The sequence below is a fragment of the Callorhinus ursinus genome, unplaced genomic scaffold (assembly GCF_003265705.2).
Source record: "Callorhinus ursinus isolate GAN/ISIS: 27379988/994484 unplaced genomic scaffold, GSC_fseal_2.0 scaffold12, whole genome shotgun sequence".
Lineage (NCBI taxonomy): Eukaryota > Metazoa > Chordata > Mammalia > Carnivora > Otariidae > Callorhinus > Callorhinus ursinus.
Window position 1 is genome coordinate 49,836,259 of NW_027397074.1, and position 144,179 is coordinate 49,980,437.

General features: G+C 40.3%; 2 protein-coding genes across 10 annotated transcripts; one reads left to right on the top strand and one right to left on the bottom strand.

Annotated features, from left to right (window-relative positions):
- Nucleotides 1-39,464: 39,464 nt before the first annotated feature.
- HERPUD2 (HERPUD family member 2) lies at nt 39,465-69,553 on the bottom strand. 2 transcript variants are annotated; one of them, XM_025873139.2, is made up of 9 exons: nt 69,202-69,551; nt 68,626-69,025; nt 58,262-58,339; nt 55,120-55,233; nt 53,020-53,174; nt 44,822-44,944; nt 41,905-42,228; nt 41,080-41,197; nt 39,465-40,329 (listed from the first exon to the last, which is right to left on the bottom strand). In XM_025873139.2, exons 2-9 carry the CDS (start codon nt 68,770-68,772, stop codon nt 40,168-40,170), a joined length of 1,221 nt encoding a protein of 406 aa, XP_025728924.1. In that variant the 5' UTR covers nt 68,773-69,025; nt 69,202-69,551; the 3' UTR covers nt 39,465-40,167. The 2 variants fall into 2 exon arrangements, with proteins under 2 accessions (XP_025728924.1, XP_073755160.1); XM_073899059.1 differs by lacking the exon at nt 55,120-55,233 and having other exon boundaries at nt 69,202-69,553.
- A 63-nt stretch (nt 69,554-69,616) lies between these two features.
- LOC141373887 (uncharacterized) lies at nt 69,617-111,651 on the top strand. Of its 8 annotated transcripts, none has more exons than XM_073899061.1 (6): nt 69,617-70,063; nt 70,916-71,047; nt 73,920-74,124; nt 101,394-101,593; nt 104,463-104,651; nt 110,547-111,651. In XM_073899061.1, exons 3-6 carry the CDS (start codon nt 74,011-74,013, stop codon nt 110,665-110,667), a joined length of 624 nt encoding a protein of 207 aa, XP_073755162.1. In that variant the 5' UTR covers nt 69,617-70,063; nt 70,916-71,047; nt 73,920-74,010; the 3' UTR covers nt 110,668-111,651. The 8 variants fall into 8 exon arrangements, 7 of the variants coding, with proteins under 7 accessions (XP_073755162.1, XP_073755164.1, XP_073755165.1 ...); XM_073899063.1 differs by having other exon boundaries at nt 69,617-69,986; XM_073899064.1 differs by having other exon boundaries at nt 69,617-69,855.
- Nucleotides 111,652-144,179: the final 32,528 nt, after the last annotated feature.

A 144,179-nucleotide genomic window follows, 5' to 3' on the forward strand; every position in this document is an offset into this window, starting at 1 on the left:
AAGTGGTGGGTGGGGGGGTGGGGACCATGCACAATAGAGAAGGGTGCCACGGTGGAGAAAACAAACAGAGCTCAAATGTGAATCTTAGATCAAAAGTCCCAAGGGCAGGTATTCTGAAGATGTATATTTGCAGTTGAACTTCCTCTGCCCCTTAAGCCACCTGTCTTTGTGATGAGCAGTAGCATGGAGTCAGTCAGTCATCAGGGATAGAAGATTCTCTTTAACAACACAGGAAGCCAACCACAATAAGAAGAAACAATTCCAGGCGGTAGATACAACAAAGAAGGAATGAAGGAAGAAAAAGGGACATTTCAAGTCAGTGAATCAAAAAACTATCAGTTATGGTTCTTGCCCCTTCCCAATTAAATCTGTGTGTGCGTATGTGTGTGTGTAACAATTCTTAGGAATAGAATAACACTTGTTAGAGATAATAGAAAGAAGGGTTATCTTTTTCAGATGATAGAAGGCTTTCAATTAAGAAATAGCACGTGCACAGGCACAATTAAAGCACATTTTTAAAATAATTTAATTTTTAATGATTTTTAAAATTTATTTATTTATTTTAGAGAGAGCATGAGTGCATGCGAGGGGGAGGGGCAGAGAGAGAGAGGGGTAAGGAGAGGTACAAGCAGACTTCATACTGAGCAGAGAGCCTGATGTGGGGCTTGATCTCACAACCCTGAGATCATGACCTGAGCCAAAACCAAGAGTTAGACGTTCAACGTACTGAGCCACCCAGGTGCCCCTAAAATAATTTAATTTTTTTAAAGATTTTATTTATTTGAGAGAGTGAGCAAGAAAGAGGAGAGAGTGAGCAAGAAAGAGAGAGCACACAAGCAGCAGGCAGAGGGAGAGGGAGAAGCAGACCCCCTGCTGAGCAGGGAGCCTGATGTGGGACTCGATCCCAGGACCCTGGGACCATGACCCGAGCCAAAGGCAGATGCCCAACCAACTGAGCCACCCAGGCACCCTAAAATAATTTAATTTTAAGATTGGATCTTGCATAGTTTTCCAGAGAAATATTTTGTCTGGGCTAGATGAGAATTTTTCTGCCAGCTGGTAGATACTGCTTAATGCCGTTCAGCCTGGTCCCTCCTGATGGAACAGCGTATTGTCCCTATCAAGGAGTTCAGACAACAGGGGTATGACCTGACGCTAGAGTAAAGACTGAACCAGAATCTAGAATCCAGAGGAAGAATACCAATAAGTAAGATGCTTTGGATGACTATGGTTTCCAAGTTGTATCGATTACATGGTATGTAACCAAAACTGTGATGGTTCTGGAAGTTCAGATCAAAGCTCTGAAGGGCCTATCAGAAGCAGTTCCGTTTGAGAGGAGTGTCAAAGAGCAGGGAGGGAGAGTAAGAACACTAGCAATTGCTGAGCCCCTGCCATAAAGTTGATACCACGTGCTGGTTTTCATGCTTATGCTTTACCTGCCCACTGGGCACTTACTTCAGTCTGTGGTTTCTCCAATCTGTGGTATCTTTGGCCTCCCCAGGGATAACTATCTTAAGGAAACTGAGGTAACACAATGGCAATTAAACAGCTAGGCGGAATTAGTTCTTGCCATCATGGGATAAAGACCCCCAAAGATACTGGTTTGGTTGCTGGAAAATATGCAGCTCAGTTCAAGCCTAATGTGGGAAAAAAACACAGTATCAGAATGCTGGAAAGGTCAAGCTCTTTCCACAGTGGGAGCTGCTATGGTTGGCCGGCTGGCTGTTAGCTCCAATTCAGTAACAAGAGATAAGGAAGGGACAGTCAGAGCAAACCCATAAATCTCTCTGCCATGCAGCCTTTTATCTGAATATGTCAAAAAAAAAAATCTAGACAGGAAATATGTAACCCTAAAGCAGTAGCCTGATACATTTATTAGCTATAACTGGGTTTTCCAAACATGCAGCATAAGTTAATTGAGACTTCAAAGGAGACCTTAAACTGCTAGCCTCTTCTACCCATTTAAAATTTAGAAAATCACAGTGTTCCTGATGAGAATCAAGATAGCTGTATTGTTTGAAGAAATAGGGCAGGAACCACTTGACACAAGTCATCTACCTGCAGACCCCAATAGCTGATCCCTGCTTGGGTACCATTTTGTAAATGGTGAGTCAAGTAAATATGACTAGTCCATGCAAAGGCACTAAATGTGTAAATTCTCATTATTCAGTGCCCAAATAAAGCCCAAGATGGCTAACCCTGACATATAATTTTTCTACCAGTTCAGATCTCTCCTCTAAAGAGTTTCTTTTAACTTGATTAAGAAACTTCAAATACACACTACGCAACTATATATACATTAAACTACATGTCTATCTTTCCATCTTTTTTTTTAAGATTTTATTTATTTATTTGACAGAGAGAGACACAGCGAGAGCAGGAACACAAGCAGGGGGAGTGGGAGAGGGAGAAGCAGGCTTCCCGCGGAGCAGGGAGCCCGATGCGGGGCTCGATCCCAGGACCCTGGGACCATGACCTGAGCGGAAGGCAGATGCCTAACGACTGAACCACCCAGGCACCCCTATCTTTCCATCTTTTTATCTATGTTATTGAAGGTTAATGTAAGCATAAATACATACATTTACAAGTTCAAATACCATACAAGTCCGACATGGTTCTGGAATTATCTACCAGTCCTTCTCACTAGGGAGTTCTGTCAGGCATGATTAGGCTAAACTGGTTCTCAACCAATGCCTCCTAGAGGACATTTGGTTGTTTGGAGACATTTTTGATTGTTACCATTTGGGGTGAGGTACTACTGGCATTTGTGGGTAGTGGCAGAAATGTTTCTAAACACCCTACAATGCCCAAGACAGCCCCTCACAACAAATCAGCCAGTCCAAAATGTCAATATTGCCAATGTGGAGAATTAGGATATTGATTGTCTTTCCTTCATCATCCTGGTTCCATTTCCACTAGCCTGGCCCATCTGTGCCTCACACTCTACCTCCAGTGAAAGTGAGCAATCAATTCTGAAATGATAGCAGTTTCCCTGACTCTCTACCTGTCAGATTCTTAGTTGCAAACTTCTGAGTCCACTCTACCTCATTTAAGCAGAAATGAATCTATTCAAGACAATCAAGCAACTTGCAGAATTTCCAGGGGTCGGGGGGAGGGGGGTCAGAGAATCGGTGTTAGGGGCTAGGCAGCTGGAGCAATGCCCAACCCACGATGCAACAAAAACACCACACACACACAGGAGGTGTCTCTGCCACCCCCCCCATACCAAAAGATCGAATCCAGCTAGCGCCAGCTTTCTCTTGTGGCTTACTTCTACAGTAGAGGTTCATACAGATGTCCCTAGTTGGCAGAGAGAGATTAACGCAATACCTACGGTGCTTGATGACAGGATAGAAAAGATGGAAAAGCAGCTCAATTTGTGGATTCATAAGAGGACAACCAATTCTTAAAAAGCATAGTGGGTGGGGCGCCTGGCTGGCTCAGATGGTTAAGCGTCTGCCTTCGGCTCAGGTCACGATCCCAGGGTCCTGGGATCGAGTCCCGCGTCGGGCTCCCTGCTCCTTGGGAGCCTGCTTCTCCCTCTGCCTCTCTCTCTCTCTCTCTCTCTGTCTTTCATGAATAAATAAATAAAAAAAAAATCTTTAAAAAAAAAAAAAGCATAGCGGGCAGCATTGTTGTGAATCTGAAAGCCAAAGGAATTTGTGATCCCCTACTGTAATTAAAATATAGTTTTATTAGAAAACACATTTAATTCATTATGTATAAAAATATATATTAAATAGTGTCTTTAAACAGAAACCCACATAAAACAAGGTTATGGATTAATCTGTGACCCGGGATGCGTGGGAGCCTCACCCTGTATTTATTTCCTCTGGGAGCGATGACTCCATATTCGCTAATTCAGTATTCGTGGCAACTTTACGGGACATAACTGCTGCAAATAATGAGAGAATCAACCACTTCTTAGGGAGGCACTTCTCAGAATCAACATCATGCGGAAGTATAAATTCCAGATGGTGTATACTTGCCCGAGGGCACATCTGAAAGGCTTACTGAGTGGCTGGTGGGAGGTTCACTGCAGAGAAAGAGAGGCAGATCCAAAGAAAATGGGAGGAAAAGACAAACTCCTCCTACTTCCACATAAGATTATGGTTTTGCCAAAGAGCCAACAATTCAGCAGCTCCTGGAGTGAAAACCCAGTAAAATTAAAATGATTTGCCAAACACCAAATAGCTCAGTGACCATGGCGCTTATACTTGGAGTATGGTTCTGTCTTTTCTGTCCTTGCGCCACAGAGTTACAGAAAGATCTCCTCATGACAACGTATGGAGCCAACAACACAATATACAGTCATGCCTCTGAGCACACCAGCCGTGTCAGGACTGCCCATCAGCAGCTAGCCACCAGCCAAAAGTCCTGGAAAGGATTAGCACCACACAACATGATTTGGCCTAAGGATATCTTATTAATTAACTAATTAATTAATTTAGAGAGAGCGTGCAAGCGGGGGGCAGGGTAGATGGAGAGAGAGAAAATCTCAAGCAGAGATTCTCAGCACAAAGCCCAATGCAGGGTTCGATATCACAACCCTGAGATCACGACCTGAGTCGAAATCAAGAGTCAGGGGCGCCTGGGTGGCTCATTCGTTAAGCATCTGCCTTCGGCTCAGGTCATGATCCCAGGGTCCTGGGATTGAGCCCCGCATCAGGCTCCCTGCTCCTCGGGAAGCCTGCTTCTCCCTCTCCCACTCCCACTACTTGTGTTCCCTCTTGCTGTATCTCTCTCTGTCAAATAAATAAAATCTTTAAAAAAAAAAAAAAAAGAAATCAAGAGTCAGACGCTTAACCAACTGAGCCACCCAGGCACCCCAACCTAAGAATGTTTTAGAAAACAGCCAGGCTGACAGATGAGCAAATCCCTGCCAGGGGACTGGCCATTCTAGGTCTTAAGACCATTACAGACTCACTCAACAAAGAATGACATTTCTCAATCCCAGAGAACACACCTAAAAGTATATGTCTGGTAATATTAACATCAACAAAAATGATAACAGCAATATTTATTGAGTACTTCCTCTGTGGCAAGCATTGGATTCAGTGCTTAACTTGTTACAAATTGTAGAGCTTAGTGTACATCAATGTCGCGCCAACTAGGGCAGCGTTTTGAAGAAATGGTTTCTATGGACATGGAAGTTCGTTTCATATTGATGTAAATTTAGGCAGCTGTCATTTCTGAAACTCTCACCTCAGAGACGTGTGTCCTGGCAGTAGATGATCACTGAGAACTTAGCAATGATCATAGTACATAATATTTGTTCATGGAAAACTATTTCTGAAGCCCCCAGTGTGAGAAAGGGAGCAGGCTGGGTGCAAAGCACACCGAGTACAACCGGGTCTCCGCCTGCAGGAATTACAGCTGGTAGAGGACAGGAATCATGAACGGAAGTAACTGAAAGGAAAGCGATATGACTGTAAGAAGTGAGCAGTGGATGTGTCGCTAGAGAGCTTTAGAGAACGGAGCAATTTCTCCTGCGTAGGAGACACTGGGAAGGCGCTTGGAGGAGGGGGTGTTTACACTGTAAGTGAAGAGAGAGCAGGAAGGGGGTGGGGTTCAGAGGCAGGCCAAAGCTAGAGAGAGAGTCCATCCCTGGGCAGCACCATGCAGCAAGTATAAAGCAGAGTGTCCAGCATCCATCACGTTCGGGGCACCATGACAGAACTCGGACCCAAAGATGGTTAGGCTAAGGCTCCAGTCTTTGAGGGGCTCCTGCCCTAGAGCAGTGCTTCTCCAAGTGCAGCTTTTGGTGAGATAAGGAGCACTCACCGGAATGAAAAGCAACCTGCTGATTTTTTATTAAGTCTGGTGGGAAACAAGTGAGCTGATACAGGGACAGACGTGATTTACATGTTGGCCCAAGGTCACTCTATGGCAGGCCAGCAGCTGATGTGCCACACTCGGAGTCGTACTTCTCTAGAGCAACAGTCTCCAAAACGAGCCACATGCAAGCAGACATACTGGGGCACAGAAAGGAAACACTAAAATTTCTTCTCATACAGGGCCATGATCTCTTAGCTACAATCTTTGGGGCCAGAAGTGTGTTTTGCATTTTCTTTTGGGTGCTGGAAAAGCCAATGTGCACACACTGTGTATTATATAACATACCCCACCAGAGGTAGGGTGACACCAATTAATCAGACACATGAACATTTCTACAGCAAAATTTGTGACTGATTCTCAAACAGCATAAATACTGATTCCAAATAATCTTTTATCAGTGCAGGTCGGGTTTTGCCGATGTTGGGAGACAATTTTCTCCACATTTCCTGTCATTTCTACACAGTCTGGTTCCTCTGAGCAAAGGCATTGACAAGCTCTGCTCAGAAATGACTGAACAGCAAACACGCCTTAGAAGCTGGAAAGAGTGAGCATATATGATAAAGACAGAGACTATCTCCCTCCTTGAAGAAATTCCAGGATTTTAAAGCTTAAGATGCCTCCTTCCTCAGGTCCCAGGGGAGTAAAGATAATGTCTTGTCTTCCTTGGAGGCATCCAAAAATAGCAGGCGCCATCATTACTCCACCCCAATGCCCCTTCCCTAGACCTTGGGCTCAGCAAAGTTAACCCAGCAAAGTCACACAACCAACAAGCAGTGGAGCTGTGTTGGAACAAGGTTCTAAAGGGTTCTGTGGGATGCCAGCTCTGCTCTTACCCACTGAACTCAGATGAGGATGTGCCAAGAGCACCGGGAAAATCACCAGCTATTAAACCTTATTTAAGGCCTATCTCTTAACTTCTCTGTTTCTTTACTTGTAAAATGGGACTAATACTTTCCTATCTCTGAAAATTGTGAAGCTGTGGTAAGAGGATCATGAGATGGTGCAGGCTGAGACATTCTGGAAATTAAAAAGCAATGTAAAATGTAAGGGATGATAATTTATGTTACCAAAATCATTATGGTCTTAAAATACACAAAATGGAAAAGAGTAAAGTGACTTAAAGTCTTGCCACTGCCTCCCATTGCAGCCTGGAGAGGCCCAGCACAACACCAAAGAGCCCAGCCTTGGTGAGCGGACAGGCCTTGGCTGACAAGACCTCCAGAGCATGACCAAGCAATGAGGGGAATGGAGCTTTGGCGCTGCAGAAACTGAATTGTCCTGCTTTCCATTTCTTTCATTCCAGAAATAGCAAGGCCTTCTCAGTGGGGAACTGCTATGTTTTGATTTTACCCAGAAGTTATCCAAGGAAAAGAGCAGTTCCAGAGCCCCTCTGAGCAGGAATGAGGATCGTGCACTTAATTCCTACTCAGCCAAACACTCTCCCTTGGATAGTCTGACAGAGTTTAGAAAGAGTAAATATTTTTTGGAGGATTAAGCAAGTGATTTTGTTTTCTAAATACATGCTGACATATGGTCTGGATAGAAGAAATACAGATTCAGATTAGATCTAAGGAATAGGAACTCACATTTGAGCCCCAACTATGTATCAGACACAGAGCTGGGCAGTGCACAGTCCTCTCCTTACTCTTCATAGCAGCCCATGAAAGAATGACTGTCACCCTCATTTTATTATAGATGAGGGAGGAGAAGCTTGGAGAGGCTAAATGGTCTACCACAGACACAGGTGGCAAGTAACAGAACTGGGGTCTCAACCCAGCTTACCTGTCTACAACACCCATGCTTTTCCAGCACACTCTGTTGGCTGACTTATTTCTGATCCCCTTCATTGCCAGATGACCAAAGAACAGACACTGTCACACCAGCACCTCTTCATCTGTTGCCTATTTTTCCCTTGGCAGATTAGAAAAGTAGCTCTTTAAGACAAAATGGTGCTGTTGCCTTTTCCATCTTACCCTAGAATAATAGTAGGCAATACCTTTAGAAGTTGAGAGAGATGGCCTGTTTTCTGTGGTCTCATTGAGCACTGAATTGCTAGATTTGATCTACACATGTGATGTTGCCAAAAGGTGGAGTGGAGATATCAGAGCAAGTCAGCCAGTTACCAGAGGTGGTGCGCCTGAGCCAGGGTCCAGCCCCAGTGAAGGCCACAGGTCCTGGGAAGAAGCCGGCCTCCTCCAACAACAGCGACAGCTTACTGGCCCCTGTTCCTGTAACCCCGGAAGCAACAGAGTTTCTCCTGCTCATGTTCACACACTTCTGTTTATTGACACCCTCCTCCCAATTTTCCTTGCTGTGATTTATACTGTAACCCAGCCCTAGATTTTCCGGGTCCAGTTTAGACTTGAAATGGAAAAAGTTCTGGAAGAAAGCATTAAACATTGTTAGAGTTTGAAAATCAAAGAGATGGAGGAAGAAAGAGATGGGGAAAGAGGGAGAGAAACAGAGAGAGTGAAAAAGAGAGGGAGGGAGGGAGGGAGGAAGGGAGAAGGGAGGAGGGAGGAAGGGGGAAGGGAGAAGGGAGGAGGGAGGGAGGAGGGAGGGAGGGAGGGAGAGAATGGTCACTTTGCCTAGAGAAGGGGGCTGCAGTGGAAACACAGTCAACTCTTTATTTTGGAGTGCATTGTTTTTGTTGCAGAAAATCCAAGGAGAGATCATCTTTGTTATATCATTGGGCATCTACTATACAGTAGGCACTGGTCTGGCACTCTACCCACTTTATCTGGAATGGGGTGCTCCTTCCAGCACACCCATACTACACACCCACTGATGCCTTTAGAGAGAAAACAGGAATGGAAATGAGGAGGAAGAGGAGGGAAGGGAGGAGGAGGAATAGGGCAGGGGAAGGAGGGGAAGGAAAAGAAACTATTGTGAACGTGCATGTTCCAGCACTATACCTGGCAGGTTACAGGCATCTCAACACATCTCCTCACATCCACTCTGCAAACTGCCAAGTAGGCATAAATAGTGCCATCCGACAGATGAGGAAACTACAGCTCACACATGGTCATACGGGTGATCAGCTAGCTGTCACTGAACCATTATACTAATTTGAGTCAGAGATGATGACTGCACCAAAAATTCTTCTAGGACAAAGAGAGGAATAAAATTCCTTTCTTCCTAAAATAATCATGTCACTATGACAAAAACAAACAAAAAAATGAGTTTTATTAGATTACTGGGATACTTGCCCTCATTCTAAACTTTATATTCATATTCTGTAGAGACAGTCCTATGTTTTAATTCTAGTGTCATATGGGACCGTTGTATCCAAAGCTGTACTACCAAGTCTAGTCACTTTGTACCTGCTAACGTTTTTTGCAGTTTTTATTGAAGCATAACAAACTTGAATCATATACTATCAATGGAAGCTGCAACCAACCCTCAAGGCCAACGAGGCCTTGACCAGGGTTGCATGGTTTGAGGGTGAACATCAAAATGCTTCCTAGGGGAGGGTCTAAGGTCAAAACCAAGTCCATGCTGGGGGTCAGAGAAGCCCAGGAACCAAGGTCTAGAGCCAAAAGAAGGAAAAGAAGCAAAGAAATAAGAAAATGAAGAGCTGGCTGGAGGTAGTCTCAAAATAACAGACTGAAGATAAGTCTGCTCCTTGTGACATGTATTTTACCTGTTCCAAGTACACAGTGGATAAATAAACCAGAACTATGTAAAGGAGCCCATCCCTGACACACTCTAGCCTGTTGAAGCTCATATTTTTCATCACATGTCACTAATTTACCATTCTGGTTCCTATTCAGCTCTCAGTCCTATGGCTGCTGTACGGTAAGCTCTCAATAAATATTTGTTGAAATATATGAATCAACAAAGTTTTTAATGTACCTGGAGAGTGAAGTTTCTAGATTTATAAACCTTGACCCTATCTGAGAAGAGACCCACCTGAGTGACCAGGTGGCAACTCACGATGATACCTCTGCCTCTTTGTTAACCACCAAGACCCCCAGTTTGAACAACATAGCCTTCCCCTAACCAGGAAGAAGTTTCTCTGCATCAGCACAAGAAATTTGGGCTCATCTCTCAGAGAAGAAGCTCGAAACCCTGTGACCTCCACTTCTCCCCCAGACAGTCATCATATAGTGGTTCCTTGTTTTCATAGTAATGGGTGATCAGCCTTCCCTAAATGCTTGATTACCTCCTCTGAACTCTCACAGTGCAAGGATTTCTGTATATGTGGACGATAACCCTCAAGAAGTCTGACTTCTTTCCACTTAAGATAATAAGAAGGACTGGTAGAAAGAGGAGACTTTATACAATGCAAGAAGAGCACATATATTACTGAAAATACCTCCCTTTCACAATGCTCAGGGATTGCTTGCATGGGTCAGCCTGCATTATAAAGGCTTTGTTTTGTTGCACCTGGAAATAATTCACAGGCTAGTACAGTGCAAGATTATGTAATAGTACTCAAATGTATTCAACTAATGTGGGTTTTACTATTAATTCACTTAAAAACAGCATTATGAAATATTTGTTATCTCCATCTTATAGATGAGGAAAACAAAGCTGGGAGAATAAAACTACTAAGAAGCTATATTTGTTGCTGCATAATATAAATTATCCCAGAACTTAGCTTAAAACAATAGACACCTACTATCTCACACAGTCTCTGTGGGTCAGGAGCTGGGAGAGAGTTGGGATGAGTGCTTCTGGCTTCAGATTTCAGTCAAGCTGTCAACTGGGACTACAGTCTTCAGAATGCTTGACTGGGACACGGCTGGTAGGCTGCTGCTGATTGTGGGTGGGGGTCCTCTGTTCTTCCCCAAGCTGGACCCTCAACGGGTTGCTTGAGTGTCCTTATGACATGGTGGCCACCTTCAGAGTACGCAATCCAAAGTATAGCCCGCCAAGTGGAAATTATCCACTTGGCTATCCATAGCATCACTTCGACAACATTCTATTAGGAGCAAATCACTAAGACCAGCCCATATTCAATAGAGGGGGAAAAAGAGACTCCACTTTTTTAGGACAACTGTGTCAAACAATTGGCAACATATTTTAAAATCACCACAGAAGCGGAACTGGAAATCTCGTTTATCCCTTTTTCACTTTACATCTCCAGCTCTGTCTCTGATACCCAAGGTAGGAAAAAGGTGGCATAAATATTTGCACATTCACCTCCATATCTGTAGTGGACATCATAAGCAGCCCAGTACTCATTCTGCTGAAGGTAGACTTGGCCTCAGAATCTCTCTCGCTGTGCTTGAGGAAATCACCACCAATCACGTGGAGCCGGTACACAAGTAGAAACGTATTCCATCACTGCTTATAACAGAGCTGTGTAGAAAAGCCTCACGGGGATGGTAGGTTTGGGCTATCATAGATTCCTTAATCTATGGATCACCTCTTGAACCTTCTGTAAAACAGGATTTATAATAATAAACCCCAAAAGTTCTCTAAGAAGAAAAAGTCTTGAGATTTGTCTAATTATGTCATATATGTCTCAAAACCAAAGACCAAATTAAAACTGATATCAAGAATCAGGTTTTTTAATCACAAAAATAGTTTATGTTTCTATTGTAAGGAATAACACCTTATTAGCTTAACTCATGAAATTTATCATCCATACCACTTTTTCCTTTCTTAATCATATACCACAGCCTTGCAACTTCATTTATTTAGCTGATTTATATCATTACTTCTTGTTCAGGATTTTTATTTTCAGTGTGTGCTTTACGTGGTTGTAAGAGAAGAGAAGAGATCATATACACCAACTAATAGTTATTAAGCATGTGCTATGCGTCTGGAGATATATTAGCCCATCAAAATTTTGTGTTCCCTATAGCTGTGTTATTCAATTTGCAGTTTACAATCAGTAATAAAATCAGCTTAGTGGCCTGACCACCTTTTTGTTAATGACAGTATAAAACAGAAGAGACTAGAAAAGAATGGCAGGGAGCAGCATGCTTCCCACATTTTAAGGGTGAGTTCAATTAAGTGAAACTTTGTTTCAGTGTGTGTGTGTGTGTGTGTGTGTGTGTGTGTGTGTGAACAGAGTGGTGCAGCCTTGGAAAATCAAACATAAAAATATATGACAATGATTAATATCCTAAACTAATTTTTTTAAATGCACGTTAGTTATTTGCAGGACTAACACTCACAATCTGTGATACTCAGGCACTTTATAACTCACTAAAAACCACTAACTGTCCACCACACCTGCATCCCTATGATCCTGATTGTGATTAATGAGGTCATTTATTCTTGCTGTTATCCATATAGTATATACAACCCATTTATGGTTTGGACTAACTGAAATGAGGGGAATATGGCCACACTCAATGTCAGCAGGAAATCTACATAGTGGTTCAGTAAAATGAAGCATCGTATTTCAATACAACGCACACACAGTTTAACTGCGGAGAAGATACATATAAGATGATTCAACTAATCAATATTTGGGTACCTACCATATGCTAAGCACAAGAAAATTAAACATGATTGTTTATACTATGGAATTATAATAAAGTTCTACCTGAGTTAGTGCTAGGTCAAAGGAGGTCACTAATTGCTACAGGGGTACAAAATGGTGAAATTCGGAGCAGATATTAAGGTAATTTGAACAAATTTTAAAATACTGAAAATACAGAATGTCACAAAATGTGAGAAACCACTGAAGATAAAATTTCATAAGCCACCAACATACCTGACTCACATCAAGACAACAGACTTCAGACGAGGTTATCTGGGTAACCACTTCCATGAATATGTATTGATGGGTAGAATTTATAGACATGTATAAGGTGTGACTGCATCGATTATGTTTCATTCTCAAAATATTTACAAGTGGAAGGTAATACTGGGTATACTTGCTTCCTTATCAAGTCATGACAACATTTTCATATACTTTCTTTTCCAAATCAATCTTCACATGAGTTATAATAACCTGTGTGCCACATGGTTTAAATTATACTATGGATGTTCATTGGCCTTCCTTTAGGTAAGAGGCAATAATTGGACAACAGGCTTTTCTCATTGCAAAGGGAAGAATACTGTCTTTGCAGAATGTGTTTCCCATCCATTATCCTCCTCTCTGCAAACTAACATTTGCCAAACCCTTAGACATAGTGTGGTAAGAAGGAGTGCTGTAATCAGAAATGGGCTCTGCAACACTGAAAAATAGCTTTCTTGTGGAAGAATATCATCTTGCGTTGAAAGATCTGATGAAGGGTTAGGAGAAAGATTTGATAATCACTGTCTAGGCTGTTGAATTCTTCCTGGAAGAAAGAACTTTGCTTTAGCGTTTTGTTCCTCAAAAGGCGGGAGGTTTTATTCTTGCCCAGTATAATCATGGTCTTCCAGCTTTTATCTCCGTTCCAGGGAAAAGTAAGATACTGAGATACCAAGTACACATTGGGCTATTTTATCAATATTTTCTCATATATCTTGTTTTCAGTTTCTTCTAGAGTTTTTATTGCTTGTAACTACTGTTTTTCTGTTCCGATTATAATAATTACAGAAATTTTCAATATTTTGTATTACAGTTCGATTCAAGATCAGTGTAAACTATAGTCCACATTCAGCATGTCGGCTCAGTGTCCACAGGCTGGAAACCAAGGGATCTGAGTTCTAGTTCAGCTCTGTCATGCTACTGGTGTGATCCCAAGCAAGTCCTTGGCCTCTCTGGACCTGAGTTGTCTCGTCTACAAAATAAAGAGCTTAGAGGAGATGTTTTCTCCTCCTTTAGATGTTTAAACCTCCGTTAGTGCTAAAATTATACAATTTGGGCTTAGAACTGTCTCACCTGCAAGACCTCTGCTCTAGACTTTGTGCACTGGCTCTTCACATGTTATCCACAGCCCCCTTTTCACTTGCCTTCCGCAGCCATGGGCTGGAAAGCTAACATCTGGATCCCCAGACTCCCCTGCACTTAGATGGGATGGCCATGTAAGCTAGCTCTGGCCAGTGATGTTAGCTGAAGCCTCTAATAGGAAATTCCAAGTTAGCTTTTTAGAAAGAATAGACTTCATCCTTTCATCCCTCTTCTACCTTCCTGCTTGGATGTGGCTGTGAGTCCGGAGCCACAGCATGTGACCATGAGGCACAAACATGAAGACTAAGGCCATAAGCTAACGCTAGCAAAATATGAAAGGAACCTGATTTGCAAATTCATCCCCAAACCATCACCCCAGACCCAGCTGGTCTACACCACACTCTTGTTGCTTGAAACAAATAAATCCTTGCCCAATTAAAGCACTAATTGGGCTTTCTATGTGCTGCAAAAGAATGCAGCCATAATAACCCTTAAAAATTATCTTTCCCAAATAGTAATGATTGTAGAATGTACTTCAGTATGCTTTAGAATTAATCCTCCTCCTTAGAATCTGTTTCCACTTTGAGATGACTTCCCTCACCTTATTTAGTGCTCCTCTGACTCCTCCTCTACATTCACGATCCTGCTCATCCCCCTACTGCTGCAGAAATGCTCTCAGACTCTTCCAGGTAAAGCCAGTCATAGCCTCCTCTGTGCCACCACCATACCTGGCACTCTCCTCTGTCTTTGCTCCATCTCACTGTACTGGGATTTACTTGGTCTAGCTTTCCTCCTTACCAAACCACGAGTCTCCAGAGGGCAGTCAGCATGTCTCACACAGCTTTGTTCACTCCAAGGATAGCTTTGAACCTGACATACACAGATGTTCAATAAATGACAGTTTAATTATTTAATTTTGAATGAGTGCATTACTTATTAATATCATTATCATTCAGCAAACTCATTGTTTAATGTGGAAGTGGCTGGAGACAACTGGACTTTTCGTGGATTGTTCTATGTAGAGCCTGGATATTCTATCTATGTAACTATATTCTATATTATATGTAGAGAGATATATATAGATATAGATATAGATATAGATATATATTACACAGATATTCTATCTGTGTAACTGACTCAGCCATTCACCTCTACGTGCATTACAAACTTACTTTCAAGAGGAGTTTCAGGGCACCTGGGTGGCTCAGTCATTAAGCCTCTGCCTTCAGCTTGGGTCATGATCCCAGTGGGATCGAGCCCCACATCGGGCTCCCTGCTCAGCGAGAAGCCTGCTTCTCCCTCTCCCACTCCCCCTGCTTGTGTTTCCTCTCTCACTGTGTCTCTCTCTGTCAAATAAATAAATGGAATCTTAAAAAAAAAAAAGAGGAGTTTCTTTCATGCATCAAATCTATGTCTAACTCAGCCAATCTCCCACCTTTTCTGATGCAGCAATAAGACTGATCCTAAATTTGTTTATTAGTTTAAGGGAAATAAAAGATGTTATCAAGGTCCTAAAATTTATGGGAATGAAAAATGGGGAGCTTTTAACAAACAAGTAAATATTTATAATGTTACATTTATAATGCCTGGGAGGCATACATTATGCCTTTCCTGGGACAGCATTATAACAAATGGAAGAGATGGCAAGATAGTCATTCTTTCTGATCTATTGATTTGCTTGGCATAGTACGGGGGAGACATTTAGAACTACAGATTGTGTGTGTTTTTAAGGGAAGGAATACCCTAAAAAGGTCAAAAAAGTAATTGGGATGTAATAGGATTGTGTGAGATTACATTAAAGCCTACAGTTATTCCGTTTATTATATTTTGCTATGAACCACTAAAATGTCTATCTATCTAAGCAAATTGAAGCTGATTCAGTTATGCTTAAGAATGCTCAGATAATTAATATTTTAGTGGACCTCATTCACTAAAGCTATGGATAAAACATGTTTTCTTATGGGGAGTGATTTGTCTAGTGAAAAACACCCTGGTTGAGAAAAGCATTCCGAAACTTTAGTAATTCACATACCAAATTCACAATTTGGGCTACAATCTTTGCCTGTATTATCATACAACTAGTGTACTGGTTGTTTTACTTTGGGAAATTTACTCTTTTTCCTTTTCTATTTAAGTAAATGTATTTTAAAAGGAACTGCACACATTTAAATAAATACGTGTGCATAAACACACACACATATATATACATACACACACACACACACACACACACACACACACACACGCACACATATCCTTCAAAGCTCCCCAGCCTTGGATAATATATATGTATATACTAGAGATACTGTTATCTGAAGGCTCTGAGCCTGAGGCCTGATCTTTCTTTACTAAGAAGTGAAATAAGAACACCATAGAGACCATATGTTAACTAACTAGAATTTAAATAAAAACTCGAAACATAAAAAATTAATTAATTAATTAAAATAAAAAAGAACATGGTAAAAAGCTGAATGGCATTCAATATGGGACAAACCTGAGACTTCTTCATGGACATATTAATAAAAATAATTGAAAAGTGAATAACTTTCTGTGAAAATGTAATTTAGTATTGTATCCACATGCCACATAAAGTCTATTTGAATACCATCAGGTATACACACCCTAAAGCTTGGCAGGTGTGAGTATAGCAGACAGAACACAGATTTTGGAGTCAGAGAGACCTAGATACAAACTCCAGCCCCACCACTTCCCATGTAACTTGGACAACTTCTCTTATCTCTCTGTGCTCCAGTTACCTCATCTGCAAAATGGTCATAACAAAATACCACAATGGCATATAGTCGGAGAACAGAATGTCATAATTTGCAAAAGCATGCTGATGTGTGAAGACAGCTATAGTTCAGGTCAATAAAGAATTCACATGTAATGCTTGTTAGAAAAAAATTTCAGGGCGCCTGGGTGGCTCAGTTGGTTAAGCGACTGCCTTCGGCTCAGGTCATGATCCAGGAGTCCCTGGATCGAGTCCCACATCAGGCTCCCTGCTCGGCAGAGAGTCTGCTTCTCCCTCTGACCCTCCCCCCTCTCATGTGCTCTCTCTCTCTCTCTCATTCTCTCTGTCTCAAATAAATAAATAAATAAATAATTAAAAAAAAAAAAAAGAAAAAAATTTCAAACATCACCAAAGTAAAAGAATACAGTGAACACCTATGTATCTATTTCTTATATTCAATGTTACTCTTCTGCCATTTTGCCATTTTCTTTTCTCTCTCTCTCTCCCTCTCTCTCTCTCTCTCTCTCTCAATCTGTGTGACTGTGTGTGTGTGTGTGTGTGTGTGTGTGTGTCTTTAGAAACTCATGGATGGAATAGAAAGGAGCTTTTTGGGGGGAGCAATAAGTTTTGCAAAACTCCATCTTTAATCTTTCTAGTCTTGTAAATCCAACTGCTGACTCAGTTCTCCACTGCCTGTCTCATAAGCACCCCAAATGTAACAGAAATCTTGATTCATCATTTCCTACCCCAGACCAGCTCCACCTGTCTTCCTCACCCTAGGAAATGACACCATTATCCACTCAGTTGTTCAGCATGAAAACCCTGGAATCAACCTTGATTCCCCTCTAACATGGGACCCTTTGCAAAAAGAAAAAAAAAGATTTAGGGGGAAGACCCAGAACAGGAGGGACCCTGATAGCATGGGGGTTATGAGTATGGATGACCTGAGTTCACTGTTGGGGAGATAGCTCATGAGCTTTGTGAATGTGGGCAAGATACCAACTACTCCAACATTCAGGTTTCTCCCATGAAATATCAAGATCACAACAGTATCTACAACTCCACAGTTGCTGTGAGAATTAATGACCTCAGTGGCGCAGCTGCCCAAGGTCAGCTCACCCAGGGCACTAGAGAGTAAGCCTGTTTCTGGTTCACGGTCTCCTCCTTGCAGTGATGGTGGAAAGACAGAGTGAGAGCTACATGACTTTCCACCTACAGTAAGTTGAACAGCATCAGCAGAGGACAGGACTCATTGCCCCAGAAGTTCCCTCTATAATTAAACTTGGCTTTACATACTTTTACCAAACCAAACCCTTTCCTTTGTTTATTCCCTCTTCTAACTGTTTACATTTCCAATCACAGCCCCTCTGCGGGTGGGTTGCATGGTGTCACGCCCCCTTCCATGCTCACATTAGGCTTCAACACCCACCTCTCTGTGTCAACTGGCCACAATGGACCCTGGTTTAGGGTCCTTTCCTGACTTACTTGGAGCCTGTGATGCCTCCTCAGTGGATATGATTTAATAATTTGCTTATGAAAATGAGTATATTCAGATGATAAATCCAAAATTATAATGACTTCTGGCTTACTCTCAACCATGCAAGAAATAAGTTTTCTAATTTGATTAAGTGTCAGAAGCAGATGTATTATCATTTAAGATAAATCATTTAAGTTTCGTGCTATTTCACTCACTGATGAAATAATCATTTAAATATGTATGAATGATAGGAAAAATGTTTCAGATAAACCCAATATAATATAAATATTGTTTTAAAATATACCAATAGTTATATTTTAAAGCTATAGTTAACATATTTATATTTATCATTTTTATATTTGTATATCTGTATATATCTAAATACAGTCATGAAAGGTTATTAATAAATCCTTCACTGTAAATTATTACATGAGGAATTTATAAAATGAGTAAAACTAGAAGTAGAGTTTTGTTATTCAATAAGGTCTGTGCCCCTTACAATATTACTTTTATGTACATATTATCTCTACTCTGAAAACCCAAGGAAACTAGTTAAGTTTACTAGCTAAGGGGGAATTTATGCTAAGGTAAATACCTCTTACTTTGCCAGCATGAATACAGTTGGAGAAATGGAACAGTCTATAATTAGACTAAAAAAACAAGAAGCATGACCTGGATCTCTGGAGCAGACCCACCTGGACTTTGGGGCATGTTTTCTTGGCCTGGGATTAGTCATCTGGCCCTGACTTTACAGCTTATTACAAAAACTAATGTTCTTTCATAACTGCCTGTATCCCACTAGACTGGTGCATTCTGTACTGTCAAAAATGCACGAACACTGTCAGATCAGATCAGTCAACAATGCATCCTGCAATAAAAGGAACAAGAAGGACTAATTTGTCCAAGTACAAATAACATTTTCTGGACAACCTCCTGATAAACAGAATCTCGGGAATAGTGAAAATCAGTATTGTGAACTAATGTCCTGTGGCCTCATTTTATCCACCTTTGACCAGAATGAGAATTAGACAAATAAATCTCTGAAAGCCAACAGCCGGCACTAACAGCAAGACCATGAGGTCCTACCGAAGATAAACAATTTCACGGAACACCAACATCAGATGAGGTCACTCTGGGATCATATCAGTGAGATAAAAGTGAGACTCCTTTGAAATTATTTCTGAGCACAGACAAGAAAAAGGATACTGGGAAAACCATGAAAATAATCAAATGTTTCCCTCTTTTCAGCTAACATGAGTGACCACGGCCTTTTTGCCAATCTCCTCTTTAGCTCCACTCCATTTCTCCCACCTCCTAGATAAAAAGTATTAAGTTATCCAAGCGTAGATTTAATTTGACTTCCTTACAGTATCCAATCCGGAAGAGTACTCTGCTTCTTTGAACACGTCATGAAATCACCTAACACAGGCTCCGATCCTGAGTTGTTTCCTGGTGTTCTCTGTCGTAGCAAGTCACACAGGCAAATCTGTTCCCCCACAGATATGTTCTTAGGGAACTCTGGCTCCAGACAGTGTTAACACCAAGAGCTACACTGAATCCTTTGACCCCAAAATAATCCAATGACGGGGAAACAGAAGAAATTGGAAGTAGAAATTGCAATTATTAATTGCAATTAGATGTGTGCCAGAAGGAAATTTCACACGGTTGCCTTTGTTTGACACACCAACTCCACAGTTTTTTCCCTTCCCTCGCAGCCTCCAAGCAATCCATCAGCAGGCCTCCTTAGCTCCACCTCAGAGCATGTCTCAAACCTGACCATACCTCATCATGTCCACTGCACACACCAAGCCCAGCCATCCTTAGCTACCGCCTGCCCCTATTGCCACAGCCTCTGGACCTCAGCTGTGGCCCCCAGGCCCCTCCCACAGCCCGTTTGTCCCACCACAGCCAGAGGGCACTTTACAAATAGGAAATATATATGTATACGTAATACTGAGTTTACAAAAAATTGCTCAATGTCAACAAGCACCTCAATGTTTTCGAATTAAAGTAACATGATGCTCAATGTAGTACTTGGCACAAAGTGACTACTCAATGAATATTTATTGTATACATGAAGAACAATTTTTCATCTAACGATTGGCAAAGATTTAAAAATAGAAATTGGCAAGGGCTCACAGAAACAGCACTCCATGCACTTCTGGAGAGATTCTGCATTTTATCATAACATTTGTCTCAAAAGCCTGAAATGCCCATACACTTTGAGAAAGCACTTTCATATTTAAACTTTTGATTTAGGGATTTAATTAAGGATGTATGTATATTCAGTAGTCCAGGCATTTTCTTTCTTTCTTTCTTTCTTTCTTTCGTTTTTTCTTTCTTTTTTTTAGGATGTGTTTGTTTATTTTAGAGAGAGAGAGTGCAAATTGGGGGAGGAGCAGAGGGAGAGAATCTCAAGCAGACTCCACACTGAGCATGGAGCCTGACTTGGGGCTCAATCTCATGACCCACGAGATCATGACTTGAGCTGAAATCAAGAGTCAGTCACTTAATGAGCTGAGCCACCCAGGCGCCCCAAAAGTAGTCCAGGCATTTTAACTGGCTGTTTAAACTTACATGTTCCAGAATGAAATTTTTTTTTAGATTACAAAAATTCATCATGAAATAAAAAGACACTTTTCTGTTGTTGAGCAGTGTATTCATTCCCTACTGCTGCCATAACTGTTTACCACAAACTTGTGGCTTAAAACAACAAAAACTTATTATTTTAAATAAATGGAGGATGGAAGTAAGAAATGGATCTCACTGGGCTAAAATCAAGATATCAGCAGGGCTGTGCTCTGTCTGGACACTCTAGGAGGAAATCCATTTCCTTGCCTTTTCTAGCTTCTACAGACCTCCTACATGTATGATGTCTACATTTCTGACATTTGACTCATAGCCTCTCCCCCCATCTTCAAAGCCAGTAGCTCATTAATTTCCACTCTCTCTGTGATTCTGACCTCCTCTTCTGCCTCCCTCTTCCACTTTAAAGGACCCTTATATTTGCATCGAGTTCATTTCCATAATCCAGAATAATGTCCCAATTTTTAGGTCAGCTGACTGGCAACTTAATTCTTTCTGTAACCTTAATTCTCCCTTGCTATGTAACATAAGATAATGAGAGGTTCTGGGAATTCAGCTGTGGACATTTTTGGAGAGCCACTATTCTGCCTACCACAGGGGGTAAGAAAAATTTGATCTCACTTCTAAGAAAATGATGACCCTTCCAACCTATAGGCTGGTTTTCAAACTTCAAAAGAAGGCTGGAGTCTGCAGCCTCAGGCTGCAGATAATGAACAGGACTTCTCAGCATACTCCGAAAACCTTCATTGATGACCATAGTCATGGTGGCTGGGAATCAGCATTGCTCTTATTGTTTGAAATCCAAATAAGGTGGTCTGACCAGAGCCCTGGTGGGTATTTGATCCTTAGACCCTAGGTTCAGTCTACTTGAAGCAATCGGGAGGGGAAGAAGGCCAGAACTTGGGTTCTTCGGCCATCTGAGAGTCAAAATTGAGGGAACAAAGTTCAAACACAAAATCCATGCAGCAAAAGTAGGGCTGACGCTGTGAGACCAAACCAGTGGCAAAAGCCAAGTATAACTGGGATGGAAATGGAATTAAGCATTCAAAAATTGAGCCCATTCAGCTGACACACCCACTGTGTGCCTATTTGCCAACTTTTCTCATGGTGTTTGGACAAGTCAGCCTGGCTTAAAGGTATGTTTGACTGACATCATTTTTCTCAGAGGGGAAATTAAAACTACACCATTGTTTTGACTAATTTTCCTTTTTCTCCCACAGATTGACGAATCTCAGTAGTTAGAAGATGAGCCTTTGGCCCCATGCCTAATAGTAATACAAATGAGGAAGCGGCATCTGGAGTCACTGGCCAGGGTCTCCTCCCCCAGCACCTCTGCAGGTGACTCACTTGTACTGCATTCAAGCAGAAGAGACACGAGATGGAAACCAGCATCTAATGCACACCACTCACACATTTCCAAGGAATCCATATTGCACTGATCCCCCTTCCATCCAGGTTTATTATCCTACATTTTCTTTCCAGGAATAACGGAATGCCATTGGTGAAGGAAACAATGCATGAAACCTCTAGCTTATTCCGCTGTGGTTCAGAGAAAAGAGCTTTAGTGTTCAGGCCCCTGACTAATGCGCTTCCCTGATTCGGATGAGTAAAGGAGGGGAAAAAAAAACAAAACTATAGCTAACTTCATTCTAAAACATGGAAGTTGGGAAGGATTGTATGAGATAGAGATAAAGGAAGAAAGGCAACTCAACTAATTCTATTTTTCCCAACAAAGAATCAAGAAAACAAAAGCCCAAATCTTTACCATAAACTACTGGGTGCCAGACTCCTAAAATTCTTAGGGCTTTTGAGGCATTACTAATAAGCTAAAAGAAACCAGGTCAGTGTAGAAGAGTCTTGAGACCCCATCACAAACACTGGTCTCCCTTTCCATACCCTCTGACGTGACTGGTTGGTAGGAAAACAAATTCCTTCCATTTGACTGCTAACAAAGCTCACAGAAGAAACATTTCCTTTGACCCCAGCCCCTGCTTTATCCAGTGCTTATGATTCACTCAGGGCCAGGGCCCTGGGGCCCCCCTCAGGAGTGAGACTTCTCTTCACCATGCATGAAGGAAGCAGTGTTGAAAGCAAAGTATTTGATCTCCAAAGAGGAGGGCCTGTTCTCAAGGCCTAAACATTTAACTGTAAAATGTGTAAACGGTGCCATGGAATTCTAGCTGTGGTATGTGTCAAGCTAAGAAGGCAACATGCCATCTTGCCACTCTGCGTTACACAGAGGTACAGAGAGGCTGAGATAGATAAACACATACAGAACATTGTTCATTGTGATATTCAAATAAGGGAGCCACTTGGAGAACTTTTCTGCTGCTGAAAAATTAGAGCTACCATTGTATAAAAGCCATAGACATTTTGGCTTGATATCATCATCAGTTAAGCCGCGGTTATAATGATTTGTCACTGGAAATATGAAAAGATAAGGGATTACCTTGTTTTTCCACTTGACAGGTTTCTGAAAATGTGGAAAGTATTTTATAAGTGAAGTCAGACTAGGCATACCACTATTTAAAAATTTTTTTCTATAGCACTTACAACCTTCTAGTATATAATTCACTTACTTGTTGCCCTGATTGTTTATTGATTCTTTCCCTCCTATTACAACATGCAGACCTTTGCCTATTGTGGCTGTGGCCACTACTGTGGTTGTTGGCCCAGGACCCAGCTAAAACCTCAACCCCAGGGTTTCCTACTCCACATCTGCATCTCTTTCTTTACCACTCCACCCTGCAAGCCTAGGGTGCTAACCCTAACATTTCATTACCCTAAAGGAATTATAGGGTGATTCAGTCCCCAAGCAGGGAGAAGGCTATCCCTTTTATCAACCCCTCCCTGCAACCATGATCCCAGGTTGGCATGATGTTCTCCACGTGCCCTGACTTACTATTTCAACCTCAGACTTTTTCAACAACTAATACTTATTGAGCACCCCCCCACAGCACAAGGTACTGTCCTGGGTGCTTGGGATATAAACAGACAAAGTAGACAAAAACTCTTGAATTAATTCAACTAGTATTTCTTAACCCATTGAAGATGATCCTGTATGCAATGCCTCTCTATAAATTTACCCTATATGTCTAACTCTATGCTTACAATCAATCCCACATTAAAATCTCAAACTGACACTAATTTCTGATGTTTGCCTTTAAGATAAGCAGACAGTAGGGCCCATAATACTCCAGATCTCTAGAATTTTTGTTAAAATATCTTACTTCACACTTTCTGTAAATGAACAGGTGCTCACCTCCCATACGGCCTTGGGGAAAGAATCATTGAGTGTAAATATCACGGGTTGTACAAATCTCGTTGTCACTTCAAGGAGACTCCTCACACTCCCAAAGGAACCAAAAAGCCAAATCGAATTATTATGGAATTCTGGAATAAATCTCCTAATCCTTTCAGAAATCCCCACCGGTCTGTTTCCATCTCACCATACTGGTCCATGATCCACCCACGCGGACACTCTTGCCCAGGCAAACCATTGGACGTTTTTAGTTGGAGTGTAATTTATGCGCCAAGTCATAATAACTATCTCGAAAATATTATGAAAAGTCAATATAATGAAAAGCTTTCCCTTGTCTCATTCTTGAAATTCTTCTCCAGCTTAACCCAATTGCATGAGTCACTTAGAGGCCTTTAAACAAAATGAAATCCTAATGACGTCTCTGCCATGAATAATTAATTGTTCATGTACAATCTTCTCAACAAAATCCATTCTCATTAGATTAGAGGTTTCGTCAAGATGCGTGAGTTCATTATGGACATTCTTACCTCCTTCTTGTATCTTTTCTTTGTCCATCCTTATCTGGGTCTGTGATCGGAGACTCCATCACCCCGGCAGCCTTCCAAAGAGGAAGAGTTGGAAGGCATTTAAAGACCTTTGAGAAGTGGCCAAATGTCTTACCATTTTTTAACATAGTGGCTTAACTGAGAGAGTGAACAACAGATAGTGAAAAACTAAACCTACCATGGTAAGGCAGGGTAGTTTGCTCTTTCGGTGGGAAACAAGGGGCGTAGGGTAGGTATGCTTAGCCGTCTTCTTAAAAACTCACTTTTTCATCCATGAGTCTTCTGCCTTCACGAGAAAACCTTGACGGTCGAAAAGCCTTGGGAAAAAAGAAACATAATAAAGGCTTGTAATTTCTTTTCAGATGATGGAATGCAAGGTCTTAGACACAATGGGAAAAACTTTAGAGGTCATCTTCCACTCATTTGACAAAGAGCTGAAGGCTGCCCTCTGTTATAGTTCTAGCCACTGGACCATAATGAACCTTGTCCCCATCCCCTTCACAACCCTGCCTTTCCACTCGTCCCTCCTCCAACCTCACACACAAATGGGCTCAATTCTTCCAGCTGCATTGCTGAACTGAATCAGATTTATTAAATCCGTGTTTGAATTTTTCTAACGGCTCTAGAAGAGAAGGAAAGGGATCTCATCTCCAACTTCAAACACATACTCTTTCTATTTTCCTCCTAAACATAAGGTATACACATTGGATGATGCCTAAATTATCATTGTTTTCACAGTAATGGTCTAAAAAACACTTAGGCATAAAACGGACTTGGCAGATACTAGGCACAGAGTTTTTTGTTTCACGGTTTTTTAATATAACTATATTCATCCAATAGACAAGATTTTGTGTTCCGTCCTTTTTGACCTAGCATATCATAGCATTTTTGAGGTTACACATAGGCTTTCCAACCACCATTTAGAAAAGCTGAGTGACAGTCCTTCGGGTGGGCACACTCTACTTTAACGAACCATGCTCTTTTCTTTCCATTTTTCATGATTGTTAATAATATTGCAATGAGCAACACCTTTCTGCATAAAACTTTTCCAAAATTGAGTATTATTTCTATAGGTTCAACTCTTAGAAGTGTAACTACTGAATTAAAGGATAATATTTAGGTTGTTGAGATATATTGTGAAAAACTTTCCCAAAACACAACTCCAATTTATACTCCTACATATCCTATCCAAATTAACAGGATCAATTAATTTTCAATTCAAGGTGGTCAACAATGTACAGAAGAGGGTGACTTTAAATGTTTATTGTGAAAGCTATCTTACATACAGAAAAATACATAACATACACGAAGTTTAAAGAATAATAATAAAGTTAACACTCATGTACTCATCACCCAGTTTAAGAAATAGAATATTATGAATACCTTAGAAGCCCCCTTCGTATATTGTGGTACCTACAGACAGATCTCATAATCTCATTAGCTTAAAATTCATATACAGACACATACATTTATGTTTCATTCACATCACAGTCCATGCAGCCTAAGGAACTCTCCTTGATGTAATTTTGGGGCATTTCCATCTTACAATTTTGCCATCTTGGACTTTTTTTTCTGCCTCTAGTCAAGTATGACAAAGAAGAGAGACAGCATGGAGAACTCACATCTGCTTTTAACTGCCTCTCTCAAGAAGTGACACATCTCTGCTTTCTTTGTGAGAACTGCCACATGGCCTCAACTTTATTGTAAAGGAGGTTGGCAGATGCAGCCTTTCTTTATATCCAAACGGCGTTGCCCATCGCATACAGCCTCCACAACAGCACCCTTCTCCAAGAGACAACCCCTTCCTGACTTCCATGTTAATGACTCCCTTGCTTTTCTTTATAGTTAAAAACAAATTGCCTAGGAAGCACAAACCTAATTGTGTGAGAGAAGAACACAAAATCATATTCATTCTAGACAGTCTATTGTTGATTGAATTCTCAGATGCATTCCTTCTTTCATCATTTTTCTTAAATTAGTGCCTTCTGTATGCAAAATCTAGAAGGAAAGTTGCAATTAATTTTCATGATATCACATAGTCCTTGGCTCCATCAGTCCATCAGCAAACTTCCCTCATGAGAAAATTCTAACTGTAATCAAGGAAGTAAATGTCTCCCAAGAGCTCCTGGGAGAAATAGCTAATTCTAGAGCTGGGGCAGGACATATACAAGATGAGCCTGGAGCACCTTGTTATGCCAGGAAGTAAGGGAAGAAAGAAAAGAAAAATCCCAGTTCAAAAGAAAAATCCCAGTGATGGGAGTATTTCAGAGGGACACAGGAGCCAACTAAAAGCACTCATAATGGCCAAAGCTGGAACAATTTGAGCAACTGAATAAATTAGCATTGGATTAAAACCCAAAGTACAAAATAGGTAAAGATCCATGAGTCCAACAGACATAAATAAATGATTGGAAAAAGTAAATGGGAGAGAAGAGACAAATCTTCCATATGGAAGAATTCTAAATAATTTCTGTAGTATACTCTATCTGCAAGGTGGTAGAGCAGAACTCCCTACCACTTAAGAGTGAGCTGTACATGGTGACTTCTTACAAAGAGCAGAGTATGGAAAGGGAGTAACTTTACAGTGAAGAAATCTGACAAACACTACCTCAACCAGGTGATCACGGTTAACGTCAAGAGTGATAAGTCATGTTGATAGTATGTACTCTTGATATGATGTGAAGAAAAGGACAATTTACCTCTGTGATCATCCCCAGAAACACTCATGACCCTAGTCTAATGAGAAAAACATCAGACAAATCCCAAATGAGGGACATCCTACAAAATACCTGACCAGTACTCCTCCAACTGTCAAGGTCATCAAAAACAAGTGAAGTCTTGAGAAACTGTCAAAGCCTAGTTTAAAGCAGACGTGACAACTAAATGTAATGTGATATCCTAGAGAGGATTCCGGAATAGAAAAGGGACATTAGGTAAATATTAAGGAAATCTGAATAAAGTATGGATTTTAGTGAATAACAACCTATCAATATTGGTTTGTTAATTGCAATAAATGTACCATACTAGCGTCAGCTGTTAACAACAGGCGAAACTGGGTACAGGGTACATGGGAACTCTCTGCACTATCTTTGCAATTTTTTCTGTAAATCTAAAACTGTTCTAAAATTAAACACTCATTTTCTCAAGTTAAAGAAGCTAAAGGAAAAGATCAAAAGAAACATCAAGCAATTGTGGCCACTTTTATCTATATGCTTGAGTTTTAGACAGTAATAATTAAACCCCTGTAATAAGAGCTGAGGACTGAAGAAAAGTGTCTCCCAAGGGAACTGTGATGTAAGGCATGAGGCAGAGGGTGTTATCTCACCACCAAAAACTGCGGTCTTAATGGTGGGGTTTCTGTGAATTTGTCCAAAGTAAAGGCTGTCAAAAATTTAAATGACTCTCGCCTGAAAAATAATGGTCTGATTCAATCACCAGGAGTCAACTCTGGACACAGGAAGATAGTGAGACAACAATGCTTAGTTCCTTCGGGAACCACTCGCCTCTCCAGCACCCCCCCCCACAGCACCCTTGAGGCACCTGCACAAGTGGTTATTATTCTCTGAATTTTTTTCTGAATGTTTGAAATATTCCATAATAACATTAAGGTCATGTTTTTCTAGATTTTTTTTCCTATTGAACCTTCAATCTTGAAGTAATTCCAGGCAACAAATTGCAAAAATAGTACACCCTTCACCCAGCTTCCCTAAATGTTAACATTTTACATAGCCGTAGAACAATGATCAAAACCAAGACACTAACTTTGAAGGAATACTATTAATTAATCTACAAATAATCTTCAAATGTCACCAGCTGCCCCACTAATGCCTTTTCTGTTCCAGGATCACACACTGCATTTAGTGGCCACGTCTCCAGTCTGGGGCAGTTCCCCTGTCTTTGTCTTTCTTATCCTTAACACTTTTGAACAGAGTAAAACAAACCCCTGGAGTTTATGGCAATCTCCCAAAACAGTTTTATTGAAGGCAGTTCTTCAGATCATTGCCAGCATATCGGGGAAGAGCTGTGATATGAGTTCCAATCTGAGATGATTCTGTCGCCTCAAGCAAATCCCCAGAAGGAGCAAGAGGAGAATAAGGAAGTGGCTGAGCAGGGGCAGGATTGTCCTGCGCTCAGTTTTTAACTCTAAGGTCTCCTGAGCCTCTACCACAGTGCCAAGCTCCTAGAAGCCCAGAAATCTCACCTCATTTGCAGGAATTTCTGAGGTGGGGGGGCCCACTGTGGGTAAATGTGTGCCCAAGTCCACTCACCAGGGCTTGGTGGAGGAGATCAACCCAAAACTGTCTGAGAGAGGACCAGGCTGTCAGTACCGTGCATCCTGGAGCTAACTGGGGGCCACAGCCTCCAGCCTTCCCCAAGTTTAGCATAAAAGACCAGACTGTCAGGGCCAAGAGAGAGGTTTCTCTCTTGCATGCTTTCTCATGCTACTGTGACCGTAGCATCCTGCCCAGCAGTGCCCTCAAGCTCTGAGCAACCTTCCTCTAGGAACCACAGCAGTAGAGATATGCGGTGGGACATCGCCATCTAGTGCTGAAATAAGAAAGTGCAACAATGCTCTCCCTGCCTCTCTGGTCCCTGTTAGTGCGGGCATAAAACTACTTATTCAGCAGAGGTTGACAACTTAGAAGAAGCAACATGTCAGGATTTGATCAGTTGACTAATTTCGGCATGACAAGTCAATGTGGTTTATTGGGCAGAGAGACTTTGGAGTCAGATGGACCAGGAGAGAATCCCTTCTCTGTTCATATTCAACGTCTTGTTCAACCTCCGAGAGTCGCTGACCCTTATTTTCCTCATATTTAAAGTGAGGCTAATCATAGTTACATTTAAGCTTGTTATAAAATACCTCGATGAGCACTGGGTTCATAGTAGGCCCCCAATAAATATGTATTCCCTCTCATGCTCCTCTCTAGCCCCTTGGGTACAATTTCCATGAAAACCTTGAGTCATTGAAATGGAAGACAGTTCATGAGACCTATGATAACATTTATCCAAAAAGCCAGACACGCTTTAAAACCCCGAAGCCATGCTGCAGAGTGCTTAGAGCAGAGACTGTGACAGGGGACTGCCTTGTTTTGAAGACCAGCTCTGCCGGTTGCTGGTTTTTCCATCTGTAAAATAGAAACGTAGTAAACATACCTACATCCTAGGGTTGTTGTGAAAATTAAATAAATGAATACCTGCAAGGCACTTAGAAGAGTCAACATTTGATGAGTGTGATCTAGTATTAATAATATTTCTTAATGTTGCTGACCCAAAAATGCAGGGCTGGGAGTGGGGAGGCTCAGAGCCAGCATTTATTTGATTTATAAAAAGAAAATGTTACATGTTACATTTCTTGTCCTTTTGAATGCTGCTTCTCCATCCCTTGTGTTTTCCCCTAAAACACACACACACCTGCACTCTATCTTCAAAGAGTTACTTTGAGTCTGGTGCTCCTGGACTGTTAGCTTCCTGGGCCAGACCACGATGCAGCAGGGCCTGGGCAGCCTATCTGGGCTTCATCAACAGCCCGAACGCCTCAGAGAGTTGCACCTTCCTTGACTCTTCAGTCACTACGAAATATCCTTCTTACTCAAGTAATGCTTCCTACCTTAAAGTCTGCTTCGGATACTAAATAAACCAGCTTCCTTTTGGTTCATGACTACATGGGAAGCCTTTTTCAAACACTCTTACTTTCAACCTTCCCATATCCTTATACTTCGGGTTTGCTGTTTTTAAGTCTCATAGGACTAGGCTTTGTTCTTTATCCAGGTTGGCAATGTTGACTTTAAATTGTAATATTTAGTCCACTTATGATGTAAATATTGATGCATTATTCAGGCTTAAATCTACCTTCTTACTGTTTGCTCCATTTGTTCCCATCTGTGCTATGCTCCTTTTTTCTCCTCTCTTGCCTTCTTTCGAATTTTTAAAATGCCATATTCCCCTTCCATTATCTGTTTGGTTTACATTTTAATCATTCTTTTAGTAAATACCATAGAAATTGAAATGTGCACCCTGCTTTATTAATTCCTAATATAAATTAGTGCCTTCAACATTTCCATTTCCAAGACAATTTAAGGTCCTCGGGATATTCAATTCCATTTACCTCCCATCAGATGTATAGGCTACTTTTGTAGTTCATTATACGTGTAAGACCCCATAAAGCAACAAATTCCTATTTTATGGCATTATCTTTTTAGATTTATACACATATTTACCTTTCCATTGCTTTTTTATTCCTTTCTGCACCTCCAAGTGGTCAGTGGCTGTTCTCCTTATGTTCAAACACCCATTAGTATTTTCTTTTGATACTTATGGTACTTTCAGATGGTGACAAAGTCTATCTTCATTGGCCTGAAAATGTCTTTTGAGGGATATTTTTGTTGCATATCCTCTCCCAGGTTGGCTGTTGTTTTCTTTAAGCTCTTTGAAAATATCACCTATTAGGCTTACTTACTGCTGCTTCTTTGAAAGTTTTTCTCTGGCTCCTTTTAAAATTTGTCTTTTTTTCAGCAGTTTTACTAGGAAGTAATTGGTGTGACTTCCTTTGTATTTATCTTGCTTGGAGGTCAATAGCATTTCTTCCATCTGTAGCTCATTATCTTTCATCACTTTTGGAAAATTCTTAGCCATTGTCTTTTCAAATACTGTGTCTGCTCTAATCTCCTATTCCCTCTCCATCAGTCTGGATATTTGCTGACCTTTCAGTTCACTAACTCTCTCTTAAACTGTGACCATCAAAGCCATCTACCAATTTTTAAACTTTAGCTATATTATTCTTCAATCCTAGAATTTCCTTTTTATGTGATTTCCAGGTCTCTGCTGAAATTTCTCCTTCTTGTCAATTCCTTGAACTTTTTTTATTTTATTTTTAAATGTTTTTGTATGAGTAGAGTTGACACGCAATGTTACATTAGTTTCAGGTGTACAGCATAGTGATTCCACTTCTCTATACATTTTGCTCTGCTCACCACAGTGTAGCTACCATTGTCACATGACATTAGTACAAAACCATTGACTAAATTCCCTATGTTGTGCCTCTTATTCTCATAATTTATTCATTCTATAACTGGAAGCCTGTATCTCCCACTCCCTTTCGCTCCTTTTGCCCATGACTTTACCACCTCCACTTTGGTAACCATCAGTTTGTTCTCTGCGTTCATAGGTCCGATTCTTTTTGTTTGCTTATTCATGGTTTTTTTATATTCCACATATAAGTGAAATCATATATCTTTCTCAGTCTGACTTATTTCACTTAGCATAATAGCCTCTAGGTCCATCCATGTTGTCACAAATGGCAAGATGTCATCCTTCTTATTGCTGCATAACATTCCTGTGTGTGTGTGCATGCGCACGCGCATCTTCCATATCCTTTTGTCTATCAGTGGACACTTAGGTTGCTTCCATATCTTCCCTATTATAAATAATGTTGCAATAAACATAGGGGTGCATGTATCTTTTCAAATTAGTGTTTCCATTCTCTTTGGATAAATACTCAATTATTGGATCATTTGGTATTTCTATTTTTAATTTTTTGAGGAGGCTCCATACTGTCTTCCACAGTGGTTACACCAATTTGCATTCCCACCAGCAGTGTACCAAGGTTCCTTTTTCTCCACATCCTCACCAACAGATGTTGTTTCTTGTGTTTTTTATTTTAGCCATTCTGACAGGTATGATCTGACAGGTGATTTTGCTTTGCATTTCCCTGATGATTAGTGATGTTGAACATCTTTTCATGTGTCTGTTGGCCATCTGGATGTCTTCTTTAGAAATATGTCTATTTAAGCCCTCTGCCCATTTTTTTAACTGGATTGTTTGTTTTTTAGTGTTGCATTGTATGAGTTCTTTATATATTTAGGATATTAACCCCTTATCAGATATATCATTTGCAAATATATTCTCTCATTCAGTAGATTGTCTTTTGTTTTATTGATGGTTTCCTTACCTAGGTTAGGGAAATTTTCAGGTATTATTCCTTCAAATAAGTTTTCTGCCCTTTTCTCTCTTTCTTCTCTTTCTGGGACCCCTATAACGTGAATGTTTGTTCACTTGATGTTGTCCAAGAGATGCCTTAACCTATCCTCATGTTTTTTATTCTTTTCTCTTTTTGTTGTTTAGCTTGGGTGCTTTTCATTACCTTGTCTTCCAGATTGCTAATCCATTCTTCTACATCTGCTAATCTGCTGCTGATTCCCTCTAGTGTATTTTTTATTTCAGTTTTGTAGTCTTCAATTCTGATTCATTTTTATATTTTCTATCTCTTTGCTGAAAGTCGCTGAGTTCTTCCACTCCTCTCTAGCCCAGTGAGTATCTTTACAATTATTAATTTAAATTCTTTATCAGGCATATTGCTTATCTCCATTTCATTTAGTTCTTTTTCTGAGGCCGTGTCTTGTTCTTTCTTTTGGAGCATATTCTTATGTCTCCCCATTTTGCTTGACTTTCTGTGCTTGTTTCTATGGATTACATAGAAGAGCTACTTCTCCTAAACCTGAAGGAATGGTCTTGTGTGTGGTCATCTCCTGAGTAGACTATGTGTGCTCGGTGAATGTGCTGGCTGGCTGGAGCTACCGCTGGCATGGGCTAGGGGTCCCAGGGCTCTCCATGCAGCAGGTGCCCTGATAGGGAAGCTAAGGCTAAAGTGAGTGCAAGCCGGGTTGTTCTGAGGCTCTACATACAGAGAGCACCTTGGCACGATAGCTGAAGCTGAAGTGGGTGTTATCTGGGGTGTGCTGGGGCTCTCCAGGTAGAGGGTGCCCTGGCAGACTAGCTGGAATTGAGCCAAGGTGTAGGTCAGGAGGTCCTGGACCTTTCTGCACGGTGGGTACAGGCAAAACAGCTAAACCTGAAGTGGGTGCAATCCAGGGTATCCCACGGTACTCTGCACTCAGGGCACTCTGAGGGGCAGCTGAAGCTGAAATGGGCGCAAGCCAGGGGCTGTGGGCACTCTCTGCAGGGGTACCCTGGTGAGGCAGCCGGAGCTGAAGTAGTGTGTAGGCTGGGAGGTCCCTGGACCTTCTGCACAGAGGGTGCCCTGGCAGGATAGCTGAAACTAAAGTGGGTGCCAGCCAGGGGAATCCAGGGCTCTGTGCACAGAGGGCACTTCGGCAAGATAGCTGAAGCTGAAATGAGTGTAAACTGGGGTATTATAGGACTCTTCACACAGAGAGTGCCCTGGAGGGGTGACTGGAGCCAAGGCAGGGCCCAGGCCAGAGGGTACTGGGCACTCTGCTCAGGGGAAGACCTGGCAGGACAGCTAAGGCTAAGGAGGGCACAGGTCCCTGGGCTCTGTGCAAAATGTGCCCTAGGAAGACGGCTGAAGCTGAAGTGGTTGCAAGGGAACTGTTCTGGGGCTCTCCATACTGAAGGCGACCTGGTGGGACAGCTGAAGCTGAACTGGGTGCAAGCCAGTGTGTCCCGGGGTGCTCAGCTCAGGGAGGGCCCTGGTCTGACGACTGGAGCCAAAGCCAGTGCAGGTTGGGAGTGTTCCGGGATGCTCCGCACAGAGGGTGCCCTGGCAAGGGGGCTGGAACTGATGTAGGCACCGGCTGGGGGTTCCCAAGCACGTGGCTCTGGGGGCACACTGGCAAGGCAGCTAGATCTGAAGGAGACGTCAGCCGGCAGGTTCTTGAGCGCTCTGGGCAGGTGTTGCTCTAGCAAGCCATCTGAAGCCGAAGTGGTGTGGGGCTGGGGCGCTCCGGGGTGCCCGGCGCCTCTGTCACCTTGGCAGGAAGGCTGGAGCTGTAGCGAGCGCTAATCAGGGGTGTCCCAGTGTGCAGCGCCCTGGGGCCGCCCTAGAGCAAGGCTGGGGCTGGTGCAGGCTGGGGCCCCGGGGTTCACGGAGGCCGCAGGCGGGTTAGGGCGCCCAGCCTGTGCACTAGTCTGCACCTTCAGGGTGGAGAGGGAATGTGGACCCCCGGACAGCCCCTCCCACCCCTGAGCAGTCCGGCAGCTCCCCGGCCCGTTGGCGGAGTCCCAGAGCTGACTTTCATATGCTAGTCGCTCTTTTAAACTCCTTTTTCCCTGTGCTCCAGGACAGAGAGGTCTGCCCCCAGTCCCTCAGTCCTAGCCCTCCCCAGGGCCCTCCGCAGCGCCGTCGGAGCGAGCTTCCCTCCTTACCTTGTCTCCGTCTCTCTCGGTGTTCCCTTTTGTCTTCTATCTTTTGCTGTGCCGAAGCTGTTCAGCAGGCCCTCGGTTTGAAATTTGGCGCCTCCGGTGGAGTGCTCGTGAGTTCGGGCTCTTCCTAGGTCGCCATCTTGGGCCGGAACCTTTACTTCCTTGAACATTTTAATCCTAGCTGTCGTTAAGGTCTGTTATGTAATGCTAAACATCTGAATTTTCTGAGGGTCTGTTTCTATTCACTTTCTCATTTTAGTCAAATCCTGTGTTTCTGTATTCTTAGTTACCTTTTATTAATGAACAGAATTCAAAAAAAACTATAGAGAAATTAGAGAAACTGCATGATGTTATCTTCTGTCGGGATTTATTTTTGCTTCTGGATATTATTAGGTTTGGTCCCAATTGCCTCATTCAGTTAGGGGCTGAGGTGATTTGAGAGTGGGCTTCGGTCCCTGTGAGAACAGGCCCATTTCCAGTTTGTGTACTGGAGGGGTAGGTAGCCCTTTTGGGTCCCAGCAGAAAGCCTGAGGTGTTCAAAAGCGCTTCCACTCAGTGCATCCTGGACTCTAATTTTTGTTACCTATGAGTCTCCCCAAAATTTTTGCGCAGCTTCCCAGCCACTACGCTTGAATGAACAAGGCTTTGAGGTGGGAAAAAGTGGCACCAAATGTAGGTCGCACCTGTCTGGAATACTGGCCTTTGTTTTCTTGATTGCTCTCTGATGTCTTAACAGATACACATGTTCTGACTTTTATAGTTTTCTCAGCAGAAGGGTTGGTGCAAAACAAGCTAATCACCCACTGCTGGAAGCTGAATACTCCACACGCCTTACTTGAATAATTAATTGTAAAGAGTTCAAGTTCTGAAAGAAAATAGACAAGTTCAAATCTTGACTCTCTCACTTACTAGCTATGTGAACTTAGGTGAGCTATTTAACTTCCTTGAGTCTTAGTGTCCTCATCTGGAAAAACAGAAGTAACAATAGCACCTACCTTGAGTTGTTTTAAGGATTTTTTTTAGATGCAGGTAGAGCACAGTGCCAGGAATGTAGCAAATACTGAAATGTTACTCAAATGTTAGTGATAACAGTTTTCAAAGTACTATAATAATTTTTTTTAATTTTTTTATTGTTATGTTAATCACCATATATTACATCATTAGTTTTTGGTGCAGTGTTCCATGATTCATTGTTTGTTCATAACACCCAGTGCTCCATGCAAAACGTGCCCTCCTCAATACCCATCACCAGGATAACCCAACCCCCTCCCCCCATAATAATTTTTATCATTAATTATGTAAATTAACATAAAACAGCACCCTCTGTGAGGGGTGGTAACTGCTAAAGACCCAACACAGATCTTAATTTTTCCAACTTTCATAGCTATGGCTTTGGAACCCTTGGATAGAATGGCTCGCTGCACCGCATGAAATAGTTTACGCAGGTATTCGTGTGTTCATTTTGGAAAGTAGACTAAGAGAGTCAGAATTTAGCAGCAGGATCAAGAAAGTAAGCTTTGGCAAGAAGACTCATGAAATTAGCCCTCCTAGGCTATGGCCTCAAGGGTGTATCTAAGTGTAATGAGAGACAGTAACCACCAAGGTTTGCTCTGGAAAAGGGAGACAGATCTTTTGCTGCCCTCCCAGTATTAGGGCTGAGCCCTCATTATGCTGGGAAAAGCTTTCTGCTTACTATGACTCCTGGACACAGAGAAGCTCCAGGTGCTAAGGAACAAGAACCCTAATTATTCTGGGCTATCTTTGTAAGAAAAGCCTTTATTTCAAAGATTCCATAGTATTTTAATAAGAGGCAACACTTAAATTCAAGAAGCATCATTTTAAATGTCTTAAATGTTTTTAAATGTTACTGTATTGTACACTTAAAAATCTGTTAATAGAGATCTCACGTTCGATGTTCCTACCACATAAAAAATTTTCAAAAAATGTTTAAAGTACTTTTAATTGTTGAAATATTGAAACATCCAAACTATATTTATGTAAGATATAAAATACCAGAAGCATGTTTTGTACTTACCACGTGGCCAGTTTATTTCACTTTCCGGGGTTACAGTTAGAGCACATGATGCCACGTGGGGTGGTGAGTCCAGCCACGCTGGGACTCCAGGAAAGACTCTGTCATTGAGAACACCACATTCCAGAGCCTGGTGCAGTTTTGCAGACCCAGCAACACAATTCCAGATATGACAGGCCTGACGGTCTGATTTAGACCAGACTTATCGAAAGCTGATCGATAAATTGGCACACCTTCGTCTTTCCACAATGAAGCAAAAATAGCCACTGGGATTGTACAAATGAGGATCCAAACATGGTCTTTTCTCCCCTCATTTGAAAAGCCAAATTTCAATAGTGATGATGGAGCCAGAAAAACCAGTTAGAATAATGATGGATGGTGGCATTGAACAATGCCACCAAACTATGGAGAGAACTGTCTCCAACTCTCCAGTCCTGAGGATCACCCTCCCTTTCCTTTTACCCCCCTAACATAATCTGACCCTCTCACCCATACTGCCTGGCTGTACAAATTCTAGTCTTTATTGTGATGTGTAAGGAACAGAAGTCCTAGGAAGTGTTTATATCCCACAAATCCATCCTGGCTGTTGCTAGTCAGCATTTGGCCTACAGACCAGTGTCTGGGCTTCTGTGCTGCTCTTTTGCCATCTGGAAACCATCTCCAAGCTACCACAGCCCCCTAGGCACCATCTGGCCCCAATATGGACACAGCTCCTCCCTTAGTCCTTTAAAGCACAGCTGACACTGGGCTGTAGGTTTTGACAAAGTCTTACCAAAAGTGAGCCTAACATGAGGGAATTAATAATGCAGTGAAAATCATTAAAATCCAGCAACACATTCCACTGTTCTTAGAATCTTTAGAGGGGGCGTCTATGACTAACATTTTTCTCCTTAGCCCCTATCTGCGGCTAGGATACAGAGACCTGTTCATTTCTTCCACATGGGTGTCCCCTACAATGCTGTTCCCCTCTATGAATTCTATGGCTCCAATTCTCCCATCTCTAGCTCCCAAAAGAAGAAAGATTAATCTGTCTCATAATTATCTCTGCATTCTTACCCTACCCACCCATTCTGGTTTAGAATATGACCCATGAAGCATTTCTTACAGCTTTGACAGTTTATTTATTTAGCTCCCAGGTTAAAATCCAGACCCTCCCTCTGGATGCACTCACTCCATCAGCCCTGAAACAAGCCATCCCTAACTGTGATCCAAACAGTATACAAATGTACCAAAGCTCACCCAGTTGAACATCTATCAGTTCTAATTCTTTCCTGTTAAAACAATGCAATATCTTAAAAGCTAAATCTCACACATGCACCATACCCTTTCAAACTTTTGCTGATTCAAAGGACATGTACATTTTCAATCACTCAATCAGTATTGAACTAATTACTGGGCACTCTTCTAGGACTAGGGATATTATAATGAGCATAAATATGTCCCCAACCTCATAGCCCTCGTATCTTGTGGGAGAGACAAAAGGAAAGAAATGTAAACTGCAATGGTATAATCTGCAAAGAACAGTGCTACCAGGGAAAAGCTTCTCTACAGAACTGGCCATTAGCCGGGATCTCATGAATGATTAGTAAATGTTAACAAGGCAAAAAAAAAAAAAAAAAAAAAGGAAGAGTCTCTGTTTTCCAAGCAAAAAGAACAATTTAAACAAAAAGTCCTGGGGTTGGAAGGAGAGAGTACTGGAATTGGAAGACCAGCCTAGCTAAAAGAGAGGCATTAATGGTGAGCAGAGATTGAAGGGGTGCAAGGCAACCTTTCAGAACTTTGTAAACATGTTAAGGAACCTGATCTTTATTCCAAGAACAATAGGATGACACTGAATGATTCTGTGCACACTTTGAAAATTTGATACTTGCTGGAAAGGCTATATACTATTTTATATTCCCCTACAGCTTCACCTACATTGAGTATTATTTTAATAATTTGATAGTTTTAACCTTGGGACTCATTACATCTGTTTTCATATTTATTGCCCATATTTGTATGTTACAGACATAATGTTTGTGTGTCTCTCCAACCCCAAATTCATGTTGAAATCCCAGCCCCCAATGTGATAGTATTAGGAGGTGGGGTCTTTGGGAGGTAATTAGGGCATGAGGGCAGAGCTCTCAGGAACAGGATCAGTGCCCTTGTAAGAAGAGATGAGAGAGGGCATGCTTCTCCTCTGTTCTCTGCCGTGTGAGAATACAGCAAGATGACCATCTACAAGCCAAGAAAAGGGCCTTCACCAGACATAGAATCTGCCAGCACCTTGATCTTGGACTTCTCAGCCTCAAACACTGGGAGAAATAAATGTTTGTTGTGTAAGTCACCCAGCCCAACCTGACTAGAGATTATCCTGCCCATTTCCTACTGGGATATTGTCTTCTTTTAACAAAATTTAGGACTTATTATTATCTTTTTAATCTTTTTTCCCCTAATTGTTTGCCTTTTAATTATGTATGTCAAAATATTATATACATAGCAACCTTTTCTTTTAGGGATTCTGCCATAAAGGCATTTTGTCACCCCTATAGAAGTATTCATCTATATTTTCTGTTAGTAGTTGCATGTTCAGTTGCTCATACTAAATCATGATATCTTGATTGACATCTATAAACAAACCTAATTTTACTTTTCAAAGAGTTAACCAGTTATCCCTTGAAATGTCACTTTTATCATTATAAGTAAACAACTTAGAAAATCATGTTTTCTTAATCTTCTGTTTTGTTCTATTATCTAATCATATATTACCAGACCAGTACCACATATAACTTTATAATACACTTCCTGTGAGATAAAGTTCTTGCACACTAAGTTCTCCTATCCTCATTTGTCCAATTTTAATTTTTAGCTACCCTGTGAGAAACTTACTCTTTTCTTACAAAATACTGAATTGGCTTTCACAGGGATTTTTAAATAGACTATCAAGGTTTCAGACTGAGAACTAAGAGATATCCATCTGGAACACAAAGAGGTGAAAATGACCTGGAAGACTTCAGCAAGATTTTCCAACAACTATTGAAATGTACATAGATTTTTACATGTAATGGGTACATTACTGAAAGGTCTGAACAAATAACCCATAAGACAGTTTACCATAATTGACCTTTTATTTAAAAAAATTACAGGGAGCAATTTCCAGCATATTTTATAAAAGTACTGCCTGTATCAAACATTTATATCACTATTAATTCCATTGAAGAGCTGCCTTTTTTTTAAGGTACTAATTCCAATTGATGGGATACATGCCCTTAAAATAGAAAGTTTCCATTATTTATCCAAATGTTAAAATTAAGATTATTGAGAAGTTTATTGCTTTATGGCTGGGCAAGATGCTGCTAGCACATTTTAGGTAAATAATATTCTTTATTAAAAACTATGAGGTCATTCTGTTTAAAACTTTCAGGATAATTCACAGAAAATAGATATATTTATTCAAATTATATACTGAAGGGCTGGGCTGTTGGCTACAGACATTTATATGTGAAGCAGCTCTTTAAAGAAATAAGACACACAAATAGATCTGCCTTGATATAATACACATAATTGAAATTAACAAAACCTGGAAGATCAATATTGTTATACTATGTTCTGTTAGGATCTTAAAAAAGAAATCACACATTTAGTAGTCCATTTGTGCTTAAAATATTCATATGCATGAGAAGCTTAAAGAAAAAAACACCTCTGTACATGATGATGAAAAGAAAGTAATAAATTTTTTTGAAATTGCACTGTTATTTAAAACACTTTCCTAAAGTCAGACCCTCCTTTGTAGCTGGCACAGTTTTTCAGGTCTAATTGGCAACCTGGGGAGGCCCCTCTGGTATCAGTGAAGTAAAGAAGGTGGTGATAAAAGACCAAGCTGACGCAATTAATCCAGGCCTTTGAACTGCACCGGCATCTTCACCTGCATCTTCTCCACTCTCATCTTCAAGCCCATCATCCATAAGACGCTCCTTTCAAATAAAACAAGAAACATAGTCCTAAGGGATTTGAGGTAGGCATTAACGCATGACAGAAAAAGACAGAATTAAATTCTTCCCTACAGAAAAGGAATATGAGCATGTAATAAGGAAGTGGTACATATCTGGTCATTAGAAATCTTTGTTAAATCCAAAATTGATAAATTCCTCAGTGTTCAAATTCAAAGGGATAACTGCCAATTTAATACAATAAATTCTCACCGTGTGCATAATTTTCTTTCTAGACTATTTTCAGGAAGAATAATGTTAATTCTTCCTGTTTAATTCTTTTTGTGGTTGTTTTTTGTTTTTTGGGTTTTTTTTTTGAGAGAGAGCACAAGCATGGGGGAGCGGGGGGGCGGGGAGAGAGAGAGAGAGAGAGAGAGAGAGAGAGAGAGAGAGAGAGAGAGAGAATCTTAGGCAGGCTTCCCGCTGAGTGCACAGCCCAACACAGGGCTCTATTTCACGACCCTGAGATCATGACATGGGCCAAAATCAAAAGTCGGACACTTAACTGACGAAGCCACCCATGTGCCCCCTACTTAATTCAAATATATGACTGACTCAGTATTATATTTTAAGTTCTCCCAGATAAAATCACACAATTTATATGTTAACTTTTCTTCACGTGCCATTCCACAAAAACTTGTGGAATGCCCCAAGATTCTTTTATCATGTTGGTTTCTTACACTGCTGAGGAACATCTATCTATATTTGAAATATACAAAAGCCTCATTAGCATACCATTTCTTCAAGTTCTAGGTTGTTTGCATTTTGCCCATCATTGTTAACTTCGGCATTATTGTTGGGAGCCTGTTGCTGACCTCCTTCTTGCCTAAAAGGAAACCATCCAGCTTGGTGTCTATGCAGTAAAATAAAGAGAAAAGAAAAGAAGTTGCAACTGTTTTTATTTGTAACGCTTTAAAACATTAGTGTCCTACAACAGAATAATTATTTCAACTGTAATAAATAAAAAGACCAAATTTCCTACTTAGGGCCAAGAACTGCCCCTCTCAAAGCAATGACAGCAAAACAGGAATTGACTTAAGTCTAAAAATCTATCATGGGCTTTGCTGGTTCTATGCTAGCTATCTTAAGATCTAACTTAGCTATCTTAATGTCCTAACATATTGAGAGTCATAACATCTTTTCCGCTATTTTTCAAAATGAAATTCAACTACATATTTCTTTGCCTCTTGGGGTAAAGGGGGGCAAGAAAAAGTCTGACCTATTCCTATAGGTCTTACTAATGATAACTATAACTAAAAAGAATATCCTTATGCAACAGTGCATCAGACACTTCAAGTTCTAAATAACTGATAGAGCATGTCTAAATGAATTAATAATTTTTTATTATGAAAGACGGTAAAAGAAAAATCTGCTTGTAGACAGTTCTGATAAACATATTTATTCAACATAACCTACTTTGCTTTTGGTGCTAGATATCTGGAGTCCAAAACTCCTATTCCTTCACTCAACAGTCATGACAGACTACTATATGCCAAATTCTGTGAACATTTTTAGAAAGTAATTAAAAGAAACCACAAAAAGTTAACGAGCATCACTCACAAATAAACCAGTAGCATGGCTCCCATTACCATGATAAACCGACTAAAAGAAGAATAGAAGTATACAATGCTAAGGAGAATTGCAGCTCGTGAGAACGTGTACATCCAGTCCAGCCAGTCTCGGTTGAAGTCTTCTTCATTTAGCACTGGACCTCCCTGTGCATTCATTTGAACATTCTCATTCATGGGTCGATTTTCTTGGGCCACTAGGTTTGGAGCTGGTGGGGGTTCTTCTCCGGGAACATGTGCCAGATTTAGAGGCTGTGAAGCAGCAGGCTGGGCTGGGTTGGCATTTGATGTGGCCTGAGCTGAAACTGCAGCTTGACTGAAATATTCACCAAAATAAATATTAAGAAGAAAATAAAACTTTATCATACTCTATTGTATTTTGTAAAACTTCCTTGGGGAGCCATATGTATTTTTCATAAACCTAATATGGAATATCACAACTCCGGTACCACATTTCTTAGGTAAGCATGAATCCCAGTGGAAAAGTGGGGTCAAGACTGATGGAAGGAGAGAGTAGCTCAGGAAAGGATGCTCCCTTAGCCTCACAGTCTAAGATGGTAGGGGAGAGGTGGAAGAGATAAGAAGGCCATGGTCATCATTATCTTTTCTCTCTTTCATTAAATTACTTTATAACATAATGACCAAATCTTTTTCCAAATCTTTTCACTAATGGCCCCTTTTTTCTACGTAGGATGACTACCACCACACCCACCACCTCTCCCTTAGAGCCATTTTTTGAAAAATATGTTTAAAAATTTAAATTGATCATTACCCTGTGTGTCCATTGTCAGTGATAAATGATTTGTATTTGTGTTTTAAGATATTAACTAGATCCCAGAAAACAACCCCTCAACCCCAATCCTGACTTTTGGGAACTCCAACTGGGAACCACTGCAATAGGTACTCATAAACCTATGAAGAATTGTGTTCCTGAAGTTTGCTTATAATTTGATTGCTTGAAAGAATAAATTTGCCTATATGAGGCTTCCAGTAAAAAGATAATATATCTGGGATTTGCTTTAAATTATCCAGCACAGGAGGGGCAAGTTCTAGAACAAGAATGCCATGATTTGATAAATGATGAGGCTGGGTGATGAGTACACAGGGATTCATTTCACTATTCTATCTTTTCGCATGCTGAAATTTTTTTACAATAAAATGTTTAAAAATCAGGATAGCAAAACAGAAGTTTCCCAGGCTACAAAAGCCCATTTAATTCAGTATGCTAATACCCTGTATCTGTAAGGGGCTTTTTAGTTTCCAAAACACATCCTACCTCACAGATATTCTGATTCATAGGTGAGTTATATTTCATTAAAGGAGAGAACTTGAGGCTCAGAAGTTAAATAATGTACATAATAATGTATGATTTATAACAAGCTACAATAAGCCCCACTTATCTTACACAGTTCTCAGGAGTTATAAATGAGACAAGGGGTGTAAAGCATCTAGCATCTAGCACGGTACTAAGCACAAAGCAGTCACTCAGATGGTAACTATTACCACAGCAATAGGTAAGGTACAAATAGCCTGTCTGCAGCCAAGGGATCATGCAAGAGAACATTAGGATATGAGGTTCAAAAAGCACATCAGCTTTATGGGGTTAAGGTCTGGAGTAAGGATAAGGATACAGACTTCACACTGTAGGCAAGGGAACCATCAAGTATTTGGGAGGATGGGGAATGACTGGCTCAATTTTGTATTAAGCACATTAACCTGGCAGCAGCAGGATGAAATATAGTAAGGAATCCAAAAGGAAAAAGAACAATTGCAGTAAAGTAGGTCCAAAATGAGAAAAGATCTGGGCAAAATATTGCAAGGAAGATATAGGGGAAGAACAAAAGTTAGAAACGACATATTAACTCATTTTGGTAAATTGTTGGGTTCAGGGATAACTGAAGGCAGAGTCAAAGCTGATTAAGGTTAAGAGCCTGGAGGATGAATAACAGGAGACTGTGTCACTGACAAGTCAGGAAGGAGAACACATTTAAGAGGACGGTGATGTCAAATTTGAGACATCCTGAATTTAAAGGAAAGGCAAATTTCCCTAAGGAAATCTTCCAGCAACCAGGATGAAGCACAGGAGATAAAGAAAAGGGGTCATCCACAGAGAGCTAATGACTAAGACCCCAGAAGAAAAAAATTCAAGAGGACTGGCCTAGGACTGAATCCCGTCTTCATTACCAGATTGTCATAAGGTACATGGCAAGTACACAAATATCTGTCTAACTAAACAAGCAATGTTACCATTTAGAAGAAGGGAAAAAATGAGCCATCAAGAACACAAAATGAGTGATCAGAAAAACAGAAAAAATGAAGAGGATAACAAAATCACAGAAACAAGAGAACATTAAAGAGAGGCTAGAAATGTTAAATGAATACATAGAAGTCCAGAAGAATGAAGGCTGAGAAGCTGTGCTCGGTGCTACAATCCATGCTGACCAGAAGCAAGACTTACTAAAATGCTGACAGTCCAGAAAGCATATTATTAGCCTTATGTCAACATGAATCTCCCTGACATAGGATTCCCTTTCATTTAGCATCCTATCTCTTCATGTAGATTTGCTGCCTTCCAGTGAAACTTTCCTAAGTTTTCCCCTCTTAAGTAGATAAAATGTTATATTAAAGAAAACAATACTGCTAAATGTAATTAGGGGAGAGAGGGAGAAACAGAGAATAGGTTTAGCTGATGTGAACTGGATGTGAACCCCTCTCTCTTTAGCCAAATCATTTAAAAGAAAGTTATCTGCTGAAATGTTGGCAAATTCATTCTCATAGTAATTTTTAAAAACCAATAAAACACATCAGCAAATAGAATCCCATATCAAACTTACCTAGGATGAAAAAGAAAATAAAGCAAGTAGCACACTAAGCAAAAAAAAAAAAAAAACGAACTCAAATTAACTTACTATTGCATGTAATACTGATGAGCATACATCTGTTGCCACCACAGCATCTGCAGGGGACTGAAAGCGGGGTACACGGGGAATCCAGCTGGAATAGCTTGCCCAGGAAGCTGGTTGTCCACATTTCTGCAATACAGAGATTAAGAAATGTCTTTTCGTGCTCTAGAAGTTGAAAGCATTTCTTGGAATTTTCATGTCTTAAGTATAAGCCACCCATTGACAAAATATACTAAATCATACTGAAAAGAAAAATACTTATTTTTCAACATTCTTCAAATAAGATATTATGGTTTATACAGGATGACCCAGGCCCCAAATTATAGAACAACTAACATTTCAGCCCAATCTTAATAAGAAAATAAAGCAAGTCACCCACAAAATGTGTGGCAAGCCTGAACATTTTGCTATCTTCCCATTTCAGCAGAAAAGGCCAAAAATACTTTTAATTACATTTTAAGTACATTCTCCTTAAGAACCAAAAGCCCTAAAATATACTTCACGACAAAATATTTTGAGGAATGGGGAGCCTACCAAAATGATATTTTATATTAGTAATATTATTAAAAACATAGCATCTATTAGCTATAAAATAAAAAACATTATAAAAATCCGTAAAATATTTTTTTTGTTAAAAAACCAAGATTGGCAGAACATATTTATACATGCATTCTTAAAGTAGGTTAAATGTCTATTAACTCAATAAAATTTGTGGAAGGTCATACTTAAGTTCTCTATGCCTGTTTCCTTGCCTCTAAAATGGGGCTAATGGGGCGCCTGGGTGGCTCGGTTGGTTGGGCGACTGCCTTCGGCTCAGGTCATGATCCTGGAGTCCCGGGATCGGGTCCCGCATCGGGCTCCCTGCTCAGCGGGGAGTCTGCTTCGCCCTCTGAACCTCCCCCCTCTCATGTACTCTCTCTCTCAAATAAATAAATCTTTAAAAATAAATAAATAAAATAAAATAAAATGGGGCTAATAATAGACTCTTCCTCATAAGACTGTTAGTCTGCACTTAATAAATGTTAGCTATTTTTATTTTTACTGTCCTTTATCCCTAAATCTGAATACAACTCCAAAGTGTGCGATGTGAGATTTGTAGAAATTCACATATATCAAGACAACCACAGGAATAAACATATCCATTCTGTAAATGCAGAATTCGTGTACTTGCTAACTTTCCTTTTCTTCATATTACTTGAATTTTATCTTTAGCTGATATAAGCTGGGTCTAACCAGAATGAGACAAGAATCAATAACAACTTCATGAATTTTTAATATGATATTCAAAAGACTGTTAATGTACAATTGGCAATAACTGATTTCACTGCTAACAGGATGAACTGGAATAAGGCTTTAAAAAACAATTTTACAAAATTAAATACCTTTAAAAATGTTCACTTTTACCCAACCGCCCAAGTAATTCAGCTTCTGAGAATTACTGAGAAATACAAAATATGGGGAAAAATTTCACATCTCTGCCCTACACAAATGATATTTTATATTAGCAATATTGTTAAAAACATAGCAACTATTAGCTATAAAATAAAAAATAAACATTAAATTTTTTAAAAAAGAGGGGAAGGAGGGAGTAAGGATTAGAAGAGCTTTAAGAAACATCAACTAAATGTAATCTGTCACCCTCTCTGAATACTGATTCAATCAAGAAAACCAGAAAAGACATTTGAGATAATCAGGAAAAACTGAATATGAATAGGGTATTTGATGATATTAAAGAATTTCTGAGTATTCTACTGGTATTTTGACTAACATTTTCTTATAGTCCATATCTGTCCTATCTGTGACAGATACCCAGTATTTACAGATGAAATGAGAGGGTATCTAGGTTTTGCTTTGAAAATACTCGAGCCCAAGAAAAAAAAGGAGTAACAAGAGGGACTAGATAAAGAATGGTTAACAGTCGTTGAAGCTGGGTGTTAGGTAAATGGGGGTTCATTATAATATTTTCTGTACTTGTTAATGTTTAAAAAGTATAAGCAAATTCGGTGAGGAAACTGCGGTTATATACCTGTGGGAGGAAATCATTTAATGGCACAAGTTCTAACAGCTTTGTTTTCCTTTTCAGACAGACTATACCAGTTAGTACTATTTGATAAAAACTAAACAACAGAAAAAAGGGGTGAGGGAAATTCACAGGAACACATGGAAATGGTTGAGTACAACAGAGATCATGACAAAAACCAAGAACTTGAAAGACTGTCATTCACAAATACTTGAGAGCTATACCAAGAAACACTCATTAGTACGTTTTTTAAAGTTAGGAATTACAAAGGAGAGAAGATAAAAGGAACTGGAAACTTCAAAATTCAGGAACAAATTCTTTCAAAAAAAACCTGTGAAGTCAGCCCCATTTCCCTTACCACTCCATACCAAGATGCACCAACTGTAGGGAAACCCCACCTTACTCCCAGAATATGCCTTCTCAAGACTCTCCACACTTGCTTTGTTCTACCTGCTGAACTTCCCTTAAAATCAGCTCAAACATTACCATCTATGAAGCCCTCCCCACTCCTCTAAGCAGAGACAGTCATTTACCTCTCCAGGCTCCTGCAAAACTTTTTTCAAGACCAGGATAACACATCAGCAGATGGTAATTTGTCTATCTGACCTACTTCCATTGAGGGCAAGTACATAATTCATCTTCCTGTCTTCAGTGTCCAGCATATAACAAATTATAAGGTAAACTTTTACTGAAGAAAGTCACAAGGTCCTCAAAGAAACAGATTTGCTTACTCAGTCGCCAATACTTAAAATCTGATCAGTAGATCTGACTAGAATAAAGTTTCAAATGGGAGGGCAGAGAGGAGAGAAACGCCATTATAAATGAAGTCAAAATACAAATGGCAGCCTACTAAAACAAACGACAAAATAGTCACTTCAACAAGACTGTTAAGAACACAGACTTTCAAGTGAGATATGGATTTGAGTTCTAGTTCTGCTGCTGATCACTTCTGTGAACTTAGGCAAGCTCAGAGCCTTTAAACCTCCTTCTCGTCTATAAAATGGGAGAAAAAAGTACCTAGACCACAGAGTTGATGTAAAAGTCAATGTATAGCACTGAATTATAGCATGTGTGTTTAACACGATGCCTAGCTTGTGCTAAGTGCTCTATAAGTATTATTAATATTCTTTTAGATAAAGAACTGTCACAAATGAATTTCAGAAAACAGCAACACACCAACAAATAAGTATTTCACAAAACAAAAAGAATGTCTCTTTATCATGACTCAAATTAAAACAGGAACATTCCAATTTATCACATTGGCAAGTACATATTTGTATGGGGTATCAGACTCTTTAACAACTGTTATTGGGAGAATAAACTGGTACAACTTTTCTTTACTGCAATTTTGCAATAGTCTTTAAGAGTCTCAAAAAGTCTTAAGAAACACTTTGACCCAGGAATTCCCCTTCTTACAACTTAACCTAAAAGAATAACTGCTAACATGTTAGTGTATTTAAGAATACTGATTGTAGTGAGGTTTAGTGGGAAGAAATTAAACAACCCAAACACTTATGATAGAATATTGCCTCAATTCTTCACTCTTCTATAACAGGATTATACATGCATACTGTCTGGCATATAGTGGCAAAGCTGGCTTCTGCTAGCTAATATTGACTCACAAAACTAACTGCTCAAGTTCAGGAATTGTGTGAGCCACCCTTGGTATCTTGAAATCAGCCATGGTGAAAGTACTTAACACCAGACAAATCAGCAAATGCTACAAATCAGCTTTATTCCCCCTCCCCGTGGGAAAAGCATTTACCACTGGTAACCTGGTAATACCTCAATGCTATTGAGCATGGCCATGTGACTTGTTTTGGCTAATGGAATGTTAGTGAATGTGACACATGAAGAGGTTGTACGTGTGCTCAGGGGTTAGTTTCCCCTCTCATGTTCCTGTCATTTGTCATAAGAACCTGTCCTAGGGAGTTTCTAGTCCAAAGAATGAGAAACATGAAACAGACCAGAACTCAACCTACAGCCTGAAGCAGAGCTGTCCCAAGTGACTAACAAGATTCGTGAACAAGAAAAATGAAGTGTGTTGTTGTAAGCCACTGAGATTTTGAGGTCATTATGTAGTAAAACCAACTAATGACATTCTTCATCAATAGAGGAGTGAGCAAACTGGCATATCCACATAATGAAAAATCTTAAACTTTCTTAAATAAAGGGACACCAGATGCTGAGACATACAGAGATAATGCTGGGAAAAGAAAATGTCCTGTGTGCATCAGAGTAGTCTCCCTGGAAAGAATGGGCTTTGAATTGGGTGGTGCATAATAAGAATATGATTGGCAAAGTTCTGAACAAAGGCTGTTTCAAACAAGAGGTGGGTAAAGAAGACGACTAAGGGGTAGCCAACCAGGATATTAAACTAAGGCACTACCGGAACATAAACAACTAGAGAAACTTGTACTTCTTGGATCTTCTCTCGGGAGAACTACACGTATTTCGATAAGCTGCTTAGAGTGGTGGGAAGGGGATTAAGGGCCTTGTAAGCATGTTCATGTTCAAATAACAATACTTGGTCTTTGAACTTCCTGGTTACCTGCAGGGCTTTTATTTTGCTGTTTGGGCACTGGCTCTAACAGTCTTTCTCCCTGCTCTTTATCCCCACCCCCAACTCTACTCCAGAGCTAAATCACCCTAAATGAATGTTGAACCAAAGTCTAAAAAACACTGGTGTGAATTTAAGAACTCATCCAGAATGCCACGTGTCTCAAGACTTCAAACGTGGTAGATTTATATTTGAACTGGAAATATGTCCTGGTTAAATTATATTTTTAAAAAAGGTTTACAAAATATAATAGTATTATTTTTTATTTAAAAAGTTTACTTAGGGCACCTGAGTGGCTCAGTCAGTTAAGCATCTGCCTTCGGCTCAGGTCATGATCCCAGGGTCCTGGGATCGAGACCCGCATCGGGCTCCCTGCTTTCCAGGGAGCCTGCTTCTCCCTCTGCCTCTGTCTCTTTCTCTCTCTGTGTCTCTCATGAATAAATAAATAAAATCTTTTAAAAAAAATAAAAAAATAATAGTTTACTTAGAAAAGTGAAAAGATATTACAAAAATATTAGTAATAGTTATTTCTAGGTGATGAGCTACAAGCAATTTTTACTTTTGAGGGGGTGCAGAGGGAGAGAGAATCTTAAGCAGGCTCCACGCCCAGCACAGAGGCCAACAAAGGGCTCCATCTTACAACCCTAAGATCATGACCTGAGCCAAAATCAAGAATCAAATGCTTAACCAACTAAGCCATCCAGGCACTCCAGCAATTTTTACTTTAAAAAAAAAACAGACAATATGGAAGGGTACAATGAGTAGGTTTTGTTTTTGTTAATTATAAAACAAAGCTGTTAATATTTCAGGGGGAAAAAAACTGATGTACAAAACAGTGGGTATTCTACAACCCAACTGGTAATTTTTGGAGTTAAAGTAAATAAATGTGACAGTACGACAAAGTCCAAAGCAGTCAGTTAGGATTTATAAATGTGACATTATAAATGGACAGCCAATGTGATGATGTGCACATACTGCTTTGGTCTTCCCATATTTCCTCAAGACCTAGATAGGGGCAAATAATCACCTGTATTAGGATTTCTCAAAGTGAGTTTCCCAGAGTATTAAGTTGGCAAATTCCTGAGCACCACTCCAGACCTAGTGATTCAAAATCTCAGGGAGTAGGGACCAGGATTTAGGCGTTTTAACAAGCTCACTAAAGACTGAGAACACTAACCTACATGGTGAAAAGCTTGTGACTAGTTAAATGTAAGCTGTACTGAATTTTGAAAAAGGAATGCACAGCTTATATTTTGTTGGTGAGTTCATCACGGTCACTAAATTACTGCTCTTGCACATTTAAGGCTAAGGCCTATGTTAAATAAAATCTACTTAAAGATAGATTTAAAGTCTTCATTAGCAAAAAATTACACCTATGAGATTAAGTTAAATTATATTCATTATTAAACTGAATAATCTATTAAACTTTCAGTAAATTGCTTTGTATATCACAAAATGCTCTTCCCACATATATTTATTTTCCAGCACCTAGTACTGGCATTCATTCATTCAAATCCGTTTGCTGAATAAATGTACAACATTCTCTTGTAAGTATGAACAAATTTGTAAGTAATTGCTAACACATCACTAAACGCTTTACATACATGAACTCTTTTAATCCACACTGGAATCCTGTATGGTAAGTACTACTATCTCCAGATAATGAGCAAACTGAAGCAAAGCAGGGAAAAGACTTGCGCAAGCTAGTAGTCAACAGACAGATTCAAACCAAGGCAAGCTGGCTCCAGAATCTGTACAGTCACTAAGCTATACCGCCTTCCTGATTTGAAACCAAACATTATTCATCTAGTAATAGATTCCCTAAGTAAAGCTGTAATATCTTTAAAGATTTTATTGTTCATCATTTTAAAACTTACATTTGGCAAAATAAACACTATTCCAGAATTTTCTGATCTGTTTAATACATTGCTAAGAGCTGAATGCTTTCATCTCATGTTGATTTCCTCAACAGAAATTATTAGAGAAATAATTAATCTTAGAGAAATTATTAATCTTTTCTCAAGGTATCTATGGTCTTATTATGAAGACATGTAACTTATAAGTTTTGTTTTATTACAAAATATATTCACTATAAGTATGAGAAAGACTTAAAAATCTTATTATCATTATTAACATGTCATTATATATTCTTTCAGGTTTATTATACGCATTATACTCTCACTTTCCAGCACTACCACCAAATAAAATAAGTAAAATCACTGTACAAATTGAGAGAAACTGAAACTGTCTTATTCTGCAAAAAAAGAGAGGAAATGAATTACTGTCATAGATAGAAAATATTTTAAGCTATATACTCAGCTTTGTTTTTCAACATTAAGAATTGAGTTTTGCAAAATGAGGGTTCTAGAGGGGAGGGGGTGGGAGGATGGGTTAGGTTAGCCTGGTGATGGGTATTAAAGAGGGCACATTCTGCATGGAGCCCTGGGTATTATACACAATGAATCATGGAACACTACATCAAAAACTAATGATGTAATGTATGGTGATTAACATAACAAAAAAAGAATTGAGTTTTGCTGTATACCTTAATTATATAGTTTTATGTCAAATATAATTCAATATAAAAGAAAAAGTACTGAATTAAGTTTAAAGTTCTAAGTAAAAAGTATCTGAATGTTTATTTGATCCTGTTTAACATAGCCGTCAATGGCTACTCCTTGGTCATGTCACTTCTACCATTCTGAGGTCCTAGCTATTTCCTTATTTCTAGCCTCACAAGCATAGATCTGGAGCACTGCCACACACTGCAGGACCATAGCATGCTATGCAATACAAAACGATCTCACTACCTATTACTCATGTTTCCTTTACTTCAAAAGTAACAAATAATAGTACCCCAGTTAAATACCTTGGTTTCATACATAACCAAGGTCCAAACCGTATTTTCCAGGATCCTACTGTTTGAGCTGTCTGAAAGATGTGCTGTGGCTGTTGGCTGCATTTCCCCCTAGGACTGCCTAATCCAAAAGGCCTGCTATAATTGCTAAATATAACGTAGCCATAGCAAGCCTCTTGAGTAAACTCCTCTAATAAAGACCCTAGCAATGGTTAACCTATCTTTATAATACACCACAGTTTTACCCTACATCAGTTATTACCGAGTCTGGCTGATCAGAAACACCTGTGGAGCTTTTTAAAAACAGATTACTGGGCCTTATACTCTTCCAAGAACACCCTCACTCACCCATCAGCTTCCCAGAAAGCTAATTTGAGTAGATCCATGGTGAAACTAAAAGAATTTTTTTAGCTACCTAGATCCTTGCTATTCGAAGTGTGGTCAAAGCATCAGAAGCATCAGCATCACCTGGGAGCTTGCTAGAAATGCAGAATCTCAGGCCCATCAGACTTACTGAATCATACTTGCAGCTTAACAAGATCCCCAGGTGATTAGCACAAACATTAAAGACTGAAAAGCACTGCCCTAGATGATTCTGAGGTATGGCCAGCTTTCAAAAGCACTGCTCTACTTAACCCCCTAATTCTCAAAATGTATAAGGAAGAATATGAATAAATTTCCAATGTACTTTGATTATTACAGAGGGGCTACCCTGAAAGTCAGGAGTAACAGATTTTTAAGAGGCCCACAACTACAACTTCACTCACCCTTGCATTACATAGGGGAACTGATGACTCTGTGCTGGGTCGGTTTGTGCTTGTGGAAGGGTACGTTGCCTCAATCCTTCTGAGGAAGAACTAGCAGCTAAAGACAAGGTTTCTTGACTGGATGATGGCGTTGTTGATCCTGAGTGATCTGAACTCTATACAAAAAAAAAAATGTAATTATTTCTTCAAGGAAATTTAATTCATTGCAATCATGAGATTAGAGACACATTGTTAAAAATGTATTTATGAAATCCCTCTGCAAAAAGTGAATTTTAGAAATATACTGATTTGAATCTTGTGCCCAGCATAATAGGCTGATATTTTAATTCTGATGAGAGTAAGAGTTCAGAAAATCAACAAATACATTTCTTTACAAAATTAACAAGATACCAATCAGGATTTTAAAATTCTCATGTTCTGATGATGTCATTAACTCACAGATTCAATAACTTTAAATAATATAACCACTTGAAGACCACCCCAATAATTTTAACATCCTTCCAACTTCATTAAAATTATTATTTTTCCTGTACTGCCTTCCTTTTGACTGGATGTCTTTTTGTATGACTATCTTCCTAAGTCATGCCATGTAAAAGGTGCCTGCCAAGGACACTGGTCTTTTGCAAAACAAACAAAGCTTTCTTTAAGAGGTTATTCCACATAAAGTAGACACCAAGTAGGTATCTACCTAATCAGACTAGGGAGTTTGACTCTTAGGGACATAAACTGGAAAAAGCTTCCTTTTTGTCAAGATGTCTCATTAAATGGACCAGCATAATATGGTATTCATTTTTTAAGAAAATTAACAGAAGAAAGGCATAGCCATTTGGCAGCACAGCCTAATTTTGTTAGAACTAATTTTTTTCTGACCTTATTAGATAACTCTTTCATGACTAGATTTTTAAGACCTTCTCAAATCCCACTGAAATTTCTCAGCCATAAAAAACGAAGGGTAATTCAACTTAATTTTCCCTTGATACTTGTCAGATTTTCATAACACAGCTTGAAAAAACTGAATATATATACTAATGACATGAAATCATGGCTGAGGAACCACGAGACAAGTCAGGAGGGGTCTTTCTTAATAAAAACTAAAGCAACACAACTGTGTCCAAAGACTATATCCTGAATGCTAATGTTTTGTCCCTTCTTAGGAGAGGTAGGAAACGTAGAGAGACCCTTGGGTTTACTGATAAACCAAACTTCAGTTTAATGAAAGCTAAATTCCCATAGCTACTGCTGGAAAATACTTACCACTGAGGCTATACTAATTAAATATAGCAACTAAAGGGTCTAGTTTCTTAAAGAAGCAGTTAACTAATAATTACTGAAAGATCCTTCAACTAGTTATCACCTCTGCCATCCATCCCCTCCTTCAAGTTTTGGCTAGATTCTTCACAAGAAGGAACGTATACTTAGCAGTATGTAAGTTCTTTGCCCAAGAGTCTTAAAGCAACCTTCCACTCATCCAATCCTTTTCTCTCACTTCCAAAGGCGTCATATAAAACTTTAATGGGAAACTGAAAATAATTTAGCATAATTTGTCTTTAAAACTTTATATCTAAATTGAAAAGTTCAACATTTTAAAAATTCCGAAGTTTAGGCAGATGGAAAAATAAGAAGGGAAAAATGAAGTCTGAAAGAACTGACTAGGTGAAGTAATTTTTCTTCCTGAAGTTGAAATGTATGCCCAAGTCCAGTCATTTTAAAAAATAAAATTCTTGACCAAGCAATCTACTTTAAGATTTAGCATACTCAAAATTTAAATAATTTAATCCATCTTGAATAAAATACAGTATATCAAGCATCTTTAATATTTCTGAAACTTTACTAGTCCTAGATTTTAAATTATGTAATCATATCTTCACTTTGTTTTCTGAGTATTTTAGTATTTCACCCCTGAAGATTGGATCTTCAATAACAAATAACTCAAGTTTCCAGGGATAACACTAGGCACTGGATCTCTAAAAACCAAGTTTAAACGCGTAACTCAAGCTGTTCAAAACACAATCTCACAACCCACAAGCTCCAATTGTTCTGTTTTTCACTTAAAAGGCTAATCAAAAAATTTCAACATTTACTCCTCCACAAACAACTCACAGAATTGCTGTTGGATGCCAATGCTTCATGACTTTCTCTAGTGGTGCTGGATTTTGGAGAACTGGGAGGAGTCCGAGAAGTACATACTAGATGAACCATATGATATTCATCTTGCTAAAATTAAAGAAGATTACATTGAAAGCGTAGTACTGGAAAATAAATAGTTCAAAAAGTCAGTACCTAAGCTGAAATATTTAACTCAAATTTTAAGTTCCTTTCTGGCATAGACATTTTATTAGTAAATTGTTGCCATTTGAAGGTACGGTAATATACCCTTTTAGTATCTGGGGCCCTTCTGAATTCAATACACTCCACGGGTAGAAAACTGTCTAAATACTCAGTACCTACTATATGAAAAAATGATTACTTTGTATATCAAGGAGTCTTGAAGCAATCAGTGCTGTGAAGTTGCATCAATGCAATCTATTACTTCAACATAGAGACATCTAGCACCTTAATATCAAAACTATGTAACAGTCACATTGAAGCTTAGGCCTACAAACTGGGAGTAGTGAAAATATTTCCATTACTTGAGACTTCGCAGCTGTAATAAAGAAACTCAACTGCACCTACTCTCATTTGCCTTAATTCTAGCAAGGTGATGTATAGTTTTTTTAATTTTTTTAATTCAAAAACTAGTTTTACCTATAACAATTATACACAGATTTAAAGTGTATATTTGAACTACATTCTGTACATATTCCATGTGTTTCCATAAACTTACAACTATGCCTAAAGGAAAATATTCTAATAAGGATTAGAATTGGCATTTAAGCTCAGTGATTTCATGAGTATATTTATAGTCAGGCATAAAGCTAGTATATAAGATGGAGAAAGGAGAGAAAATAAAGGAGAGCAGAGAAGAACAAAGGATGGCTCAGCAACTTAAAAGAAAGAAAGAAAAGAAAACAAAAGAATGATAAAGAAAAGGGGGAAGGAAGAAAGAAAGATTCCCACTTGTGAGGAAGAGAAACAAAGCTACCGGAAACTAAGATTTATCAACTGCCTCCCATAAACCTAGAATTGTGCTTAATTCTGAGGTGAATCCAAAACAAGGGTAAGAGTCAGCCCCTCGCCTAAAGAGGCTCATGATATCGTTAAAAGATCAGTATACCACATTAGAACACAATTAGGGAATATATAAAACAGTCTTTGCACAAAACTGAGAAGCACAAATTATAATTGCTTAAGGAGTTAATAGGGTTAGAATGCTAGGGAAAAGGCATTCCCAGAGACAGCAGGACATGAGCTATGCCTAGCAAGGTAGGTAGAAAGCACACCTGATTTAATGTCCTCTTAGCTTCAGAATACTAAAAAGCATTCAAGTATAAGATGTTTATCCTTAGAAACCTAGTTTCAAAGGTCATATTAATCACAATTAACTAATAGTTTTCATTCACCTTTGGAGAATGTTTCTGCAAAACATTTTATAACTAACAGGTAAAGCTAATGGCAGCATCTACCTGAAAAAAAGTAAAGGGGTAACTGACTTTAACAAAAACACTTTAAAGATCTATTCAAAATATAAAAATATTGTTCAAAATGTTTTATATAAAGGGCACAACAGTCCTTCAAAGCATTTTTATTTTAACTCTTCTGGTCAGAAATCATTTATAGAAGCAAAAACCTTTTAAAAAGTATTCATATGCATACTCTAGCCATCCTTAGGATTAAAATAATAAATTTGGTATTTCAAAGAGCATAAAGCAGAAACGTTTTTAAGCATAAACACGGGGGAAAGATGAAAAGGTGGAGCACAGAGGACTTCTAGGCTAGTGAAACTATTCTTCAGTGGATGACATGGTGGATACATGTCATTATTTGTGAAAATCCAAAATTGTACCACACCAAGGGTGAACCCTAATGTAAACTATGGACTTTTGATAATGCTGCATCAATGCAGTACACTGTGTACAATGTCAATTGCAACAAATATACCACTCTGATGTGGAATTTTGTCAGTGGGGTAGCCTAGGGATGTGTAGAGACATGGGGTATATGGAGAATCTCTATACCTTCTGCTCTATTGTGCTGTGAACATAAAACTGCTCCAAAAACTCAAGTCTATCAGGGCATCTGACTGGGTCAGTAGGTAGAGCATGCAACTTTTGATCTTGGGATCATGAACTCAAACCCCACATCAGGCGGGACGTAAGGGCTTACATGCAAAAAAAAAAAAAAAAAAAAAAAAAGTCGTCTATCAAAGAAAGAGGGAAAAAATCTGCTACAATGCCACTATTTTCAAGGGGGGCCAGGGAAGAGAGGCTGTTAAACCACTTTGGCAACCTGAAACTACCTGATTAAAATGAAAATGACAGCAAGAAGTCACACTGGCAAAGCTAAAATTTCAACTATCTAAACAGAAGAAATATACCAGTTTCCCACAGGTGACCATAAACATAGAGGAGAGGACACAGATCTTCTAAATGAGATTAGGGATATCCAAAAGAACATTAAGAGTTAAGTCAAAGAGTTAAGAAACATAAAAGCTATGTATTTGATTCTGCTACATTCACAAACAAAAAGCAGCATCTCAAATGCAGAAAAGTTCTACAAGTTTAATTCCACAAATGAACATGAGCTAAAAGAGCTGCCATTACGATAACTAGCATTCAAGCTGATTGTCAAAAACTACATTGAAATATATTTTAGCTCATAGCACCAACATTCAAAGTTTGCCAACTGATCAAGCAATTGGACTTCCTTTTCATTTCCTGTCCTGAAATTAAACTCCTACCTCAAGCAACTTGTATTAAAACATCATGCAGTTTGGTCAAAAGGGGCTTTAAGAGAGAAGAGATTATCAATGAAAGTCCCTCACCACTACTTGAACACTCTACTCCTGCACTACTGATAAGTCAATACTGCTTTCTTATATAAGGTAACAAATAACTGAACAGAAACATATAACCCTATTTTATATTTAGCTATCAGATGGATATACAAAACTATTACCTAAACTAACTAGAATCTATCATTATGTTCTTTACTTTCTAATTCATGTTTACCCATTATGCTACCCAAAAGGGTTGATCTTAAGTATCTAAAAACTGAACTAGTTGGATAGCGATAAAACTTCAGAACATCTCTCTTCTCACACTCTAAATGTATCTGTTATAAAATAGTGGTTAGAAAAGCTTACTTTTCTGAGAATGTCTTTCAGCTGCAGATGATCGGGAAGCAGTCTGCCCGAATACACCAATCTCTGATCCTTCGTCAACTAAGAAATGGGACAAAGAAAAGAATTCAACTTTTTCTAATTATACAAATTGGAAGTTGGGAATAATATGCCTAAAAATGAGTAAAGTAAAACTCCCTTTAGGCACAGATAAGCAGAAAACTGACATAATTTAAGACCTTTTTTTCCAAATTCCACTTAAGACATTAAGAGCTCAGCAAATGGTAGTCTATCTATTGTAGATATAATAAAATACAGATAATTACCATTTTTTTAAAATACAGGAAAAAAAGGTACACTGGAAGTTTGCCTTTTCAGCCATAATGCAATGCATGTGACTATCATTAAAAACCTTTAAAACTATAAATGAGAAGATGGCTGGCCTTCTAGTAGTAATAGTCAACAATGGGATAAAATTTCAAGGTCACCACAGTTATTTCGAATTGTTTTCTCAGTATTTATAATCTAAAAGAATATACAACATTTATTTTCTTCTTTACTAATATCATACAGAATGATTTACTGGTTTTAATTCAAGAGTCATTTGAATTTAGTTACAGTTTTATGTAACTTCTAGTTTTTATTTTATCTGCCATTCTCACAAATACCTCTATATGTTTTTCAAAAACACAAGGTTAAAGAAAAATCAACTCAAGTGCATAGAGATTCAGCTGCCATCTCTATATGAAACCGAGAATAGGAAATACATTCTGGTTACTTCTGCCCTATTTTGTATGTATGATAAATCTGCTAAGTGCTCACACTGCTAGTATTAAAGTTTTTAAAATCAAAGTATTTATGTACAGTCCCCATAAGACCTCCTAAATAAGCAGATGTTCCACGAATTCTATTAAAACAATTAAATATTAGCTATATCAACAATTGTTAAATATGCCAAATCCAAGCAATAACTGTAACAATTTTCAAACAGAATATATGTATGCAGCATGGCTACTAAAAAGGGTCTTACATTAAAAATAACCATAATAGAAACTGTCATACTGAGTAAGATCTGTGGTTCAGGGTTTCTTAGGTACCCAAGATGAAGAGAAAGGTATAGCTGTCTTTCCAAGATACTTAGCTGTTAGGCATAATCTAGCTTCCCCTGGAAGTATTTTTGAGTGTGCCATTCCTAAAATGCACAAGTTCAAATTCCTGTATATAAACAACCAAATTAACACAAGAGGTGTTTTGTTTTTTTTTTAAATACATATCACAAATCTTGAAATTTCAATCAATACACATAAACATTGAGTGGGGAACAAATAGTGAATTATATAACATAAGTTAAAAGCTAAGTAGATAATAATTGATTTAACCCTTGGACAAAATGAATTCTATAATGCTTTATAAGTTTCCATAATATACTTATTAATTTAGCTGGAAACTAAAAAAGTTTCTTTGATAAATACAGTCATCATAAACTATTATTTTTCCATCAGTCCAAACATTTAATAGATACTTCTATGTCATAACATTCTGCATAAAGGACATCAGTCTTACGAACTTTTTTTTTACTTTACTATGAAAATTCTCAAACATACACAAGGTGGAGAGAACAAAACAAACCCCAAACTACCATTTCAAGAACTCCCAAATACTCAACTCCAACAATTATCAATATTTTGCTGTTCTTGTTTCATCTATCCCCCATTGCCTTTTTGAGGGGAAAGAGAATTTTAAAACAAATATCACACATCATTTCTTCTCACCTGTAAAAACAGCATGTATCTGGAACAGGTTGTGGGGTTGGTTTGTTGTTTTTGTTTCAAATAACTGCAATGTTACCACAGTCAACAAAATAAATATCAATTGGGTCAACTCTGAATAAACTTTTATCTTTCCACAACAAGGGAACATCAATTTTCAAAAAGGCAGAATACAATAAAATAACAAAATTACATGGCACACCCCCCACAAAGTACATGAAGCAAAAACAAGTATGGATGAGGATGTGGAGAAATCGGAACCCTCACACACTGCTGGTAGGAACACAAAATGGAACAGCCTCTATGAAAAAGTTTGGCAGTTCCTCAGAGAGTTAAACAAAGAGTTACTGGGGGGCACCTATGTGGCTCGATCAGTTAAGCGGCTGACTCTCGGTTTCGGCTCAGATCACAATCTCAGGGTCGTGAGATCAAGCCCCACGGGGGCCTCCACTGGACTCAGCTGAGTCCGCCTGAGATTCCCTCTCCCTCTCCCTCTGCCTTTCCCCCTGCTCATGCTCTCTCTCTAAAATAAATAAATCTTGGGGCACCTGGGTGGCTCAGTCATCAAGCGTCAGCCTTAGGCTCAGGTCATGATCCCAGGGTCCTGGGATCGAGCCCCGCATCGGGCTCCCTGCTTAGCGGGAAGCCTGCTTCTCCCTCTCCTACTCCCCCTGCTTGTGTTCCCCCTCTCACTGTGTCTCTCTCTGTCAAATAAATAAAATCTTTAAAAATAAATAAATAAAATAAATCTTAAAAGAAAAAAAGTTACCCAATGACTCAGGATATGCCCAATTCCACTCCTAGATACCAAAGAAAACTGAAAACATACTTCCACATAATAACTTGCATAACAATGTCCATAACATTAGTCATAATAGCCAAAAAGTAGAAACAACCCCAGTGTCCATCAACTGATGAATGAATAAACAAAACATAATACATATAATAAATACTACTCGCCCATAAAAAGTAATGAAGAACTGATGCATGCTATAATGCAGGTGAATCTTGTAAACATTGTGCTAAATGAAAGGAGCCAGACAAAAAAGACCACATATACTAGGATTCTATTTATATGAAATTTCCAGAATAGGCAAATCTATAGACAGAAAGTAGATCAGTAGTTACCAAGAATAGACAGTGACTTCTAGTGAGTATAAGTTTTCTTTTTTGAGGTAACAAAAATGTTCTGAAATTAGACAGTTATAATAACTACACAACTTTGTGAATTAACCACTGAGTTGTACATGTTAAAGAGCAAGTTTTACAGTGTGTGAATTATATCTCAAGTAAAATTGTTTCTTGAAATTATTCAAATGCCTTCAAATAATCAGAAATTTTAAAAGGAGAAAGGAATTCTTTAATTTTACTGTGACTGAAAAACAGGGAAAAAGGAATTTTCATGTGCCTAACTTAGGTGAGAAGATCTGAAAATTCTTCTATGTCACTAAATAAATTGCCTCTTCACTTTAAATATCAATAAATTAATTTAACTATCTGGAAAACCAGTAGTTAGATATGATAACAAACAACACAGTAATCAACTGACCGAACTTTCAACTAGCCATTTTGGATCATAAACTAGAGTATTAGGAAAAACACAGATTTTGAGATCTCAATTCAAATTCAACTTCACTAATAAAAGTGACACAATTTTATTTATCCAGACCTGCTAATAACAGTATCATTTATCTTGACTGAAAAATCCATTTGTTTTAAATTAAGTAATGCTACCTGCTATAACAAACTCCATAATCTCAGTAGCTTAACATAAATTCGTTTCTCTCTCAATTTAAAAAAAAAAAAAAAAAACATCACGTCGTACCCTTTCAATATAAAAATCCAGAAGACTCAGGATTGGTAAATCTAAAACAAAGTACTAATTAAATTGTCAATTAAAAGTCTACTGTTAAGATACTGGCTACACAGATACATATATACTTGACCATCTATATTAACATCACCATTCTTCTTGTTGCTCACACCCTACATCCAATAGCCAGCAAATCCTATCAGATAATGCTACTTTCACTGCCTCCACTGCTTACCACTAAACAAAGCCTAGTGATACATGGTACCTGGTATTATATGGTAGAGTAGAGGCAGCTAAATTACCAAGTTAGAAACATCCTGATGGTACTCCAAGGATGGTACTCCTAGAGACAGAACTAGGCCACTCCAAATAAATACCTGCTTAACTAGCTGGCCCCAAAAATTCTGCCACTCACTTAACAGACATTGCTAAAAACCAAGGTGAGGAAAGTTCATCGGCTAGTATAACATGCAAAAATAAATCATAAAATGGGGAGATTTTTTTCTTCCTAAAAGGTTTACATATACTATCTAAAGTATCTGACTTTTTACTATTTCATCAGATATCAAAAACAGACAAAATACTATGCATCCCTTGTGCATTTAAAATATTCACAAGAGTCTGATAGATGCGTTTACAAAAAAGCCAACAACAGTTTCATATTTCTAGAAAGTCACCTCGCTGGTATCAAAAGATTAAATTTTGTATATGAGGAACTAAATACAGTCTCTCATTATGGATGGCTTAAAAAAATCATGTTCTCTCTGACATCAACACAATCAAATAGCTTAGTAAAAATTCTTCAACTTACATGTTAGTTCAAAGAACTAGAACCCAAGTCCTTTGAAAGTGGTAATTATTAGTATTTCAGTACTTACATATAGCTCAGTCACAAGTGCCAAATAGCTTTAAAGAGGTGGTTCCCAGAAGGTGCACAACATATCGTTTCTGTAGGAAATGAATTCTATGAATTTGTACTGCAACATATCTTCCTCCCACTCCCACTAAATTCACCCAATTTAAAGCTCCAGAGAGGGCACCTGGGTGGCTCAGTTGGTTAAGCGACTGCCTTCGGCTCAGGTCATGATCCTGGAGTGCCAGGATCGAGTCCCACATTGGGCTCCCTGCTCAGCGGGGGGTATGCTTTTCCCTCTGACCCTCTTCCCTCTCGTGCTCTCTGTCTCTCATTCTCTCTCTCAAATAAATAAAATCTTTAAACAAAATAAATAAATAAAGCTCCAGAGAATTCAGAAGCACTGTAAATGGAAGCATGGTTTACCCAAACTGCCTCTACCCCTTATCTCCTTGCAACAACAGTAAACAAAAGCAGCAAACAGGAGCTTAAAAAATAATCTTCTCTAGAACTCCAAAGGGACATCCCCAGCTTAGCTATTTCCACTCACGGGCCATTTGCAAATCAGGTATACATACAACAGAGAATGCCAAAATACGTGACTGCTATGGTTCATAAAAACAAGAAAGAATGTAAAACGATAAAGCAAAGCAATGTGCTTTGAGGTCTTAAGATACTAGGTTCCCATATCTTCCCTAAAATATATCAAAATAAACAAATAGCACACACTAACATGACATGCATTAGAACACTATTAAAGCTATGTTATCCATTCATCTATAGCCTTTAGATGACAAACCACTTAAACACATACACCTCTTTTTATAGTTCACTTCTTTTCAGTTTGCAAGCATATAGCTAAGATGGCCAGGTCCCTAAATGCCTTTATCTTATTACATATAACCATCATATACAATGTGAATTAATGGTTTAAGCACCAAGGCTTGAAAGTCAGACCAACCTGGGTTCAAATTCCAATTCTACTACTTAAGGAGTTCTATCATCAAGCCTCAGTTTCCTATTTATAAAATAGAGCTAATAAATAAAACTTACATCATAAGGTGTCTATGAGGAATCAATGTGAGAAAACATATAAAGTACTTAGTAGAATGCCTAATATACATGGCAACCACTTAGTAAATGGAAGTTTAAAATTTGAGCACCAACTATGACAGTTAAATAAAAGCATTTGAGACCATGAAATCACTATTTGTAATGCAGAGGTGAGAAACTTAAAAGTTCTAGATAAATCCTATTTTAAAAACTGATGCATGATTAAATAAAACATAGTACTGTTATTTTCCAAAAGAATACATTAGGAAAAGCTACAAAGGAGTTAAATAAACAAATTTAGGGGTGCCTGGGTGGCTCAGCTGGTTAAGCGTCTGTCTTCAGCTCAGGTCATGATCCCGGGGTCCTGGGGTCCTGGGATCAAGTCCCGCATCAGGCTCCCTTCCTCAGCAGGGATCCTGCTTCTCCCTAGCTCGCCCTGCTTGTGTGTTCCCTCTCTCCCTCCCCCTCTCTCTGACAAATAAATTTTTTTAAAAAATAAAAAAATTAAAAATTAAAAACAAATTTAATTAGCACTCATTCAAAACTTAACTTTTCATCAATCTTCACATTCAATTTAATAATATCCTTTGTTCAAAGAGTTTTAAAAATATGAACTATATTGCTACGTGACATGAAACCCTCTTAAACATATGCACTAAAATTGTAAAGACAAGTCTTATAAAGCAAAAATTATTTATATATATGCATTATAAGCCCCTTGAAGTCAACAGTTCTGAGATAAATAAGTTTTAAAAATGACCTGCCTGAGTAAGGTAATAGGGGAATTACAAAAATGAGGCAGATATAAACCTCAAATTATATTATTCAAGCTATTTCCACTGCTAATGAAATTAAGACTTCCATCTAAACTGTAGGCAATTTGGTTATGGAATGTTATATTCTCAGAACAGAACCTATTCAACTGGTTCTATTTCTATTTCTTTAATTCTAACGGAATCGCAGAGCAATCTGAAAAAGCAGAACAAACTTCCTAGCTGAGCAGGAGAGCTAGAAGACATAAGTAACGATACTGACTGCTCTAGTTTAACGATAGAAAGCACCCAGACAAAGGGAATCTACCCAGAGCTGAGGGACATGTTCAACAGGCATTTTGACACAAGATTGAAAAATGAGGAGCCAAGGCAAGCCCCAGAAAGGTTTATCTTCAAAACTGAATTCACGGTGAGTCAGGTCCATCTTAGTTATTGTTTGTATGAGGAGAGTAAGAAAGAAGCAATAACGAGAAAGATGCCTAATCAGACTTAGAGATCCTTACTTTTTAAGTTTTCTCTGGGATAGTCCATTCTACTGAATAACATTAAGTTCAACTATTTTGAGGGGCGCCTGGGGGGCTCAGTCATTAAGTGTCTGCCTTCGGCTCAGGTCATGATCTTGGGTTCCTGGGATCGAGCCCCACATCGGGCTCCCTGCTCCACGGGAAGCCTGCTTCTCCCTCTCCCACTCCCCCTGCTTGTGTTCCTTCTTTTGCTGTCTCTGTCAAATAAATAAATAAAATGTTTAAAAAAATAAAAAATAAAAATAAAAAGTTCAACTATTTTGATATTTACATCTCTAGCAAATAAACCTAAACTAGATCAAAGTCTGAAACTACTCAAGTAAAAGTAGCCTTCTTGACAGGTATCTTCACGCCCCCGGGGCAATTACCCAAATTAGAGAATAATTATTTCACACTACAGGCCAATTTCAGGATCTGAAAATGTAAAGTCATGAAGTGATGACAAATGGCATATCAGAACATAATTCACAATTATCTATATACACTATCAACATGAACTGATGCACGTTCCAGTTCCTACACCAAGTCCTAAACCAATTATCAATACCATTCAAAGTTAAATAAAACTCCAAAAGAGTTCAATTCCACATCTGAGGTTTTTGGTGATGGCACTGTGAAGTTTGCATAAATATGGCAACTGCCCTATTTCCTAACTGGAAGACACCTTCCCCTCCATAGCCCATTATGGATCTGTAATCTTTTTAAAAGTACTATATTACGTTGAGAATCATCAAAGCAACATTACCTCTGAAATAATAGGTTTTAATAAAAAAAAAAGCAGCTATCATCTTGTCTGCTTAAAACTGTTATCAGCTCTTTAAGAAAAATGTCCCCAGAGGCGCCTGGGTGGCTCAGTTGGTTAAGCACCTTCCGCTCAGGTCATGATCAGGAGTCCCGCATAGCATCCGGCTCCCTGCTCAGCGGGGAGTCTGCTTCTCCCTCTGACCCTCCCCCTCTCCTGCTCTCTCTCATTCTCTCTCTAATAACAAAATCTTTAAAAAAAAAAAGAAAGAAAGAAAAATATCACTGTCACTGTGAACCTTTTCTTAAAACAGCTACACATTCCCTTACCTTCCCTTCAGAGATGACCATTCCCTCCCTATGCTCCTACAGCATTCAGTACATCCCTCTTGTGTAACACTAGTCACATAATATTACAGCTTTTTACTTACATATCTGTATGCCCCGCTAGACCTGAGCTTCAGAAGAGCAAAGAAATCATCATCACCTTCATGCGTAACATATAGACATCCAAACGCCAGGTCAATAAAATACTAATTAAATAAATAAATGAAGCCCAAGAAAATATGCTTTGGTGGGAAAGGGTATATTTGCTGTGGGTTTATTGACAGATGGAAAATTGAATTTAAAATATTCATGTGGAGATTATCTGTGATTAAGTCAAATCAGTATCTGACCATAAAGCTAAAGTCTTAAGACTATACACACTCTTGCAGAGTTTAGCCAGAATTCTGTTAACAGCAGTAGACATGTGACCTATTTTAGAGATCCTAAAAGGACAACTTCAAATCTCCATTCTTTCCCTCCAGCAGCTCCTATTTACTTTCCTAGAAGCCACTGCCCACAGGGACCAAGGCCCTTCACCCGCCCTTGGCCCATCAGACCCAGTTAGAGCAGTACTGACCAGAGCCATCACTTTTCTACTCCTTACTGGAGAACACTTGCTTCTATAAGGCACTGGAACCGTACTCTGCTTCCAAATCATCCACCTCCACCAGGCAGATGTGCAAAGAATCAGGCATAAGAAATAATCCCTGTTAAACACCAAATAGCACTTAAGACACCTAAACACAGAATTAGTGTTAAGCAGTCTTTGTGGGTGCTCATAAGAACCCAAATTTCCCTCATAATATATTAATATAATATTGCCTATATTACAAAATGTTCTCTGTTCTAAATAACCATCTTTTAGTACTCCAATTCCCATACTGAAGACTACCTGTGAGGTATCATGAAACAGTCGGTGTGTTCAAAAGCTAAAACACTACAAATCAGTTCTCATGTGATAAATAAGTTAGAATGTAAGCCTGTCAAATCTAATAACCACAGGAAGTTTTCAGTGAAGTTCTAAGACAACAAACACATGGTCCTCACCCCCAGTTCCACCCACTCTAACTAGAAATAAACTTCAATATTACAATTCACTTGGAGTGGTGCCTGGGTGGCTCAGTGGGTTAAGCATCTGCCTTCAGCTCGGGACATGATCCCAGGGTCCTGGGATCGAGCCCCTCATTGGGTTCTCTGCTCAGTGGGGAATCTGCTTCTCCCTCTCCCTCTGCAGCACCTCCTGCTTGTGCACACACACTCTCTCTCTCTGTCAGATAAATAAATAAAATCTTTAAAAAAAAAATACAATTCACTTGGAAATGACTTGCTGGAAGAGAAGAGAAAAGTCAGGTTTGCCACAGTTAAACCTGGAAGAGTGTGTACAAGCAGCAGGTGGGTCAGGGAGACACAGTGTAGAAAAGTTTGCAACTGATCTATCCTCCAGCAGCCAAGTGATCCATATGGGTACTAGAGATTAGTACTAGGAGGGCAGAACTCCTGCCAAAAACTGGCTTTTTCTGGGTGCAGGTAAGGCAAATGGGTTTCACACCACTCTTCTCTTAGATACTTTTTGAAAAAGTTTTAGAAAAGTGGTAACTCTTGGTCTACCATACTGCAAACTAAGTCCCTTTTAGTTTAATCATACAATATAAAGATCTCACATAAGCACATACTTGAGCATATATCTAAATGTAAACGTATAAACACACGTTATATAGAGAGAGACACACACACACTTAGATATATGCTCAAGTATATACTCATATACTTAGGAATGGTAATCCGGCTATGTTATAAATAGTACTATGGAAGTCTATGACTTTCAATTCTGATTATTCCAAAAAGCTATTTTCCACCTTGAAAATGTGTAAAATGAATCGTATGCAATAGGAAATCTTCTGTAAAGGAGAAAACTTTAAAACAAATTTGTTACCCCTTGTGTAAATCTTAACTTTCAAACCAAAGATCTGAAAATAATGAGGCTTCCATCTAGTTTGTTCCAAGTACTTAAATACCTCAGAGTTTTTAGTTCCTCTACTAAAAATATTTGTATCAAAAGTACTGACAAACAAATAAGGCCAACTAAGAGTTGCATTTCTAAGCCTCCTGTTTTTGCAATAACTGCCCTATTTCTTTAGTTCTTCTAGAAGTCTCAATGCCTAACTAAAGCAATAAAAGCGCTTTAATATAGGTTGCAGTGTTTATCTTTTTTTTTTAAGGATCCATCTGTCTCTCCCATATTAGGCCGATGACTTAAGTCCAATGAAAATGGTCCTTTTTTATGCCTATCAATTATTATGTCCCTTGATATTTTTGTAGACAGTACTCTTACTAATTAACTGAACCTCATGAGGAAGATATTAATGATGGTTGAGACACTCAAGAGACACACACACACCTCGGAACTCAAAATACTTCGCAGTCTAGCAAGAGACCTATTTGATTCAAGAGGGGAGGGGATGAACAGAGAGACGGGAGTGCATGGCACGAAAAGTTGCTGACCAGAGCAGCTGCGCCCAGCTTTTAGACACTTACTGGTTTGCTAGGGTACACGTTAGATAGATGTGTTTTTAGTTTCCCCACGGTCCAGTTCAAGAAGCAGCTAATAGTCTGGTCACTGTATTTCTGATTCGGTGCTTTAATGATGAGGGTCACAGGAATCTCCATCCCATTTTGGTCCATGGTGCCCCCGAGTTGAACAGAGTCAAGAGGAGCAGCCCAAATGAGCCGAGGTGGTAACTGCCGGCGCGACTGGTACAGTGACGGCAGCAAGTAGGTTCTTAATATTCCGTGTCCAAGTCAGTCACAAGTGCATCGGGCAATACAAGGGCCATTGCCGGTACCAAGGATGATGGACCGTGGCGGCGGCGGGGTCCGGGGACCCGGCCGTGGGTGCAGCTTTCCCCGCCAGGTCCGGGCTCCGCCGGGCTCCGGACTGCGGAGAGAGGCCGGGAGGAAAAGAGAGAAAGCAATGATAAGGGAGGGAGTCACCGCCCCGCCCCCGCCGCGACCCCCAAGCTGAAACGCAACAAGGCCCCTACGCGACGGCCCTGCCAAGCGGGCCAGAGAAGGGGCCGAGCCGCTCAGGGCGACCCGCCGGGGCAGGGGTACCTGAAAGAGGGCCGCGGGGCCCGCCACCGCCGCCCTCCGCGCCCGGGTAGGGCCGCCGACCGCACAGTCCTGCCGGGCGTCCTCCGCGGCGGCCGCTCCTTTCCTGCTGCTCGGCGGCAGCCACGGCCCGGCCTCGGGTCTCGCGAGGCGGCGCGGTGGCCGCCAGACAAGTTGGCCAAAGGGTGCGGCCCGCTCTCCGCCTGACCCCTCGGGCAGGACACGGCAGCGCGGCGCAGGACAGGGCGCGGCCGAGGCGGCGGCAGGTGGCAGGAGGGCGGGGACTAGAAGCCCAGGCGCCCGGCGCGAGCGCGCTCGTTTTGTTGTTGTTATGAGGGCGGTCTGGGTCCCCTTTAAGCCGGAAGGCGCAGGACGGAAGTGCGTCACGCGCGGCCCGCCCCGGCGCCCGGCTCAGGCGGTCCAGCAGGAGCCCACCGCCTCGCCTTGACCGCCCGGGGGACCGCCGGCTGAGTTCCGGGTCGCCCCGAAGCCGCTGGGCTGTGCTGGAGCCCCCCCTGGCCTGACCGCTCGCTCGGTCCCGTCCCGCAGCGGCGCTCAGGCCTCACCACTAGCTGAGCTGGCGCTAGCACATCCTGTTTTGACCACACCCTAAAGATTTGAGAAGTGTTTCTCCATCCTAAGAGTTTCTCTGCAAAAGTTAGTGTCCTTCCAGATGCGGAATCAAACTTCCGCTCCAAATGTCTTGTGTCGAGTGTCTGCAAAGCACGGTACCAGGAGCTTTGGCCGAGAGACCATAGGATACACTGCGTAAGGAGCAAAGGCTTTCAGTGAGACCTGAGATCTGCCTCTACTTTCCGTGTGACCCTGGCTATCCTTTCTGATCCTCAGTTTAGTTCTCCAAACGGTAATGGCTAACTGCGTGTTGATGAGCAAATGAGCCACGTATGTAAGCCATCTGGTACAGTTCAGGCATATGACAGTCTCTCAAATGTTAATTTCCATCTCTTAACCCTTAGTCTTCACAGAAGTCGGCAAGTGCTTACTGAGCCCCTACTGTGTGTTTAGTTCAGTGGGAGATGAAGAGGGATGGCAGAGTTATTTTTCTGTTTTACGGCTTAGGCATAGAACGTAAAGGTTATGTCCACTGCCCAAAACTGACTTACTCTATTCTCCATTTTCTGCACGGGTTTGGGGGTCAGTACAGCAAGTTAGACGTGCATTTTCACGGGCTTCCACTTACAGGAGAAGGCAAGCAGGTAATATAGAGAGCTAGTCTTTTTCCCTCTTGCCTTCAGAAGGGTTAGTGAAGGTTAGCTACCATTGAGTTAGTGACCAAGGGGAAATTCTTCCTCTCTATAGCTAATGCAGCAGGATCCCTTACACCCTGACTTTCACCTCCTTCTTTGTGGTAGGGCATCTATATCTGAGCCATATCCTCTAAATGCTCTTCAGAAATAAGAGTGAGGCCCCCTTTATTTTTTTGTCTTGTACTGAGGACAGCTTGCTATGACTCGGGTTTTCCATAGCAGACCCTGGTCTTTTTCTACCTAGTATTTAGTCATCCTAATGGAACTTTAACTTAATTCTAGCTAAAAATAGTTTTTCAGACTCCTATACATCTAGGGGTAGCCTGTTTGACCCAGTTCCAGACAATAAGACAAAAGTTGAAGTTGCTACTGGCCCTTTCAAGAAAGGACAGCCACATGTTCTGCAGGCCAGAGCTCATCCTGTCGTACACCTGTTGTTCTTGCTTGAGGAATATGCCAGAGGTGCAGCAGCCATAGTTCAGTCATGAAGCAACAAACAGAACAGAGGCCTGCATTCCAAGGCTGGCAGAGCAGAACAATTGAAAGAGGCTAGATCCTTTATGGCATCATTTTGCGACCATGTAAGTCCTAAGCTGTCTGCCCTAAGACTTCTTTTTTGTCCATTTCCTGTTTGAGCCTGGAAGTTTCCACAGCCACCACCACCTGACCCTACAACTCTTGTCACTTATGCTTGTGACTCAGACTGACTAATGTGGTCATCTCACTTGGTACTGTGAAGTGTACATTTTTAGTGAGATATATATTAATAATTACTAATATTAAGGCAGAATGTGCATTTCACTATTTAAAGCAGAGATTCACTAGTATGGACAAAAACATTTAAAAATGTAATGAACATTCAAGAGACTGAAATATATAGTTATAAAGATGATATAGACAAAAATGTTTTTTTTTAATTTCGCAGCCACCTGATTTAAGTGCCTAGAAATGCTTTTTTTTTTAAAGATTTTATTTATTTATTTGACAGAGAGAGACACAGTGAGAGAGGGAACACAAGCAGGGGGAGTGGGAGAGGGAGAAGCAGGCCTCCCGCCGAGCAGGGAGCCCGATGCCGGGCTTGATCCCAGGACCCTGGGATCATGACCTGAGCTAAAGGCAGATGCTTAGCCAACTGAGCCACCCAGGCGCCCCTAGAAATGCTTTTGATGCTGTTGAATTTGGCTGTAATAAATGATACTAGAATGTGATCCCCTTTTTGTTAAGTATATGTGTGTATAGAACATCATATGAAAGGGTGGTCCCCAAAATATGGATAGTGTTTACCTTGGAATTTGGGGTAGAAAAAATTGTTAGTACTGAGGAGAAGCAACATTGCAGTTACTTAAAGGCTTCTATGAGCATTGAGCTGCCTATTTAGATCATTGTACATGTTACAGATAAATGAAAATGTGAAAGAACAATTGCACATCTCAGTTGCCATTATTGCTTAAAGACAGTCTCCAATGAGAATACTTAAGGGTGTGATGCTAATAGATAATAAAGGATTTGTGGTGGTTAAGACTAAATCTACTTGAACAATATTAACTATTCAATACTCATAATTCTAGTAGCTAATTCGGTAGTTCAGGGTGACTTCTGCCAATGAGGTAGCTTTGTTAACAAAGTAAAGCAAATCTAAAAGAAAATTATTTGTAAATCATATGAGTTGATTTCCAGTATTTGTGGGACTTTTTCCAATTCTTTTCATCTTTGGGGTGGGAAGGAGGATAGCTAGAAAAGCGTATATTGATTCGTTCTGTGAGATTCCAATTTCTTCTAAAAATCTAAAGAAAATAAAGTGCTTGTTACTGAACTTTTCTTAACTGAAATTTGGAATATCTTCCAGGAAGGTAAAATACTTTCTAATGTTGAATAATATAGTTTGTGGTGTTTTGGTATTTTGTTGTTTTTTTTAAATAATCTTGAGAGGAAAGACTTTAGTCAAGTGATGATCTTGCATTTGCAAATTTCAAAGATGATGTTGGCCATCTGGTTTCTGATTCCTTCTATTTCTACTTACACCAAACTTGTCTTTTTTTTTTTTTTAAATGCTGTGCCACACAGTATCTAATCAAATCTTAATCAAGTTCATTGTTTAAAAACAATGAAATCCTACACTTAAAGCCTAGGAAAATTAGCTCGTTTCAACACTACACTTTCAAAATCTTAATGGGTCCCAGATGTTTGATTATAAACCATATTGTGGAAATGGAAGGAAGAAAACCACACATGCATTAAATGCCAAATGGGTGATTTGAGGGATGTGTCATCTAATGAGTTCTCAGAACAGCCCTGAGAGGTAGTGAGGACAGTGAAGCGCAGAAATGCTAAATGTCTTGCCCAAAGTCGCACAGCTAGTTCTGATTCCTCTATAATGCAGACTCTTCCCACTACACTGAACTTTCTTATTTAAATATATTCATACATACCAAGACACATTCAGGGGGAGAAGGCTTTCAGGAACAACATCTTAGAAGTTATCTAGATCAGTTTTCCAGCTACTGCCAGAATCACCGTATCTCTGAAGGATAGTCAGCCAACTTTGACTTGAACCATTCCAAGGAGAAGGAACACTGTTGTTTTTACAACAGCATGACCTGTTGTGAAACAGCCATAGTTATTATAAGCGAATTAAAATCTGCCTTCCTATTATTTGTCATTAAGCAACTTTTCTCCTCTTGATGAATCTAAAATATGTTTACTTTTATATCACATACCAGCCCTTCAAATGAATAAATGCTCTCTATGATTTCTCCAGACTAAAAAGTCTCAGATCCTTCAATCATCCTTAAGAATAGTTTCCAGATCACCCAGAGTACTAACTCACCTTTGGACACAGTAGTTTGTATACCCCTCATCAATTATGGTGACTGCAATAAGCATTTAGACACATGATTTCCCTAGAACAGTCTTCATAAGGACACATCTGTATTTCTATTAATTTGTATATTAGTAGAAATTTTCATTAGCTGGTTTAGCAGTTGGATTTCTGCTTTTCAGAAACTATATATTTAGTCAATACTTAGAGTGACCATTTGGCTGAGACTGAAGTCTCTCTCTGATAATTCAATCTAGTGACTTACTTATGACAGTCCTTGGAGAAAATTGTAGCCAAATAACATCTCACTGACTTGTTTAGGTGATCAGAGAAGCAGGAAGGGCCAAATCCCTTATACTTTTCACCCTTTAGAGAATTTTGACCTAAATGTATGGATTTTCTATTGCTGTAAAACAATATACACCCAAAACCATGGGTCAGAATTTTGGGAATAGGTTAGCTAGTGGTTTTAGTTTGAGTCTCTCATGAAATTGTAGCCAAGATTTCAGCTGGCATTCAGTTATCTGAAGGCAATGTTGGGACTGACTGGAGGTCCTTCTTCCAAAGTGGCTCACTTGTAAGGCTGACAAGCTGGACTGGTTCTTAATGTGAAATCTCACTTCCTACCCATGTAGGTCTCTTCACGGCATTGCTTGAGTGTCCTCACAACATGGCAGCAGGATTCCCCCAGAATGAGAGGTCCAAGAGACAAAGGCAGAAGCAGGAATGCCTTTCATCTCGGACATCACACCTTGTCACCTCCATGGTGCTCTTTTGGTCACAGAAACCAGCCCTGAGTCAGCGTGGGAGGAGAGTACATACAAGCATGAATACCAGGAGGTAAGGACCATCAGTCTCATATTAGAAGCCAGCTACCGTAATGTACCTTACCAAAGCATAACAGGTCATAATAGACACCCCATTCCTTCTATATACAACCATCCAAGTCCAAATCCCAATCATAGTCTTGTTGTTTCACAACTGCTTGCCTTTCCTCTAACATTCTCTCTCTCCCTGGAGATCTTTCACCAATTTCCTCACTCCCAAATTAGAACCATCCTTAACACTATTGGCTCTATTTCTCAAATGTTTATAAGTGTGTATCTTTGTTACTAAAAGCAAACATAGTTGAATTTGGGGATATTACATTTGCTATTCTACATTCAAACAAAGTTAAGAATAATCACTAAATTGAACTGGAGAATAGTCATTAGGCCTTACCCGTGGCCTAATCTCTTAATCTGGGTTCAGAGATATACCTTGAATCGTCTACAGAACCATGCACTTATGTACACGTGTGCATTCATCCAGACGAAGAGTCCATGGTTTTTATCAGCTCCTTGAAGGGGCCATTTATAGTGCCTTTCAGAGCCCCCAATAAAATCCAGTCCTCATTGTAAGGTTTTTTCCGGTTAAAGGAAATGGGTTATTGAACCAATTATCAAGTTTTTGCCTCAAAAATCCAAACATACTCTTCACTCCCTGCTTTGTGATAATAGAGATAAACCCTGTAAATTGTTCTCCTTCTCTAGCTGTCAGGAAACTAAGCTTTGTCAGTAGGGGGCACCGGAGGGACACTGGAGGAAGAAGAGCTATCTATCTGTGTAGTGTCGTATGTTCCTTTAGGTAGGCTCTCGCGGCACACCTGACTTCTGCAGCTCTGGGTTCCCACAGTGCCCGGAGGCCTGCGCTGTGTAGCAGTCTCCACGAGCCCTCTCCGACAACTTTGCAGGTAACGCTCATGAACAGCTTCACAAGCACCCTCCCAGTGGAGACCACCAATACAACACCGTCTAGAAACAACTGCCCCTCACACCCCTTAGGCAGCCTTGCACCTTCAGCAAACCGCTTTGAACTCAAATGAGCCATAGTCACTGGACTTCTTTAACAAGGGTCAATCTCAGGCCTAAGCAGTTAGACGATCCCTGTATCTGGTCTTCCTATATTCTTTAGAATTCTCTTCGCTCCTACTAACCAACTTTTTATCATTCCAATTCCCTGTTATAAGGAATAATTCTTTATATTTAACCTTCCATGTTCAAAATATTGTTTGATTTCTCTCTTGATTGGACCCTGATATACAGAATTGGCATCAGTAGTGGTCCCAGGAGATAAACATCCAAAGAATTTAGGAATTGCTTTGGTCGTGCCCTTTGGGGGAGCTCCTCCCAGTGGGAAATGAGATAAGGGCATTACAATTAAACTATCACTTGTGATTGATTGTGATGACATGCCAACTGTAGCAAGGGATTGCTCAAGTGTTGACGCACTTGACCATTATGGCAGTTAAGATGACCATCAGGACAGTGGTATGATTCTTCTGAGTACACTTTAGCACTTATCAAAAGAAAATGACAAACTCATCTTTGAACTCCCAGTTCCAGTCACAGTAGAAGACCAGAATGCTTCCATGAAAGCTATAGAAGAATCTTTTAGTTCTTGCAGACACAGGGATGATACTGATGAAAATCAAGCACAAAATTTTAAGAGTTGCTAAATTATAGCAATAATTGAATTCACATCAAATTTTTCACTTTAAAGTTAGTGTATCGAATGGGAAAGAACGGGATCCTGCAGTTGGAACGGGGACATCTGCTTAGACCCAGATGAAACTGACAAGTCTTGAAACTACAAGTCATTCTAAGGCTCCTCGGTTAGTGAAAGTAGCCTGCCCTCAGGAGACTAGCCTCATTGCTTAAAAACTCTATGGTAATCTCATCTGGAGGATGTTTATTCTCCTCAAGGCCCACCATAACCATCCGCTATTGCCTATTATATCCTCTAGACTTACAACTAGAGTTAAATCTCAGCATGTTTCATGGGGACAGGTACACACCATGACCCAGGAAGAAATAGCTTACACACCAAAATAATGGCAAGCCTTTGGTAACCTGTATCAGCAGAAATTGGGAACACGCATGGCAGTATATTCTAAGAGTGTTAGACTGAGAGTCAGGGTGAAATATAATACTGGATTGGGACAAATTATTCAATATGAGTGTACTTACTAGAGATTCCAGAGTTAATGTGCTAGTTCATAAAACTGAAGGTGGCTCTCACAATTTATTGATTGACTGACTGAAATTTGGACTCAACCATGACATACATTTAATACAGCTGAGATACGAGGGCTTTCCTGGCATGATGTAGATAAAGGAATCCAAGGGCCTAGGGAGATAGGAATGTTAAACTCTATCCTGTGTTACCTTCACACCCACCCACCCCCTCCGACGTTCCCTGAGAAGACCCAGAAGGCACCCACTTCACTAAGGTATTGAGAAACACATTAGTGAGAGGAGCACCCACATGCTTGTAAAGCTCTGTGGTTGCTCTTGTTTGTAGAGCAAGTATGGCTGACAGGGGTGCTGCTACTGAGATGAACTCCCTAGTTATGGTGCCAGATGGGAGACAGCACCCTGAAAGGATGGGAATGTTTTCTAGGACACAGTATGGTTTGAATCAGAGACCATTATATGCAGAGAGGCACGTGGATTCTTAGCTCAACTGCAAAGATACTTAATGTCCACCATTTACATAATAATAATTGTGCTAGTCACTATTACAGAGGACTCGCAAGAATAGTAAGATGTACTCGCCTTCGAGGAGTTTGCAACTTAGTCGGAAAAAACAAGAAGCACACAAATGTCTATAAGACACAATAAGTAAGGGGGTGCCCCAGGCCCTTCTGCACCCCAGCCAGTTCATGCCTCAGCCAAAAGCGGAAGAGGAAAGGAAGGGAATATATGTGATCTGTTATATCAAAGTGGGCCAGGGGCAATTTGCAAAAGGCAAACAGTAATTTGACATGATTTTTTCCTTTCCTCGGCCTTTTCCAACTTTTCCTCCCATTTCCCCCAGATTATGTGTTCATTAAAACCCCATCCACTGCCTTTCCCCAGACCCAGCTGAGACTCTTTCAGTTCAGCCACTAGGGAGCTGAGAAGGTGGACCCCACACTACCAGGCATGCATGCCTACCTCCCTCTTATTAATGCCTCTTTTTCACTGTGCCATTCTTAAGGACGACCTCACCCCCTTTCTTCACACTCTACCATCTCTCCCATTTCACTTCCAGTAAGTATGGCAATTTCATTCTGTTGGTAGTGGCTTCCTAGTTAATTGTGTTAAGATTCTGAGGCCAGATCTAGGATCAGCAGAATAATTGATTTGTTTGACTAAGAGAAAGAGGGTATGGCAGCTAAGTCAAGTATTTCAAACACTATACACTAGAAACCCATTTCATTCATTCATTCATTCATTCATTCTATGCCTTTTCACACTCCAAAGATTTTGTACTTCTTATCTTGAAAAGTAGTTCCAAAAACATGTATAACAGTTTTTAAATGGTTATAAAAGTGGTCAGGGGTGGGGTGCTTGGGTGGCTCAGTCAGTTCAGCATCTGACTCTTGATTTCGGCTCAGGTCCTGATTTCAGGCTCATCAGGGAGTCTGCTTGTTTCCCTCTCCCTCTGCCCCTCCCCTGGCTCACACGCACACTCTCTCTCTAAAATAAATCTTAAAAAAAAATAGGGCTCCTGGGTGGCTCAGTCGGTTAAGCGACTGCCTTCGGCTCAGGTCATGATCCTGGAGTCCCGGGATTGAGTCCCACATCAGGCTCCCTGCTCGGCAGGGAGTCGGCTTCTCCCTCTGACCCTCTTCCCTCTCGTGCTCTCTATCTCTCATTCTATCTCTCAAATAAATAAATAAATAAATAAATAAAATCTTTAAAAAAAAAAAGTGGTCAGGGGAAAGGCCATAGTTCTTGAGAAAAATCTTGGCTGAATTCCTATTTTTTACCCTTCTTAGTTTCTTTGTGCATTTCTCTTCATGACTCCCTATGGCTTGTCAACTAGGTGGTGGAGTCTTTGAAACAACAAGCTAGCTTTAAGAAAATTTGTTAAATTCCAGGCTTACAGAGTATAGGACAGCTTCTTGAGTATAGTCTATGTAACACTCATTCTTAAAGAATGCAGGATTTTATCTCCCTGATGGGATTTATGTTTCACAACTTTGATGTTGCCCAGTGCAAAATGCTCAGTTCTGTTGCAAGACTTTGTAACTAAAATCACTTAAGAATGAAAATAAGGCAACTTACCTTTGGTAGAGTGTCTATTACAAATGTGAAGTGTGCTAGGTGCTTTTGTACAGTGATCTCCTTGCATCCCCTCAAGATAAACACTGAGTCCCCATTTTCAAACTTGCCCCATTCTTAGATGCTTTTTTTGTGCTTCCATGTGAAATCTATCACATTTACCATGTGACAATTATCTCTTGATAAGTGTGTTCTTTCTCTTGACTGTGAGCTCCCTGAGGCTAGATATTCTGCCGTAACCATTTTTTATCACTGTTGCCCAGCACAATTCCTATTGTATAACAACAATAAATATTATCAACTAAATGATAAAACCCATTTTACAGAGAAGGGAGAAGAGCTCTAGAGAAGCTAAGTAATTTGCCCAAAGTCACCCAGTTAATAATTGATAGAGCCGTTGATAAAAAAAAGTCCATTAATTTTATGGCACTTCCTATTTGTTCCTATTTAATACCACTTCTAGCTTCTGATTCTGTAGGATTTTTGTGTAACTATCCATATGCTCTTTCATGTGTGTGATAATAGACAATAGAGTGTCTGGTAGAACTACAGGATAGATATCTGGGTCAGTAAGGATCTATACCATGAGATTAGCAAAAAGACTACAGAATTGTCACAGAGACAAAGTTCAGAAGTAATGCGGGGATGTGACTCTTCATACATCTGCTGAGAATCTGAGGTAGCTAAAAGCAGCATCCCTGATTAACTATAAACTTGTTTGTTATCTACCCAGAAAAACAGAGCGAACAACCATAGGAATTTCAGCGTTATACCTAATTCTTATCTCCTGTACACTTCCTTCTGTCATTTAATGATTGACCAGACCACAGGCATTTTTCTGATAACTCCCCTGCCAAACTCAATATTTTAATTTGTTATTTGTTATTTTACATGTAACTGGAATCTCCTATAGTTATTATATGCTTGTAGCCTTTTTATTTTGTGTCTATGAAAGTCATCCCTTGGTTAACACAACAATCTTCGGTTCACTCTCACCCCAAAGTACAGCTTACAGAGTAATGCTTCAGGAAGGGAAAAGTTTGAGGCACTCCCTAAAAACCACCCACATTTGTGAGGATGCCAAGGAATTAATGAAAATAAATAAACTTAAAGAAGGAAGAGAGTGTTCTGCATAGTTTGGTACTTTTTCTCAGATTCACGTGAGACATGATCTCTGCTCCCCACCAGTTATGTATTTGTTCTCCAGTTTTTTCAAAATTCCTTTAGAAGCCTCCATTTGGCTACATGATTTCATTTTGACTTATTATTAATAGAAACCATTTTTAGATTGCTGTTTTATAGAAATATCATAGGAAAAAAACAAATCAGCTATGATTTTTTTATTAAAAGCTTATTTTTTAACTTTATAAGAAATTTTAGTTTGATTTTTATAATCTCACTGTTAGCAACTATCATTATCTTTTATGTTCCAGTTTTCATTATGTATGTATGCATATTTATAATGAATCCATGTATATGTATAGTTTTATAAGGCTGTAATAATAGTATAGTATACATACACTATTTTAGAAATGACTTTTTTCACTTATGAGGTGTTTTTGTAAATTCTTTTTATTTCTATTTGATTACTTTTATATTTTACAAAATCGTATTATCAGTGCTGGAGTTTCAAAACATAATGCTGTATTAACATGCCATAATTTTATTTAGTTGTTTCTCAAGTGATAGGTGAGTTCACAATTTTTCATTAATAAAAATAATACCCCTATAAATATGTTGGTATGCTTAGCCCTTATTCTTGAAACATATTGCTAGGAGAATGATTACTAAGTCAAAGGAACTGAGCATTTTGTCACTCTTGATATTCATTGACCATTATATTTTTAAATCACTTGAAGTAAAGCTTGAAATGAAAGTAAGAATTTGGCATTATTTTATTTTTAACTTGCTTTAATTCAGCTGTAGTATAAAATGTGTAGTCATCAACATTTTGAAATTCTCTGAAAATATGCCATTTTGTCTCTTTTGTTGCAAGCGATACTAGCTAACTATCAAAAAGGCATGGCTGGATTCAGTTCTCTTTCCCATTCTTTGTTTACCCAATGATATATTGGTATCATTCCTTAGTGGGCATTCTCACAGTAGAAAAGATGGCCTAGGGTGCCTGGGTGGCTCAGTTGTTAAGCGTCTGCCTTCGGCTCAGGTCATGATCCCAGGGTCCTGGGATCGAGTCCCACATCGGGCTCCCTGCTCTGCGGGAAGTCTGCTTCTCCCTCTCCCACTCCCCCTGCTTGTGTTCCTGCTCTCGCTATGTCTCTCTCTGTCAAATAAATAAATAAAATCTTTAAAAAAAAAAAAAAAGAAAAGATGGCCTACATCTTTAAGACTTATGACTTCCATATATCAGATCTCATTAAAGATTCTGATTATCCTTGCTTGGCTCTGATGCCTACCCTGGACCAATCATTATATCCATGAAGATGTAGTACTCTTATTGGTCCATCTTGGTCTCTTGTTGTTGGAGGGGGGGTGGTGGGAACAAGGCACCGTGACTGACAGCCCTCCTAGGAGCCATGGATTTGGAGAGGTGATTTTCTCAGAGGGCTATTGGTAGACAAAAACAACATATCCATCATATGTATGACTTATATTGTATTTAAACTTCTTTAAATTTATAAATGTAAATGTAAACTTGACCTATTTAAGATTGTGAAGAATTTTTACTTTCTCTCTTATCTCCCCTTTACTGCATGCTTCTTTCTCCTTTCTCTCAGACCTACCCTCCACTGTCCAGTGACCTAATGTTCTTTCTAACCTGTTTCCTGTCAAAACCTACTTTCAGTTAGCAGAGAAAAATGAAATTAAGATTTCCATTAAGAAAAATGAAATTAATGAAATTAAGATCCAGGTTTCAAATTCCTATCTTCTTTAAAGTTGGTTTGTTTTTATTTTTTTTTAAGATTTTATTTATTTATTAGAGAGAGACACAGCGAGAGAGGGAACACAAGCAGGGGGAGTGGGAGAGGGAGAAGCAGGCATCCCGCGGAACAGGGAGCCCGATGTGGGGCTCGATCCCAGGACCCTGGGATCATGACCTGAACTGAAGGCAGATGCTTAACCTACTGAGCCACCCAGGTGCCCCTTTTTTCCCCATTTACATAACTAGTCATATCTTTGGTGAAAAGGATGTAAGAGCTGCCTGGGACCCAGGATCTCACCCTTGAATTCTGTCCATTCAGCTAGTCCCCAGAGAAAATACACATGTAGAAGGAAAGGCTAGCCAATACATGCTCTCTATTCCCATGACACTATTGTGCAACACAGTAGAAGTAGTTAAGAGCTTAGGCTCTGGAGTCAGACCAACCTGTGCTCAAATGTGGCTCTATCACTTATCTATATGATCTTGGGCAAGTGAGTTAACCGCTGGGAGTGTTAGTACTTTTGAATATAAAATAAGGATAATAATTTCTACCTCATGGGTGCTGTGAGGATTAAAAGAGATAAAGCCTGCAGACTGCTTAGTTCAGTGCCTGGCACATAGTAAGACCTCAATAAATGAGAATTGCTTGATGTTGATGATGAAGAAGGAGGAGGAGGAGGGGGAGGAAGAAGGAGGGGGAGGAGGAGAAAGGGAAGCAAGAGGGGAAGGAGAGGAAAGGAGAAGAGGAAGGAAAGAGAAAGAAGAAGAAAGAGGACATCATCTTCTGACCCAAGAGGCCAAATTATAAAGAAACCTCCTTTTCATTTGGCTACAGGTGGGTCTTAGGGCCTAAAATAGTAATCTTCAAAAATTTTTGTTCTTACAGCTCCAAAATAATTTTTTTAAACTGCGAAACCCCTCATGCATTTTTAAGCTGACATCTAAAGTTTTTCATCATGAGTTTAAATAGTTACAAAAGAAGATATTATTCCTGGCATTTTATAAATAGTTTTATTTTCAAATAAAACTGTTATGTCATTTTTAGCTATTCAGTTGCTAGAGCCATTCACTTATCATTATCACAGGGTAATCACAAAAGAAGTCTATACCAAGACATCAAATAATTATACCCATTTTTCTTTCCCTTGGAAGCAACTTGTTAATCTACCAGATTCAGAAAGGGAAATTGAAAATGTGTTCATTTCAAAAGACTTTTGTCATTACCATATGCTTAAAATATATTTTCATAAAAATCTTGGAGCTACAGATTTCACTCATTTATTTCATGCCATTATTTGTTATTATACTTTAATTACCAAAGCCGACCCAAACAGGTATCGGACTGTTTTTTTCTATAGGAAAAGATTAACTTCCTATTCAGTTGATAATATACAGGTTGACAAAGGGTAGTGAATTCTAAGTGTATGAGGTATGTACGTATACACACACAAACGTACATACACACTATATATCTACATACATTCACACATATGGTTTGGAGATCCAGGCCCCATACCAATAAAAGTAGGCTGTCTTGGGTGCCTGGGTGGCTCAGTTGGTTAAGCGACTGCCTTCAGCTCAGGTCATGATCCCGGAGTCCTGGGATCAAGTCCCACGTCGGGCTCCCGGCTCGGCGGGGAGCCTGCTTCTCCCTCTGACCTTCTCCCCTCTCATGCTGTCTCTCTCTCTCTCTCTCTCTCTCTCAAATAAATAAAAATAAAATCTTTAAAAAAAAAAAAAAAGTAGGCTGTCTTCCTCTCATGGGCCCTTTTCATCTTAAAACCACTTCAAAGTCCAGTGCTGTATCAGTCTGACACTGAGGAGTGATCAACCCAAGGGAAAGGACAGGAAACTGAGAAAATGGTTTGAACCACAGCCCATTCCTGTACCCAAACTGTGTTGCACTTGTATTAGACTCCTACTTGGGTAGGTGCAGCTTCCCTCAGAGGTCAGTAAAGGCCCAAGATGTGTGTATGAAATATCACAGTAGAAGTGAGCTGAAATTCAAACCTGAGCTATATTTCCAAATACTGTATAGGAATCAAACATACAATATAAGCATTGCCAATGTGACATGTGATATAATTCCATGAGTTTTTACTATTGGGTTCATAGACCAACAGATTGCAGCTACTTCATGACTGTTCTCTCAGGTGGACACCTGATGTACTGCTTGCAGGAGTGTAAATGAATTCTGCATTTCTGGGGCACAATTTGGTAATGCATATCAAAATTGTAAAAGAGGACTGTAATCAGGAAGGGGTAGGGATGTATTCTGAGGGCCAGTAATATTCAATTTCTTGACTTGGGTGGTAGATACACTTGTTTACTTTATAACTGTTGGTTAAAGTATGTAAGTCGATTGTATTTTTTCTCTATGTTATATTTCACAATTTAAAAATTGTCACAGGGGCGCCTGGGTGGCTCAGTTGGTTAAGCAACTGCCTTCGGCTCAGGTCATGATCCTGGAGTCCCTGGATCAAGTCCCACATCGGGCTCTCTGCTCGGCGGGGAGTCTGCTTCTCCCTCTGACTCTCCCCCCTCTCATGTGCTCTCTCTCTCTCTCTCATTCTCTCTCTCTCAGATAAATATTTTAAAAAATAAATAAAAATTTTTTTAAAAAATTGTCGCAAAATATACCTATTTGGCTATTCACTTTAAATAATGATTCCATAGTTTAAAAAGAATGTAGGAATATTCTAGATCATTGTTTAAAATAGCAAAAAATGAAAACTAAAAATCCAGTACTGAGGGTTTGGTTAAATAAAGCATAGCATAACCATATACTGCAATATTATACAGCTTTTTTAAAATTATGTACAGATAAATATGTACTGAGATAGAAGTGGTTCATGGCATAAGGTAAAAAACAAACTGCAAAGATTATGTTTGGCAAAACCCCTTTTCATTTGAAAATTATATAATCCATATATGACAGACAATTTCTGGAAATACGTTAACCAAAATATCAATAGTGGAATTGTGGTGAATTCTGCATATCCATGTTTTCTATCCATGTTTTCTACTATCCATACTTCTTTCTGCCTATCCATGTTTTCTAATTTTTCTAAATAAATTTGTTTTACTATTTTGATAAGAAAAAAGTAATTTTTAATTTGTAAAAGCTCACTTATCACTTAACCAACTGAGCCACCCAGGCGCCCAAAAGCTCACTTATCACTTGATTCAGCAGCAAGCCGTGTTGGCATTATTCTCAGTTTTGGCCTTTCTTATTTTTAAATAAAATATACATTTTACAAGGACAACCAGTTCTTTTCATAAACCCTTATATTTTGGGGCACCTGGATGGCTCAGTTGGTTAAGCATCTGTCTTCAGCTGGGGTCGTGAGGCTCCCTGCTCAGCGGGGAGCCTGCTTCTCCCTCCCTCTCTGCCTGCCACTCCCCCTGCCTATGTGCGCTCTCTCTCTCTGTCAAATAGATAAATAAAATCTTAAAAAAATAAACGCTTATATTTTAAGATTTTATTTATCTATTGACAGAGAGAGACAGTGAGAGCAGGAACACAAGCAGGGGGAGTGGGAGAGGGAGAAGCAGGCTTCCCGCTGAGCAGGGAGCCCGATGTGGGACTCGATCCCAGGACCCTGGGATCATGACCTGAGCCGAAGGCAGACGCTTAACGACTGAGCCACCCAGGCGCCCTAAATGCTTATATTTTAAAATACTAATGTATTTTGTTTATTGACAATCTGGATGGAGTCAGACATGAGGCTTTAAGTTAATTTCATGTTTTAAGTTTTAATCTCTATAAGGAACATTTTCTAAAATCAAAACTGATACTAAAAAAGTAACCTACTTTGGTGGTTTAAAAAACTACTTTTTTTTAGAGAGTAAGCAGGATTGAATGATATTTTTATTTTAAAAATTTGCTCACAAATTCTTCAGAATTTTAGATGAAGACCTAATTTGAGAGTTATATTCAAGTTACAGATTTCATATTTACCAGCACATTATTAAATTTATTCTTAGAGGTACTTAGTGTCGTATTTTCATGAGGAAATATACTCATCTGTAGAACAGGAAACAGAATGAACCATGAAATGCACTATTGCTGCGGTTAACCACATTAGCCACTGGGTGGCTCTACTGTTTCACTCTATTCACTATCTCTGCCAGTGGAAGTTTCCAATAAAACCGAAGATGAAGAGTAAGGCTTTATTTACAGAATGCTTAATTAGGAACTGATGCAGCATTTACATTCTCAACATTTTATTTAGAAACAGTTCTGCTTGTGTATGCAGTATTTTCTTGTGTTCTTTGATAACGGCATTTGATCTGCCGAGAAAAGGAAAGGAGAAGCTTTTTTTCCTTTTTTTCCTTAACGTTTCATCATTTCCTATTCCAATTTTTTAATCAGAACCAAAAATTCTTCATTTGTGACATCTTAGCTATTTTCATAGCTATCATTTTCAGAGTCCTATAATAAAATAATACCAGTAAAAACAAAGAAAGTTACCACTAGACAGGAACTTAGTATCTTCTTTTGGAAAAGTAGAAAGCTACCTCTTTTGGAAAGGTAACTTCTGCCTCTGAAAAAATGTCATTGTGTTCTGGTAAGGACTCGTGAATAGAAGATAGAAATAAACCCCAGAGATGCAGTGTTAGCCTCTGAATAAGGGATCCTTAAGGCTAAATCTCCCTGGAATCACAGATCTGTACCTTGAGTCTAATCATAATTGAGAAACCTGACCTCAATTTTTATTTCTCGATGCCATTACATTTGCATTTCATGCATTGATGATAAACTTTTTCTCCATCCTCTCTTTTAGTCTAATTTTTCAACCCTAAACCTATCACTTTCTTCTGTGTTCTTGGTTCCTTTTCAATTTCCTATCCCCATCGTTTTCTTTTTTGCTGTCCCTTTTCATTTGCTAGGTCGAGCATATAATTTTTGAATGAGAGTCATTGTTTTAAAAATTCTACTTTAGCCCTGAATCATTCCTTCAGGGGAAAGGAATTCTAGAAATCTAACATAAATGGTTCAGAGTCTCAGATGTCCCTAAATGTGAACACAATTACATGAATACTTGAGTTAGTAATCACTGCTATTTAATAAATTAGCTGTATAACTGATTTACTAATCTGTTTGGGAAAACTAATGAATGATGGGATCAGATAAAAAAAATTTGAATTCAAACAGCAGCGAAATTAGAGAACATATTTTTGATTCTACACACTATAGAGTAACTAAAAACAGAACTTGGTGTAGACTACAGAACTCCAAGCGAGAAAGTAGAAATTAAACAAGTTCACCTTATCAGGAAAAAAATACAGTCATGACTTGGAGAATACACCGTTTTAAACATGTTCAAATAGATAAGGAAGAAGAACTAATGTAGGATCTTGGATCCCAGGTTTGGGAATGATTTAATCTTGTATAATTCATAGAGTTCTCTGTAAAAGGGGAGAGAAATAAGGAATCTGATTGATGATCAGGGAGAGAATAAATCACAGCTATCATCCTACCCAGAGAAGATAAATGCACACAAAACCCTAGAAGCCCAGTCATGTCATATATCCCAAGGGTGGGTCAAATCCCTATGCTGGCTGTCACATATGTCAATAGTACTATCTCCCCAGTCAAAAACAAGCGTATTTGCGTAGTGTGGGAGCCAAATGGCAGCAACCACACCCACCCTAGAGGCTTCATTATTTCCCATGTCTTCTGGGATTAGACATATTTTTTGAATGAAACTCTGCAGTGGCTGAATCTCATGGAACACCAGTTTATATTTGAATTACAACTCTTAAATGGGGCTAAATCTATAACATTCTTCATCCATAAATAGACTTGTGTCAACAAAGTTTTAGATCAAAAATGTTTTTAAATATTCCTAAATGTCTCATTTGTGCAAATATTCAGTTTCCTCTTGCTGCAACCTGAGTCCTTATTATTCCTTTTTAATAATGAGATGTTTCCAGGTTATAGAAAATTATAAAGAATCATAAGATGAACTTCCAGGTGCCCATTATACAGCCAAGACAATTTTTGACATTTTCCTTATTTGCCTGAGCATTTCCCTAAGAATTTTTTTAATACAACTAAAATATTTTAGATACAGAAGAAATCCCTGGTACCATCTCTTCTAACCTCACTGCTCATCATCCTTCCCTTCAAGTAACCACTACCAAGAATTTGGTGTTTATCATCCCATGCATGTTTTTATAGCTTGACAACATATGTATGTATTCCTAAATAAAATATATATAAATGAACATTTTAACCTTTTCTAAAAAATAGCACCATATTGTATATAGCCTTCTGCAATTTGCTTTTTTTACTTAACATTGTATTTTTAAGATTTACCCATTTTGAGAATATTACTCAGCCATAAAAAAATGAAATCTTGCCATTTGCAACAACATGGATGGATTGAGAGGGTATAATGCTAAGTGAAATAAGTCAGAGAAAGACAAATGCCATGATTTCGTTCATATGTGGAATTTAAGAAACAAAACAAGCAAACAAAAAAAGAAGACAAACCAAAAAAACTCCTAACTACAGAGAATAAACTGATGGTTACTAGAGGGGAGGTAGGTGAGAAGATGAGTGAAATAGGTGATGGGGATTAAGAACACACTTACTGTGATGAGCGCTGAGTAATGTAGAGAATTGTCAAATCACTATATTGTACACCTGAAACTAATATAACACTCATTGTATGTTAATTAGGCTGGAATTAAAAATAGATAGGGGTGCTTGGGGGGCTCAGCCGGTTAAGCGTCTGCCTTCAGCCCAGGTCATGTTCTTGGAGTCCTGGGATTGAGCCCCATGCCGGGCTCCCAGCTTAGCGGGGAGCCTGCTTCTCCCTCTCCCCCCTGCTCATGCTCTCACATGCGCGCTCGCTTGCGCTCTCTCTCATTCAAATAAATAAATTGTAAAAATCTTAAAAATTAAAAAAATATAGATAAATGATTTCTCCATTTTGCTACATTTACCATCAGTCTTCATTTGTTCTAATTTAGACCTGCAGCTCAGTTCTCTCTGATTTTGCTTATTCATTAGGCAGTTTGGCCTTACAGAAGTTTACCATTTAGTGGAGGAAACAATTTTTGAAACAGCCATGATTTTAATCTTATCTGTTTACCATGGAAAAACAGACTAAGAAAAATGGTCTGTTTTCAGTCTTTTTCATGTAGTTTCCAAAGATGACCTAAGCTATTCAAGTAATTCATACCCCCAAAAGTTTTTCTATGTGTAATGAACACCAATAAATGCATTTTGGAGCTGTTGGGCTGTATGGTAGAGTGGAGAGTTCTTGTCCCTGGGAGTTAGTGGTCTTACAGTCTTGTCCTGACTCTACTGTCTTCAGCACTTTATCTATAGTCCTCTGGGCTCTCAATTTTCTCATCTGTAAAATGAATCAGTTGGACCAGATCCTCTGGGCACGAATTTCAATGATCTGTGAAATAGTTAAATAAAAATTATAAAGGCTTAAAATTTATTTTAAGTGCTGTGCTTTAGAATTTCATTTTCTGTCTGAAATAAAATTTTATTACAGTCCTTTGATAAGGAAACTGCGTAATGTATGAATACCCATTTTTTAGGACAGAGAGTGTATTTAACTATTTAAATTAGTATGTAGGTGTATAGTTACAATTTTGACTTCATGACATACTTTGTTCACATCTGTAATCTATATGTAGGCAAATTGTAAGGACTGCAGATGGGAGTGTATAGTATTAGAATCACCTGCAGATATTTGGCAGTTTCGGTTACTCTTCCTGGACCCTTCAAATATAAGAGTAAGGTCTTTTATTAAAGCTGCAACCTGTAGAATCCTCCCTCAATCCTTTATCAGAAAAATAAAATAAGTCATGTTAGAGGATTTTTGAATTTCTGATTGTAGATATCAATAACTATCAGTCTGGAAAATGGCCGAGCATAATAAAAAATATAATCTTATAACACTGGAAGCTTTATAGTAACACAAAAATGCCACCCCTCTATCTCCCTCATCCTCCCACTCCTACCAACTCCTGTCCACAATTTCAAAAGAGACACGAGAAAATCCTTTTAAGGGGCGCCTGGGTGGCTCAGTCGTTATGTGTCTGCCTTCAGCTCAGGTCATGATCCCAGGGTCCTGGGATGGAGCCCCGCATCGGGCTCCCTGCTCAGCGGGGAGTCTGCTTCTCCCTCTCCCACTCCCCCTGCTTGTGTTCCCTCTCTCTGTTTCTCTCTCTGTCAGATAAATAAATAAAATCTTTAAAAAAGAAAATTCTTTTAAACCACCATTTACCTTGAAGTAAATTTAAAAAGTGTGATCAGGGATAGAAACAACATAGGTGCTAAGAGTGTGAAAATAAATCTTGATGATTGCCCAAGTATCTAATAACTTGTCCACCAATACTGTGTTTAAAAAATATAAATTTTCATGAATAACAGATTATAATGATGATTTGCCTTTGAACAACCTGTTTCCCACTCCTTTTTAGTATGGAAGCATCCCTCACTTATTGCTATGGGGAATTGCCCTATTTTGTCTTGTTTCAGAAAGAAACCATCTAATTTTGTGGAAAACCATCCTCATCACATAATGTTTTGGTCCATTTTTTTCCCAGGATTTTTGCACTCGAATAGCAATTACATCATCTCTTGGGGATATGATAAAATTACGTTAAAAACTCATGTTAAAGCTGCAGATTTCCTTTACTGCTCTACCTAACAGCCTTACTCCCAGAGAATTCACAAATTACGTTTAAGGAATAAGAGAACTTCCTTTCTTCATTTTATTCTCATTAAATCTTCTAGGACATTGATTAATTAAAGAGGATTGGTCTATTAAAGTGTGTCCATTAAGTGTGTAGGGCATGCTATCGTCAAATGCCAGGGCTCTGAATGGGTAAGATTTCATGGTCAAGTATAGCTCTCTTAATACTCACAATCTCCTTCTAGTGCCTCCTCGCTCCCACGGTCTTCCATTTCACTGCTCTTCATTCTTGCTCCTACCAATACCTCCACTTAGATTCTCGCATCCCACCTCCTTTCCCATAACTCCTTCCTCTCGGTAAGTTTCACTTTTCCCACCTACATTTAGCCGCATCTGCTCTGATCTGTAGGCATATTTTGCCTTAAACCCTAGGCAGGTGAACAGAGGCAACACTATCAACCTGTCCAAGAAGCACTGCAATTATGGAGGGTAGATAAGCAGGTGGTAGCAAGAGCATCCAAGTGAATCTGAGCCAGGCCTGGCGACCCGCTGGACTGGGCCGCTCGCAGGCATTAACGAGACGGCAACACGAAGGAGGCCTCACCGTTACTGTAATTGCTGAGAGCAGGAAGGAGGGGGCAGCAAGGGGGAAGGAATTCTCGAAGAAAAAGTGGAAAACCAAGATTAGAATCCCAGGAAGATCAAGTACCAGTGCCACGTCCCACAGGTTGGGGGAAGGACTAAAGTCGGTGTGGGAGAGCCAAGAGTTTAGCTTGTGCTTTGGCTTTATCAGTACTCGGGCACACTCACACGCAAGTACCAGCAGCTGAGCTGATAGCTGCCAACACAGGCAGAAATCAAGCGTGTAAGGGAAAGCGTGAGGGTGGAGGAGCCCACCCCAGGAGTTGTTGAGGCCCAGCTTAGGAAGCAGCCGGCAAAACCGGCAGAGGCTGCTGGGCCGATCAGGCACCAGGAATGAGAGAGAGGCTGGCACAGGTGAACGGCAGCTGCTGGGCAGGACAAACCAGCTTGGCCAGTGCCACAGCCGAGGCCATGCTAGGCTTGGATCAGGGAGGTTGAGGCAAATATGAGAAAGTAGAAGAGACCAAATAGGTAAGCCAAGGTAGCGAGTGGCCAGCATGAACAGACATAGGGCAGGCCGGATGGCTGTTACTATGTGTCCAATTTTCCAGCTGTGATCAAATAACCGAATTAAAATGTAAGTCACTTTAGGTCAAGGTCAATTTGAATTCTATGCTTTGCTGGTGATACAGGATCATTAACTGCATCAATAATGCCCATGCTAAACCCATTCTGAAATAGGGGCAATTGTATCCTTTATTGTTGGTCTGGATGTGTTCAACAAAAAGGAAATGATGAAGGCAAAACCGTGCAACTATTTTATTTATTTTTTTAATTTATTTTTAGAGAGAGAGTGCACACACGCACAAGCAGCGGGGGAGGGGCAAAGGAAGAGGCAGAGAGAATTTGCCTGAGGCCTGGCTGGCTCAGTCTCAAGACCCTGAGGTCATGACCTGAGCCAAAACCAAGAGTCAGACATTCAACCTACTGAGCCACCCAGGCACCCCACCATGCAGCTATTTTTAAAACTGATGCTCATTAATTAATCTCTTGAGGAGATTTAACTTGACAATGTTGAGATTCATGTAACTTTATGTCGAGAATACATTTTCCAGAAATAATTTATTTCAGTTGGTCACATTTTTATCTTACACTAAAGTGTTAAGTTTAATTTAGTGTAAATATCTACCATTTGAATACTAACATAATCTTTCTCCTTACACAAAAAATAAAAGAACATTTATGTATGTGCACATGTATGCATCAAAACTAAAAATTAAACGTAGGTTAAAGTCTTTAGCTAAGAAAAACGATTGGCAAATTCACAAGTTAGAATTTATAATTCCGTTGTGAAGTTAACTGACTTGTTAGTGTAAATAAGATTGTCAGCATATCAAAAAGGTAATCCAGTCTCAGTTGTAACTACAGATTGCAAATCTTGGGTCAGTTCAAATTTTTACCAACAGATGCCAGTGACTTTACTGAAAGCAGAAAATTAGAATGGAAATGGAAGTGTAAACACAACCCCAGTTGATGAACATGCTCACTGTACTTCCTTAATATGATACTAACAAATATTCAGCTTTTGAGTTGATCAGTGGTATATTCAACATATCGCAGGAGCATAATTTTTAAAATGATTTGTCCAAAGTTTCTATCAATCCATCCTAGCAACAGAGCCAAGTGTTAGAGTTATTGCCGCCTGAGTTACAACAGCTGCCCTGGGAATCTTGCGCAAACAGCAAGTTAACTGTTATTCACAGTACTATCTGGTCTTTCCCACCCCCAAACATACACAAAAGATTTTTGTCATTCTTGGCATTGAGCAATAGAAGTAGCAAGACATGCCAGTAGAACTCCAAAGGCAGAATGTCCTTCCACCTGTTTTATGCTGTAAGACAGACTTCCAAGTACGAGGTGGTGTGGAGGGCTGTTTCCTTGAATGGCAGCTGAATGCACCAGCAGGATCCTTGGCAGCAATGCCCAGGCACTGAAGCTGGGCATTCAGGAGAGCTAAATGGAGAAAAGAAACTTGAGCAAACCGCTTCCTGGAACACTGAGAACCTAAATGGGAAATTAAGAACTACCAGATTCTCTCTATCCTTACACCAGCCAAGGTCAGATTTCCAAGCTCCTATTTATTCTAATTTTTCCCCCAAAAAAGTGCTATGGCAATTTATAAAGATAATAATTTTTTTTTTCTTTGAGAAAATGGTATTGCTTGCTCTTACTTGAGAATTTTTTCCCCATCCTAAAGTAACAACTTTGTACCACAAAAAAGGTTCATCTAGGGAGACATGTGACTTATTCTGCATCTCAAAGGGACAGCTCCTTAGGTAAAAGGCATCGGATATTCCAGTTTGCTTTTTGGACATCGAGGTATCACATTAACAGAAAGCTGGGGCGAAAGTCTTGCCTCTGCCTGCTTGGCAGACAAAACTCTCCCCACCCGGCAGGACGCCTAGACAGGGAGAACTTGGGGCGGGAATAACTCCCGCAGTGCAGCACGAGGACAAACTGATAGCAAAAAACCTACAAGTCACAGGTTTGTGTTAATTTTGAGCCATCTGCCTGGTGCCATCCGGAACGCTAGTGTCAAACCTAGAAGCTTAGCCGTTTCAGAACGTAATAACTGCAGTCTGAGGGGGCAGGGGAGAATTCCTCCTGCTACTTTCAGTTTTTCAGGAGGCTTCAAAGTAATTGTTTACTTAAAGCCTCAAGGATGACTTTTAGTTAGAAAAAAATAAAAACCTCTTGATTCCTTGACTTCCTTTTGGGAAGATAAATTCATTGTTACTTAACAAATGTGTTTGCTTCTTGTCAAAGCAGGGATTCTGTGGGGGAAATCACATTAAAGGGGGTTTTCAGTGGGGAAGAGATTAGAAAACACTGTCCTACAGAAAACTGTTTTAGGGATGTAAATTTTCAAGTTGTTTTCATAAACATTTTGCAAACAGTGGCTTATTTCCCATTATGCTTGCATCTCATTCAATCAAAGCACTGAAGATTTACAAAGCTTGTTGGAGGAGTGGCTGTGGGAAATTCCAGAGCTGCTGCCGCCTGTGGAGACTTCCTTTACTCTGTGTCTCAGATCCCAGACACTCAGCTCCAGATCCCACGGTCTGATTTGCCAGAGTTGCAAGGAAATGATAGAAATTCAGTAGAAGTAGACCTTGCTGCCAGGCAGCCTTCTCATAACGTTAGGGATTCTTCAAAGAGATTTTACCAAAGCAGAGGCAGAGCATGCATATGGACTTACCCAGATTCAAGAAATGGGGGCAACAACGTTTCTTATTTGATTTCCTCTCATTTCATCGGTGAGAACAAAATCCGTTGTTTTCAGTTGGCACCAAAGTGTATTTATTCATTAACGCACCATGCGTTGCTCATGTACCCATCCTTTGCCAGGCTCTGTGCTAAGTCCTGGGGAAAGATGAATAAGACTCACAGTGCCACAAGCAGGGTTATCAAAAACTGACCTCATTCTGGGTTGCTTGGATGAGCCAGCTGGGACCTGGGCTCCTCACTTCCCACAGAAGGGATTGCACCCAAACTTATAATGAACCAGTTTCTCCCTTCCACAGAACCAAGGTCCTCAAGTGTTGGACAACTGGTTTACCCAGGCAGCTCCCATAAAGGCATAGTATCTAACCCCAGACTGGATGATATCCAAGAAGTTTGATTATCCCCCCACCATCTAGGTCATTCTCACTCTTGCCCAATAAAGAGAGCAGCGAGGGAACAAGTTCCCTTCCCTGGAATGTCCACCCATGGTGTGTCCAGCAGAGAATTATGGTCCATCTCTTCTGTTCTCTCGTTCATTCTTGCTTTGTAAATTTCCCCAGTAAAGCCTTTGAGATCTCATGGAATTCATCACGAACCTTGTTGCATGACAGGTGATGAACCTGAAAGCATCCATCTTATAGAACAATGCTTCCCAGCTTCTGTAATGCTACTCAGCACCATGATGAAATCACCTGTTCCCTAACAAATCCTGTCCTTTGACACAAAGGATTTAATGTTCAGTTCTGGTGGGACCTGACCAAGGGAGGGAGTTGGGAAACACTTCAGGGGGTCAGTGCTAACTTCCCAGCAGAGGAGTGAGGAGTTTGTGCCATGGAATTCCAGGGTTCCTTCTCTAACTGCTCAGCTCCTGTGGACCATGCCTACATTAAGCCTCCCACAACCATTGATCACATATATGTTTGTTTCATGAGTTCATTGGTTTAGTCACATAATTAGAGCTGTCACATAATCAAGGGCCTTGAAATGCTCTCTCCAAGTAATATTATTTGGATATCAAAGGTGTATTTACCATAGATTATCAGTTCCATTTTTTGTTGTTGTTGTTTGTTTTTAAAAAAAGCTAAGAACTTACTCCCCAGATGAAGGCTTGTAATGAAGCTCAGAATATAAAATACACATATGTGGACCTGCTCCAACTGAAGTGAGGTGGATCCTCAAGGATCCCAAGGAACACTGTTTGAAAAGCACTGTGAGAAATACCAAAAGGGTAAAAAAGTTTAGAAGTTTCTTGAAAAACTAAAGGCCAGCTGTTCTGTAGCTTGACTATGATGGTGAATACACAAACCTACACATGGAATAAAATTGCATAGAACAAAATAGGCTCATACACAAACAAGGACATATAAAACCTGTGAAATCTGAAGATCAGTGGGTTGTATCAATGTCAATTTTCTGGTTGTGATACTGTGTGATAGCTCTGTAAGATGGTGCAACTGGGGAAAACTGGTGGAAGGGTATATACCAGGTCTCCCTGTATTAGTTTTTCCTACTGCATGTGGCTCTACAGTTATCTTTAAAAATTTGATCATAATTAAATAAATAAGTCCCTGGCGTGAATTCCTCATTCTGTCCTTTTCCTCCTGAAATCACAGAATGGTCAAACAAAAACTTACTTATGACTACCAGCTGAGGTTCTTTGGTGTTCATATTAATGGACATAGGCAGGTGTATCAGGAAGCCTTCAGGTATAAGTAATAGATAATGCTGACCCAGCTGACTTAAGCAATAAGAAAAACGCGGTGTGTTATATAATAAAAAGTCTAGAGTAGGGTAGTCCCATGGTCAGTTGGATTCAGTAGCTCACCATCATCAATCAAGGACCCACATTCTTTCCATCTTTCTGCCCTACCATCTGCCACATGTTAATTTTGTCCTTAGATGAGCTTCGTTAGCAAATAGCCACTATCATACCATACCATATCATTTTCTTAAGTTTCATGTTAAGAGTAAGGAAACATTTGTGGATCTTTCTACCACTTGCTTCACTTACTTATTCTTATTGACCAGGATCAAGTCACAAGCACTTCCCTACATGAATCACTGACCAGGGGGATAATTTTACCTAGATGTAGTCCCTGGTGGTGGGAGATGGTTACATATGAAAAAAACCAGCACTCCACCAATGAGTAAGAGCCAGGGGTGGATGGGCGATGGATAGGCAACCCATTACCAAGGAGCCACAACAATGTGGAGTGAGAGTTATCCTAGAAGATTCCAAGCATTTTTCAATAGTACAGCCATTGAATCTCCTAGAAAGTTTTGAGGTAGGCTCAGAAAGTGATGAAGTTGGAGCAGGCACCTTCTAGCACCCAGAACAACTTGAAAGAACATACTTTTATGGCCAATTCCTGATTCTACACCAAGGAGAATGATGAGTCCAGCTCATCATGCACAAGTCTGGGGAACTCAAAACTGGGAGGAGAGCAAGGGAAAGAGGCCAGCCGTAGCAGAAACCCAGAGAATGAACCTCCTCCCAGGAGCTGGCAGGGCTATCCTTGTCATTAAAGATCCTGTCCTGGGTTTAAAGGTGAGCAATTTTTTTCGCTTTGTTTTATTTTGCTTGAGTGAGGGTTGAGTTAAAGGATGATAATGTATAAGCGTTATTTTTTTTTAAATAAAACTATTTTAAAAGTGAGGAAATGGCAACAGCTGCCTTCCAGATGGTTGATTTCTTGGTCATCAGAGATTTCCTTTTTGATTTCTGACCTACAAGTATAGTACCCAATGCAGTATTTGTCACTGAGTCCTTGCTTAATCGGTGTGTCGTATAAAACTCCTTGGAACTAGAGGCGGGGTTTGAGGGACATGAAGACCAACCAGAGACAAGGAGAGACTCTTAATTCTGGAGTTGGTGCCAGGAGACTCGGAGGGAACAGGAGGCAGCGTGTGTATTTGAAGATGTGCCCATATTTGGTAGGGTTGGAGGGGTACAAAATACGGGGCAAATGACAGACTTTTACTGCCTCCCTGCCAGCAATGTCAGCCTCAAGGAGGCAGAGACCAGACATCTTCCCCAGTGCCTATCTGTATTCCCAACGCCTATCACATAATACATGTAAATGCCCGTTTAATTAACCAAAAATTTCCTTGTGAACTTTCAAATTATGAAAGGCTAGAAGGGTATGTTCTTTCTGGACATGGCCTCAAGAAGAAAGGAAGGGAGCAGAAGATAGCTGTTTCAGTCATTCTCCGTCATACCCCCCGGCATTTGTGGTCTTCTATCAGGACATCCACTTGCAAAACCCCAGTCCTAAAGCGGGAAATGGTGGACAAGATGGAACTGCCCAGCTCAGGAAGACCTTCTCCAATGATGCACTGAGTAAGGAGTGGGGGTGGGGGACTATTACTTACAGGGTCTAAATCTTGGCGCTGGAATTAGACCTCAGTGCTAGGTCTACAGACCTGGAGGGCCTGGCGTCCTGCAGGCCAAAGGCTGTTCTTTCCAAGTTCTGGGCAGTGGAAACTGTGTGAGCTGAATAGTGAGCTCATCTAAACTTTGAAAGGATGGGGAAGACTGTTGTTCCTCTCCCCCTAGAGGAACTTTACAAATGACCTTGACAGATAGCCCCTCAAAACCTACAGAACCAAATTTTTCACAATCCTCTTTATTCCTCTGCTTCTATTTTCTTTTTCCTCCTTTTTCTTCCTTCTACATTTCTTCCTTCCCCTTCCTCTGTTTATTCTTGTCATTCCCTCTTTCTCTCCCATTTCCCCAGCTCTTCTTCCTCCTCCCCAGTAAAGGGGACGCTTTGGAACTGAAAGTATACTTCAAGATTTATTGAAAGCAATTATCTCTTCTTCATAGGATTCTCTGGCCTTTCATAGAAAATGATTCTTCTCTCCCAAGGTGACTTTCATAATAATTCCCTGAAGACTAAAGAATTATATGTAAATTTAGTACATTAAAAGGGAAAAAAACATTTAAGTACTAACATTTAAGCATTCTGGCCTCTATTATTTTAAAATTATAAGTTTGACTTGATGCAATTCATGTTAGAATTCCTGAAACTACAACCATCATCTGTGGTTTGCAGGCTTCTTTTATCTACACAGACATTTCCTGTCCCATTTTCTCTTTCCCCAGAGACCCATAACAACTTACTTACTGTTGATTTCAGATTCTGTTTGGGGGGGGGTAAGGGGAAAGAAGCCATTTTAGACAAACTTGGGGAGAGGCAGAGAACAGCATGAGATGTCAGCCTTCACCTAGGCTGGCATGTTTACTTTTGCCTGATCGAGTTTACTTGAGAATAAAAATGTCTTCCCACTTAATTAATTTTTAAAATTAGTTTCTTAAATATGTTCTCCAGAACTCAGTGCACCCACGTACAATTGTGTATGCCACATTTGTGCACAACATCACAAGTTCTCAAAACCCAAGTCCACAGATCTGTGGTCAGCAAGGCCTGCTAACCCTCATACAGAGCCTCCCAAGTGCCGGGCACTGTGCAAATCTCTTCACACGTATCAGCTCATCTAATCCTTCAGCAACCTTGCAAGGGAAGTGTCTTAGTCCGCTCAGATTGCCGTCACAGAATACCGTAAACTCGTGGCTTAAACAATAGACATTTAATTTCTCACAGTTGTAGAGACTAGAAGTCCAGAGATCAAGGAGCCAGCAGCAGGGTTGGTATCTGGGAAGAGCTCTTGTGTTGGGCAGATGGGGCCGCCTGCTTGCTGGGTACTCACATGGCCTTTCCCCTGTGCTCCTGCAGAGGGAGAAAGTGAGCAAGCACTCTGGTGTCTCTTCTTACAAGGACACCAATCTTAATGGATCAGGGCCCCACCCTTAGGACCTCATTTAACCTTCATTATTTCTCTAGAGGCCTTGTGCCTAAATACAGCCACACTGGACATTAGGAGTTCAACATGAATTTGGGGAGAACGCATTCAATCCATGACAGCAGGTAATGTTGTTCTCCTCATTTTTCAGATTAGACGCAGAGATCTAGCCGGATTGAGGAATTTGCCCAACATCATAGAGCTAGTAAATGGCAACACTGGGATCTGAACTCCAGCATCATGCTCTTCAGCACCGTGCTGTGTGTGTCTCTTCAGCTGGCAGGAATCCTAATATCACATCTCACAGACCCAATCCCTGGCAGACAATTTACACCAGTCCTAATATGATCAGAGCACTGCCGTGCCCTTTTTAAATTGCCTTTCCTGCAGGGACATAATCTGTCAGTATTATTATTATTTTATTAGAAACGGATTTTTATATTATCAAATTTAGAGAAATAATGTATAGTTACTACTCTTAAAATGCTTATACATCTTAATCATCTAGTGAAAACTTCCTCTGAGTGTCTGTATTTATATTCTAATGGTTATAAATATAGCCAGTAGTGATATTTTAAAGGCTCTATTGCTTTTTTAAGGATACAAAGCTTTTTAATCCAAATTTCTACTCAGAAAACTGGGGCATTGTAATTTGGTGGGGCTGCTCGTAGAATTCTTACCAATCAATGAAGAAAATATTTATACCACCTTACAGACTTTACGATGTTCAGATCAAATGTGTACTGAGGGGAATGTGATGACCAGATTGGCAACAGTTCTAGGATTTTTAGTGGAAGTATTCAGGCGTAGGGAAGGTGGGGAGGAATGATGTGTTGGATAAGAGCAAAGATTCTGGAATCTGGCTATCCAGGTCTAAATCCCGACTCTGCTGTGTCCTGGAGTAAGTCACTGACAGCTCCAAGTTTCAGTTTCCTTATTATTAAAATGAAGCCAGTAGTAGCTTTTACATTATATAAGGATTACGTGAGAGAATCCTTAAGTGTAAATTAAATAGTGCCTGGCTCACTAAAAATTAAATTTTTTTCCTGCTCTATAGAAACATAATTGACATATACCATTGTGTAAGTATAAAGTATACAACATTATGATATATATATATATATATATATGATCACCACAAGGTTAGTTAACATATCCCTGACATAGTTACAATTTTGTATGTGAGAACTTTTAAAATCTACTCTCTTAGCGACTATCAAATAGCCAATACAGTATTGTTAACCATAGTCACCATGCTATACAATACATTCCCAGAACTTATTCATCTTAAAACTGGAATTTTATACCATTTGACCACTTTCCTCCATTTCCCCCACCCCTCCCACCATCCCATCCCTGGCAACCACCAATCTATTCTTTGTTTCTGAGTTTGTTTTTTATTTTTTAATTTTAAATTATTTTTTAAAGATTTTATTTATTTGACAGAGAGAGACACAGCGAGAGAGGGAACACAAGCAGGTGGAGTGGGAGAGGGAGGAGCAGGCTCTCTGCAGAGCAGGGAGCCTGATTCGGGGCTCGATCCCAGAACCCCGGGATCATGACCTGAACCAAAGGTAGATGCTTAACGACTGAGCCACCCAGATGCCCCAGTTTCTGAGTTTGTTTTTTAGACCCCACATAAAAGTGAGCTTGTATAGTATCTGTCTTTCCTGGTCTGACTTATTTCACATTGCATAATACCCTCAAAAACTTAATCTTTTAAAATTGTAAACTTCTAAAGAGCATGTTTTATACTTCTAAAAAATTTTCCAGGGGTGCCTGGGTGGCTCAGTCAGTTAAGCGCTGCCTTCGGCTCAGGTAATGATCTCAGGGTACTGGGATCGAGCCCCACGTCGGGCTCCCTGCTCAGCCGGAAGTCTGCTTCTCCTTCTCCCTCTGCCTCTGACCTCCCCCCCCACCTCATGCTCTCTCTCTCTCCTTCTCAAAGTAAAATCTTTTTAAAAAAATTTTTTTCCAAAAATCCCCAACAGGAAGGGACGCAATGAGTGTTAAATGAAAGAATGCTAAATGTCTTGAGAGGTCAATGTCCCACCCCAGCCCATTCTCCGTATTATTAATTTCACCAGGAAACGGGGGGAGCGCTGTCTTGAAGCGAAACAGGGCCTCGCACAGGCAAGAGCATTGCTAGACCACAGGCCTTGTTCTTAACCCACAGTTCCACACCCCAGCCACACATGAGATTGGGGAGGAGCACTTGCTTCATTCTCTTGATCAACAGGTTCTCACCTTTGCAGTTCTTATGACTTTTTTTTATATAAATGTTCACGTATGTCCAGTCTTTCTTGATGATGGCATTATGACATGGAGTATTTCTCTTCAGAATCTATTTAAATCTAGGTATTTCGGCTGGTGGAGTGGATTAAAATTATCAAGTACTACATAAAATATATTTTGGTCAGCTGAGCCTAATTTTAGACTGTGAACACAGACACCCATCAGCACAACTACCACCCCCAGAGACACTGTAGCATCTGCTTGCCTCTACTGATGTGATTGGGGACTTTTGTTTTGGGACTTGGGGAGGAGACCCAAGTGCAGCTGCTAGGATGGCTGAGAACCAAAAAGGTATGAGGGATGGTATGGATTCTCTTCCTGCCTAGCTTTTTGGACTTGGTTGGAGGCAGCAGTGGTTAGAGGCAAGGGCCAGGAAGCGGGGGAACTATTCAGAAGAAACCTTTATGATTCTTAGTCCCAAATATCATTGCTTCAGATCCCAGGGGATAAAGTATCGAGCACAGAGCTGGGAGGCAAGAAGCCGTGTTCTCTGCTTGTTTGCAGACTGTCGCTCTGCTCCAACAAGCTAAGGCTGCTGGGCTTGGCAGTGCTGGGAGAGGCCGTGGACTTGGCACCAGCAGCATCGCTTTCATGATGGGCCGCTCCAGCACTGACTCTTTCCAAGTGAGCCTGCGGGAAGCAGACCAGGAGGAGCCAGAGCAGGAGGGAGAGGACCAGGTGGATCTGCATGGTTGCAGCCGCTGGTGTGTAAGCATGAATGACACATCCTGTTGGGGACGCCCTGAAATAGCTGGAGGACACTGAGGTCAAGCTAAGATCCTGTTGTTACCTTTGTAATTTGGACATCAAAAGGACACGTAGCCTGATTTTACATAGTCTGGGAGAACTGGACATGCTGTAACTGAACTATAATTGCAGTTAATGGGCTGCTTTTTAAGTAACCTAATTTCACAGAATAATTGGTGGCTTACAATAAAATGAGATTGGGGACTTACAATAAAATAAGGAGATTATAGCCATTGCCAAAAATGCCTATGAATTAGAAAGACTAATATACAAGCAAAAATTTTGAATTCAGTTATGCAAAAAGAGAAAAACACAGAGCTTGGAAAGAATGAGACTTGCTTCATGGATAGCTTATTATCAGGAGTTCCAGCATTGCTTTTCAAGAAGAGCATAGGAGTAGAAATGTGGATGGAAGATGGATGGAGGACTGCCTTGGCATTGGCATGTCACTCGACTTTTTTTTTAGATATATTTTTCTTTTTTAAAAATTTTTTAATTTAAATTCAATTTAGTTAACATATAGTATATTATTAGCTTCAGGGATAGAACTTAATGATTCATCAGTTGCATATAACACCCAGTGCTCATTACATCACATGCCCTTCTTAATGCCCATCAGCCAGTTACCCCATCCCCCCACCCACCTCCCCTCCAGCAGCCCTCAGATTGTTTCCTATAGTTAAGAGTCTCCTGTGGTTTGCCTCCCTCTCTGTTTATTGTTTTGTTTTGTTTTTAAGATTTTATTTATTTATTTGACAGAGAGAGAGCAAGCGAGAGAGGGAATACAAACAGGGGGAGTGGGAGAGGGAGAAGCAGGCTTCCTGCTGAGCAGGGAGCCCAATGCAGGGCTTGATCCCAGGACCCTGGGACATTGACTTGAGCCAAAGGCAGACACTTAACAACTGAGCCACCCAGGTGCCCTTCCTCTCTGTTTTTATCTTATTTTATTTTTCCTTCCCTTTTTTATGTTCATTTGTTTTGTTTCTTCAATTCCACATATGAGTGAAAACATATGGTATTTGTTTTTCTCTGACTGACTTATTTCACTTAGCACAATACCCTCTAGTTCCATCCACGTCTTGCAAATGGCAAGATTTTATTGTTTTCGATGGCTGAGTAATATTCCATTATATATACACACCACACCTTCTTTATCCACTCATCTGTTGATGGACATCTGGGCTCTTTCCATATTTTTGCTATTGTGGACATTGCATGCCACTCTACTTACCACTGAAAAACTGTCAGTTGTTTTCATCAGAGGATGGGGTGTTAATGGACATGAGTACCTTTGGTACCACTGCTGACCCCAGGGTATCCTTAGGTTTTGAACCACTTCCAAACCAGCCTTGTCAACTACCACAGGACACATGGCATTGGCTTCCTTTCCTCCCAGTGAGAGCCACCTGGGGTGCAGACAATGGGTCCTGGACTGGGGGAGGCCTGGCCACGGCTCTGGAGACACTCCCACACAATCTCTGCCCACTTCCAGTTGACTGACATCCCACTGTGGATTCCAGTGAGAAACACCTTCTAGCAAACTCTATTGTTAGATCAGTTTCCCTAAGAACAGGAACCAGGGAAGCCCTCAGTGGCAGCCCAGCTTACCATCCCATTCTGTCTGTCCATTTCCCTCCAGCAATGAATCTTTCTCTACTCATCCTTCACCTTTCAGCTGGTAAGTCACTTTCTCAGGGAAACCTCCCCTGACTAGGTTAGGCCTTTCATCACCCTGTTTACTTCTTCATAATTAACTAATACTGACAGAATTGTGTATTTAATTACTGCAGAAAATGTAGGCAAGGATCAGGCCCATACTGTTCACTGATGAACCCTCAGTTCCTGGCACATAGTAAATACAAAATATCTGTTGCATGAGCGAATGCTGGTGTCATCTGAGAGCTCTCCCTACATGGCTTAAGGCTTCAGCTAAGGCAATGGGTGTTTTCCCTCGTGCTCTGAATATTTTTAAGTTGTTTTTAAATTATATAAGCAATATGTGAATACGTGTTCATTGTAAAAAAAATCAAAGAACACATACACGTACATATGAAAGTCAGGGTCTTATATATGTGAATTAGGCCACGATAAAGCTACTTTTAAAAAGCTACAATTCTCCACAATTCCACACCATCCCAGTCCCATTCCTTTTCCCAGTCCTAGAACCACTGTTAACATGTCAACTTCCAAATCCTCTTCGGTGTGCTTTCATACATATACGTGTCTTCATACACGTACATTTGTATACATATTCACATTTTCCTGCATATATGTGGTGTACACAAACATCCAGAGTCCAATCAGAAGGCAGAAGCTATGCTAGAAAGTACAGAGCTTGTTTAATACAGGTGAGAGAAGAATGAAGAGACCAGAGACGAGCAGGGAGCCACCCTCAACCGTGGGGCTAGAGGGACAAGGGAGAAGGCAGTGTTATCCTGGTGGGTGCGGGGCCCACCTGGAAGGATCTGGAACCACTGCAGCACTTCCAGGCTAAGGCTGGAATCACGGAGAAAGGGTTGTAGAGCAGGGGCTGGAGAATCGACAGGATGCTGCCAGACACCACCTGACACAGAGAGAAGGGGGGAAATAACCTGGCTTCTCCCTTCCTCTCGTTCTCCAGGGTTCTGCCACTGGCTCTCTTTGGCTGGCTCTGGAAGAGAGCCTGGAGAAAGCAGTTCCCAGGGATATTAAGCCCAGGTTAGAGGATGGTAGAGAATAGATCTGAGAGCAAACAGACAAAAGACCAGCATATGTGGTTTAAATAAAGCACATAAAACAGCATCGTGGTATATGTAGTGTTCTAAATTTGTCCTGTCATTTTTGCAGGGATAAAATCTGCTTAAAATGGCCATTGAGAGCAGGCTTGATCCACAGAATCAAGGTTACAACAGTAGAGCACAGAGGAAAGCAGCAGAAGGCGGAGGTGTTCCAGGAGAACTGCACTCCCGGCCAAAGGGGAGGCTCGTCGCAGAGCGGCAGGTCAGAAGACTGGTGTGGATACAGGTCTGTTCTCAGGTAACCAGGCTGACCTGCTCTGCAGACAGGTGGGAAAAGAGCCGTATGGGCTGATTCTCCCCCAGGAGTAGGCTCGACAACTCAGAGATTTTAGAACCGGAAGGGCACAGAAGTCTCTCATTTCAACTCCTGGCTCTTACAGAATAAGGAACCGAAATACAAAGAAGTGAAATGATGGGCTCCACAGCCAAAGGACCTCAAGCCTATTTTCTGTCATTTTTTTTTGTTTTGGGGGGCATGGTACGGAGGTGTCGGGGAGGCAGCTTAGGACCAACGCCTCCTCTTCCTGCAGGCATTGGGACTGCTGCTGAGTCACGGAGCAGCCAAACAGAGGTCTAACGAGACACGGGGAAGTCTAGAAGCACTTGTTCCAATAGGACCCGTTTCTTTTTTTTTTTATTTTTTTATTGTTATGTTAATAACCATATATTACATAATTTGTTTTGGTGTAGTGTTCCATGATTCATTGTTTGTTCATAACACCCAGTGCTCCATGCAGAATGTACCCTCTTTAATACCCATCACCAGGCTAACCCATCCCCCTACCCTCCTCCCCTCTAGAACCCTCAGTTTGTTTTTCAGAGTCCATCATCTCTCCTGGTTCGTCTCCCCCTCTGACTTACTCCCCTTCATTCTTCCTCTCCTGCTATCTTCTTCTTTTTCTTTTTCCTTAAAATATGTTGCGTTATTTGTTTCAGAAGTACAGATCTGTGATTCAACAGTCTTGCACAATTCACAGCGCTCACCGTAGCACATACCCTCCCCAATGTCTATCACCCAGCCACCCCATCCCTCCCACCCCCGACCACTCCAGAAACCCTCAGTTTGTTCCTGAGATTAAGAATTCCTCATATCAGTGAGGTCATATGATACATGTAGGACCTGTTTCATAAACAATGCTTGGCACCTGGCGTGTCTTATGAAGGAATTCACCCAAGAAGATCTTTTCCTTAGAAACTCTTCTAGCCTGCAGAGTCTGGTTTTAGTTGCCTTTGGCAAAATTTCAGAACCTTCAGTGCACTCCAGGAGCTGAGCTGGATACAAAGATGCACCAGATACAATAAAGAGTAAGCCTTGTAATTCTAGGAGTCCTAACTCTCACGGGGGTGGGAAGTGAATCAATGGATTATGATACAACGGGATAAATATAATAATGTCTGTGGCACAGAAGAGGGAGAGAGTAACGCTGGGGGGTGGGGAGCTTGGGAAAGTGGACTGAGAAGGCCTCACAAAAGTGACATGATGGAAGATGAAGAAGGAATGAGAGGAGCACCTCAGACCTCTGAGTCCAACTCTAAAATAACAGCATTCAACCAGACTTCCCTGAAACACCACTATTATCCCTCAAGGATTGACAGAGCAGCTGTTCTTGCCCCATCTACTTCTCATTATGTAATGGAAACCGCGCATACGTGTAACATGTTTAAAAGTAAAGGATGGATAAAATCAGCCCACAGGCCCCATCAGCCGGGATCAGCAGGGCCTGTCTCTTCAGAGACAGTGCACCAAAAAGTGAATGAGGCTCCTCACATATAATTTAATATCACAACTACGTGCTTCTAAGGAAGCCCTGCACAGTTCTGTCTTTACCCACAATAACACCTTTCGAGTGTTTTTGAAAATATCAGAGAGCCAACCGAGACTCAGATGATGCTTTTCTCCTTATTGTTGTGCTCCTGCTTTGCCTACGCCCCAAGCACGTGTGTGGCCTGTCGTGGGTGATCCTGCTCTGACAAGGCAGCCCCTTTCCACTCCAAGACACCCCAGACGAGGTTGGCCTCAACAAGTTCATGTTCTTGTTCTTAAGCAAATGGACGGAGAGCTGGGCTTTCACTTCCCCACACAGCCCGTGCATTATGACTTTGTGCTTTACCCCTTCTGTCAATAACCTTGCAACTCAGGAAAGCCACCTGCAGCCTTGCGGTCTGGCTAGACGTGGAGAAAGGCTGACATAAGAAACTGTTTCCTTAGGGCGCCTGAGTGGCTCAGATAGTTAAGCATCTGCCTTCGGCTCAGGTCATGATCCCAGGGTCCTGGGATCGAGTCCCACATCAGGCTCCCTGCTCCTTGGGAGCCTGCTTCTCCCTCTGCTTCTCTCTCTCTCTCTCTCTGTCTCTCATGAATAAATAAATAAAATCTTTAAAAAAAAAAAAAAAGAAACTGTTTCCTTAGATGAGCTCGGCAGCTGGTGGTCAGAGGAAGACCGTATGACAGTGAAGCATTTGTGAGCGCAGGCAGGCATCTGAAACAGGTCTGAGTGTAGCACTTGCTCTTTCACTTCACCATGGGATCTTGGGCCAGTGATTTCACCCTGGTGAGCCCACGTTTTATCTTCTATAAATGTGCTTCATAAGAGCACCTACCTTGTGAGGTCATTCTTTCAACACATACTTCAAATGTCCCTAATGTGTGCCAGGCACCGTTCTTGAAGAAAGAAATACAATGGTGAACAAACAAAAATCCCAGCCCTAGAGCTTACCTTCTAGAGTAAGAAGATAGACAACAAAAATAAAAAGAATCTTTATCGTGTTAGAAAGGAAAGGGGCTAGGGAGCGTTGGGAGAGATGCCATTTTAGGTGGAATGACCAGAAGGGCCTGAGCGAGCAGGTGACTTGGTAGATGCAAGCTAAGCAGCAAGAGGACATTCGGGGGCCCTCCTTCCAGGCAGAAGGAACAGCCTGAGCGGAGGCCCTGAGGCAGAAGCAAGTCTAGTAGGTCTGAAGCACAGTGAGTGAATCTGGCTGAAACCAACTGAGGGTGGGAAGAGACAGGAGGGAAATGAGGTCAGAGCTCAGGAGGGCAAAGGAGTGGCAGGCTCTGACTTGCATTCCAATAGCATCACTCCTGGGAAACCGGTTGAGAAGCTACTGTAGTGATCCAGGTGAGAGAGAAAGCACACCACGTCCTAACCTGGGCGCCTGGCACGAACCGGCTCTGGATAAGAGTGCCCACTGACCTGAAGCCGCGCATGCATAGCTGGTGAGGGAAGACCTCAGCTTTGTTCTCCTTTCTGCCCCTCTCTCAGCCATCCATCTACTGGCCGCGTCATCGTCTTCCTCAATCACCCTGCTTGTCATCTTCTTCCCCTTTTCTTCTCTCTCTGCTTCCTCTTCACTCTGCCCTTACTTTCTCACGAATGGTCTGTCCCCCAGGGCCGAGTTTTGGGGGGGTGGTTTTGCATCTTGGGGAGAGAGCGGTGCACCTCCTGGCCTGTCAGTTCCACAGGGCGCATCAGTGGGACCAGACATGGGGTGACAGGCACAGAAGGTGGCCAGAGAGGTGGCTCTGCCATGCAGGTTGTACTGAGGCCGCAGGCAGAGTTTTGTAGCCTGGTCAGCATTCAGCCACGAAAAGAGAAGCCCTTCTCCGTGTTTTAGGCAATTCCGAAAAGGACGCTGATGCAGGGAGTTAGAAGCTGACAACCGGAGCTAGACCAGGAGAGCAGAGATCAAAAGGCCATTCTCGGGGGAATCAAGAAGTATAGGGATTGTAGGGAAACCATCACAAATAACCCCAAAGCCTTCAACACCAAAGCAAGTGCTTCTCAGAAGGAACCTCACTGATACCAGCCACCACTTTAGTGTCTCAATACCAGGTAAATGGTCACAGTAGGCAATAGGGGGATTCCCAGAAGGCATTCTGACAGCAGGAACACCAGCCGTGACATAACTAAGCATCGTGACCCAACTAGACACGACGTAACATAGAAACGTCTGCAAATTACAGTAATATATGCCACTAAAGCCAAATTCATCACGTCCCTGGCTCAACTTTCCCTCATCCGGAGGTTAAGATACCCAGGGCCACTCTCATCCCCCTGACAAGGTGACAGAAGTGAAGTCAGAGTGGAGAGACGCAGGACCTTAACTAACTGTGATTTAAAATATCTTACTTTTGCTAATTTTACAAAAACATCTGGCCCTGTGCATACGCACATTGCTCGGACCCCTCCCAGGGCCCTTGAGGGTGTGCTATGAGTGAGGGCTCCTGAAGCTTTAGCTTCTCATGGAAAATCTGTCTCTGCCTGGAACCGAAGCAATTTACCTTCACTGGCCAGAGAGCTGATTCCATCATAGGAAGGAGCTTTGGGCCAGTGTGAAGTTTCCTTGGGAATTGTTTGCAGCGGTGATGTTTTTTACTCAGCTTGGAAACTGCTAATAGCACTATTAGATGATTTATTAAATTGATACAAATCTGAATTAGTAGAAAATGAGCCACGCTAAAAGCGTGTAGCCTTTACTCTCAGACTTCTGAATCACTCCACTTTAAGTCAATAGGACCCAAACTTGTCTATTCAACAAAAAATTATTGAGGGCATACCCCATGCGGGTACAACCGTGAACTCTGATTGTAAGGGGCCTTCAGGGGAGGAGACCAATAATCAAATAATCAGTCAAGTCAAGGACTAGAGGGCGTTCCACTGAGAATATGGACAAGTGATCCTAATCTAGGGTTCTAACAGGAAAGACTGAAGGATTCATTCTTTCAACAATTTTGGGGGCTGCCTACTCTGTATCCACACAATGCTAAGGGCCAGGATAAGGGTGAGCAAAAAAGCTGTGGTATCCCTGCCTTTCTAGAACCGTCCCCTGAATGAAACATTATCACAGAATCAGATTGCATCTATCCTTACTGACAACCCAGCGATGGCCTCTCTGAAGGAGCGCAGCAGGTGCACCAGTGAGCATACTTGAAGAGGGTTGGTGCCCCAGGACAGACTTTCAGGAGAGGCCACAGTGTACTGAGAACCAGAGGCAAATTAACCCATGAGTGAGGAGGTGGCAGGGCTTGTGGGAGTCTCCTAGGCAAAAGGAGCTGCAGGAAAAAAGACCTCCAGGGGTGGGTGGGGGGATGTAGGAGGGAGAAAAAGACAAAAAGAAGCCAGCATGGCTGAGGCAGCTCCAACGGAGGACAGGAGAGAGTATGGATACATGGGGCTGGAAATATAGCAATGCGCTGGTGTGCCTAAAACCAACGGGAGCCCCAGAAGTTTCTGAGGAGTGGAGAGACATTGTCCGGTTGGCATTAAATGGACGGCTCTGGCTGCAGCGAGAATATTGGATTACGAGGGTTGCTTTGACAGTAGCTGCATCCTAATTATGTCCCCCTTTCTCACTTTCCTTTCCGGTAGCCACAGAGATTTCAATAAATGCCTGCCAGATACTCAGTTCAAAGCACCCGACAATGAAGTGCTGTGTGGCTTGGAGAACACACTGCCTTCAGTCAGGCAGACGCAAATTAGATCATCCCTCCACCTCCAGTCAACTGGAGGTGGCCCGGGCAAGTCACTCACCCTCTCTCCAACCCACTTGCGAGTCACTCGCCCTCTCTACAACCCACTCTCCACCCACTCCGTAACGTGGGGAGAACAATGCCTCCTGCGCGGAGTTAATGAGCGACAGAAAGGGGTGCGCAAATTACCTGGCATTTGGCAGAACTCAGGACACACCAGCTACCATTGGAAGTGACTGCAGTGTAGGCAAGCTGGTCAGGGGAAGATTTCCAACCAGAAGTAACACTAGCAAAAGCACTGGGAATATAGTGCAATCTCTCCTATTAAAAAAAAAGAAGAAGAAATATGAGCAATATCATACATATTTATGTGAAGAGCACATTTTTATAGAGAGCCGTCTAATGAAATCTTCCTACCAGCAGTGTTGGGAAACAAGTCTATGTTATCTACGCAATTAAAATATATACACATATACGATAAAGTTGAAAATTTTTCTCAATAAATTACATTGTGCAAGACTTGCATTTTCTCTGGCCTTTCCCTGTTTGCAGTTGTCCTGTGATGACAAAGGAGAAACTGAACTCATTTGTTAGCTGGTGCATCCCCCAGACTGAACAATATTAGCTTCTCAAGAAAGATGTTATTTGTTTCTGTTTCTGCAGAGCCTGCTGGAGATCTGGGCAGTCGGTGGTAGGTGTGTGGCAAATACTTGCAGAACGGAAAAATAGGCAAAAAACAAAAGAAAAAAATTTAATGTATGAGTCTGAAAACTGTAGTTTATGAACCAAAATCAAGACACATCGTCTCTTCCACAGAGCATGAATGTCTTGGAGAGAATGTGGCATGGAATGTTCGAACTCCACACTGTCCTGGAAAATTCAGGATATACAATTGGCATACACCTCAAACAGCTGACTCGGTTTGAAAAGAGCTATAGCCAGTTCCACTGTGAGCTTGTGTTATCCTTATTTTGTAGCATAAAAATTGTTGCAAGTCCTTTGTTCACAGTGGAAGGAACAATCTAGAAGATTTAAGGGATTTCTGTTTAACTGTTGACACAAGGACTCAGGATCCGCTTTTCTCTTATCTCACTCACTGTAATTAATTAGCTACCCTGATGAGACCTCTCCTGGCACAAAAAGAACAAGTGAGACAGCCATACATTTTGTTTGTGAAGCGCAGCTGAGCCTAACTCAACAGAGTGTCGATTCAAAAGAGGGAAATAAAATATGCAGCAAAGTTGGGGACAGGGAACAAAGAATCCAGTATGACAATTGAAAGGAGGGCTAAACAAGCATTCAGAGTGCCATCAGGAAGGTAAAAAGCCTCAAGAGTCTAGAAAAAAGATAAACTGGAGGGACAAGGCTGAGAGGAGCTGGAAGGACCAATTTAAAATCAATGAAGAAATTTAAGACTTTGTTCTAAAGGCATATTTTTACAAGTTGGGTTTATTAAAGTATAATTTACATGCTATAAAATTTACCTTCTTTTTTTAAAGATTTTATTTATTTATTTGACAGAGAGAGAGAGAACAAGAGAAGGGAACACAAGCAGGGGGAGTGGGAGAGAGAGAGAACCAGGCTTCCCGCTGAGCAGGGAGCCCGATGATGATGATGATGATGATGATGATGATGATGGGCTCGATCCCAGGACTCTGGGATCATGACTTGAGCCAAAGGCGATGCTTAATGACTGAGCTACCTACGCGCCCCTAAAATTTACCTTCTTAGTGTAAAGTTCTATGAGTCTTAAACATCACATAGGGTGTGTAGTTACCACCACAATCAAGAGATAGAATAGTTTCATCATCTCTAAATTCCCACTTGCCCCTTGGTAATCAATCCCTCCCTCACCCTTAGCTACCGGCAGCCACTGTTCTGTTCTTCTGTCACTCTAAGTTTGCCTGCTTTAAAGGAATTTAGTAACAGAACTTAAAATGGGGGAGAAAGGGAACTGAGAGTTTTTTTCCCTACCATCCACTCACTTCCTATACCCATTAATAGCATCATTTAGTGAACTTAGGTTTATTGAGGATCTATTATTTGCTAAAGATTTTAAGTACATCATCTTTCAGTTTTACAGCTTGTCAGGGAAGGGAGTTCATTCTCCCCATTTCCCAGGTGGAAGATGACACTCAAGAAGTGTCAAGCTGGTAAGAGAGCGGAGATTCCAAATCAGAGTTGACCAGAAATGTCACCATGGTCTATCTCTAGGTGTTAGGTTAGAGCTGGTTTGTACTTGCTTTCTTATATGTTGTTTGCATTATCAAAGTTTTTTAACAATGAGCTATTTTTGTAACCAGAAAAAATACTTTTATGAATATATAAATATATACTATATACAAGGTCTGATTCCAAAGCCTCCTCTTTGCTGAGCAAAGGTGGGGCGGTGGGGGGGGGGGGGAAGACAGGGAAAATAATTTAGAAGGGAAGAAAGGAAAGGCTCCTCTTGGCCACAGGCACCGGTTCAGAAGTAAGGAACCAGAATCAACTCTACCAAAAAGACCAGAGCACAGCTTTGCTCTGTCTCTAGATCTCACCACTGTCGAAGATCTTCAGCTTCAAAAAGTTCCCTAACACAAGTGTCCTTCCAAAGTGGTGAACATGAGCCCCAGAGGCCAATAAAAACCCATGGAGACCACTCCAGACCCAGCAGACAATCCTGTGCATCTTCCTGCCTCGTCTCCAAAGACCAGGTAGGAACAAGCTAACCATCACAGGCAAGTGAGGATACGACAGCCTTTTCACCACTTTTGGAGAGGCAGGAAGGTGAATCCCAAGACCAGGGCTAAAGGAACACAGGGCACCTTTTATTGGAGGGATAAGGGATCGTATTTAAATAAGACTATGTTGGGGGAACATTACCCATCATGGTGCTGCAAGGGATTCGTGAGGGCATTCTCTGATCTTTAGGCAGAATCTATTGATTGCTTGTTCCAAAAAATGTTTGATGGGTCTTACAAAGATGTACATAATACAAAAAATTTTATGTTAACTATACTGAAATTAAAATAAAATAAAAAACAAGGAAAAAATAATTTAGGTATTGGAACTGCATACCCAAATAGAAAGACAATGAACCTTGACTCCTACCCTACACCATACACAATTAATTCAAGAAGGCTCACAGACCTAAATGTAAAAGTAAAAACTAAAACTTCTGGAAGAGAACAGAGGAGAATATCTTCACAAATAGGGATAAACAAAGATTTCTTAGATAAGAGGCAAAAAGCAAGAACCATTTAAAAAGTGATAAATCCGATTATACCAAAATTTAAAACTTTTGCTCCTAAACAGATAGTGTTAACTACAGAAACAATCCAAAGGCTGACATAAAATATTTCTAAAAACATATATCTGACAAAGAATTAGTACTGGAATATGTAAAGAACTCCTATACCTCAAAAATAAAAAAATTTAAAAAACCAAACAACTCAATTTGTATTGATTTGAATAGACACTTCGCAAGGGAAGAGACATTAATGGCTCAAAAGCAATTTTAAAAATTCTCAATATCATTATTCATCAGAGAAATACAAATTAAAGACAGTGAAAAACTACTATTCACATGAATGGCTAAAATAAAAATGACTGCCAACACTAAACTTTGGGAGAACATAGAACAACCTGAACTCTCAAACGCTCCTGGTGACAAACCACTTTGGGGAAAAGGTCTGACAGTTTCTTACGAAACTAAACATGCACCTACCCAATGACCCGGCAATGCACTCCTAGGTATGCAGCCAAGAGTTAGGAAAGCATTTCCACAAAGAGACTTGTACAAAAACATTCCCAGCAGCTTTAATTGCTAAGCAAACTGAGGTATATTCACACAATGGAATACTAATCAGCAATATAAAGAAACAAATTCTGATAGCCTAACAGTGCGGATGAGTCCTTAAAACATTGTGCTGAGTGAAAGAAGGCTTATTATATAAGAGTACTTGCTGGGTGATTCCATTTATATGAAGTTGTAAAACAGGGAAAAAATCTCAGAACAGTAGTTGCCTCTGAGCTTGTGGGGATGAAAGAAGGACATAGTAATCTTGCCGGCCTGATGGGAATATTCTATATCTTGATAAGGATTTGTTAGGCAAGTGTGTTCCTTTGTCAAAAATCACGGGATGGGGGCACCTGGGTGGCTCAGATGTTAAGCGACTGCCTTTAGCTCAGGTCATGATGCCAGGGTCCTGGGATCGAGTCCCATATCTGGCTGCCTGCTCCGCGGGAAGCCTGCTTCTCCCTCTCCCGCTCCCACTGCTTGTGTTCCTGCTCTCACTATGTCTCTCTCTGTCAAATAAATAAATAAAATAAAATAAAAAATCACTGGATGGTACACTTGAGGTGAGTGCATTTTGTTGGATGTAAATTTTAACTTAATAAAAAAAAAAAAACAAAGAAAAACCATAACCAAATATTGAGCTTTAGTTAATGATATGCATACTAAAATGTTTAGGGGTTAAGTGTATAGATGTTTGCTATTTACTTTGAAAAAATAATTGAAAGAGGGATGGATACCTAGATAATATGTGATAAAACAAGGACAATTAAAAACTTAATTAGGGAATCCAGATAACTATAAAATTCTGTCATCTTTTCTAGATATTTGAAAATTTTTGTAATAAAATTAATAATAAAATTTTGGGAAAACAGTAGGTTAGCATTTAAGAGAAAGGAAAAATGCAGGTCAGACAAAAAGGATGAAACTGAAGTTAGAACATCATAAAGAACTACAGATCTGTCTTTGACCTTCCTAAGAGCCAAAGCAAAAGAAAGGGTGAAGGCAGGAGAGAAAGTGGAAGAGGGAGGAGGAGGGAGGGAAGAGAGAGAGAGAGAGAGAGAGAGCACAGGATCAGTTACATAATTAGCAATGCCCATAAGACTTTTTAAGTAGGCTCCATGCCCAGCGTGGGGCCCCGTGTGGGGCTTGAAATCATGACCCTGAGATCCAGACCTGAGCTGAGATCAAGAGTCAGACGCTTAGCAGACTGAGCCACCCAGGCACCCCTGATTTTTTAAAAATTGTTCTAGTACAGCACCACTTTTCCTGATACAAGTTTTCATCAAGAGGGCACTATGCAATGTGGTTCTATTAGGTAGTGTAAGAACAAGACTCAGAGACTTTATTTCTTAAACAAGCAAGAAATTAATTTCTCTCTCATACATAATAATCTATACGTAGTGTTCTGGGACTAGTATGGTGGCTCTATTCAAGAGAAAATAGGTGATTGGGGCTCCACAATTCAGTAACTTAGGAAATGGCTGTGATGATTTTATCCAGGAAAAAAAATTGTATCCAAAAATGTAAATACCCTTGAAAATCTCTAGGAAATATTCTAACACTTGTCTCATTGATCTACTCCAATGTATCTTGCTAAATCCATTTCTCTCTGAACATGTACCATATGCTACGTACCATAGAGAATGATAATAATAACTTTTTTGTGCCATATTTCAACAATTCTAAGATGTATAATTTTTTCCCCACATTTTGGCACCTCTGAAATCAGGATAGGTCTTAAAATCAATGGCATATTGTAATTGGGATTTCTTTCTTTCTTTTTTTTTTTTAAGATTTTATTTATTTATTTGAGAGAGTGTGTGTGAGCCTGAGAGATAGAGCACGAGCAGGCGGAAGCAGACTCCCCACTGAGCAGGGAGCCCAAGGCAGGACTCAATCCCAGGACCCTGGAATCATGACCTGAGCCCAAGGCAGACGCTTAACAGACTGAGCCACCCAGGCGCCTGATTTTTTTCTTTCTTCATGGTACACAAAATAATAGTGTTTCTTCATTCAGTGGTGTATGTTAGATTTAACAAAACACTTCTACTTCGCGGTTCAAAATATTTTCATCTTATTTGAGTCTCACACCATATTTTGGTGAGATAGGTAGTTATTTCTATTCCAAATACAGAAATTGAGATTCAGAAAGTTTAAACGACCTTTCCAAGGTCCTCAGCTAGACTATGATGAAGCCATAACTCTAATCTGAACTGTCTAAATTTGAAATACCCTGTTTTCTCCCAATATCACACAAAATATTTAGGGAATGAAAGCTCCATGGAAACAGGGAATCTGTTCTATTCACTACTATAGCATCAGAGTACAAAACATTGCTTGGCACATAGCAGATATTTAACAAGTGTTTATTGAATAAATTAATATTACAGAAGGGAATGAGTGGTCACAAGGGAAAGAGCCTGTGGGCTATAGCGGGCTGAGCAGTTTATACAGAGGGTCACTATCCTGCCAACTTCTCTCCACTTTGATGTACTTCTCATTAATCACTCAAACAGTACCGACTTGATGATGCCTAAATCAGATTAAGCTAAATATATTTGCTCCCTAATAACCTGAGAAGCAATCCAGTATTGGGCAAAGTGTACTGATTTTCACATGAGAAGATCTGAGTTTAAATTTCTTCTGATTTTTAACCACCTATTAGCATAAAATTTTGGGAGAAATTACTTAACTTTCCAGAGCTTCAGTGTTCTTATCTGCAAAATTGGGAAGAATAGAACTTTCCAGATTGCCTCACTGTGAGGCTTCAATGAAACCAGATATGTGAATACAGCTCACACAGAACAGGGGCTCAGTAATATTAATTCTCTTTCCTAAAACATGCTCCATTTGAACTTGGTAAGCACTTCCATTTTTGCACTTCACATTTCCCCCGCAAGATTGTGGGTTTCTAAAAGAACCCCATTTGGTTCATACCCCCATTTTCAGAGCCTTGGAGGGTGACAGATGCATGCTAAGTACCCTCAGATACTTTCAGGGTTCCTTCATTCACGTATGGAATCTATAAATATTTATCATGTGCCAGTCCCTGTTCTAGTTGCTGACAATACAACAATGAACAAAACCAAAATCCCTGTCCCTGTGGAGGCAGATGGATAATACATGAATAAATAATGCATGGTGTTAAGTGCCATCCAGAAAAATAAAGCAGGGAATGGGGATTGGATGTCGGGGTGGGGGTGGGGGAGTGACTCGTAATATTACTTTGAGTGTTAAAGAAAAGCCTTACTCACGGTGACATTGGAACAGAGACTGGAAGGAAACAAGGAGAAAATCACACAGACCTCTGGTGTAAATTTTAAGAGCAATAGAAATATCAGTAGGAAAAATAAATGAAAAGAAGTAGACAAAACATTCCAGAATGTGGGAACATTTGACCAAAAACCCGATAGAATCAAGTAACAGACTCCCTTGGGCAGTACTAAATGGACCAATCCAACTGGAGTATCAGGAAAAGAATTTGTATTTTATGTTAGGGACAATGGTGAACCACCAAAGGCTTTTGAGCAAGTGGGTGTGAAAGGATCAAAATAGAACTAGAGGACACTTAGTCTGGTAGAGCAACCCATGCAGGGAGTATTAAAGGGAAGAGATGACAGTTCTAGCCCAGACATCTTGAGGTTGACTTCATGGGGGGCTTTCAAAAAGAACACGCTCAGTGAATAGTTGGAAATGTAGGCTTGGAGTTAAGAGTGAGATTTGAGATTTGAAGCACAGAGCCATCTAAATCCCAACAGCTGATTGTCATCATCTCCCGAGCCTCCCAGACTCCATCTGCGAGCAACAAACAGATCTTGTTAGAATTTTACTTCTGGCCCGAAAACAAGTAGAACATTCCTCTTTGGAATTTTCCAAGCTTAGGCCAAGACTAGACAATCAGAGTCAGCAGTAATGAGAATGATATGCAGGACCTGACGGGGAGACATGCCAGCAAATTAAGTAGGAAAAAAAAAAAAAGCCCTGAAAGGTGGGGCACAACATGCCTCGGGAAGCTGAGACTCTCGAGAAATCTGGAAGAACATATATCATGCCAGATGCTTCGGCCTTATGGGAGGCCTTTTGTTTAAAGGCGTGCTACGTGAAGTGATTTAGACACCTTTCAAAAAAGCAACATGCCAATGATTCATTGTGTCTGAAAAAACGTACAGACCCTCACGTTGGACTTTTCAGTCAAACACTGATTGGAAATAAGAAAAGCCAACTCTTTGCCGTTTGGAGTGATTTCTCATTCACCCACCAACCAGCAGGAAGGGAGTCTGTGGAACCCGGGGAGTGGGGTTTGTAAACCACAGGGAGAAAATTTGCAGGAAGCAGTTGCAGCTTTATATAAGATTCTTGAGTCCTATCGATGTGCTCATGGCTGTGTGACAGTGGAAATCGACCGCTGAGAAAAAAGAAAAGAAAACATTATCAAGATAAGCTTGGTTCTCCCTGAAAAAAGCAAAGGACTGCCATCTTGCCTGGAATCCTGGTGCGTGTACCGTGAGCCTATAATTAGCCATTGGCTTCCAGGAGAGACCAAAGAGATGCAAAAGAGAGGGCCTCCTTTCCTTGAAATATACATTTTTTAAAGATTTTATTTATTTGAGAGAGAGAGAGCACAAGCAGCGGGAGGGGCAGAGGGACAAGCAGACTCCCAGCTGAGCAGGGAGCCTGCCACAGGGCTCGATCCCAGGACCCTGGGACAATGACCTGAGCCAAAGGCAGATGCCTAACCGGCTGAGGCACCCAGGTTCCCCTCCTTGAAATGTATTCTCTTTGCCCAAGAATCTGTAAATATATTGCTTACATAACCCCCCAAAGAATTGTTTAAAAACTGTGTAACTCCCTGCATATTTTCAGTTGTCATATAAAATTTTTCATCATAAGATAATGGTAGATTGTAACGGGGAGAAATATTTCACACTATTTGACAAAATAGGTTTTAACTCCCCAATGAATGAAACACCCCACATCTTAAAGAAATCATATAAAAATTTTATAAACCAGTTTCATCCAATGTTTCTCAAAAAAATCTGTTTGTCTTATAAGGATATTTTAGTTAACTTTAGGAGAATCAGCATCACTAACGTACACTGTCCGGCTACTCCAAACCCGGAGCTTCCCCACAAAGACCCATTATTCTATTTCTAATGCCAAACTTCACTCTGACCAGAAATATGTATGAGATGGGCCAAGAAAGGAAGCCCTATGCACATAAGAAAATTTGATTAGTAATAAAGATGTCTTCACCAAACTAATATTTCTTTCTTGTTTTTTACCTCTATACACATCTACAAAAAAAGGAGACCTTTTCCCTGCACCATTACCCCTAACAAAAGCATCTAGTCCATATTAAAATTTCTGACATGCCTCCCAAATACCCTTTATGACTGATTTATCCAACCCAGGATTCAACCCTGGACCATGTATTCCAGCTGCTTGTTACACATCCCTTGTCTCTTCTCATAGAACATGCACTGTAGTAGGAGTGATATGGTTCCCAAGGGAGTGAAAATGAACTCTTGGGGGATGAAAAAAAAAACCTTACTTTTTTTGTGTACAAAGTAAAGATACACATAGAATACATAAACATATACACAGTATGCCTATGATATTAAACTTTCACGGTGGAGGGGACAGTTAGGAAAAAATGTCTAAAAAGCAGGGGAGGGGGGACAAGAGATGAACAATAATTGAAATAAAAAAAGGTTGAGAAACGCTGATCTAGAGCAGTCCCTATTTCATGGCACTGACAGATGGATGAGACCCCCAAACCAGTATTCCAGGGTACTACCTGATTGGTTCACAGGGGAGGTTTTTATAGCCCAGGGCAATGCTCCATTGTAAGATTTGGGATGTATGATGTGGCAGGCATGGAAATGTCCTGCTTGGTTATCCCCTTCAAGAAAGGACCCCATCTGTCCAGATGGGAGGAATGTGGCTAGCTGAGACTCCTCAGAATCTCCCTCAGCTTTCCAGTGGAGGTCACACTCTTCTCCAGAAATGCCCCGGCCAGTGAGTGAGCAAAGCTGGTGTACAAAGGGTCGGCCATTTTCACCCAATACAAGAACTTCTAAGAGGCCATCTTGGCTCTGAAGCTCCCCCATTGATCTGACAGAGACATTGCGGGATCTGTATCACCTGGCAACTCCAGCAGCCCAACCCTGCTTTCTCCCTTTCTCTTTCACAAATGTCACTCACCAATAAAATATTTGCTTGCACTCATAACTCTCAACATCCTCTTCCTGGAGAACCAAACTGGCTTCATACCTACTTTGCAGGCTTCTGTGTGGATGATATTACAATAGAATACACAAAGCCCAAGTGTATGGAGCCAGCATTTGGTGTTTTATAAATGGCAGCTGTGATTTCAAGGATGTCTTACAGCTTCCAGTGTAATAATAGCATGTTGAGATTTTAGATCTGTTGAGTCTCTGGAGGATCATACAAGCCAAATCTGCTCGAACCAGGGTTAGAATTCACAGAACCATCAGTTTAGTTCCCCTAAAACCAGAGTTCTCCATGTCCTTGAGTTGCAAGAGTAGGAGGAGAAAACCAGCTCATCCCTGTCAGTTAGATGCCTATTGAAGAATTCCATCAAGAGCTGCAGGCAAAGGCAGGAGTCAATAGGAAACCGTGTGCCATGTTGCTGTTGCAATTCAATATTTCCTGAAGGCAGAGGCCGCTTTCATGCCTCAGAGAGTTGGAATCAGCCTGGGAATCATGGAGGCAAGTAAAGTTGTGAAGGATGGAAAAAGGTCAGTCTGTCCAGTCATAATTTGATTCTCTCCACCCACTGCTCTCTTACACCAATATATGAATGAAGGGTCACAAACACACTTCCTGGTTAAAATGTACTTGATCCTGAATTAGTCAAAGCTCTGTGTGGTTGCAAGAAACTGAAACCTGAATCAAACGAGCTATAAACAAACAAACAAGTAAACACAGATGAAAGAAAAAAGAAGGGGCACCTGGGTGGCTCAGTCATTGGGCGTCTGCCTTCGGCTCGGGTCATGATCCCAGGGTCCTGGGATCAATCCCCGCATCGGGCTCCCTGCTCGGCGAGAAGCCTGCTTCTCCCTCTCCTACTCCCCCTGCTTGTGTTCCCTCTCTCGCTGTGTTTCCCTCTGTCAAATAAATAAATAAAATCTTTAAAAAGAAAGAAAAAAGAAGGAAGGGTGGAAAGAAGGAGTGGGCTTATTATTTATTGGTTTATTATTTATTTGCTTCTTGCAATGGGAAGTCCAGGAGAAGCCGACCTCAGAGGATTACAGGCATTTAGCAATACAGGAAGATCTCTCTCCTTTTCTTTTCTTCTCTCTGCTCTGCAGATGGGCTTGCTCTACCTTCAGCAGAGAGGAAATGGAGCATGGTTCAGACGGTTCTTGGTTATATCATCTCAGTCTAGTGACACCAACTTCCTTCTCCAAAGCTGGATATAAAGTCCCAGGGAAAGACAAATTGGCTCAGCCCAAGGCCTAAGCACGTTTCTAGCCAATCACTGTGGCCAGGTGGAGGAAGGCTATGGTTGGCCCCGTCTGGATCTCAAACCTCTGAACTGGTTTGGCAGCCCATTAAAACTACAAGGAGAAGGTGTGGGATCACCTTACCCCAAACGAGATAAGGCATTGTGTCAAAAGAAGATGGGGGAGGGGATGCTGACAGGCACAGCTGACAGGTGTCCCTTACAGATCCTTTATGCCTCAAGGTCTTGCTTTGTTTTCCAACAAATGTCTCTGAAAACAGAGACTTTTATAATTGCAAAGAAAAAATTTTGTTGACAGAAAGAGGAGAAAATATGCACAAGACAGAAGATGGGTAAATAAGGCTGACATTAAAATTCTTTGGAAGAGGGTCGCCGGGGTGGCTCAGTTGGTTAAGCGTCCAACTCTTGATTTCAACTCAGGTCAACTCAGGGTTGTGAGATGGAGCCTGCTTAAGATTCTCCCTCTCCCCCAACCCCAGCTCCTGTGTGTACTTTCTCTCTCTCTCTCAAAACAAGCAAACAAACCAACCCAAAAAACTCGTTGGAAGAGTGCATCATCTCTTTGTGATTTCAGGTATTTGATCTCTAGGAGGATGACTCTCGTGTCTACTTCTACCAACCCCTAATGCCAGTCTCTAACCCTCAGGGGATAAAAGTATCACCTACCTTACAAGGGCTTCTGTGAGAATTATATGAGTTAATGCAAGCAAAACATGTAGTACAAAGCCCGATGCACAGAAATCTATTTTATAAATAAAAATACAATTTGTATATATTCCGGTAGCACCCATATTCCTACTACATACTGAAGGCTTTTTACTGCAAATACCTGCAACTCTCTGCTTAGGCCCAGGGAGACCCATGCAGAGAGTTAAGGCCCCCGAATCAACTCTCAACCAACAGGAGTTAGCGGCCAAATGCGCGAGCTTCCTTGCCCCTCAGTAGGGCAGCTCCGAGTTCCCCAGCATGACTACATTCCAGCAGACTCATTTGAGAACATGCCCTCTTTTTGGGTTCCTTTCCTTCCCTGTCTTACTACTTCTGCCCCCTTGTCAATGTTTCCTGGAATCATCTCCTAAATAAACTACTTACACTTGAATCCTTGTCTCAGGACCTGCCTCTAGGGAACCTAAACTGAGACAATAAATTTGCAAAAAAAAAAAAAAAAAAAAGTGAAGGAAAATGCACTAGAATGTTCACCATCACTATTCTATGATTGACGGGACTGTAAATGATTTTCCTGTTTATTATCTATATTTGAAACATTTTCCACAAATAAGAACATGGATAGCAACTAATTGTTATGGAAACAGTCTAAAATCTTAAGCCTGGTTTTTAGTCTCTGCAGGACCTCACCACCTTTGCCTTCTACCGACTTCTAACTCTACATACTTAATAAACAAGTCTTAACTTTTGCACCCGCTGAGTCCATCCCTAGCTCTGTGCCTTCACTCATACTTTACTAGGCACTTTTTACTCATCCTACCACTTCCAATAGGCCCCCCCCATTCCCTCCAGCCATGATGCCATTTTTAAAAAAGATTTTTATTTATTTATTTGAGAGAGAGAGAGAGCGCGCTCAAGAGTGAGAGAGAGAGAGCACCAGCAGCAGGGAGGGGCAGATGGAGAGGGAGAAGCAGACTCTCCACTGAGCAGGGCTTGATCCCAGGACCCTGGGGTCGTGACCTGAGCCGAAGGCAGATGCTTAACCGGATGAGCCACCCAGGCACCCCCCATGATGCCACTTTATGTCCATTTTTTCCATGAATCATTTCATTGGCATTATCTACATACCTTACATTATTTTAAAGATACATTATTTTAACGTACTTCTTTGGGTCTCTCCACTTTCTGGGATACTTGCATCACAGTAGAACTATTTCCAACACTAAAATGGTGTTGGACCAATTCAAGATAAAATATTCCCTCCGCCCCCACCCAAATTATTTCAGATAATATCTGAGCTGCATCTGCTGTTTCAGTCTTTAACAAAGTATCTTTTTTACGGGACAGCAGCAATGAGGGAAGAACAGGAAAGAAACAGAAGCTGGCCCTCATGCACTCATTCCACCACCCATAAATGATCTTTTCATGAGGACACGGCCGGTAAGAAAAGGAAAGACAAAAAGCATTCTTGACTTAGGAATGGAATAGCAGCTCCCCCTCTGTGTCTGATTCAGTTACTCAGAATGGCTTTCTTATGGCTGTGCTTTTTATGAATTATGAGTCTCTCTCTTTCTTTCTATTCCCCCCAGGCCTCATATTAAAGACGAGATGCAGCTGCCAGGGACTCCAGAGATTTCCCAGCAGTCTACTATGGTGAAATAAAATACCATGTTATGCTGGAAAGCTCACCAGTCCTTTCCTCACATAGGCTGTGCTATCTCATGGCCAAGATAAGGGATCCCGGGCCTGGACCCTGACTGTTTCCCCTGAGATTTGTCACGGCCGGCTTCTAGACGGTACTCAAATCTTTCTGTGTTGCAGCTTCCCAGCATGCTATTGATAATTGTCTTCTAAAGGGCTGCTGTATGTTTGTACAATACATGTATACTCCACCCTTCTTGAACTACTCTCCCAAAGGAGGGTATTTGGTTACTATTAGAGCAACTATTTTACTTCCAAGGAGAGAGAGGGATGCTGCGGCCCTGTTGCCACAGATGATTCGGGACACTGGCAGCCTTGTGATCTTCCCTATTTGCATCTTTCATGTCATTACTGCCAGAAGGGTTGCATTATATAAATGGGCTGAGGTTTATACATAATGATTGGTTGAACTGCTTGTGATGTTAAAATCTCCGCTTTATCTGCCCCAGAGGAAAATGGAGCCAGCTAAACGAGGTTTGCAACCCTGCGCAGAGATTTGGAGCACACTAGTGAAATGTTGCGAAAGTATCCCATTGGAGACTATCTCTAGCTAAACAGTTTAAACCTTATTAGAGGCTGAAGCTAAAAGTAAACACAATGCCCCATCCTCATATCCTGATTTCAATCTTTAAATAATAAGACAGGCCGGGGTCGGGGCACCTGGGTGGCTCAGTCGGTTAGACGCCTGCCTTCGGCTCGGGTCATGGTCCCAGGGTCCTGGGATCCAGACCCAGCCCCGCCCCCGGGTCGGGCTCCTGGCTCAGCGGGACATCTGCTTGTCCCTCTCCCTCTGTCCATCTCCCCACATTCGTGCTCTCTCTCTCTCTCTCAAATAAAGTCTTTAAAAATAAAAAAAAATAATAATAAATGATAGGATAGCCTTCAAATCCCAGCAAAAGCTTAGGTGAACCTATAGCCAAAGAGAAGGAAGAATGTGAGATATTATTGACTTCTTGCTGGTAACATTAGCTCTCCAAGACTCAATAGACCATCCTCTCTACAAGCTCCTTTCTCCCTCTCCCATTTTACTCCAGTTATTGGCTAGCAAATAGGATAAATGAAGATCCCCCTTTCTGTCAGATATACCCTGTATTCAGAAGTCTTTACTAAACTAAAATCAGATGCTAAGAATTGAATTTCTTTCTAACCCTTCTTTGGGGTATACATGGGAGAAGAGGTAAGGATCCAATTCGTGATACAAATGTTCATTTATATATTCAATCAGACAAACAGGTCCCTTTGGGAGTACACAAATACAATCTGAAAGTAGTTCAGTTTACCAACTGAGGGGCAAAGGTGAAGTCTTCATTGTCTTTTATCTTTTTTGTAATAGGTGATCAATAAATATAGTTGAGTTGAACCATTAAGTTAAAAACATCTATACCCATTTTGAAGAACACAATCTGAAAGCAAATTACCAAATGTAATGAATATATGAATTATACTTTGAACCCCTTCTCTGCTTTTCAGTTGTGAGATTAAAATGCTTACTGAGTCTAACTTGTTAATTTTTACCAGTCCCAGCAGTCCCTGGAGGAAAGGAGTCACAATCAGTATCCTTCCATTTTACCAACGTGAGAACTGAAGAACAAGGCATGAGTCGGTGAGTCAGAGGCAGCATACGATGATGTGAAACTGGAACAGAAGAGGCAGAAATGCAGCCCAGAATCTACTTGGGGGCTCCTTTTCTATCTCCTTGCCCCCTCTGGCTATATAACAACTTAGGAAGCCCTGGCACTGCACTCTGGTACAATAGGAGAAACGTCCCCCTACCCATCAGATTGGCAGAGCAAGGAGGCAGATCCCGGGAGTCGGTCAGGACAGGCACTCTGCTTAGTCCCCCCACCATGTGTCCCCCTCCACTTGCACGCTCCAGTGCCTACCTAACTCGGCGCTCAGCCTGACCCCTAGTGAACTCTGGCTGAATGAAAGAATGAATGAATGATAACTTGCGACTCCCATTTTGGTGTTTGAACCATTAATTCAGTATTTCTTAAAATGGTATGGTTGGCCCCTCCGGAAGAGGAAAAAAAGCCCCCCCCGCGCCCCCCCGCCACGGCATCACTTATCTGCAATTGAAGAGTGCAGACACTTAATGAAAAAAATTTCGTGCTCCAGGTTGACAAGGGACCCTATGCATTTGGTTCTAGTGATGCCTTTTCTTTTTTTTTTTTTAAGGGTTGGTTATGGTTTTATTTTTATTTTTTTTAAAGATTATTTATTTATTCATGAGAGACAGAGAGAGAGAGAGAGAGAGAGAGGCAGAGGGAGAAGCAGGCTCCCAAGGAGCAGGGAGCCTGATGCGGGACTCGATCCCAGGACCCTGGGATCATGACCTGAGCCAAAGGCAGACGCTTAACCATCTGAGCCACCCAGACGCCCTAGTGATGCCTTTTTCTAATTAAACAAATACCTAAGTAAATTAATAAACACAAATACCATGTATGAGGAAGGGGCTTCATTATGTTATAAAGTGAGGAAGCTCTAAGACAGTGCATCCACTGGACTACCTGTTTTTAAATGCATTATCTGGTTTGATCTTCACAGAAGCTTTTCGAGATGAGTGGTCTTTTGTTGTTGTTGTTCCTTTTGATAGATAAGGAAACTGAGAGAAGTTGGATAACTTACCCAGAATCACCCACCTTGCAAAGGAGGATTTAAAACCTATTCAGTTTGGATCCAGAGCCTGACATCTTACTCCCTCTCTCTGGTTCTTGCTCCCACTTTGGCTTCTTGACTCCTTTCTGCCTTCTCTTTCTTCTCTTTCTCTCTCTCTCCCTCTCTCCCCCTCCTTCTCTCCATCTGTGTCTCTCTCTGTCTCTCTCTCCCTTTTCTACCGCATATATTTATCTATGCATAGCTTTCCTCACACTCTCCAAGAGACCTAGAATTTGGAGAAGTGTCATCGCCAGCGTGCCTTGCCGGTCTGGGATTAAAAGGCCAAGCAGGATGTCTGATATTCCATCCACCAGGCCACTGCCCAAGGTCATTGCCAGCTGCTGGGCACAGCCCAGACTCACAGACTGCCTGCGCTGGGGCTGTCCACGCATTTCAGACTTGGATTGGAAAAAGGCAATTATTAATTTTAGAAGCAGTGTTTAGAAGTGGCTGTCACTTAAATTTTGTCAACTAATTTGTATAAACATGTGCTATCAATATAAATAATTTGCATCAGAGGTTTGCTTAGGTTCTTCTGTAGGAACACTCTTCACACTCCAGAAATCGTGAAGATCAAAAGATTAGCCAAGCACCGGTTGAACTTCTTCCTTGGAGGCAGCACATACATACATACTTCTATTAGCCCACATTTTGAGTAGTGCCTCTGTACCAAAAAAACCCCACATGCTAAGACTTTACATACATGATCTGATTTCACCAGGGCTTTTAAGGGTTAAACAATAGCCCCATTGTCACTCCTGGAGTATGTGGCTGAGCCAGCTCTCCAACAGAGGTGGGCCGCCTGTCAGGGCCTGAGCTCTCAGCCCTTCTGCCCCCAGTGAAAAGCACTGGGCCATCTCTGCAGAAGACAAAGATGAAAACAGCCTAGCAAGGCACTTGGAATCCAGCAGCAAAGATTTTTAAAGCTTCACAAGTATAATAATAAAGAGCAGAACACAGTCTACTATCGTCTTCTGGGCCCAACAGGTACGGAGTACTAAGGATTTCTGAAAAAGAACAAACCTTTCCTTTGCGTGCAATGCTTTTTTAAAGAGCTTGGAGAAAAGAGGAAACCACAGATCATGCTCTGAGACAGGCTGCCTTCCAAACATCACAATTACTTCTGTGGAAAAGCAGAGCTAAGACCGGGGTTGGGGGTTGGGGGGTTAAAGTCCAGAAAGCCAGTGGCCTAGAGTGGGCTTAAAACTTCTGTGCATCTGGAGATAAAGGAGTCGGAAGGGCCAGGAAAGATGAGAGTTAATGACCCACATGGCAGTCACCCCTGATACTGGCTCTTACCATCAGAATAGCGCAGACCCTGAGCATTTAAGAATTAGCCGCTAACACTGGAAGGCCTTTGAAGGTCAAGACTTTTTCTTGTTTATTTTACTTTGCTATAAATCATTTACTTCATACTGTAGTTCTTAGGGCAGGACACCCTGTATTAATTTGTGACCATTATCAAGTTGAGAGAAAACCCAGAGTTTGTATACAAAAGAAAAAAAAGAATTCCCCAAATTGTTTTCTTTAGATGCATGGCTGTGTGGGGGAGAATCAATGCCAAGATTCATTTTTGAAGCGTTGTCTAAACTCCAAAAGTTTTAAAATGATTCCAAACCCCAGTCACATTGGCAAGGGAGTGGCCTCCCCCACCGAAATTCTACTTTTCATAAGGTCTATCCATTTTGACTTTAAAACATATTTAAACATTTTTGAAAGATTGCAGAGGTGAGGAGTTCAGTAGTTTGGTGGGAGAATCACAACAATGTGACCCTCTTCAACACATGGTCATCAGGGACTCTATTTTTTCAATACAAAGGCATTTATTCTACTAACTCGTTTTCTGCCCGCAATCCTCTCTCTTAGTTGGGGTGCTGCGTGGAATGGTAAAAAAGCCGTAAAGCAACCATTCCTCAGGAAAAAAATCAGTTTGTTTCTACTACATTCGCCCTTTGAGGGTTATCTGATTGCAATTATCTTTCCAAAAAAAAAAAACAAAAAAAACTTGCTGGAACTTGCAAAGTTCTAACAGAAATTGGAATGAAGCAGTCAGGCAATGGCAAGTCCAGGAGGGGAAAAAAAAACAGCGAGTCCGGACTTTGAAAAGTATTTACATACATTCCAGCACATTCCAAGCACATAAAGGATAAACTGAACAGGGAAAGGCATTCCATGCCCCAAATTGAGTCTTAGTCAAAGAAACACTTTATGTTACTGCTACATGTAGAGAAACAGAGCAGAAATTGTAGGCCCAGAGGAAGTGTTTGTGGAAGATTCGTGAGGAGGACAAACATACACCAAGTAGATGCTTCTCATAAGGACATGCTTTGCAATTTGAGCATTTTTGAGCTTGCAATGGAATTTTAAAGCCATCCAGAAACAACAGATGTTTGAACCCAAATGATCCAACTTCATGATGCCAAAATTAGGGCTCTGAAGAGCAACTTAGAATTGTAACATATGAAGAACAACGTCAGTAACTCTTCTCCAGGCAACAGTTGAAAGAGATTTATTCTGTGGCTTGCTGACCCTACCCTTTTATCTGTGCCCATTTATATTCTCAGCAAGAAAAATTTCTGTCAAATGGAAATATTAATAACTGAAATGCAAGCCTCTTTTCTAGATCTGACTTGGATCTCCTTTCTCCTTTGAGCACTCTGCCTCTAAACTGAATTATGAAACCAGGAGGACCCTTCTGAACATTACTTATCCCTAAACTTTCACATGCGAAAACCAGTAACACGTTCCGGTTGAACCTACGCAGCACAGAATTATCTAGCTAATGTCGTCCTTGTAAGCAGCCAAATCAGGTATTTCGAGCAAGCAAACAAGAACCAACCAACACCAACTCCCACTGACAATAAATAAGCAAACTGCACTTTGGGCGCCTGGGTGGCTCAGTTGGTTAAGCGACTGCCTTCGGCTCAGGTCATGATCCTGGAGTCCTGGGATCGAGTCCCACATCGGGCTCCCTGCTCGGCGGGGAGTCTGCTTCTCCCTCTGACCGTCTTCCCTCTTGTGCTCTCTAACTCTCATTCTATCTCTCTCAAATAAATAAATAAAATCTTTTTTAAAAAAATAAGCAAACTGCACTGTACAAGCTACTTTTTTCCCCCAGAGTAAATAGGTAACAGATAAAGGCCGAATCCCTCTTTACTTGGTTTGAAGGATATATCAGAGTGGTTCAATTCCAAAACAAGGTTGTTTCTTGATTAGCTCGAAAGAGTAATTCCCACCACCACCCCCGTCTTGAGGATAAACAGACGAATGTAACTTAGACATCAAATCACTTTATTCAGCTTTCAAAGAAACGTCTTATACATCTCGTTTACCAAATAAACTTCCCAGCAAGAGGTAGCAAGGTTTATTGGTTTCCAGAAGGATGTTAGCATAAAGATGTTTCTTCTTTCAGCCACGTAAATACTGCAAAATAGCGCCGATGAGAAGAAAGTGGCAGCATGGTCCTGGTTCTAAAAGGGAGCCAGGAACTCAAACTGTAACTGCATTTTAAAAATAGCACAGCGGTGATGATTATAATTTAGCTCCGCAGCACACAAGCGTGGTATGAACAGGAAATGGGAGTACATCTTCTGAGCCTGATAAGGTTCTCTAATGTAAGACATATGCTCTGTTTCTTAGCTGGAGAGCTAGGCCGAGGCAGAAAGAAGAAAAGCATATATGTTTTGGGTTCATATATGAACCCAAAGATCAAACTTATCACCTTTGGAAGATTTTTTTTTTTAATTCCTATTGAATTAAGTGATGAAGTCAAGAAATGTGCAGCATGGATTCAAATGAGAAAAAAAAATACCTTTATTAGAAAAATTAAAATTTGAAGTAACTTCCACAGGAAAATTAACTGAGTGAGCTATTGTCTCAGGGAGGCCTCTGCCAAGCAGAGCCACTCCTCAGAGAAGTCACTGTTAATCCAGGGACCATTCCTGATAAAAGAATCCCCATGGGCTATGAACGGTCAAAGTTGAATTCACTAAGCACTGTATGTCTTAAGACCATTCTACGATATTAATAATTATTCCTAATTCTACTTCTGACAAGTAGGAATGTGGCAAAATGCCCTTGAGATTACTCTTATATTCTAGGAAGGAACTGATGGTTTATGTGGTTCCAGATTAGTGTTTGAGAGTAAGGATCATATAGTGCAACACGGCTCAACATTGGATCCATGACAATACATAAAAATCCAGATGGACTAATCACATCTCCCAATTTTATAGTCCACATTAGGGACAATGAAAAGGAGCTGATATCCATGCCTATCATCAAAATACAAATTGGATTTATTATCCCTTGACACAGATGATTGTAAGGAAAACTTGTAACATCTGGAAAAGAAATCAAAAAAGTAGTTTAGTTTCTAGGCTCTCTTCCTTTACAAACAGAAAGCAAGGGAGATTTTTCTTGTTATTCAGAATAAGAATAAGTTCACTCATTCAACAAATATTTATTCAGTGTCTCCTATGCATGAGGCACTGTTATGATTGCCGGGCATATGACAGTAGGAAAGACAGACAAGGAGCTTATGTTCTAGTAGGAATGTCAGTCAATAAATACATAAAGAAGAGAACTTCAAGGATAATTAATGCTATTAAGGAAATGAAAGGGTGACGTGTAGAGAAAAACAACAAAATAGGTGGGAACCACTTTAAATAAGATGGTCATGGAAAAGTTTGCTTCAGCTGAGACCTGAATAATGAGAAGAAGCCAAATGGATGGATATACAGGAGAATGTACTGAGGGTAGCAGTGAAAGCTGGTGCAAAGGTCCTGTGGTTGGAAGAAGCTTGACTTCTTTAAGGAACAGAAAAAAAGCCAATGAGGTCAGAACAGGGTGATTGATGGGGAGAGGGGAAGAGATGAGGCTAGAGAGGTAGTGAGGGCTAGATTATATAGGACCTGTTGTATCTTGGTAAGGGGTTTGGATTTCTTTTAAAGAACAATGAGAAGTCATTGGAGAATTTTATGTGACTTTGATCTGATTTTTATGTTTTTTTAATTATAAAATATTTCAGGCATCCAAGAATGTGTAGATAACAATAAAATGAATACTTTGAGAAATTGTGTTCTTGAAATCCCCATGTTACCCTTCTCTACCTTATTCCCTTCCCTTTCCTCTCTACCTTATTCACACCCCTTTCTGGGGCATGTGGGTGGCTCAGTCAGTTAAGCCACTGATTCTTGATTTCAGTTCAGGTCACGATCTCAGGGTCAGGAAATGGAGCCCTCCGTTGGGCTCTGTGTTGGGAGTGGAAGCTGCCTGAGATTCTCCCTCTCCCTCTCCCTGTGGTCCTCCCCCTTACCCCCCACCACGTACTTGCATGTTCTCTCTCTCTGAAAAAAAAGAAAAGATAACCTTGTTCTGAATTTTATGTTCATAATTCCCACGCATATTTTTGTGCTTTTAACACACACACACATACATATCCATAAATAATATATGTGACACTGCCTTACATTTTTTTATTGAGATATAATTAACATTGCATACTTTAAAACTTGATATGAATGGTACCAAACTGTAAACATTCTTCTACAGTTTGCTTTTTTTCCCCTCTAAATATTTTTTTGAGATTTATCCAGGCTGATATGGAGAGTTCTTATTCATTAATTTTTAATGACTGTGTAGTGTTTTCTTATATTAAAAAACCACAATTTATCCATTTTTGGTTAATGGGCATTTCTGTTGTTTTCAATGTTTCTGTTTCTGTTCAATGTTTCTCTTCACATCTCCCTGGGCAGGCAATAGAATATAGAGAGACAAGAGTGGAAACCCAAAACCCATTTGGAAGACTTATTCATAGCACACGAGTGGTGACTAGCTATAGGATGAGGTGAGGAGAAATGGAGAAATTTGGTATATGTTTTGAAGATGTGACTGATTAGACTTGCAAATGGCTTTGACAGGGAGGAGGGGTTGCTGAGAAAAGGTGAGAAATCGAGGATGACTCCTGACTTTGGGTCCTCAGCAATTTTCTTTTTTTTTCTTTTAAAGATTTATTTATTTATTTGAGAGAGCGAGAATGAGAGAGAGAGAGTACATGAGAGGGGGGCGGGTTAGAGGGAGAAGCAGGCTCCTCGCTGAGCGGGGAGCCTGATGCGGGACTCAATTCCGGGACTGAGCCAAAGGCAGTCGCTTAACCAACTGAGCCACCCAGGCGCCCCAGGTCCTCAGCAATTTTCGAGGCACCTAGTGGCCCAAATCTTGGAACTTTAAAAGGTACCAAGTGATGTGAAACTTTAATTTCTTAAGGTTACTAAAAATCTTATTTATAGTGCCTTATAATATACAATATTCAGCACGTCATAAAATTTTGAATAGGCAGTTGAATGAATAACAGACTTTACAATGGTTCTCTGGGGTACACTGGGATTACACTAAGATTTAGTTACATGATAATCTCGAGTATTTTCAGATGAAATGAAATGATGCTGGGTTTTGTTAAAATAATTGAAAGGGGAGTGTGTGTGTTTGGGGATTATCAATGAAATGAGATTGGCTTTATGTCGAACATTTTCAAAGCTGAGTGATAGGCATATGGCGGTTGCACTTATGTGAATGGTTGAAAAATCATAAGAAAAAAATTTTTCACTCTCTTCCCATCAAGGTAAGAATTGCCCCAATATGGCTCTTCAAATAAACATCCAAATAATAACCACTCCAAGTAAACAGGTTGTCAGAGAATTCAAGAAGTCCAGTCAAAGTTCTTAACCTCTTCAGGTTTACAAAGTTCATGAGTAGCTAATGAAACATGTGGACACTTTTCCAGAAAAAAAAATTCACATATACACAATTTTGTATTTTTAAATTAAAATTTTGTTTTATTTTTTCTATGTTTAATAGTCATACCATAAGATTTTATTTTATTTTATTTTATTTTATTTTATTTTATTTTATTTAAGGGTTTTTTTTGGAGAAATGGTTAACTCCAGCACTGGGGCAGGAAAAATACAAGGTGAATCTGGAGCATCTTCTGGTACCAAAAAAGTAAGGGAGTGCTCAAAAAACAAAGGCAGCATATCAAAAGGACATAGGGGCCAACCAGAAAGAGCTCCCAGTGGCCAAATCTGAAACAATCTGAGCAAAAAAAATAAATAACAATAGCATTGGATTATAATCCATAGAATTAAATAAATATCCATGAATCATACTGATATGAACAAATAATTAAATTTAAAAATAGATGGGAAAGAAGAGACAGTCTATCTCACATAAAAATCCCAATTAATAAATACAGAAGAAATGAGAAAAATAGAAAACCGTAAACAGAACGCCATAGTAGTATTTGTTGCAAGCAAGATCATAATGGATGCTAAAATCAATGGAATAGAAAAACAATATTTTCATAATCTCAAAGTGTCTCCCAAATATTTAATTACAAAGGTAAAAACATTAACTTTACAGTAGAGAAACCTGGGAAATAGCCCCCTAAACAAGTGATGGGAGTGAACATCACTAGTAATAAGATGTCAGCATCGTGAACTCCTGGATTATGATGTCTTGCAAAGGCCACGTCTCTTCTGTGTATTCTGGTAAAAAAAAAAAAAAAAATGCATAAACTTAATTTAATCATGAGAAAACAGCAGACATAGCAAAATTGAAGCACATTCTGCAAAAAGCTAACTAGTAACTCTTCAAAAGTACCGAAGTAGCAAAAGACAAGGAGAGACTGGGGAATGGTCCACATTGTTGGAGAACAAGGAGACTGGACAGTTAAAATGCAATGTGAAATCCTGGATGGGACCGTAGAAAAGGGTGTTAGGTGAAACAGGGCAATCCAAATAGAGTCTGTAGATTAGTTAGTAATGGCATTATGCCGGTGTTCATTTCTTAGTTTTGATCATTGTACCATGGTCATATAAAACGTTAATGTTGGAGCGCCTGGGTGGCTTGGTCAGCGAAGCGTCTGTCTCTTGATTTTGGCTTAGGTCATGATGTCGGGGTCATAAGATGGAGTCCCGTGTGGGGCTCTGTGCTGGGCTTAAGATTCTCCCTCTGGCGGGGTGCCTGGGTGGCTCAGTCATTGGGCTTCTGCCTTAGGCTTGGGTCATGATCCCAGGGTCCTGGGATCGAGCCCCGCACCAGGCTCCCTGCTCCGCGGGAAGCCTGCTTCTCCCTCTCCCGCTCCCCCTGCTTGTGTTCCCCCTCTGGCGGTGTCTCTCTGTTAAATAAATAAACAAAATCTTTAAAAAAAAAAAAGCTTCTCCCTCTGCCTCTCTCATTCCCCCTCCCCCTACACAAATGCTCTCTCTCTCCTCCATACTACCTTCCCCCTGTACCTAACACTGCTATCACCTGTATCATTATTTACTTAGTATTTCTTTAAAATTGACCCCATTTATTTTAAACTTAAAAAACAATAATTAAACAAAGTAATAAGCTCTTCTACAGGGTCCTCAGGACAGGGATTTTTGTTTTATCCACTTATGTACCACAAGTTCATTGAATAGTACCTGGCACACAGAAGATATTCAATAAGCATTTGTTGAATGAATAAATTAAAACCTTTACAACACAACTGTAAATGGAAAGCCAGCATCATTTGCCAGGAATAGAAAGTAATCTTCAAAATAAATACAGTGCAAATAACACAGTATTATTAAATGCTGTTGCTTCCTGAATGCTTTGAACCTGAGGCTTAATATCTCTCTACATTTTTTTAAGCTTTTATTTATCCACTTGACAGAGAGAGAGAGAGATCATGAGCGCGGGGGAGTGGCAGGCAGAGGGAGAGGGAGAAGCAGACTCCCCACTGAGCAGGGAAGCCTGATGCGGGACTCGATCCCAGGACTCTGGGATTATGACCTGAGCTGAAGGCAGATGCCCAACCAACTGAGCCACCAAGGCGCCCCTATCTTTATATTTTAAAAGTAATGCAAGTGTCAAAAGATATAAAAGAGGATACCAGTTACAAACAAAACTTTTCCTTAATTTAATCAGAAGGATTCAAAGAGAATAATTTTCTGAGTAAATCAATTTAAAGGCATATCAGTGTGCCACCTAAAAACATCCCACAGCTGACCAAGGCAACATGCCATTCCCTGGGGAAGATGGACCTACCCTAAAAGAATCAACTGAATCAGGGCTTATGTAGGATGAAATAGCTCAGTCTCTCTCAGTCTTCTCACTTCTTAGGTGTCATCTCTCCTCCTGGAATCTCCTACCTCCTTGCTTGCTTCTCATTCCCATCTCCAGTGCCCTATAGAATTATTTGTAGTCTCTGTAACACTCCATTGTGCATACCTCTTTTAGCACTTAACACCTAAATTCATGATTATTTTTCTTCAAATCTATCTCCCTCATTTAAATTACAAACATAGAGGACAGCAGGGACTGTGTCATAGCCTGTTTATATCCCCAGAGCTCTTACCAGGTTCTAACAGCATGGTAGGCCTATAATAAATGGCTGAATTACGAAATTAAGGAAATTACAGAAGTTAGAGGAAAAGAAAGAACTGTGTGATTTTTCTCTGATCCTTGAAGCTGTGATTTTGTCATCACCTGTGCTTGAAAAGCTTCTTCTTGAGATCATTTATAAGATCTTCCCAAACACACATGAGGGTTCTCTATAAAGATGAAAAAGTAGATAGCAATCCTTTCTTTCAAAATCTTTCAGAATTAATTTACTTCCTAGAGCAATTATAATGTGTCATTCTTTGTTTGCAGAATAAATGCAAAACCTGGAGGATACCTCCACTGTAAACATTACAGCTGCATTTTTGTGGCTTGCTGATAAAGATGGAGGTAGAGCTGAGGTCAGTTTTCTATACCTGGGTGATGATCTCTGCCCTCCAGAAAAGACGATGGGCCAATACAGCTCCTAGCTGACAATAAGTTTAAAACTTACAGGATGCCAGAGGCATCTGGGTGGCTCAGTCAGTTGGGCATCTGACTCTTGATTTCGGCTCAGGTCTTGATCTCGGGGGTTGTGAGTTCAAGACCTGTGTTGGGCTCCACACTAGGGGTGGAACCTACATTAAAAAAAAAAAGAAAAGAAAGTACGGGATGCAAAGGAAACACACTACAGAACAACATTCTTACAAGAAGTCAGAAATGAACCTTCTTTGGACAACCCTTGAGATGGTTAGCAGCAGTTTCTCTGGAGTATGTGAGTATGTCTAAATAGAAACCAACTTGCTATCAACTATTGCGTTTGAGAACAGGAGTCAATATATACATAGATCTAACATGGAAGTACATGGCAAGCATCCCTGAGATACTGAGCTGAAATTACCTCTACCTTATCAAATTATTATGCAGAAATCAATAGCTTTCATATGCATGAAAAAAATGCTTAGGAAATACAATGAAAGCAAAGACTATTTTTAACAAGCAATAACATACATAAAATTCTCCACCCTCAGTCATAATGAATGTTATTAAAACTTTTATACCACGCTGGTACTAATTTTCTTCTATCAGACAGGTAAAAAAATCCAAAAGTTTTAGAACACCCTATGTTGGCAAAGCTGTCCGGAAACAGGTACTCTCATATATACAGTATAAACTGACACAGTCCTTGTGGAAGGCAATTTGCCAACAGTATCAAAATTACAAATACATTTACTCTTTAACTTGCCAATGTCACTTCTAGGAATTTATTCTAGCCATGGGAAGTGGCTGATGTGCACTGTCACTCGTTGCAGCATTGTAATGGCCAACCTTTGGGGGTGGGGGAAGGAATCAAGCATTCATCAAAAGATTTTTTGTAAAAAATGTATTTGTACAAAACTAAATTATATAAATCTCAGTTGAAAAACATTCTGCAAAATGCCTAACCAGTGCTCCTCAAAACCGTCAAGGTCAACAAAACCAAGGAAAGTCTAAGAATCTGTCATAGCCAAAAGGAGCCTCAGGAGACAGGATGGACTAAATGTGATGTGATCTTCTGAAAGAGAAACAGTAAAACTAAAGAAATCCGAACAAAGTATAGACTTTAGTTAATAATGTATCAGTATTGGTTCAATAATTGTAACAAGTATACCAAGCTAAAGCAGAATGTTAATAATAGACCAGCATAGGGCGCCTGGGTGGCTCAGATGGTTGGCTCAGATGGTTGGGTGTCTGCCTTCGGCTCAGGTCATGATCCCAGGGTCCTGGGATCGAGTCCCACATCGGGCTCCCTGCTCCTTGGGAGCTGCTTCTCCCTCTGCCTCTCTCTCTCTCTCTCTGTCTCTCATGAATAAATAAAATCTTTAAAAAAATAATAATAATAGACCAGCATATGGGAATTCTCCATACCATCTTCACAATTTTTTAAAAAATATATGACTGTTGTTAAGAAATGAAAGTTATTGATAAAAACAAATTATAGCATAGCCATACAATGTTTGGCTTTCTATGCAACATTCAAGAAAGAATAAAGAAGCTCTGTCTGAACTGATAAGGAAAGATCTCTAAGGTTGTTAAGGAGAAAAATCAATTGTGTAAGAACTTGCATTTTTCTAGAGAAACACTGCATGCACATACAAGTACCTAATAACAGTGGTCATCTGTCAGGGGTAGAATGGGAAAAACAGAGTGGATGGAGAACAAGGTGGAAAGAAAAAATACAGACACACACACACACACAGACATTAATGATGTGAATTGGAATACCCTATTTAACTAATTTTGTCAGCTGCTGCCTATAGGACTTTCTATGAATGAACAATGAGATGGACTCCTGAGTAAACTGTGATTATTGTTGAGAAGTCATCTCCCCTCCTGAATGATGAATCTTTTTACACCCTGCATTTCTGTGGATTCATTTTAAAAAATAAGTATAAAATGAAAACCCAACTGATCTGAGCCTGCCAAACTTGTATGGACCCAAACTCCTGAATGGTTTTGCCTAAAAGATCATGCTACCGTCTTCTGTAGTATCCTCCGTTTCTTTTTCTGTAAAGTGAGGGTAACTTTAAGTCAAAGTTTCTGTTTTGAGAAACTTGTGTGATTGATTGAAAGAGAGATAATTTATGGATAGGGGAAAAAAAAGAGGGGCGAGTGCAGAATGGCAGATCCATAAAAAACTACTTGAAATGAAGAGCAAGCTATGGAAGTTTGTTATTTTCTAAAGAGACTAACAAAGTGAAGTTCTACCTCTAGTAAGAGATTAACAAAGGAAGTTCTTCACTAAATATTTCAACAGCAGATATATGAGGGACAGAATAATTTGAAATTGGAAGTTATTCATTTAAAAAACAGTGACTTAAAGAGTAAGATTCATTTTGCATTTATTTCAAAGAGCAGTTAGAAACCCAATCCAAATGGAAAGGCATTTAATTATATGAGGTTCACAATGACATTATCCTTAAATCAGGTCTGCCTTCTAACATATGAGGAGGTCCAGGGCAAAAGTACATATTAAATTGAACACGTATATATCTAAATATTTTAAAGTTATAGATCAAGCTAGCAAAATGTTAAATAAATATTTAAATCCTCCTACCTTGGCATCTTCATAACAACCTAAATGATTAAATCTGAATTCAGATTTCTCAAACTGATGTTCAGAGTTCCATGCCAGAAACCAGCAGGAAGGAAGAGGAGAGCTAGTTTGTAGTCCCAACCTATGGCTTGCCCAGCCTTGTGAGGATAGAGGTCGGGAAGAAGCCACAGATGTTCTTTGGACCATGTGAGCTTGGAATTCCTCTGTCCAGGCTACCCCAAATATGGGTCTGGTAGAGGGCATATAGGCTCTGAGTAGGCATGTCCCCTTGGCAACACAGACCCCTCACCTCATGGGGAGAGGCATGGCCAAAGGAAAGCAAGAATAGGGCCGTCAAAAGTTTGGGGTCCAGAGTCAGGGGCTTTTCTCATCCTGGCCTAAAGGTGAAACTGTTTCAGATATTTCTTAGTGATTAATCATCAGATGAGGGAATAAAGAGTAAAGCTTTCAGTCTTCTGGGTCCTTAAAAACATCACCTTGAAATGGAGATTTTTGTTATGATGATACTGACCAATAGAGAAAAATCAAAAGATATAATGATTTGTCTTTGGGCATTGTGCAACACTGGGATTTTCTGAAATTCAAGGTCATGTATAAAATAAAGTGGAGTTGGTTGATTTGTATGATTTAGTACAGTTTTTACATAGTATGTGATTCAAAAGACTATCTCTAGAGAGGTCGAATGGGGGATAGGGATAATGGAGTAGACTTACTCTTCAGTTGATACCATTCTTAACTGTTGGATTTTTAGTTTTTATCATGTAGATATATTGCATTTACATTTGAACAACAGCAACAAAAATAAAGATCTTCTAATGGTTTCCTAAGCAAATACAGAAGTTTGAATGTTGAATTTAATTATCAGGCCTAAATCTTTTGGTCCCCAGCTGAAGCATTGCCAACACAACATATTAGGTAATGTGATAAATACAGAAACTCTATTTTTTCTTAATGGCAACACTCACATTTGAAGCAAGCTGTCAGTAGCAAACAGCTTTGCTTGAGTTGCCTGGTTTAGCAGATGTCTTTGTTAGGAATGTGACAATTATCACCATTATTTATTTCACTGAATATCAAGTGGTACAGAGGGAAGCCAAGTCCTCATCAATAGTGCACGTGGTTAATTACATCATGCTATCTCCTCGCATGCCTTGTTCTTTGCTATTTGCTTTTGAAATTATCCTGAAAACACATCTCTGACAGACTTAAAACTGAATGCATTTCAAAGTTAATATCAGCTGTCACACAAAACTATGGGATAAAGGAAATTATTTTTTTCCAGCTACTTTATTTGCTGTATAATAATATTAAGTAACATTTACCAAGTGCTTACTCTGTCCCAGAAAAAGAGTAAGCACTGCACATACATTTTTTCTTCCTTTCTTTCTTTCTTTCTTTCTTTATTTAAAGATTTTATTTATTTATTTGAGAGAGAGAGAATGACAGATAGAGAACACGAGAGGGAAGAGGGTCAGAGGCAGAAGCAGACTCCCCACCGAGCAGGGAGCCCGATGTGGAGCTCGATCCCGGGACCCCAGGATCATGACCTGAGCCAAAGGCAGTCGCTTAACCAACTGAGCCACCCAGGCGCCCATACATTTTTTCTTTTAACTACAATCAGAAACTCCCCTGATATTCGCATATGTCCTTTCATCTGCACTGTACCTTCCTATAACATGTTATTATTTCTTATATTAGTCAGTGACTTGCTTTTATATGATGAATATCACGAATTTTTTGTCCATTGAATAATTCCTACTATAGAAGTTCTATGTAAATGGAAAAAATTATATTATAATAAAGACCAAATCATTGAGGAAAACAAAATCAAAGTCTTGCTTTCCCAAATAAGCTGAATTTTATTCTTTTTTTTTTAAAAAAAGATCTTATTTATTTATTTGTCAGAGAGATAGAGAGAGAGAGAATACAAGAGGGGGAGGGGCAGAGCAAGGAGCCCGGTGTTTGACTCGAATCCTGGGTCCTGGGATCATGACTTGAGCCCAAGGCAGATGCCCAACCGACTGAGCCACCCAGGCGTCCCCTGAATTTTGTTCTTAATTCTACAGATTAAATCAAGGCAACTCTTGCTATCGAATTCGACAATTCAATAAATGAGAAATCACCTACTATGGGAGTGCTCCTCGGTCGTTGGGTTGGATACAAAAATGAATTAGACTGTCCCTCTCCTCTAAGTGTATGGTCTAATGGAGAGGAGCAACAAACTGTCTGATGCCAAGGAAGATCGTGGAAAATTCTGTGTTACAGATATCATCCAAGTATTTAATAATGTGGGGAGGCTCTTAGATTCTGACTTGGGTTGTAGGGAGAGAGCATTTTGGAGAATGATTTGAAGTGAGCTTTGAAGAACAGATAACTTACAAGAGCTGATCTGGAAGGAAGGGCACCTGACAGAGGTAATACATAGTTTAAGAAAAAGGAACTGAGCACAGGAGAACTTGTCACAGACCAGGCTGCAAGAGTCGAGCGGGAGATAAGGCTACAGTAATGGATTTGGACCAAATCATGGAGGGCTTTGACTATAGAAGGCAATGTTAGGAAAGGAAAGTCTTTGAGCTCAAAGGGACACACCCAGATCTAAACCTTTGGAAGATGATTCTGGCAGTGTCCATAAAAGCCAACATTAAAGATATTGGTGGGAAAGGGCGCCTGGGTGGCTCAGATGGTTAAGCGTCTGCCTTCGGCTCAGGTCATGATCCCAGGGTCCTGGGATCGAGTCCCGCATTGGGCTCCCTGCTCCTTGGGAGCCTGCTTCTCCCTCTGCTTCTCTCTCTCTCTCTCTCTCTCTCTCTATCCCTCTGTCTCTCATGAATGAATAAATAAAATCTTTAAAAAAAAAAGATATTGGTGGGAAAAACCATTAAATGAGCCAAAGAATGGGACAGAGTCTTTCAAAATGCAAAAGCTTTAAGATGTGAAGTAACAAATTTGATTTGCTATTTTTCCACTAAACAGAGGGAAAACAAACTGAAAGCCAGGGAGACCATTTAGGAAAATATGCAGTGGTCCAAGCAAGAGTTAATGAGTTCTGAAGAAGGATAGTGAACAGAAGACTGATTTGAAAGATAATGATGGAAGAAGACCACTGAATTGATTAGCCCAGAACAAAGACATAGGAGTGAAAAGTGATGAGTTTGATTTAGATCGGAGTTTAGGATGTCTGCAACATGTCGGTGTGGGATGCTCAGAGTATAGTGAAGGACAGGGTCTGATTCGAGGAAGATGGCTGAGGGTTAAGGTGTAGGGCTAGGAGTCATTCTCATAACAGGAAGAGCTGGATGGACAGAGCTGTAAGATAGATGAGGATGAGATTACCAAGAGATTGTCAAGAGTTAAAACGAGTGCTGGAGACGGAATCTTCCGAAAGCTTATATTTAAAGGGTTTGTTTCAAGGGAAAGGGGAAGGGGTAAAAAATCCTGGAAGGAAACCGAACAGAAGCCGTCCAGGAGGGAGGAAAGCCAGAAGAATGTCCCATGGGCTCTGGTGGAAATGAAAGTTCTAGTAAGGAAAGTAGAGTAACATCAAATTCTGCTGAAAACAGTTTGAGCAGAAGGTCTATAAAGAGGTTTCGGCTTTAGAACTTTGGGTAGGCTGATGGTGCTGAGGATCAAGAAGGAGAAGAAACCAATGTGGATAAAGTCTATAGATGAAAAAGCAGGAGAGAGACAGAAACACCATTAACAGAAATTAGAAAATTAGAATCGAGGGAGAGTAGTAGGCCAGGAGAGAAAAGATGTGTTACGTATCAAGGGGGTTAGGGGGTGAGATGAGCAGGGAGGGAGACCCAGAAAATGGAAAAGGAATAGATGAAGGGGAGTAAAGTCAAGAAGGACATGGGGGAGGGAGGAAAGAAAAGGACAGATGGAAACCCTGGCTTTAGAAGGAAATCAGGAAAATTCTTCAGAGACTAGAGAGAAGATAAAGGGAATGGGTAATAATTTAGACAAAATGGAATTTATATAGGATTCAGAGCAGATGACCTCCAGCTCCTCATAAGCAGGTAGCAAAAGAGGGCAGAGGGAGGTGTAGAAAGCCAACAGGAGTGCCGAAGTCTGGAACAACAGCTCTGTGTATTTAAGATTGAATTGATGAGAGGCGAGAAAAAGAATCCCCAGTGTTGTTGAATTCCCCAATTGGAAGGAATACAGTTTAGAGTATCCGGTCAACCTGGTCATCATCCTTCTCCAGAAACGCTTTCTACCGTCGGTGACCCCAGACCTGCAGCCTGTCTCACCGCATCTCCCTCCGGATTGTCATTAGACTAGCTTGGTGGTGGCACATTTGGAGCCATCGAATGCAAGAACCACAGCAAACTGGGCTCACTGGGCCTTTGTACCCCAGATGGGGACACAGCCACAGTTTTCTAAAGTTCTAAAAATAAATAAGTTGTTTTTTTAGAGACAAGTACAGTGACTCTATTATATACACTCACCAGGAGATTGTGCAGAGTTTGGGATGTTGTAATCCTCTAACTCAAAGAGGAATTGTTAGCCAGATGTTGAAAAATATATGTAAATGGGCTCCGGGAGTACATGCTATCTCTACATCTCCCCAAAGAATGTTGACCTAGTCTTAAAGCATTTACTTACACATTCTTTTCAAATAGTTTTTAAAGTAAATTCAGAAGCACTATGTTGTATCACATAGGTTGGTCCAATATAGACAAAATGTTAATCGTTGTTGAAGCTGTGTGACAGAAATGAGAATTTATTATACGCTTCTCTCTACTTGGTATGTTTGAAATTTTTCATAATAAAAAAGTAAAAGGAAAACGAGAAAAAAGAAGATAAGTGTCTTTAGTGTGCATATATAGCTGGGAGTAATGAGATGCCTTTCTTGCTTTTCTCCTTCCAGCTGACATACACTATAACCTTCAAGTAGTGGTTTACCCTAGTTTCTTTTACTCCAGAACAAATCAGAATATACTGGCACTGAGATTTGGATGATATACCATCATTATTATTCCACATAGTCCTTCACACTTCATAAAACTCTTTCATGTGCTGTCATTTCATTTACTTCCGTGGAATTTCTGTACTCACAGACATTCTCCCAGATAACTGCCCTCCCAAAATCCATCCCAAAAGAAAACAGGCTTTAATCATTCAGGAGCCAATCTTTATTGAACAACTAGCATGTGCCATTACTTTAAAGTTATTTTAAAACTCCATGGCTAACTATCTTTGTAAGGAAAAAAGTAACACTCAAAAAAAAAAGCCTTCATTTGCTCAATAAACATTTTTTAAGCACCCACTATCTGCAGAGTAGATGCCAAGGTCTCTGTAACACAGCATCCTGCGAACTTCTGCACGTAAGCAAGAATGGCTGAAGACTTGTGATGTGGCCCTTGCAATGAGGGGAGGGGAACTTTTAAAAAATGCAGATCTCCAGGCTTTGCATACAAAGGAGTTCAGGTCTGGGGAGGTCTCAGGAAGGATTGAGAAGCCCTGGTCTACATCACCAGGTCTCAGAGGGACCAGAGCAGACTCTAGTCTGACTGAAGCTGGCCCTACCATCCATGGAGTGTAGTTGGTGAG

Excerpts from the sequence above, each read along its gene's own strand:
- LOC141373887 (XM_073899060.1), top strand. The coding sequence starts at position 74,011 with ATGCCTTTCATCTCGGACATCACACCTTGTCACCTCCATGGTGCTCTT. Across the intron at positions 101,594-104,462 it reads CTGCATGGTTGCAGCCGCTG|GGATAAAATCTGCTTAAAAT; the intron begins GTGTGTAAGCAT and ends TCATTTTTGCAG. Across the intron at positions 104,652-110,546 it reads GGATACAGGTCTGTTCTCAG|AGCCTGCTGGAGATCTGGGC; the intron begins GTAACCAGGCTG and ends CTGTTTCTGCAG.
- HERPUD2 (XM_025873139.2), bottom strand. The coding sequence starts at position 68,772 with ATGGACCAAAATGGGATGGAGATTCCTGTGACCCTCATCATTAAAGCA. Across the intron at positions 58,340-68,625 it reads ACGTGTACCCTAGCAAACCA|TTGACGAAGGATCAGAGATT; the intron begins GTAAGTGTCTAA and ends CCCATTTCTTAG. Across the intron at positions 41,198-41,904 it reads GCCATGCTACTGGTTTATTT|ACACCAAGCTGGATGGTTTC; the intron begins GTGAGTGATGCT and ends TTTACTGCATAG.